General features: G+C 45.0%; 1 protein-coding gene across 3 annotated transcripts; it reads left to right on the plus strand.

Moving 5' to 3' along the window:
- Positions 1–7,779: 7,779 nt before the first annotated feature.
- Positions 7,780–112,515, plus strand: srp72 (signal recognition particle 72). Of its 3 annotated transcripts, none has more exons than XM_078201604.1 (19): positions 7,780–7,970; positions 23,636–23,756; positions 36,621–36,744; positions 50,563–50,706; positions 56,406–56,517; positions 56,661–56,692; positions 60,275–60,399; positions 60,496–60,553; positions 63,105–63,236; positions 69,849–69,977; positions 75,831–75,903; positions 76,358–76,422; positions 81,818–81,913; positions 86,576–86,679; positions 89,522–89,599; positions 89,957–90,094; positions 101,826–101,863; positions 107,503–107,662; positions 112,008–112,515. In XM_078201604.1, the coding sequence occupies exons 1-19, from the start codon at positions 7,871–7,873 to the stop codon at positions 112,174–112,176; spliced, it is 1,998 nt and encodes a 665-aa protein (XP_078057730.1). In that variant the 5' UTR covers positions 7,780–7,870; the 3' UTR covers positions 112,177–112,515. The 3 variants fall into 3 exon arrangements, with proteins under 3 accessions (XP_078057730.1, XP_078057666.1, XP_078057809.1); XM_078201540.1 differs by lacking the exon at positions 7,780–7,970 and adding an exon at positions 10,332–10,904; XM_078201683.1 differs by lacking the exon at positions 7,780–7,970 and adding an exon at positions 20,881–20,903 and having other exon boundaries at positions 23,614–23,756.
- Positions 112,516–121,896: the final 9,381 nt, after the last annotated feature.

Here is a 121,896-nt window from a genome sequence, read left to right on the forward strand (position 1 = left end):
TATAACGTTAGCAAATGTGAGGTTATCTACTTTGGAAGAAATAATAGTAAATTGGAATATTATTTAAATGGAGAAAAATTACATTGTGCGACTGTGCAGAGGGACCTGGGGGTCCTTGTGCACGAATCGCAAAAACTCAGTCTGCAGATGCAGCAGGTGATCAAGAAGGCGAATGGAATGTTGGCCTTTATCGCGAGGGGGATAGAATATAAAAGCAGGGAGGTCTTGCTGCAACTGTACAAGGCACTGGTGAGGCCGCAACTGGAGTACTGTGTGCAGTTTTGGTCCCCTTATTTGCGAAAGGATATATTGGCCTTGGAGGGAGTGCAGAGAAGGTTCACCAGGTTGATACCAGAGATGAGGGGTGTAGCTTATGAGGAGAGATTAAACAGATTGGGTCTGTACTCGTTGGAGTTTAGAAGGATGAGGGGTGATCTTATAGAGGCATATAAGATAATGAAGGGGCTGGATAGGGTAGAGGTGGAGAGATTCTTTGCACTTAGAAGGGAAACCAGAACTAGAGGGCACAGCCTCAAAATAAGGGGGGGGTGGTTCAGAACAGAGTTGAGGGGGAACTTCTTCTCTCAGAGGGTAAGTGAATCTCTGGAATTCTCTGCCCATTGAAGTGGTGGAGGCTTCCTCGTTGAATATGTTTAAATCACGGGTAGATAGTTTCCTGATCGATAAGGGAATTAGGGGATATGGGGAGCAGGCGGGTAAGTGGAACTGATTCGCTTCAGATCAGCCATGATCTTGTTAAATGGCGGGGCAGGCTCGAAGGGCCAGATGGCCTACTCCTGCTCCTATTTCTTATGTTCTTATGTTCTTGGGCCTTTCTTATCTCTTATTGCTGAGCTGAGTTATTGGTGATGGTGATTTTGTGTTTAAAATGTACATCACTGTTCCTGTGTATTACTTCTCAAGGAGATCTATACAAAACTAACAACTAAGTGGTCACTCAAACTTGTGAATCTTTGGAATTCCCTACCCCAAAGGCATATTTAGTGCTGGGGTAGACGAACTTTTGCTGTCTCAGGGAATCGGGGGGCGGGGAGTTGAAGGTCAGCCAAGATCATATTGCATGGCAGAGCAGGCTTGGTGGGCCTTATGGCCTTCTCCTACTCCTATTTTTTTATTTCTTATGGTCCACAATTTCTGTTTAATATTTTAGGATTAAGATTGAAGTTCAAATCCTCAAACAGTTTTTCTCACATGCATATAGTCGTCTGCTATCAATGCATATTCTGACTGCTTTGTTGAGCTGGTTGTAATGAAGTGAATTTCTGATTTTAGATTTGAATAAGATTGTGGTGAGAGAGATTCAGAAATGTTTTTTAAAACATTTTGGATCCTTTCATTGGAAATTCAATATTAATTGTAAAATTAGATCACACTGGCGTGTAACATCAAAAAGTTGAATTTCTGTCTAAAGTATTTTGATTTATCCACTAATCCTGGTTTCCAAATATTATACATTATTTTGGTTGGTCGTTATTTTGTCCTGGAAATATATTATTATTTGGGATTTTGTAAATGAAGCTTGCCTTTTAAAAAATTAGATCATAGATATTAGTCCCGAGTCTTTGTTCTGTTGGGTGTTAATTGACATATTGTAACTGGTTATTCTTGGCATTTTCCTGCATCTCGATTAGCTCAGTGAATTTACAACAGCAGTGACCACTGCAGAGGGTCTCAGGTCAGTGAGCAGTAACTTGCCAAATTCGCTCATGTGGTTGCTACAGTTGTATTTTGAATTTGGAAGCAAATGCTAAATTTAATTTTACTTGGCTAACATTTTTGTTAAATAGTAACACATTTTACTCAAATCCATCTTGACTGATATTGTTTTGTGTCGTTTCAGCACGCAAGTATGAGCAGCAACAAGGACAGGCGGATAGTGTGCAGCTTACAATGGACTGAGAACTACATGGTATCACAAAGCCGCTATTGATACTTCAGTAGAAATGACAAACTTAAACACCATTGTACAGAAGAGGTCTGAAATTAACGCAGAAAATGTTGGAATTTGGAACTTAATGCTCACTTATAAGAAAATGCAGGAGAATTGGGATTGCTGCTATCTTTTTCAAAATATTACCCTGTTTTTCCAAAGCATCAAAATCTCCAAGTCATCTGTTTAAAAAAAATCCGATGCATGTCAATAATGTTAACTAAGTTTCATCCCATAAAATATGATGAGAAGGAGGCAAGATCTCAAGTGCACTCGGGCGTTTGCATGGCTGCTTTACTGATCTTTTGATAACAAAAGAGTTAGTAATTAAGTAATATGAGCAGACGCAGACCATACAGCTCCTCAAGGCTGCTTCATCGTTCAATGCAATCAATACTGAGCTTCTTCCTCAACGCCACTTTCCTTCCCATACCCCAGATCCCTTGATTCTCAGATCAAAAACTATCAATCTGAATCTTAAATATACTCAAAGATGGAGTGTCCACAACAGATAGATGTTACAGGTCCATAGGTGCATACATTGGATAGAATTTCATTGTGTGGAATAACTTTCAATGGATTGACATTGGAATGAAAGGACATATTAGCTTTCAGTTGAGAGGAATCTCAAACAGTTTTATATATTAAGATTTAACAAAAGATCTCTAATTCTATCCATTGAGTTTTGTAATAAGGGTTTTATTTTTGTTGGAATACAATGTAACTTTGTCTTATTCATTGTTCATGTGAATATTCTCATTGTTAATTTATGCTTGAAAATTAACTCTTTTTAAAATTGTAATTGGATTTTTTTGAATAGAACTATGTTGAACCAGGATGTTATTAAAGTGGAAAGAAATAAAGTTACTGAATATGGAATTTAAAAATAATTGTAAATATTACAATTATTCTTAATGCTTAAAATATTTCTTTGTTATTTTTGTTCCTCTGTTGTCTGAAATGAAAATCTGGGTAATGTTAAAGGCAAAATACTGCGGATGCTGGAATCTAAAACAAAAAGCAGGGTCAGACCTGCTGAGTTTTTGTATCTGGGTAATGTTGTTGTGCTCAATAACCTTGACACCATCTAAGTTAAGCTCCCTCGTGCTCCAGTTGTTTTTTCAGCTGGGATCACTGGATTGTGAGCAAAAATGAGAATTCTACCGAAGTTTATGTTTACTGCCCTGAAGTCCACTGTAGTGCCTCCCAAATGCTGCATTGACAGCAATTGACTAATTCAAATCACATCAGAGATTCTGATTTGTATGGTCGAGTACTGCATTATCTGGTGTATTTACAAAATGGGATATTGGAAAGCCTTTTGTTTTAAAACAAAAATACTAAATGCATGATGGTGAAGCTATGTTTATGCTGGTAAACGTTTCTTAATTTAGTTCAAAATTTACTTCAGACTTCACAGCTAACCGAAAGCAGGAGTTTGCTCTATGTAGTCATCCATTTATTTAATTTAAACCAGTGTTGATTAGACTGGATCAGAGTATATGCTTTCCTTGCGAAATGCTGACAAATGTGATTATTAATAAAGAATTTCCAATGTTGTGATGTGAAATTGCTTTAAAAATATATCTGTGCTCTTTTGTTTAAGCCGACTTGTTTATCCTTTCTGGCCTTCACACACAATGGGCACAATTCTTTGTCAATGTGGATAGTGATGTAGTTGATTCTGAGACCCAGGGTCCTGAATCTCAATAAAGGGAACTCTGATGGTATGAGGCATGAATTGGCCATGATGGACTGGGAAACATTACTGAAAGGAAAGACAGTGGACAGGCAATGGCAGGCATTTAAAGAACGAATAGGTAAACTCCAGAAGTTGTTTATTCCTGTTTGGCGCAAGAGTGGTGAGGGAATTGTGGCCAAACCATGGATTACAATTACTAGGGGTCATCAGGAGTATAGAAACACAGAGGGACCTAGGTGTGCAAGTCCACAAATCCTTGAAGGTGGCAACACAGGTGGAGAAGGTGGTGAAGAAGGCATATGGTATGCTTGCCTTTATAGGACGGGGTATAGAGTATAAAAGCTGGAGTCTGATGATGCAACTGTACAGAACGCTGGTTAGGCCACATTTGGAGTACTGCGTCCAGTTCTGGTCGCCGCATTACCAGAAGGACGTGGAGGCATTGGAGAGAGTGCAGAGAAGGTTTACCAGGATGTTGCCTGGTATGGAAGGTCTTAGCTATGAGGAGAGATTGGGTAGACTGGGGTTGTTCTCCTTGGAAAGACGGAGAATGAGGGGAGATCTAATAGAGGTATACAAGATTATGAAGGGTATAGATAGGGTGAACAGTGGGAAGCTTTTTCCCAGGTTGGAGGTGACGATCACGAGGGGTCACGGGCTCAAGCTGAGAGGGGCGAAGTATAACTCAGACATCAGAGGGACGTTTTTTACACAGGGTGGTGGGGGCCTGGAATGCGCTGCCAAGTAGGGTGGTGGAGGCAGGCACGCTGACATCATTTAAGACTTACCTGGATAGTCACATGAGCAGCCTGGGAATGGAGGGATACAAACGATTGGTCTAGTTGGACCAAGGAGCGGCACAGGCTTGGAGGGCCGAAGGGCCTGTTTCCTGTGCTGTTCTTTGTTCTTTGTACAAGGGAAATTAGAGATAGTATCAGATTCAAGGAAGAAGCATACAAATTGGCAAGAAAAAGCAATAGGCCTGAGGATTGGGAGCAGTTTAAAATTCAGCAAAGGAGGACCAAGGGATTGATTAACAAGGACATAATAGAGTATGAAAGTAAGCTAGCGGGGAACATAAAAACTGACTATAAAAGCCTCTATAGATATGTAAAGAGCAAAAGATTGACAAAAACTAATGTAGGCCCCTTACATCAGAAATGGGAGAATTCATAACGGCAAATAAAGAAATGGCTGAGGAATTAAATTTGTACTTTATTCATGTCTTCCTTTGTGAAGACTGAAGTAATGTGTCAGAAGTGCTGAAAGAAACATGTTTTAGTCAGGAGCTAGAGGAAATCAGCATTAGTAGAAAAATGGTTTTGGGGAAATTTGGATCGTCAGAAGTATTTTTCCCAGGGTGGAAGAGTCAATTACTAGGGGACATAGGTTTAAGGTGCAAGGGGCAAGGTTTAATGGAGATGTACGAGGCAAGTTTTTTTACATAGAGGGTGGTGGGTACCTGGAACTCGCTGCTGGGAGAGGTAGTGGAAGCAGATACAATAGTGACTTTTAAGGGGTGTCTTGACAAATGCATGAATAGGATGAGAATAGAGGGATATGGTCCCCAGAAGGGTAGGGGATTTTAGTTCAGTTGGGCAGCATGGTTGGTGCAGGCTTGAAGGGCCTGTTCCTGTGCTGTAATTTTCTTTGTTCTTTGAAATTGATGGGATTTAAGGTGGACAAATCTCCAGATCCTTATAATCTTCATCCCAGAGTATTTAAGGAAGTGGCCCTGGAAATAGTTAAAGTTCAAAGTTTATTTATTAGTCACAAGTAGGCTTACATTAACACTGCAATAAAGTTACTGTGAAAATCCCCTAGACACCACACTCTGGTGCCTGTTCGGGTACACTGAGGGAGAATTTAGCATAGCCAATCCACCTAAATAGTAGATCTATTGGTGGTTATTTTCCAAAATTCTTTGGACTCTGGAATAGTCCCTACAGATTGGAGGCTAGCTAATTAATGTAAGCCTGCTGTTCAAAAAGGGAGGTACAGAAAAAACAGGGAACTATAGACCACTGAGCCAGTCAGTACTGAGGAGGTTGCTGGAGTCTATCAAGGATTTCATAACTCGGCATTTGGAAGGCAGTGGTGTAATCAGACAAAGTCAGCATGGATTTACAAAAGGGAAATCATGCTTGATGAGTATAGGGATAGGGATATTTTGCTGTAATTGTATAGGGTGTTGGTGAGGCCACACCTGGAGTATTGTGTGCAGTTTTGGTGTCCTTATCTGAGGAAGGATGTCCTTGCAATAGAGCGAGTACAACAAAGGCTTACCAACCTGATTCCTGGGATGGCAGGTCTGTCATATGAGGAGAGACTAAGTAGGTTATCATATTCACTGACGTTTGGGAGAGAGAGAGGGGATCCCATAGAAACTTGTAAAATTTTAAGAGGGTTAGACAGGATAAATTCAGAAAGAATGTTCCCGATGGTGGGGGAGTCCAGAACTTGTGGTCATAGTTTGAGATAGGCGGTAAACCTTTTAGAACTGAGGTGAGGAGAAATTTCTTCACCCAGAGAGTGGTGAATGTGTGGAATTCACTACCACCGAATGTAGTTGAGGCCAAAACGTTGTCCGATTTCAAGAAGAAATTAGATATAGCTCTTGGGGCTAAAGGGATCAGGATATTGACTTCAATGATCAGCCATGATCAAAATGAATGACTGAGTAGGCTCGAAGGGCTGAATGGCCTATTCCAGCCACTAGTTTCTATGAAAGTCTATGAAATCTTCCCCAAAAAGATTCCAAGTATCATAAAAATTTGAAAACGAGAGTGTTTAACTCCGGTTTTTTGGGCTAATTTGACTTTGCAATCTTCCCATTTTGTTTGGGAGTTTCAAGCTGGTAGGGTGGGAAGAAGCCTAAGCTCGCCATGTTAAGGACACAATCCATGAGATGTATTTGTGGAATAATTCGACAAAGTTGTACTTTTGTTAATTTTCTATCCTCTTACATCGTGGGAAATCTCTGCAATGGTTGTATCGTTTACAGCTAATGGAGATATTGCCGCCTAAATATTTTAATCTTTACATATACTGGGACAATCAAATTGCAAAGAACAGTCTAGAAGATGAGTTTGTAGAATGTTTTTGTGACAGTATCTTGGAACAGGAACTGAGTGGTTGAATAGTTTGCCACTGTTCCAGTAAATTTGCTCCATTCCAGTGGGAGTTTCAGGGTGATGGGCTGGAGTGCTGATTTGATTTGATTTATTATTGTCACGTATTAGTATACAGTGAAAAGTATTGTTTCTTGCGCGCTATACAGCCAAAACATACCGTTCATAGAGTAGGAAACGAGAGTGCAGAATGCAGTGTTACAGTCATAGCTAGGGTGTTTTTGAGTTCTTGTATAATTTTCCTGAAGGAAGAAGGTGGAAGAGAGAATGTCCGGGGTGCGTGGGGTCCTTGATTATGCGGGCTGCTTTGTCGAGGCAGCGGGAAGTGTAGACAGAGTCAATGGATGGGAGGCTGGTTTGTGTGATGGACCCTTTGTGGTTCCTTGTGGTCTTGGGCAGAGCAGGAGCCGTACCAAGCTGCCAGGAAGATGGAGAAGAGTGTTTGTGCGATGACATTCCCACTCTGCCACCATCTCCTTTTCAATTATTAATCATAAAGATAGTTGATATTAAATTATCATTTGAGGTCAGGAAGAAAATCTCCAGGCAGAATATGGAGAGCCCGGCCGGGAGGGGGCGGTGGAGGGCCTGGCCGGGAGGGGGCGGTGGCGGGGGAGGGCCTGGCCGGGAGGGGGCGGTGGTGGGGGAGGGCCTGGCCGGGAGGGGGCGGAGGCGGGGGAGGGCCTGGCCGGGAGGGGGCGGAGGCGGGGGAGGGCCTGGCCGGGAGGGGGCGGGGGAGGGCACGGCCGGGAGGGGGCGGGGGAGGGCACGGCCGGGAGGGGGCGGGGGAGGGCACGGCCGGGAGGGGGCGGGGGAGGGCACGGCCGGGAGGGGGCGGGGGAGGGCACGGCCGGGAGGGGGCGGTGGCGGGGGAGGGCACGGCCGGGAGGGGGCGGTGGCGGGGGAGGGCACGGCCGGGAGGGGGCGGTGGCGGGGGAGGGCACGGCCGGGAGGGGGCGGTGGCGGGGGAGGGCACGGCCGGGAGGGGGCGGTGGCGGGGGAGGGCACGGCCGGGAGGGGGCGGTGGCGGGGGAGGGTCCAGGTTTTACTGCCGCTGATCCCGGCCTGGGAAACGGGTTGATCGGGATGGCGAGCGGCGGTGGGTCGGTGACTGCGCTGTGGACGGAGGTGAATCGTTGCGGCCAAACTGCGGATTACAGCCGGGCCCTGAAGTCCCTCAATAAAAGTAAGAGATACCGTGGACCCGCGATCCGGACAGGCCGAGAATCGCGGCCTCACGGTGACGTGTCCCAGTGAGGCCCGGAGCCCGGCATGGAGCCGGGGAGAGAGCGGGGAGGGTGGGGCCCGGGGGGGGAGGAGGTTGGGGCCGGGGGGGGAGGGAGGTTGGGGCCCGGGGGGGGAGGGAGGTTGGGGCCCGGGGGGGGAGGGAGGTTGGGGCCCGGGGGGGGAGGGAGGTGGGGGAGGTTGGGGCTCGGGGGGGGGGGGGGAGGTTGTGGCTCGGGGGGGGGGAGGTGGGGAAGGTTGGGGCCCGGGGGGGGAGGTGGGGAAGGTTGGGGCCCGGGGGGGGGGAGGTGGGGAAGGTTGGGGCCCGGGGGGGGGAGGTGGGGAAGGTTGGGGCCCGGGGGGGGAGGTGGGGAAGGTTGGGGCCCGGGGGGGGGGGGGAGGTGGGGAAGGTTGGGGCCCGGGGGGGGGGGCTGGTGGGGAAGGTTGGGGCCCGGGGGGGGGGGGGGGGTGGGGAAGGTTGGGGGGGGGGGGTGGGGGAAGGTTGGGGGCCGGGGGGGGGGGGGGGGGGATGGTGGGGAAGGTTGGGGGCCGGGGGGGGGGGGGGGGATGGTGGGGAAGGTTGGGGGCCGGGGGGGGGGGAAGGTTCGGGGGGGGGGGTGGGGGAAGGTTGGGGGCCGGGGGGGGGGGGGGGGGGGATGGTGGGGAAGGTTGGGGGCCGGGGGGGGGGGGGGGGGGATGGTGGGGAAGGTTGGGGGCCGGGGGGGGGGGGAAGGTTGGGGCCCGGGGGGGGGGAACGTTGGGGCTCGGGGGGGGCGGGGGGTGGGGAAGGTTGGGGCCCGGTGGGGGGCTAGTGGGGAAGGTTGGGGCCCGGGGGGGTGGGGAAGGTTGGGGCCCGGGGGGGGGAAGGTTGGGGCCCGGGGGGTGAGGGGGTGGGGAAGGTTGGGGCCCGGGGGGGGTGGGGGTGGGGAAGGTTGGGGCCTGGGGGGGGTGGGGAAGGTTGGGGCCCGGGGGGGGTGGGGAAGGTTGGGGCCCGGGGGGGGTGGGTGGGGAAGGTTGGGGCCCGGGGTGGGGGGGTGGGGTGGGGAACGTTGGGGCCCGGGGGGCGGTGGGGTGGGGAAGGTTGGGGCCCGGGGGGGGGGGTGGGGAAGGTTGGGGGGCGGTGGGGAAGGTTGGGGCCCGGGTGGTGGGGAAGGTTGGGGCCCGGGTGGTGGGGAAGGTTGGGGCCCGGGTGGTGGGGAAGGTTGGGGGTGGGGAAGGTTGGGGCCTGGGGGGTTGGGGGTGGGGAAGGTTGGGGCCCGGGGGTGGTGGGGAAGGTTGGGGCCCGGGGGGGGGTGGGGAAGGTTGGGGCCCGGGGGGGGTGGGGAAGGTTGGGGCCGGGGGGGCGGGTGGGGAAGGTTGGGGCCCGGGGGGGGGGGGGGGGGAGGTTGGGGCCCGGGGGGGGGGGGAACGTTGGGGCCCGGGGGGGGGGGGTGGGGAAGGTTGGGGCCCGGGGGGGGGGGGAAGGTTTGGGCCCGGGGAGGGGGTGGGGAATGTTGGGGCCCGGGGGGGGGGGGAGGTTGGGGCCCGGGTGGGGAGGTTGGGGCCGGGGGGGAGGAGGGGGGAGGTTGGGGCCCGGGGGGGGTGGGGAGGTTGGGGCCGGGGGTAGGAGGGGGGAGGTTGGGGCCCGGGGGGGGGGGGGGGGGAGAGGTTGGGGCCCGGGGGGGGAGGAGGTTGGGGCCCGGGGGGGGGGGAGGTTGGGTCCCGGAGTGGGGGGGGGGAGGTTGGGTCCCGGAGTGGGGGGGGGGGCTGTTGGGGCCCGGAGTGGGGGGGGGTTGTTGGGGCCCGGAGGGAGGGGCAGTTGTTGGGGCCCGGAGGGGGGGCGGTTGTTGGGGCCCGGAAGGGGGGGGGGCGGTTGTTGGGGCCCGGAAGGGGAGGGGGCGGCTGGGGCCCGGAAGGGGAGTGGGGGGGCTGGGGCCCGGAAGGGGAGTGGGGGGGCTGGGGCCCGGAAGGGGAGTGGGGGGGCAGGGGCCCGGAAGGGGAGTGGGGGGGCTGGGGCCCGGAAGGGGAGGGGGGGCTGGGGCCCGGAAGGGGAGGGGTCGGTTGTGGCCCGGGTGGGGGTTGGGGCCCGGAGGGAGGGGGGTGGGGGTGGGTGTTGGGGCCCGGAGGGAGGGAGGGAGGGAGGGTGGGTGGGGGTTGGGGCCCGGAGGGAGGGAGGGTGGGTGGGGGTTGGGGCCCGGAGGGAGCGGGGAGGATGGCTGGGGGTTGGGCCCCGGAGGGAGGGGGGGTGGTGGGTGGGGCCCAGAGGGAGGGGGGGTGGTGGGTAGGGCCCGCAGGGGGGGGGGGTGGTGGGTGGGGCCCGGAGGGATGGGGGTTGGGGCCCGGAGGGACGGGGTGGAAGGAGGGGTGGATCGGACCTGGGAGAGAAGCTGCTTCGAGGGGATCTGATTGAATGAGCTGTTCAGGGAAGAAAATAAAGCGGAGCAGCTGTTGGTGGAGTGTCTGACCCTGCAACTGGCTGAGAGAAAGTGTGTGAAATACAGCACTGTGTCCCCTGGAATCACCCTGAGCCCAAACACACCATCAGGTCAGGTGGCCAAGCTGAGAAATAATTTGGGGTTAATAATTTAATAATTCGTGACAGCATCCAAAACTTCAGAAAGTGAAATATGAGCAACAGGATAATGACAAGGTTAAAGAATTGAAGAATGAAAGATGCCCTGGGAATGAGCAAGATTAGTATCTATGCACAGAACAAGGGCAGATTTGGCTGTATCGACCCGAGGGATGATGGGGTGTTATTGGGGCCTCGAGTGTGCAGTGTTAGAACATAAGGCAACAATAGAGAGGTTATCAAGATCGGATTTGAATACAAGACCAACAAAAAAAATTATTATTCGGCGACCTCATTCAATCAAATTGAAAGAAAGATTCATCAAAGCTCAAGTAGATTGTTCAGGTAAGAGACATGAAGGGGCAGGTAAATAGTGGTTTTCGGTAGTTGGCTAAGTGTGATATGCAGACTTTTTCTGAAACTGGAGAAGGTAGTGCAACAAAATCAAGATGCAGTACCCATTTTGATTTGATTTATTATTGTCACATGTATTAGGATGCAGTGAAAAGTATTGTTTCTTGTGTACTATACAGACAAATTCTGTACGTAGTTAAGTTTTAGGTTTATTAGTGTCACAAGTAGGCTTGACAGAAGGAAAGGAGAGAGCGGAGAATGTACTGTTCATCAGAGCTATGGTGTAGAGAAAGATCAACTTAATGCGAGGTAGGTTCATTCAAAAGTCTGATGGCAGCAGACCAAAGGTATGAAACCTTCCCAAGTGGTTAGTATAAGATTACTCAGGGATAGATCAAAAGAATAATAACATTGCAAGTTAAGGTTTAGAAAAGCAGTAAATAATATAGTATTGCAGTACAATCAGGCTGATCTTTTGCCCCAACTTTGCTTTCCCACCTTACCTTTAATTCACAACCCTTGATTCCAGGAGAGAACAGAAATCTCTTGAGCTCAGCCATGAATGTACTCCACCATGGGGAACTGCAAACTCTTTGGGATTTGATTTATTATTGTCACCTGTATCGGTATACAGTGAAAAGTATTGTTTCTTGCACGCTATACAGATAAAGCATACCGTTCATAGAGTACACAGAACATAACAGCACAGTACAGGCCCTTCGGCCCTCAATGTTGCGCCGACCAGTGAAATCAATCTAAAGCCCCTCTAACCTACACTATTCCAATATCATCCATATGTTTATCCAATGACCATTTAAATGTCCTTAATAAAGAACAATACAGCACAGGGACAGGCCCTTCGGCCCTCCAAGCCCGTGCCGCTCCCTGGTCCAAATTAGATTATTCTTTTGTATCCCTCCATTCCCACTCCGTTCATGTGGCTATCTAGATAAGTCTTAAACGTTCCCAGTGTGTCCGCCTCCACCACCTTGCCCGGCAGCGCACTCCAGGCCCCCACCACCCTCTGTGTAAAATACGTCCTTCTGATATCCGTGTTAAACCCCCCCCCCCGCCTCACCTTGAACCTATGACCCCTCGTGAACGTCACCACCAACCTGGGAAAAAGTTTCCCACTGTTCCCCCTATCTATGCCTTTCATAATTTTATACACCTCTATTAAGTCACCCCTCATCCTCCGTCTTTCCAGTGAGAACAACCCCAGTTTGCCCAATCTCCCCTCATAACTAAGCCCCTCCATACCAGGCAACATCCTGGTAAACCTCCTCTGCACTCTCTCTAACACCTCCACGTCCTTCTGGTAGTGTGGTGACCAGAACTGGGCCCAACGTTCTATACAACTGCAACATCAGACCCCAACTTGTATACTCTATGCCCCGTCCTATAAAGGCAAGCATGCCATATGCCTTACTCACTACCTTCTCCACCTGTGACGTCACCTTCAAGGATCTGTGGACTTGCACACCCAGGTCCCTCTGCGTATCTACACCCTTTATGGTTCTGCCATTTATCGTATAGCTCCCTCCTACGTTAGTTCTACCAAAATGCATGACTTCGCATTTATCTGGATTGAACTCCATCTGCCATTTCTTTGCCCAAATTTCCAGCCTATCTATATCCTTCTGTAGCCTCTGACAATGTTCCTCACTGTCTGCAAGTCCAGCCATTTTCGTGTCGTCCGCAAACTTACTGATCACCCCAGTTACACCTTCTTCCAGATCGTTTATATAAATCACAAACAGCAGAGGTCCCAATACAGAGCTCTGCGGAACACCACTAGTCACAGGCATCCAGCCAGAAAAAGACCCTTCCACTACCACCCTCTGTCTTCTGTGACCAAGCCAGTTCTCTACCCATCTAGCCACCTCCCCCTTTATCCCATGAGATCCAACCTTTTTCACCAGCCTACCATGAGGGACTTTGTCAAACGCTTTACTAAAGTCCATATAGACGACATCCACGGCCCTTCCCTCGTCAACCATTCTAGTCACTTCTTCAAAGAACACCACCAGGTTAGTGAGGCATGACCTCCCTCTCACAAAACCATGCTGACTATCGTGAATGAGTTTATTCCTTTCTAAATGCGCATACATCCTATCTCTAAGAATCCTCTCCAACAACTTCCCGACCACGGAAGTCAAGGTCACCGGCCTATAATTTCCCGGGTTATCCTTCCTACCCTTCTTAAATAACGGGACCACATTAGCTATCCTCCAATCCTCTGGGACCTCACCTGTGTCCAGTGACGAGACAAAGATTTGTGTCAGAGGTCCAGCGATTTCATCTCTCGTCTTCCTGAGCAGCCTTGGATAGATTCCATCAGGCCCTGGGGATTTGTCAGTCTTTATATTCCCGAAAAAACCTAACACTTCCTCCCTTGTAATGGAGATTTTCTCCAACGGTTCAACACTCCCCTCCGAGACACTCCCAGTCAACACATCCCTCTCCTTTGTGAATACCGACGCAAAGTATTCATTTAGGATCTCCCCTACTTTTTTGGGCTCTAAGCATAATTCCCCACTTTTGTCCCTGAGAGGTCCGATTTTTTTTCCCCTGACAATCCTTTTGTTCCTAACGTATGAATAAAATGTCTTGGGATTCTCCTTAATCCTGTCTGCCAAGGACACCTGGTGCGGAGAGGGGAGGGTCGGGATGGCGACCTCCTCGTGAACCTGCTCCCGGGCCTGGTGAAACGTGCCATTTACAGGTCCAGGCAGCGGGCGATCGAGGGGGCCGTCCATCCTGACTGTCTGTCCCTCTACCGCGGCTACATCCGCGGCCAGGTGTCCCTGGAGAAGGAGTATGCGGTGTCCACGGGCACGGTTGACGCCTTCCGTGCCCGTTGGGCACCGCAGCGGTTGGGGTGCGTTATTGACCCTAATCATCACATTTTAATTTGATATTTTCAAGTTTCCTTTGTACTTTGATTTCTGTTCGGGCCGTTCCCCCCCCCTTTTGGGGAGCTGCCCCTTTTACTTTGTCCTGACTTAATTTGAGTTTGTTTATTTGGTTTGACCTTAAAAGAGGCCAAGGACATTTTGTGACCCCTTTTTGCCCTTCTAATTCCTAGTTTGAGTTCTTTCCTACTTCCTTTGTATTCCTCCAGAGCTCCCTCCGTTTTTAGCTGCCTGGACCTAACGTACGCCTCTCTTTTCTTTTTGACCAATCCCTCAATTTCCCTGGTTATCCACGGTTCTCGAATCCTATCCTTCCTATCCTTTTTTACAGGCACATGCCTATCCTGCAGCCCTAACAACTGTTCCTTAAATGACTCCCACATGCCAGATGTGGATTTACCCTCAAACAGTCTCTCCCAATCAACAGCTGCCAAATTCTGCCTAATCCCACTAAAGTTAGCTTTCCCCCAATCCAACACCTTACACTTGGGACACCACTCATCCTTTTCCATCACTGTCCTAAAGCTAACAGAATTGTGGTCACTATTTGCCACATGTTCCCCAACCAAAACTTTGAAGACCTGACCGACTCATTCCCCAGCACTAGGTCCAGGATAGCCCCCTCTCTAGTCGGGCTATAAGAACATAAGAAATAGGAGCAGGAGTAGGCCATCTTGCCCCTCGAGCCTGCCCCGCCATTCGATAAGATCATGGCTGATCTGAAGTGAATTAGTTCCACTTACCCGCCTGATCCCTATTACCGTCCGTCTCTGTGGCTCGGGAGGGTAAGGGGCAGAGCAGGAGGGCAATAGTTATTGGGGACTCGTTAGTTGGAGGGATAGATAGGAGGTTCTGTGGCAGCAAAAGAGACTCACGGATGGTATGTTGCCTACCGGATGCCAAGGTCCGTGACGTCTCGGACCGTGTTTTCCGGATTCTGAGGGGGAGGGGAAACAGTCACAAGTCGTGGTACACATTGGTACCAACGACATAGGTAAGAGAAGGGACGGGGATTTAAAGCAGGAATTTCTGGAGCTGGGCTGGAAGTTGAGAGCCAAGACAAAACATGTGGTCATCTCTGGTACGTTGCCGGTGCCACGTGATAGGGGAGTTGAGGAACAGGGAGAGAGTGCAGTTAAACATGTGATTGCAGGGATGGTGTAGGAGGGAGGGTTTCAGATACGTGGATAATTGGAACACATTCTGGGGAAGGTGGGACCTGTACAAACAGGACGGGGTGCACCTGAACCAGAGGGGCACCAATATCCTAGGAGGGAAATTTGATATGGCTCTTCAGGGGGGTTTAAACTAATTTGTCAGGGGAGTGGGAAAAGGAGTTGTAGTCCAGAAGTCAGTGAGGGTGGTGAGGTATTGGGGAAGGTATCAGGGTCAAGGGTGGGTACCGGTAGACAGGAAGGTGGGTTGAAGTGTGTCTACTTCAATGCAAGGAGCATCCGGAACAGGGTAGATGAACTTGGGGTGTGGATTGATACTTGGGACTATGATGTTGTGGCCATTACGGAGACGTGGGTAGAACAAGGACAGGAATGGTTGTTGGACGTTCCGGGGTATAGATGTTTCAGTAAGTGTAGGGAAGCTGGTAAAAGAGGTGGAGGAGTGGCATTGTTAATCAAGGATAGTTTAACGGCTGCGGAAAGGCACTTCAAGGGGGATTTGCACACTGAGGTAATATGGGCTGAGGTTAGAAATAGGAAAGGAGCGGTCACGTTGTTAGGAGTTTACTATAGGCCCCCAAATAGTAATAGAGATGTGGAGGAAGAAATTGCTAAGCAGATTATGGATATGTGTGGGGGTCACAGGGTAGTTGTCATGGGGGACTTTAACTTTCCAAATATTGATTGGAACCTTTGTAGGTCAAATAGTTTGGATGGGGCACTTTTTGTGCAGTGTGTGCAGGAGGGTTTCCTGACACAATATGTGGATAGGCCGACAAGAGGTGAGGCCACATTGGATTTGGTACTGGGAAATGAACCGGGCCAAGTGTTAGATTTGGTTGTGGGAGAGCACTTTGGATAGTGACCACAACTCGGTGTCTTTTGTTATTGCAATGGAGAGGGATAGGGCCGTACGGCAGGGCAAGGTTTACAATTGGGGGAGAGGTAATTATGATGCGATTAGGCAAGAATTAGGGGGCATAAGTTGGGAACAGAAACTCAGGGAAAGGCACTAATGAAAAGTGGAACTTTTTCAAGGAACAAATACTGGGTGTCCTTGATAGGTATGTCCCTGTCAGGCAGGGAGGAAATGGCCGAGTGAGGGAACCATGGTTCACGAAAGAGGTGGAATGTCTTGTGAAAAGGAAGAGAGAAGCTTATGTAGGGATGAGGAAACAAGGTTCAGATGGCTCGATTGAGGGTTACAAGTTAGCAAGGAATGAGCTGAAAAAGGGGCTTAGAGCTAGGAGGGGACATGAGAAGTCCTTGGCGGGTCGGATCAAGGAAAACCCCAAGGCTTTTTACTCTTATGTGAGGAATAAAAGAATGACCAGGGTGAGGTTAGGGCCGGTCAAGGACAGTAGTGGGAACTTGTGTATGGAGTCAGTAGAGATAGGCGAGGTGATGAATGAATACTTTTCTTCAGTGTTCACCAAGGAGAGGGGCCATGTTTTTGAGGAAGAGAAGGTGTTACAGGCTAATAGGCTGGAGGAAATAGATGTTCGGAGGGAGGATGTCCTGGCAGTTTTGAATAAACTGAAGGTCGATAAGTCCCCTGGACCTGATGAAATATATCCTAGGATTCTTTGGGAGGCAAAGGATGAGATTGCAGAGGCTTTGATCTTTGGGTCCTCGCTGTCCACGGGGATGGTGCCAGAGGACTGGAGAGTGGCGAATGTTGTTCCTCTGATAAGAAAGGGAATAAAAATGACCCTGGTAATTATAGACCGGTTAGTCTTACTTCGGTGGTTGGTAAATTGATGGAAAAGGTCCTTAGGGATGGGATTTACGACCATTTAGAAAGATGCGGATTAATCCGGGATAGTCAGCACGGATTTGTGAAGGGCAAGTCGTGCCTCACAAATTTGATTAAATTTTTTGAGGAGGTAACTAAGTGTGTTGATGAAGGTAGGGCAGTTGATGTCATTTACATGGATTTTAGTAAGGCGTTTGATAAGGTCCCCCATGGTCGGCTTATGATGAAAGTGAGGAGGTGTGGGATAGAGGGAAAGTTGGCCGATTGGATAGGTAACTGGCTATCTGATCGAAGACAGAGGGTGGTGGTGGATGGAAAATTTTCGTATTGGAGGCGGGTTGCTAGCGGAGTGCCACAGGGATCAGTGCTTGGTCCTCTGCTCTTTGTGATTTTTATTAATGACTTAGAGGAGGGGGCTGAAGGGTGGATCAGTAAATTTGCTGATGACACTAAGATTGGTGGAGTAGTGGATGAGGTGGAGAGCTGTTGTAGGCTGCAAAGAGACATAGATAGGATGCAAAGCTGGGCTGAAAAATGGCAAATGGAGTTTAACCCTGATAAATGTGAGGTGATTCATTTTGGTAGGACTAATTTAAATGTGGATTACAGGGTCAAAGGTAGGGTTCTGAAGACTGTGGAGGAGCAGAGAGATCTTGGGGTCCATATCCACAGATCTCTAAAGATTGCCACTCAAGTGGATAGAGCTGTGAAGAAGGCCTATAGTGTGTTAGCTTTTATTAACGGGGTTGGAGTTTAAGAGCCGTGGGGTTATGCTGCAACTGTACAGGACCTTGGTGAGACCACATTTGGAATATTGTGTGCAGTTCTGTTCACCTCACTATAAGAAAGATGTGGAAGCGCTGGAAAGAGTGCAGAGGAGATTTACCAGGATGCTGCCTGGTTTGGAGGGTAGGTCTTATGAGGAAAGGTTGAGGGAGCTAGGGCTGTTCTCTCTGGAGCGGAGGAGGCTGAGGGGAGACTTAATAGAGGTTTATAAAATGATGAAGGGGATAGATAGAGTGAACGTTCAAAGACTATTTCCTCGGGTGGATGGAGCTATTACAAGGGGGCATAACTATAGGGTTCGTGGTGGGAGATATACGAAGGATATCAGAGGTAGGTTCTTTACGCAGAGAGTGTTTGGGGTGTGGAATGGACTGCCTGCAGTGATAGTGGAGTCAGACACTTGAGGAACATTTAAGCGGTTATTGGATAGGCACATGGAGCACACCAGGATGATAGGGAGTGGGATAGCTTGATCTTGGTTTCAGATAAAGCTCGGCACAACATCGTGGGCCGAAGGGCCTGTTTTGTGCTGTACTGTTCTATGTTCTAACCCTTAATTCCCCTACCGATCAGAAATCCATCTATCCGTGACTTAAACATATTCAACGAGGTAGCCTCCACCACTTCAGTGGGCAGAGAATTCCAGAGATTCACCACCCCCTGAGAGAAGAAGTTCCTCCTCAACTCTGTCCTAACCTGACCGTCCTTTATTTTGAGGCTGTGCCCTCTAGTTCTGGTTTCCTTTTTGAGTGGAAAGAATCTCTCCACTTCTACCCTATCCAGCCCCTTCATTATCTTATATGCCTCTATAAGATCACCCCTCAGCCTTCTAAACTCCAACGAGTACAAACCTAATCTGCTCAATCTCTCCTCATAATCTACACCCCTCATCTCCGGTATCAACCTGGTGAACCTTCTCTGCACTCCCTCCAAGACCAATATAGCCTTTCGCAAGTAAGGGGACCAAAACTGCCCACAGTATTCCAGCTGCGGCCTCACCAATGCCTTGTACAGATGCAGCAAGACTTCTCTGCTTTTATATTCTATCCCCCTCGCGATAAATGCCAACATCCCATTTGCCTTCTTGATCACCTGTTGTACATGCAGACTGAGTTTTTGCGACTCATGCACAAGGACCCCCAGGTCCCTTTGCACAGTAGCATGTTGTAAATTTTTTCCATTTAAATAATGATACAATTTGCTATTATTTCTTCCAAAGTGAATAACCTCGCATTTGCCAACGTTATACTCCATCTGCCAGATCCTCGCCCACTCACAGCCTATTCAAATCTCTCTGCAGACCTTCCGCTTCCTCCACGCAATTCACTTTCCCACTTATCTTCGTGTCGTCAGCAAACTTTGATACCCTACACTCAGTCCCCTCCTCCAGATCATCTATGTAAATAGTAAACAGTTGAGGCCACAGTACCGATCCCTGCGGCACGCCACTAGTCACCATCTGCCAACCAGAAAAGCACCCATTTATTCCATCTCTCTGCTTCCTGTTGGATAGCCAATCCCCAAACCACGCTAGCACCCTACCCCCAACTCCGTGTGCCCCAATCTTCTGCAGCAACCTTTTGTGAGGCACCTTATCGAATGCCTTTTGGAAATCCAAAAACACCACATCTACCGGTTCCCCTCCGTCAACCGCACTAGTCACATCTTCATAAAAATCTAGTAAGTTCGTCAAACACGACTTTCCTCTCATGAATCCATGCTGCGTCTGCTTGATTGAACCATTCTTATCCAGATGGCCTGCTATTTCTTCTTTAATGATGGATTCCAGCATTTTCCCGACTACCGACGTTAAGCTAACCGGCCTATAGTTACCCGCCTTTTGTCTACTTCCTTTTTTAAACAGCGGCGTAACAGTAGCTGTTTTCCAATCCGCCGGCACTACCCCAGAGTCCAGAGAATTTTGATAAATAACCACTAACGCATCCGCTATTACCTCTGACATTTCTTTCAGTACCCTGGGATGCATTCCATCCGGGCCCGGGGACTTGTCTGCCTTCAGTCCCTTAATCTACCAAGCACTGCCTCTCTAGTAACATTAATTGTATTGAGTACCTCTCCTCCCACCAACACTCGATCGTTAACATTCGGTAAACTATTTGTGTCTTCCACCGTGAAGACCGACACAAAAAACCTATTTAAAGTCTCAGCCATTTACTCGTTTTCCACTATTAAATCCCCTCTCTCGTCCTCTCAGGGTCCAACATTCACTCTAGCCACTCTATTCCTTTTTATATCTACATATTGTTCCAAAGAACCTTCCTGTACGCATTTTACAAATTCCTCCCCATTCAGAGTCCCAGCTCTCAGCGATTTCCAGTCTATACCAGGGAAATTGAAGTCTCCCACTACAACAACCCTATTTTTCCTGCACCTATCCATTATCTCCTGACATATCCGTTCTTCCACTTCCCTTGGGCTATTGGGGGGCCTGTAGTATACCCCCAACATAGTGACTGCGCCCTTCCTGTTTCTGAACTCCACCCACAGTGACTCGTTACACGACCCCTCTGAATTGTCCTCCCTCTACACCGCTGTAATATGCTCTCTAACTAATACTGCTACTCCCCCACCTCTTTTGGCTCCTCCTCTATCTCGCCTAAAACACTTGTACCCCGGAATATTCAGTTGCCAGTCCTGTCCTTTCAACCAAGTCTCTGTCACCGCAACCACATCCAAATTCCTCGTAAGCAGTAAGGCCCTAAGTTCGTCTGTCTTACCTGCTATGCTCCTTGCATTGAAGTAGATGCACTCCAGACCTCCAGGCCCAGTGAGGTCATCCTCCCCCAGAGTGCTCTTCTTCTTTGCCAGCCTTGTCCTGGCCCCAAGCTCGTCCCCAGCCTCTACACTTGTAGACCTAATTTTTTGATCCCCACCCCCCTGCCATATTAGTTTAAACCCACCCGAACTGCACTAGCAAAACTCCCAGCCAGGATATTCGTGCCCTTCCAATTTAGTTGTGACCCGTCCTTCTTGTACAGGTGCCCTCCTCTCTAGAAAACTTCCCAGTAATCCAGGAATATGAAGCCCTCCCTCCTGGATCAGTCCTTTAGCCAAGCGTTCAATTGTACTATCTCCCTATTCCTAGCCTCACTGGCCCTAGGCATTGGGAGCAGCCCAGAGATTGCCACCCTGGAGGCCCTACTTTTTAGCCTATTTCCCAACTCCCTCAATTGCTCTTGTAGGATCCTCCTGCTCTTCCTATCTACGTCATTTGCACCAATGTGTACAATAACATCCGTTTCTTTATCCTCCCTATAGGGGAGAAGGACAAGAGAGCATGTGGAATGTAGTGTTACAGTCATAGCTAGGATGTAGAGAAAGATCAACTTAATATATGGTAGGTCCATTCAATGTCTAATGGTGCCAAATCTGTAAGAGATTGAAATAGAGCATTGTTAGAGAATTTATAAGAGTTATGGTACAGTTTTAAAAGCATAAAATGAGAATAAAAGATAGAATTAGAGTGTATGCTGGGGGACAGCTCGCAAGAAGTCATCACACTCCGGCGCCATCTTGAAATGATTGTCTTCCAAAGATTCACAACCCTTGGGTGAAGAAATTTCTTCTTTTCTCGGTTGACACGTTATCCTGACACTGTGCCCCCATATTCTAGACTCTCTCCCGGAAAAATCAACGTCTGTGTCTACCCATTGAAGTCCCTACAAAATGTCATATCTCTCAATGAAATCACCTCTCAATCTTCTAAGTTTCAATGACTATAGGCCCTATTTACTCAGCCTGTCTTCCTTGGACCGCCCTCTTCTTCAAGGAACCAATCTAGTGAACCTTCAGCATGGTTTTGTGAGAGGGAAGTCATGCCTCACTAACCTGGTGGAGTTTTTTGAAGAAGTGACCAGAATGGTTGACGAGGGAAGGGCCGTGGATGTCGTCTATATGGACTTTAGTAAAGCGTTTGACAAAGTTCCTCATGGTAGGCTGGTGAAAAAGGTTGGATCTCATGGGATAAAGGGGGAGGTGGCTAGATGGGTGGAGAACTGGCTTGGTCACAGAATAAGAAGTTTAACAACACCAGGTTAAAGTCCAACAGGTTTATTTGGTAGCAAAAGCCACACAAGCTTTCGGAGCTCTTAGCCCCTTCTTCAGGGAGTGGGAATTCTGTTCACAAACAGTTTGTGAACAGAATTCCCACTCACCTGAAGAAGGGGCTAAGAGCTCCGAAAGCTTGTGTGGCTTTTGCTACCAAATAAACCTGTTGGACTTTAACCTGGTGTTGTTAAACTTCTTACTGTGTTTACCCCAGTCCAACGCCGGCATCTCCACATCTTGGTCACAGAAGACAGAGGGTGGTAGTGGGAGGGTCTTTTTCCGGCTGGATGCCTGTGACTAGTGGTGTCCCGCAGGGCTCTGTATTGGGACCTCTGCTGTTTGTGATTTATATAAACGATCTGGAAGGTGTAACTGGGGTGATCAGTAAGTTTGCGGACGACACAAAATTGGCAGGATTTGCAGATAGTGAGGAGCATTGTCAGAAGCTACAGAAGGATATAGATAGGCTGGAAATTTGGGCAAAGAAATGGCAGATGGAGTTCAATCCTGATGAATGCGAAGTGATGCATTTTGGTAGAAATAATGTAGGGAGGAGCTATACGATAAATGGCAGAACCATAAAGGGTGTAGATACGCAGAGGGACCTGGGTGTGCAAGTCCACAGATCCTTGAAGGTGACGTCACAGGTGGAGAAGGTGGTGAAGAAGGCATATGGCATGCTTGCCTTTATAGGACGGGGCATAGAGTATAAAAGTTGGGGTCTGATGTTGCAGATGTATAGAACATTGGTTCGTCCGCATTTGGAATACTGCGTCCAGTTCTGGTTGCCACACTACCAGAAGGACGTGGAGGCTTTGGAGAGAGTACAGAGGAGGTTTACCAGGATGTTGCCTGGTATGGAGGGGCTTAGTTATGAGGAGAGATTGGGTAAACTGGGGTTGTTCTCCCTGGAAAGACGGAGGATGAGGGGAGACTTAATAGAGGTGTATAAAATTATGAAAGGCATAGATAGGGTGAACGATGGGAGGTTTTTCCCCAGGTCGGTGGTGACGTTCACGAGGGGTCATAGGTTCAAGGTGAAAGGGGGGAGGTTTAACACAGATATGAGAAGGACATATTTTACACAGAGGGTGGTGGGGGCCTGGAATGCGCTGCCAGGCAAGGTGGTGGAGGCGGACACACTGGGAACGTTTAAGACTTATCTAGATAGCCATATGAACGGAGTGGGAATGGAGGGATACAAAAGAATGGTCTAGTTTGGACCAGGGAGCGACACAGGCTTGGAGGGCCGAAGGGCCTGTTCCTGTGCTGTATTGTTCTTTGTTCTTCACATACTGCCCTCCACCGCATTTGTACCCTTCCTGGAGAACAAACTGCACACACTATTCTAGGTGTGATCTCACCAAAGTTCCATACAACTGTCGCAAGACTCCCTACTACTTGTATTCCAATCCCCTTGCAATAGAGGCCAACATTTCCTGCCACATATGTGCGAGCTTTCTGTGTTCTGTACAACCGTGCCCAATTCCCTCTGAACATCTACATTTAGAGGTTTCGCACAGTTTTAAAAATGTTCTTTTTTGTAAAGTGAAAAGGTTGAGGGTCATTTAGGATAACAAAGGAATTGGTATTTGGAGAAGCAGAGCTTTGCTTGATTGGTGAGAGAAATGATTTGATTTATTATTGTCATGTAGTAATATACAGTGAAAAGTATTGTTTCTTGCGCACTGTACAAACAGCATTCTGTTCATAGAGAAGGAAAGGAGAGAGTGCAAAATGTAGTGTTACAGTCATAGCTTTCAGCTAAGGGAAGTAAGTGTTGATGATTTATTGCAACTTTCAACTATTTAGCAAGGAATAAAGAATGCCTATTTTTTAATTGCTAAAGACAGCAATAAATTTAAGAAAGTAAAAAAAATACATTTTTAGCCATAGGTGCATTTTAGAATGGCTGTTTGTAAACTTGGTTGACTTTTCCATGAATTCATCTGTAGGTGTGAAGCTAAAGCTTAATAAAATTAATGTATGTGAATCTTCAGCATATGTTGATTCTTTCTGTAGTACTGCAAGATGACAAGGATGATGTGACTGCTCTGCATTGTAAAGTGGTCTGTCTCGTCCATAATGGAAATTTTAAAGAAGCTCTTAATATAATCCACACTCATACTAAGGTACTCACCAGGTAAGATACAATGCTAAAATATGAAACACATGGGCTCAAAATCTGTTCAATATGTCAATTTCATTATATATATATATATATATATATATATATATTATAAAGCATAACCAAATAGACAGGCTCAATGTTTATTGTTGAAGTTTATCAAGCAGGATTAAAGAAATACAAAAATATATATTTCTGTAGCACTTTTGATGAAGTCAGGGCATTCCAAAACCATTTCCATCCGATGAGGCACTTTGAAAGTGTAGCCACTATTATCATATCCTGCATTTTTGGGCTGGCAACTTGTTCAGGTAGCTTTCAGTATCTTTGCATTCTATATTTTGTTGTCATGCAATGTGACATGGTTGATATTCAGATTTGATTGAAAGGAATATGTCACTATTGATTTACAGCAGAGGAGTCCTGTATTAAAAAATATATATAGATAGGTTTGAAAAATGTGAGTGCAACCTTTTAAAAAAAATTATCACTCGCCAAAGTCGAAGCAGCTCCTTGCAGCAACGTCTACAGCGAAGGAGTGGGGGAGGGGTCGGGCATTTAAAAAGGAACTGGGGAAGTATAGGTCCGTCGCATTCCTTTTAGCATGAAATGTAGGAACTATACGTTCAGGGAACCCTGGATGTCTAGGACATTTCAGCACTTGATAAGGAAGAAGAGAAAGGCTTTTATTTAGCAAATTCAAAGGCAGCAATTCAATTTGGCCCTCGAGGAATATAGGAAGTGCAAGAGGGAATTTAAGAAGGCAATTAGAAGAACGAAAAAGGGACATGAAAAAGGACTTGCGAACAAAATTAGGGAGGATCCTAAGATATTTCATGAATACATTAAGGAGAAGAGGTTAACCAGGGAAAGAGTAGGGGGCAATCGGTGTGTGAAGCCGCAGGACTTTGGAAGGGTGTTAAATGAATACTTCTCATTGGTATTCCTTCAGGAAAATGAGAACGTAGGTACAGAATTCAGGATAAGGGACTCTGAGGAACTTGCGTAGTTTGACATAGGAAATGGGGAGGTATTGGAAGCTCTGATGGGTTTAAAAATTGATCAATCCCCTGGCCCGGATGAATTGCATCCCTGGCTGCTGTGCAAGGCGAGACAGGAAATTGCAGGGTCCCTGACACACATTTTCATTCCTCTCCGGCCACAGGGGGAAGTGCCAGTGCACTGGAGGACGGCTCATGTGGTTCCACTTTTCAAGAGGGGTAAACCAGGAATTATAGACCTGTGAGCCTCATGTCAGTGGTAGGGAAGCAATTGGAAAAATTCTGAAGAACAGGATCTCCACTTGGAAAGGCATGGATTAATTCCGGCTTTGTCAGAGGGAGGTCATGCCTAACAAATTTGATAGAATTTTCAAAAATGTGATCAAATGTGTGGATGAGGGAAGTGCAGTTGTAATTTATATGGATTTTAGCAAAATCTTTGACAAGGTCCTACATGGGAGACTGATTGAGAAGGTTGAAGCCTTCAACATAGAATTCGGGGAAACTTTGTGAGATGGATCTGAAACTGGCTCAGTGCTCGGACACAAATGGCGGTGGTAGAAGGCTGTTTGAGTGACTGGAGGTGGGTGTGGTGTCCAGTGGTGTACTACAAGGTTCAGTGCTGAGACCCTTATTGTTTGTTATATATGTAAATAATATATAGAACATAGAACATAGAACAGTACAGCACAGAACAGGCCCTTCGGCCCACGATGTTGTGCCGAGCTTTATCTGAAACCAAGATCAAGCTATCCCACTCCCTATCATCCTGGTGTGCTCCATGTGCCTATCCAATAACCGCTTAAATGTTTCTAAAGTGTCTGACTCCACTATCACTGCAGGCAGTCCATTCCACACCCCAACCACTCTCTGCGTAAAGAACCTACCTCTGATATCCGTCCTGTATCTCCCACCACGAACCCTATAGTTATGCCCCCTTGTAATAGCTCCATCCACCCGAGGAAATAGTCTTTGAACGTTCACTCTATCTATCCCCTTCATCATTTTATACACCTCTATTAAGTCTCCCCTCAGCCTCCTCCGCTCCAGAGAGAACAGCCCTAGCTCCCTCAACCTTTCCTCATATGACCTACCCCCCAAACCAGGCAGCATCCTGGTAAATCTCCTCTGCACTCTTTCCAGCGCTTCCACATCCTTCTTATAGTGAGGTGACCAGAACTGCACACAATATTCCAAATGTGGTCTCACCAAGGTCCTGTACAGTTGCAGCATAACCCCACGGCTCTTAAACTCCAACCCCCTGTTAATAAAAGCTAACACACTATAGGCCTTCTTCACAGCTCTATCCACTTGAGTGGCAACCTTTAGAGATCTGTGGATATGGACCCCAAGATCTCTCTGTTCCTCCACAGTCTTCAGAACCCAACCTTTGACCCTGTAATCCACATTTAAATTTGTCCTACCAAAATGAATCACCTCACATTTATCAGGGTTAAACTCCATTTGCCATTTTTCAGCCCAGCTTTGCATCCTATCTATGTCTCTTTGCAGCCTACAACAGCCCTCCACCTCATCCACTACTCCACCAATCTTGGTGTCATCAGCAAATTTACTGATCCACCCTTCAGCCCCCTCCTCTAAGTCATTAATAAAAATCACAAAGAGCAGAGGACCAAGCACTGATCCCTGCGGCACACCGCTAGCAACCTGCCTCCAATCCGAAAATTTTCCATCGACCACCACCCTCTGTCTTCGGTCAGACAGCCAGTTACCTATCCAATCGGCCAACTTTCCCTCTATCCCACACCTCCTCACTTTCATCATAAGCCGACCATGGGGGACCTTATCAAACGCCTTACTAAAATCCATGTATATGACATCAACTGCCCTACCTTCATCAACACACTTAGTTACCTCCTCAAAAAATTCTATCAAATTTGTGAGGCACGACTTGCCCTTCACGAATCCGTGCTGACTATCTCGGATTAATCCGCATCTTTCTAAATGGTCGTAAATCCCATCCCTAAGGACCCTTTCCATCAATTTACCAACCACCGAAGTAAGACTAACCGGTCTATAATTACCAGGGTCATTTCTATTCCCTTTCTTAAACAGAGGAACAACATTCGCCATTCTCCAGTCCTCTGGCACCATCCCCGTGGACAGCGAGGACCCAAAGATCAACGCCAAAGGCTCTGCAATCTCATCCCTTGCCTCCCACAGAATCCTAGGATACATTTCATCAGGCCCAGGGGACTTATCGACCTTCAGTTTATTCAAAACTGCCAAGACATCCTCCCTCCGAACATCTATTTCCTCCAGCCTATTAGCCTGTAACACCTTCTCTTCCTCAAAAACATGGCCCCTCTCCTTGGTGAACACTGAAGAAAAGTATTCATTCATCACCTCGCCTATCTCTACTGACTCCATACACAAGTTCCCACTACTGTCCTTGACCGGCCCTAACCTCACCCTGGTCATTCTTTTATTCCTCACATAAGAGTAAAAAGCCTTGGGGTTTTCCTTGATCCGACCCGCCAAGGACTTCTCATGTCCCCTCCTAGCTCTCCTAAGCCCCTTTTTCAGCTCATTCCTTGCTAACTTGTAACCCTCAATCGAGCCATCTGAACCTTGTTTCCTCATCCCTACATAAGCTTCCCTCTTCCTTTTCACAAGACATTCCACCTCTTTTGTGAACCATGGTTCCCTCACTCGGCCATTTCCTCCCTGCCTGACAGGAACATACCTATCAAGGACATCCAGTATTTGTTCCTTGAAAAAGTTCCACTTTTCATTAGTTCCTTTCTCTGACAGTTTCTGTTCCCAACTTATGCCCCCTAATTCTTGCCTAATCGCATCATAATTACCCCTCCCCCAATTGTAAACCTTGCCCTGCCGTACGGCCCTATCCCTCTCCATTGCAATAACAAAAGACACCGAATTGTGGTCACTATCTCCAAATTGCTCTCCCACAACCAAATCTAACACTTGGCCCGGTTCATTTCCCAGTACCAAATCCAATGTGGCCTCACCTCTAGTCGGCCCATCCACATATTGTGTCAGGAAACCCTCCCGCACACACTGCACAAAAACTGCCCCATCCAAACTATTTGACCTACAAAGGTTCCAATCAATATTTGGAAAGTTAAAGTCCCCCATGACAACTACCCTGTGACCCCCACACATATCCATAATCTGCTTAGCAATTTCTTCCTCCACATCTCTATTACTATTTGGGGGCCTATAGTAAACTCCTAGCAACGTGACCGCTCCTTTCCTATTTCTAACTTCAGCCCATATTACCTCAGTGTGCAGATCCCCCACGAAGTGCCTTTCCGCAGCCGTTAAACTATCCTTGATTAACAATGCCACTCCTCCACCTCTTTTACCAGCTTCCCTACACTTACTGAAACATCTATACCCCGGAACGTCCAACAACCATTCCTGTCCTTGTTCTACCCACGTCTCCGTAATGGCCACAACATCATAGTCCTAAGTACCAATCCACGCCCCAAGTTCATCTACCTTGTTCCGGATGCTCCTTGCATTGAAGTAGACACACTTCAACCCACCTTCCTGTCTACCAGTACCCACCCTTGACCCTGATACCTTCCCCAATACCTCACCACCCTCACTGACTTCTGGACTACAACTCCCATTCCCACTCCCCTGACAAATTAGTTTAAACCCCCCTGAAGAGCCGTAACAAATTTCCCTCCGAGGATATTGGTGCCCCTCTGGTTCAGGTGCACCCCGTCCTGTTTGTACAGGTCCCACCTTCCCCAGAACGTGTTCCAATTATCCACGTATCTGAAACCCTCCCTCCTACACCATCCCTGCAACCACATATTTAACTGCACTCTCTCCCTGTTCCTCAACTCGCTATCACGTGGTACCGGCAACGTACCAGAGATGACCACATGTTTCGTCTTGGCTCTCAGCTTCCAGCCCAGCTCCAGAAATTCCTGCTTTAAATCCCCGTCCCTTCTCTTACCTATGTCATTGGTACCAATGTGCACCACGACTTGTGACTGTTTCCCCTCCCCCTTCAGAATCTGGAAAACACGGTCTGAGACATCACGGATCTTGGCATCCGGTAGGCAACATACCATCCGTGAGTCTCTTTTGCTGCCACAGAACCTCCTATCTATCCCTCTAACTAACGAGTCCCCAATAACTATCGCCCTCCCGCTCTCCCCCTTTCCCTCCCGAGCCACAGAGACGGACACAGTGCTGGAGATCCTCTCACTGCGGCTCCCCACTGGTATGTCATCCCCCTCAACCGTATCCAAAGCGGAATACTTGTTGCTAAGGGGAACGACCACCGGGGATCCCTGCACGGACTGCTTCCTCCCAGCCCCTCTCACCGTCACCCATCTGTTTTCAATCCTCGGAGTAACTGTATTCCTAAAGCTTGTGTCTATGGCCATCTCTGCGTCCCTGATGATCCTAAGTTCATCCAACTCCAGCTCCAGTTCCCTAACACGGTTTTGGAGGAGCTGCAGATGGGTGCACTTCCCACAGGTGTAATCAGTAGGGACACTGTCGTCGTCCCTCACCTCAAACATAGTGCAAGAGGAACATAGCACTGCCTGCACACCCATCCCCTCTAGACACCTTGCCAGTACCAGGTAGAAAGTGCAAAAATGAATTCAACTCACCCCTACTCGCCCTTTCAGCCTAAGCCCTGTGAGCCAAAGTCTTATAGCTCACACTCTGCTTCCCACACACTACACTGCCCGCTCCCGACGCTGCCCGCCGTATACTGCAGCCTACCTTTTATACTTCACGCGCTTAAAAAACCCTTCCCAGACTCCTTTGCTGCCCACTTCTAGTTTTCACTTTAAACTTGAAAAACTGCTGTTAAAGTAAAGGCCAAAAAAATACACACACTAGCTGACTAATTAAATAAATAAACAATTCAATTAATCTCTCACCAGCACTGCTGCCTTCAATCACCCCTCTCAGCTTGCTCCAGTGGATCAATGAGGGGGAACCTCCCAGGTAACTGACTTTTAAAGTTAAAATAAAAACCCTTCCCAGACTCCTTTGCTGCCCACTTCTAGTTTTCACTTTAAACTTGAAAAACTGCTGTTAAAGCAAAGGCCAAAAAAAATACACACACTAGCTGACTAATTAAATAAATAAACAATTCAATTAATCTCTCACCAGCACTGCTGCCTTCAATCACCCCTCTCAGCTTGCTCCAGTGGATCAATGAGGGGGAACCTCCCAGGTAACTGACTTTTAAAGTTAAAATAAAAACCCTTCCCAGACTCCTTTGCTGCCCACTTCTAGTTTTCACTTTAAACTTGAAAAACTGCTGTTAAAGTAAAGGCCAAAAAAATACACACACTAGCTGACTAATTAAATAAATAAACAATTCAATTAATCTCTCACCAGCACTGCTGCCTTCAATCACCCCTCTCAGCTTGCTCCAGTGGATCAATGAGATGGTATATATGATAATGTGGGGGGAATGATGAGCAAGTTTGCAGATGTGGCGAAGATTGGTAGGACGGTTAATTAGTCAAGAAGATGGTCGTAGGTTACAGGAAGTCATAGATGGGTTGGTCAGATGAGCACAGCAGTGGCAGATGGTATTTAACCCTGCTAAGTGCGAGGTGATGCACTTTGGAAGAACAAGACAAGGGAGTATTTAATGAATGGCAGGACAGCAGGAATCTCAGTGGAACAGATGGACCTTGGGGTACTTATTCACATCCCTAAAGATGGCAGAGCAGGTGAATAGGATAGTTAAGAAGGCACTGGGCCACATGTTTTTATCAGTTGTGGCACAGAGTATAGGAGCAAGGAGATTATTTTGGAGTTGTATAGAGCGTTGGTTAGGCCACAGGTGTTGTAGTGTGTGCAGTTCTGGTCACCTCACTATAGGAATGATGTGAAAGCTCAAGAGTGGGTATAGCCAGAGAGTGGTAGTGGAGGATTGCTTCTCTGAGTGGAGGCCTGTGACTAGTGGTGTGCCGCAGGGATCGGTGTTGGGTCCATTGTTGTTTGTCATCTATATCAATGACCTGGATGTTAATGTGGTAAATTGGATCAGCAAATTTGCTGATGATACAAAGATTGGAGGTGTAGTGGACAGTGAGGAAGGTTTTCAAAGCTTGCAGAGGGATTTGGACCAACTAGAAAAATGGGCTGAAAAATGGCAAATGGAACTTAACGCAGACAAATGTGAGATATTGCACTTTGGAAGGACAAACCAAAGTAGAACGTACAGGGTAAATGGTAGGATTCAGAAGAGTGCAGTTGAACAGAGGGATCTGGGAATACAGGTACAGAGTTCCCTAAAAGTGATGTCACAGGTGGATAGGGTCGTAAAGAGTGCCTTTGGTACATTGGCCTTTATAAATCGGAGTATCGAGTATAAAAGTTGGAGTGTTATGGTCAGGTTATATAAGTGATTGGTGAGGCCAAATTTAGAGTATTGTGTACAGTTTTGGTCACCTAGTTACAGGAAGGATGTAAATAAGGTTGAAAGAGTGCAGAGAAGGTTCACAAGGATGTTGCCGGGACTTGAGAAGCTGAGTTACAGAGAGAGATTGAATAGGTTGGGACTTTATTCCCTGGAGCGTAGAAGATTGAGGGGAGATTTGATAGAGGTGTATAAGATTTTGATGGGTATAGATAGAGTGAATGCAAGCAGGCTTTTTCCACTGAGGCTCGGGGAGAAAAAAACCAGAGGGCATGGGTTAAGGGTGAAAGGAGAAAAGTTTAAAGGGAATATTAGAACATAGAACATAGAAAGCCACAGCACAAACAGGCCCTTCGGCCCACAGGTTGCGCCGATCACATCCCCACCTCTAGGCCTATCTATAGCCCTCAATCCCATTAAATCCCATGTACTCATCCAGAAGTCTCTTAAAAGACCCCAACGAGTTTGCCTCCACCACCACCGACGTCAGCCGATTCCACTCACCCACCACCCTCTGAGTGAAAAACTTACCCCTGACATCTCCTCTGTACCTACCCCCCAGCACCTTAAACCTGTGTCCTCTCGTAGCAACCATTTCAGCCCTTGGAAATAGCCTCTGAGAGTCTACCCTATCCAGACCTCTCAACATCTTGTAAACCTCTATCAGGTCACCTCTCATCCTTCGTCTCTCCAGGGAGAAGAGACCAAGCTCCCTCAACCTATCCTCATAAGGCATGCCCCCCAATCCAGGCAACATCCTTGTAAATCTCCTCTGCACCCTTTCAATGGCTTCAACATCTTTCCTGTAATGAGGTGACCAGAACTGCGCGCAGTACTCCAAGTGGGGTCTAACCAGGGTCCTATAAAGCTGCAGCATTATCTCCCGACTCCTAAACTCAATCCCTCGATTAATGAAGGCCAGTACGCCGTACGCCTTCTTGACCGCATCCTCCACCTGCGAGGCCGATTTAAGAGTCCTATGGACCCGGACCCCAAGGTCCTTCTGATCCTCTACACTGCTAAGAATGGTACCCTTCATATTATATTGCTGCTTCATCCCATTGGATCTGCCAAAATGGATCACCACACACTTATCCGGGTTGAAGTCCATCTGCCACTTCTCCGCCCAGTCTTGCATTCTATCTATGTCTCGCTGCAACTTCTGACATCCCTCCAAACTATCCACAACACCACCTACCTTGGTGTCGTCAGCAAACTTACCAACCCATCCCTCCACTTCCTCATCCAGGTCATTTATGAAAATGACAAACAGCAAGGGTCCCAGAACAGATCCCTGGGGCACTCCACTGGTCACTGACCGCCATGCAGAGAAAGACCCCTCCACAGCCACTCTCTGCCTTCTGCAGGCAAGCCAGTTCTGGATCCACAAGGCAACAGCCCCTTGGATCCCATGCCCTCTCACTTTCTCAAGAAGTCTTGCATGGGGGACCTTATCGAACGCCTTGCTGAAGTCCATATAGACCACATCCACCGCTCTTCCTTCGTCAATGTGTTTGGTCACATTTTCAAAGAACTCAACCAGGTTCGTAAGGCACGACCTGCCCTTGACAAAGCCGTGCTGACTACTTTTGATCATACTAAACTTCTCTAGATGATCATAAATCCTGTCTCTCAGGATCCTCTCCATCAACTTACCAACCACTGAGGTTAGACTCACCGGTCGGTAATTTCCCGGGCTGTCCCTGTTCCCTTTCTTGAATATAGGGACCACATCTGCAATCCTCCAATCCTCCGGAACCTCTCCCGTCTCCATCGACGATGCAAAGATCATCGCCAAAGGCTCCGCAATCTCCTCCCTCGCCTCCCACAGTAACCTGGGGTACATCCCATCCGGTCCCGGCGACTTACCAACCTTGATGCCATTCAATAGTTCCAACACATCCTCTTTCTTTATGTCCACATGCTCGATCCTTTCTGTCCACCGCAAACCAGCAGTACAACCACCCAGATCCCTTTCCACCGTGAATACCGAGGTAAAGTATTCATTAAGCAGCTCCGCCATTTCTAACGGTTCCACACAAACTTTTCCCCCTTCACCTTTTAAGGGTCCTATGCCTTCACATCTCATCCTTTTACTCTTGACATATTTGTAGAAAGCCTTGGGGTTCTCCTTAATCTTACCCGCCAAGGCCTTCTCATGACCCCTTCTTGCTCTCCTAATTTCCTTCTTAAGCTCCTTCCTACATCCCGTATACTCCTCTAAATCCTTAACACCTCCTAGCTCTCTGAACCTTCTGTACGCCTCTCTTTTCTTATTCACCAGGTTCATCACAACCTTCGTGCACCACGGTTCCCGTACCCTACCAACACCCCCCTGTCTCATCGGAACGTTGTCATGCAGAGCTCCAGACAAACATTCCTTGAAAATCCTCCACTTTCCTTCGGTACTTTTCCCCAAGAATGCCTCCTTCCAATTTACCCGTCTAATTTCCTCCCTGATGACACTGTATTTCCCTTTACTCCAGAGAAACACTTTCCTAGCCTGCCTGATCCTATCTCTTTCCAATGCTATCATGAAGGAGATAGAATTATGATCGCTATCCCCAAGATGCTCACCCACCGAGAGATCCTCCACCTGTCCAGGTTCATTAGCCAGCACCAGATCAAGTACAGCCTCTCCTCTAGTAGGCTTATCCACATACTGTGTCAGGAAACTCTCCTGGACACACCTAACAAACTCCTCTCCATCCAAATCCCTAGCCCTAGGGATATTCCAATCTATGTTTGGGAAATTAAAATCTCCCATCACGACAACTCTGTTATTCCTACATCTCTCCAGGATCTGTTTCCCCATCTGCTCCTCAACATCTCTGTTACTATTGGGCGGCCTATAGAAAACACCCAGCAACGTTACCGACCCCTTCCTGTTCCTAACCTCCACCCACAGAGACTCCGTCGTCAATCCCTCCACGGCGTCCACCTTCTCTACAGCCGTGACACTATCCCTGATCAACAGTGCCACTCCCCCCCCTCTCTTGCCTCCCTCCCTGTCCTTCCTGAAACATCTAAAACCCGGCACCTGAAGCACCCAGTCCTGTTCCTGAGACATCCAAGTCTCCGTAATGGCCACCACATCACAATTCGAAGCAGCAATCCACGCTCTAAGCTCATCCACTTTATTCACTACACTCCTGGCATTAAAATAGACACATCTCAGACCTTCAGCCTGAGCACTTCCCTTCTCCATCACTCGTCTAACCTCCCTCTTACCCTGTTTACATTCCTTATCTATTTGCGAGCTAACCTCCTCGCTCTCAGTCCCCTCATTTCGATTCCCTCCCCCCAACCTTTCTAGTTTAAAGTCTCTCCAGTAGCCTTAGCCAACCTTCCCGCCAGGATATTGGTCCCCCTGGGATTCAAGTGCCACCCGTCTTTTTTAAACAGGTCACACCTGCCCCAAAAGACGTCCCAATGATCCAAGTACCCAAATCCTTGTCCCTTGCTCCAGTCCCTCAGCCACGCATTCATTCTCCACCGATTCCTGTTCTCACTCTCCCGCGGCACAGGCAGCAATCCCGAGATTACTACCTTTGCATTCCTCTTTCTCAGCTGTCTACCTAACTCCCTATATTCTCTTTTCATGACCCCTTCCCTCTTCCTACCTATGTCAGCAGTACCTATATGCATCACGACCTTCGGCTCCTCTCCCTCCCCCTTCAGGATTTCTGGGACTCGACCAGAGACATCCCGGACCCCTGCACCAGGGAGGCAAACCACCATCCGAGAGTCCCGTCTTTGTCCGCAAAAACGCCTATCTGACCCACTCACCGTAGAGTCCCCAATTAGCACTACCCTCCTTTCCTTACCCTTTTGCACTACTGGGCCAGGCTCAGCTCCAGAGACACTGCCACCGCTGCTTCCCCCAGGTGGGCTGTCCACCCCAGTAGTACTCAGACAGGAGTACTTATTATTAAGGGGCACATCCACCGGGGTGCTCACCATCAACTGAGTTTTCTCCTTCCTCACTGTTACCCAGTTACCTTCCTCCCGTGGTCCCGGTGTGACCACCTGCCGATAGCTCCTGTCAATGACCTCCTCACTATCCCTAACCCGGCGAAGGTCCTCGAGCTGCAATTCCAGTTCCCTAACATGGTCCCTTAGGAACCGCAGCTCAACACACCCAGCACAGATATGGTCGTCCGGGAGGCTAGGAGCCTCCAGGACCTCCCACATCCTACATTGGGAACAACATACTGGCCTCACACTCATAATTGCCCCTTTAAACACACAGGGAAAAAAAAGTGAATGAAAATTTTAAACTTACCTTTCCTCCTCCTGTTTTCTCCAAAGCCCTGCTCTCACTGGGTCTTTTTTTTTAGGTTAGAGGAGGAGGGAGGGTGGGATACTCTACAAGTGTAAAGTATCGGGATTCCTCTCTGTTCCAATTTATTGGGGAAAAAAAAAATCTCTCTCTCCCAGACCTCCCTGCGCGACCACTTCCGGGTTTAGATATTTTTAAAGAAAAAACCCGCGAAAAAGTAAGTTAAAAATAACAGCGCTTACCCGCAGCACTCCTCTCGCGAATCTCTCCCTCTCTGCTGCACTTCCAAGACGCAATGAGGCCGATTCACTGAGGTGAGTAACTTTTTTAAAAAAAAATCTCTCTCTCCCAGACCTCCCTGCGCGACCACTTCCGGGTTTAGATATTTTTAAAGAAAAAACCCGCGAAAAAGTAAGTTAAAAATAACAGCGCTTACCCGCAGCACTCCTCTCGCGAATCTCTCCCTCTCTGCTGCACTTCCAAGACGCAATCTAGGGGGGGCTTCTTCACACAGAGAGTGGTGGGAGTGTGGAATGAGCTGCCGGATAAAGAAAACTTGGACGGGTTCATGGATGAGAGGGGTGTGGAGGGATATGGTCCAAGTGCAGGTCAGTGGGACTAGGCATAAAATGGTTCGGCACAGACAAGAAGGGCCAAAAGGCCTGTTTCTGAGCTGTAATTCTCTATGGTTCTAGGGGAGATTCACAAGAATGTTGCCTGCGATGGAGCATTTGAGCTATAAGGAGAGACTGGACAGTCTTGTATTGTTTTCTCTAAAGCAGAGAAGGCTGAGGGGGGACATGATTGAGGTGTATTTGATTATGAGGGGTATGAACAGGGTGAGTAGGAAGCAGCTGTCCCCTTTGAATAGGACGGTTAATCACGAGGAGGCACAGTTTTAGCATAAGGGGCAGGAGTTTCACGGGATTTGTGGAAACAATTTTTCATTCAGTGTGGTCGGAATCTGGAATGCACTGTCTGGGAAGGTAATGGAGGCTGGAAAATGTACAACCTTTAAAAAATATGAGCACTTGAAATATAACATTCAAGGATATGAGACAAGTGTTGGAAAATGCGATTAGCGTGACTTTAGTGGTAGTTATTGTCGATGCAGGCTCGATGGGCTGAAAGGCCTCTTCTGCACTGTATGACTCTGGCTCGGTCTATCAAAATTAACTTTATTTTCCTCCTCTTTTTAGTGAAGCAATTGCCTTTGAAAAGGCCTACTGTGAATATCGACTGAACCGAATAGAAACTGCATTGAAGACTATTGAAAGTGTAGACCAACAAACTAACAAATTAAAGGAACTTTATGGACAAGTGGTATGCAAATTTTACTAGAGGGTACAGTACAAGTCTAAAGAGCTTATAGTATCTAAAATGCTGGTCAGATCCATCAGGCGTACTGTCTGGTTGGCTCATAATATATGTATTTTTGGCCTTGTGAAGGTGATTCAGGAGAAGCAATAACAAGATCAGAAAGAACTTTGTTTGCATAGTCAGTAATGAGGATTTGGAATGAAATTTCTGGGAATATATTGGAGGTAGATTCAATCATGACTTTTGAAAGGGAATGTGATAAGCATCCGAAGAAGGAGAACCTGTAGGATTACGAGGAAAGGAATAGCAGAGATGCTCTTGCAGAGAGCCAATATGGACAAGATGGGCCAAATGGCCACCACCTGTGCTGTAAAACTAGGTAACTAGAGTTTTCATTTTGGAAAAAGACTTCCAAAGTTAGGGTTATTTTCATTGGAAAATAGATGACCTGGTTTTTGAATTCAAGATCACTGCTGGACTAATCATGACTTGTGTTGTGAATATTTGGTTCATGCTTCTTTGGTTCATGCTTCTTTTGTTTTAGGTTATAATTTTCAGTTTTAGGATTTAAAGTTTTAACTGTAGATAAATGGGAACATCTGTTTAAGAAACTGGTCGGCTTCTCAAGTGAATACATTTCAAACAAGCTTAGGTTTAATTAAGCTGTGTTTATCTTACAACAGTGACAGTGAAAGAAAATTAAACATTGGGTGACCCATTTCTGGGCCCTTGGATACAGCCTGGGAGCCTATCATTATCTCAATTAAAGAAGTTAATAGTGAGCAATTCTGGAAAAGGAGTCATAAACTTTGATGGTGTAGACCGAAGCTGAATGCAAATTTCTCTTACAATTTATTTCGAGACTTAACATTTAAAGAGAAATTTGAAAAATCTGTTCATAGAATCCTTACAGTGCAGAAGGTGGCCATTCAGCCCATCAAGTCTGCAACAACTATCAGATTATCTTACCCAGGCCCTCTCCTCATCCTATCCCCATAACCTGACACATTTCCACCTAATCCACCTAACCTACACCAAGGAGCAATTTAGTATGGCCAATCCACCTAATCTGCATACCTTTGGACTGAGACAGAAAACCAGAGCACCCGGAGGAGACCCATGCAAACATGGGGAGAACATGCAAACTCCACACAGGCAGCCAAGGCCGGAATTGACCCGGGTCCCTGATGCTGTGAGGCAGCAGTGCTAACCACTGTGCCACTCAGTGTGTTTTAACTGAAAGAATTAAACGACAAAATGCCAGGTTTTTAAACAACTAAATTTTACTATACTGCAGTAGGTTTTTCTTTATTTTTTCATGCAATGTGGGTGTTGCTGGCTGGGCCAGTATTTGTTGTCGCTCCCTAATTGCCTTTGAACTGAGTGGCTTGCTAGGCCACTTCAGCGAGAGGGCAGTTAAAAGTCAACCATGTTGCTGTGGATCTGGTAGGTCTGACCAGGTAAGGACGGCAGATTTCCTTTCCCAAAGGACATTAGTGAACCAGATGGATTTTTATGATAAATGATAACTACACATTCCAGATTTATTAATTGAATTTATATTCTATCAGCTGCATGGTGGGATTTGAACTCAAGTCCTCAGAGCAATATATTGAGCCTCTAGATTACTGGTCCAGCGATACTATCACTATACCACCATCTCGCTAAGTAAAACAAACACTAGCTAAATTGCATTGACTTCCCCACAGAAAGTCTTTGGCTACTTCTCAGCTTCTTGAAGGTTATCCACTTCCTTGGGATTAACCCCAAATTTATCCAGGGCTGTGTGGCAAGGTCTGCGACTATTCCACTTGAGCCTGAAATACACTCGCAATTCCTGGACAGTGAGTTTAACAGAAAATTAAGAACGCAGTTGGTTTCTAATATCTCTATTCTCCTGGTACACAGCTGTTGCACAACTCTTGGCAAATTATTTTCCTTTGCCTTCTGAATTCAGGACTTACACACAGACTTGCTTGTTTTCAGCTCCGAGTCATTGAATCATACAATCTCAACAGTGCAGAAAAGGCCTTTCGGCCCATCAAGTCTGAACGGTCTCTCTGACCGTTATTCTGATATAAGTATCTTACCCAGGCCCCCTCCTTATCCCTGCAGCTAATCCATCTACTCTACACATCCTGGGACACTTAAGGGGCAATTTAGCATGGCCAATCCACCTAACCTGCACAGCTTTGGAGTGTGGGAGGAAACCGGAGCATCCAGAGGAAACCCACACAAACAGGGAGAATGTGCAAAATCCACACAGTCACCCAAGGCTGTAGTTGAACCCGGGTCCCTGGCGCAGTGAGGCAGCAGTGCTCACCACTGTGCCACCCACTGTACCCTCCTAGCTTCACTAAGCTGAACCGTTCGTCTACTCACATACAAAAAGCCACTTCCCCTTAGCCTGTCTCCATGTGGCATACTGAGGTGTTCCAAAATCAAAATTCTTACTTTCAAAACCAAATCTTTGATTCTGAGACTCACTTGAATAATTTATATGCTGAGTTAGCAACCCTCTCTTCCAGCCTTGCTGGACCACCAAGAAACTACCTTCTTATAAACTTCTTTTATCTTTTGTTTGGGTATTGCATAGATTATTTAAATGTCTGATTGAGTGAGTGACCATTTGAAAAATAGATGCAGGGAGTAGCAGACACTTAACTTAAAAGAGAGAGGAGAGCAGGGAGACTTCCATTTGAAAAAAAGGCATGGAAAGCTGCCAAGACCAGTGTAAGAGAGAGTGGGGTGACTACCATTTGGGGGGAAAAGCACATAGAGTGGCAGAGACTTCAGTTTAAAAAGAGTGGAGAGCAGGGAGATTTCCATTTGAAAAATCAATGGAGAACTAACTTGTCTGATCACCAGCCAGATTCTGGGTAAGGTCAGTGTAATATCACAGGGAAACAGGTAAGTTATTGGTTGTTGCGTATTTTCATTGTTTATCTTTCAAAACTCAGATAATTTATTATAATGTTTTATAAGATTTTTATAAGTAAGGTTTATTACCACTGGTAAGGTGTACTAAGTATTGGTAGGGTTTATCAATATTGTTAAAGTTTATTAATAATATTAAGCTTTATTAATATTGTAAAGATTTCTTGCCAGTAGTCAGGTTTAATTGCAGTCAAAAGGTTATCAGTTAACAGAAATGGCAGAGCTGTTCCAACCTTGTCAATGTCCATCCTGTGTTATATGGAGTCTTCCCATGTCCTGGAAAACCACTTGTACAGGAAGTGTCATTAGTTGCAACAGCTTGAGCTCCGGGTTGTGGAATTTGAGCAGCGTCATTGCGGAGTATCGATGAGGTTCAGAGTTATGTGGATAGCCTATTTATAAATGTGGTCTCCCCACAGCTTAAGAATATACAAGGGGAGAGTGAAAGGATGACCACTAGACAGTCAAAAATGAACAGGCAGATAGAACAAGAGTCCCCTGAGTGCATTTCACCCTCCAACCGGTCGTCATTTTTGATTAGAGTGATGTTCATCTGTTGATTGCAGCCAAGTCTCATGCACCACAGGTGGCTCAGCTATACCGGAGGGAGCACAGGAAAGTCTGGAAGATCAATTATAATAGGTGATTCGATAGTTGGAGGAATTATGGGCATTTCTGAGGCCATGAATGTGAATCCTGGATTCCAGGATCAAGGATGTCACTGAGAGGTTTCAAAGCACCTTGAGATGGAGAGGATGATTGGTCATGGTCCACATCGGTACCAATGGCAGAGGTAAAAGAGGGATGTGGTCCTACGCCTGAATTTAAGGAAGTAGGTAGAAAGCTGGTAAGCAGGACCTTAAAAGTAGTATCTCTGGATTACTCCCAGTGCCACGCCCTTAGAGTAGAATCATAGAATCCTACAGTGCAGAAGGAGGCCATTCGGCCCATCGAATCTGCACTGACCCAGGCCCTATCCCCACAACCCCATGCATTCACCTTAGCCAGTCCCCCGATACTAAGGGGCAATTTACCATGGCCAATCCATCTAACCCGCACATCTTTGGAGTGTGGGAGGAAACCGGAGCACCCGGAGAAAACCCATGCAGATAAGGGATAATATATTTATATAAATATTATACGTGCAAACTCCACAGTGACCCAAGCCAGGAATCGAACCTGGGTCCCTGACTCTGTGAGGCAGCAGTGCTAACCCCTGTGCCACCGTCATGCTGCCCCTAGTGAATACAGAATTGGGATAAAATAGAAATTAGGAGATAAGGCAGAAAGATGGTGCAGGAGGGAGGGCTTCAGCTTCTTGGGACATTGGTACTGGCTCTTGGAGTTTGGGGGGATGACCTTTGCAGGCCAGACTGGCTGCTCCTGAACAGAGCAACGATTGGGTTCCTTGCAGGGTGCTTTGCTGGTGCTGTTGGGGAGGGTTTAAACTAACACAGCAAGGGTGTAGAGGCCAGACGATGATATTAGGCAGAATTATAAGGGGCACAGACTTCTTGGAGAGATGTGTAGCACTAGAGTAGGGAATAGTCAGTTAATAGATGGGGTCAGAGTAAAGGAGAAAGTAATGAGTCTAAATCAGGGTTACTGTGCATGTAAGTGAATGCATGGAGTGTGCTAAATAAGACTGGTGAGTTTCAAGCACAGAATGTTGTGTGGAAATACATTGTGGCTATAAGAGACCTGGCTCAAAGAAGGGCAGGACTGGGTGTTAAATATCCCTGGGTACGAGATGTTCAGGAGAGATAGGAAAGGTAGAAAAGGGGGAGGGGGTGGCGATATTGAGAAAGGGGAACATTAAACTGGTGGAGAAAAACAAAGTTCCAGCAGAATCAAGGTGCAAAAGCTATACATAGAAGCACACATAGAAAATAGAAGCAGGAGTAGGCCATTCGGCCCTTCAAGCCAGCTCTGCCATTTATGATGGGACTACGATGTTGTGGCCATTACGGAGACGTGGGTAGAACAAGGACAGGAATGGTTGTTTGACGTTCCGGGGTATAGATGTTTCAGTAAATGTAGGGAAGCTGGTAAAAGAGGTGGAGGAGTAGCATTGTTAATCAAGGATAGTTTAACGGCTGCGGAAAGGCACTTCGAGGGGGATCTGCACACTGAGGTAATATGGGCTGAGGTTAGAAATAGGAAAGGAGCAGTCACGTTGTTAAGAGTTTACTATAGGCCCCCAAATAGTAATAGAGATGTGGAGGAAGAAATTGCTAAGCAGATTATGGATATGTGTGGGGGTCACAGGGTAGTTGTCATGGGGGACTTTAACTTTCCAAATATTGATTGGAACCTTTGTAGGTTGAATAGTTCGGATGGGGCAGTTTTTGTGCAGTGTGTGCAGGAGGGTTTCCTGACACAATATGTGGATAGGCTGACAAGAGGTGAGGCCACATTGGATTTGGTACTGGGAAATGAACCGGGCCAAGTGTTAGATTTGGTTGTGGGAGAGCACTTTGGAGATAGTGACCACAATTCGGTGTCTTTTGTTATTGCAATGGAGAGGGATAGGGCTGTACGGCAGGGCAAGGTTTACAATTGGGGGAGAGGTAATTATGATGCGATTAGGCAAGAATTAGGGAGCATAAGTTGGGAACAGAAACTGTCAGGGAAAGGCACCAATGAAAAGTGGAACTTTTTCAAGGAACAAATACTGGGTGTCCTTGATAGGTATGTCCCTGTCAGGCAGGGAGGAAATGGCCGAGTGAGGGAACCATGGTTCACGAAAGAGGTGGAATGTCTTGTGAAAAGGAAGAGGGAAGCTTATGTAGGGATGAGGAAACAAGGTTCAGATGGCTCGATTGAGGGTTACAAGTTAGCAAGGAATGAGCTGAAAAAGGGGCTTAGGAGAGCTAGATGGGGACATGAGAAGTCCTTGGCGGGTCGGATCAAGGAAAACCCCAAGGCTTTTTACTCTTATGTGAGGAATAAAAGAATGACCAGGGTGAGGTTAGGGCCGGTCAAGGACAGTAGTGGGAACTTGTGTATGAAGTCAGTAGAGATAGGCGAGGTGATGAATGAATGCTTTTCTTCAGTGTTCACCAAGGAGAGGTGCCATGTTTTTGAGGAAGAGAAGGTGTTACAGGCTAATAGGCTGGAGGAAATAGATGTTCGGAGGGAGGATGTCCTGGCAGTTTTGAATAAACTGAAGGTCGATAAGTCCCCTGGGCCTGATGAAATATATCCTAGGATTCTTTGGGAGGCAAGGGATGAGATTGCAGAGCCTTTGGCTTTGATCTTTGGGTCCTTGCTGTCCACGGGGATGGTGCCAGAGGATTGGAGAATGGCGAATGTGGTTCCTCTGTTTAAGAAAGGGAATAAAAATGACCCTGGTAATTATAGACCGGTTAGTCTTACTTCGGTGGTTGGTAAATTGATGGAAAAGGTCCTTGGGGATGGGATTTACGACCATTTAGAAAGATGCGGATTAATCCGGGATAGTCAGCACGGATTCGTGAAGGGCAAGTCGTGCCTCACAAATTTGATAGAATTTTTTGAGGAGGTAACTAAGTGTGTTGATGAAGGTAGGGCAGTTGATGTCATATACATGGATTTTAGTAAGGCGTTTTATAAGGTCCCCCATGGTCGGCTTATGATGAAAGTGAGGAGGTGTGGGATAGAGGAAAAGTTGGCCGATTGGATAGGTAACTGGCTGTCTGATCGAAGACAGAGGGTGGTGGTGGATGGAAAATTTTCGTATTGGAGGCGGGTTGCTAGCGGAGTGCCACAGGGATCAGTGCTCGGTCCTCTGCTCTTTGTGATTTTTATTAATGACTTAGAGGAGGGGGCTGAAGGGTGGATCAGTAAATTTGCTGATGACACTAAGATTGGTGGAGTAGTGGATGAGGTGGAGAGCTGTTGTAGGCTGCAAAGAGACATAGATAGGATGCAAAGCTGGGCTGAAAAATGGCAAATGGCGTTTAACCCTGATAAATGTGAGGTGATTCATTTTGGTAGGACTAATTTAAATGTGGATTACAGGGTCAAAGGTAGGGTTCTGAAGACTGTGGAGGAGCAGAGAGATCTTGGGGTCCATATCCACAGATCTCTAAAGATTGCCACTCAAGTGGATAGAGCTGTGAAGAAGGCCTATAGTGTGTTAGCTTTTATTAACAGGGGGTTGGAGTTTAAGAGCCGTGGGGTTATGCTGCAACTGTACAGGACCTTGGTGAGACCACATTTGGAATATTGTGTGCAGTTCTGTTCACCTCACTATAAGAAAGATGTGGAAGCGCTGGAAAGAGTGCAGAGGAGATTTACCAGGATGCTGCCTGGTTTGGAGGGTAGGTTTTATGAGGAAAGGTTGAGGGAGCTAGGGCTGTTCTCTCTGGAGCGGAGGAGGCTGAGGGGAGACTTAATAGAGGTTTATAAAATGATGAAGGGGATAGATAGAGTGAACGTTCAAAGACTATTTCCTCGGGTGGATGGAGCTATTACAAGGGGGCATAACTATAGGGTTCATGGTGGGCGATATAGGAAGGATATACAAAGAACAAAGAACAGTACAGCACAGGAAACAGGCCCTTCGGCCCTCCAAGCCTGTGCCGCTCCTTGGTCCAACTAGACCAATCGTTTGTATCCCTCCATTCCCAGGCTGCTCATGTGACTATCCAGGTAAGTCTTAAACGATGTCAGCGTGCCTGCCTCCACCATCCTACTTGGCAGCTCATTCCAGGCCCCCACCACCCTCTGTGTAAAAAAACATCCCGCTAATATCTGAGTTATACTTCGCCCCTCTCACCTTGAGCCCGTGACCCCTCGTGAACGTCACTTCTGATCTGGGAAAAAGCTTCCCACCGTTCACCCTATCTATCCCCTTCATAATCTTGTACACCTCTATTAGATCTCCCCTCATTCTCCATCTTTCCAGGGAGAACAACCCCAGTTTACCCAATCTCTCCTCATAGCTAAGACCCTCCATACCAGGCAACATCCTGGTAAACCTTCTCTGCACTCTCTCTAATGCCTCCACGTCCTTCTGGTAGTGCGGCGACCAGAACTGGACGCAGTACTCCAAATGTGGCCTAACCAGCATTCTATACAGCTGCATCATCAAACTCCAGCTATTATACTCTATATCCCGTCCTATAAAGGCAAGCATACCATATGCCTTCTTCACCACCTTCTCCACCTGTGTTGCCACCTTCAAGGATTTGTGGACATCAGAGGTAGGTTCTTTACGCAGAGAGTGGTTGGGGTGTGGAATGGACTGCCTGCAGTGATAGTGGAGTCGGACACTTTAGGAACATTTAAGCGGTTATTGGATAGTCACATGGAGCACACCAGGATGATAGGGAGTGGGATAGCTTGATCTTGGTTTCAGATAAAGCTCGGCACAACATCGTGGGCCAAAGGGCCTGTTCTGTGTTGTACTGTTCTATGTTCTATGTTCAGTTATGAAGTGAGATTGGAGAAGTTAGGCCTGTTTTCCTTGGAGATATGAATATTGAGAGGAGATTCAGGGTATCAACATCCTATTTATTACCATTGACCAGAAACTGAGCAAAGCTAGCCATGACAAGTGCAGGTCAAAGGTTAGGAATCCTGCCGCAAGTAACTCGGGTTGTGACTCCCCAAACCCTGTCCACAATCTACAAGACACCAGTCAGGAATATAATGGAATACTTTCCACTTGCCTGAGTGACTGCAGCTCCAACAACAGCAAAGAAGCTTGACACCATCCAGGACAAAGCAGCCGATTGCCACCCCTTCCACGAACATTTAATTCCTCCACCATCGATGGACAGTGGCAGCCATGTTTACCATTTACAAGATGCATTGCAGGAACTCACCAAGGACGATTAGCAGATACCTGGGAACACCACCACCTGGAGGTTCCCTTCCAAGTCACTCACCATTCTGACTTTGAAATATATCGTCATCCCTTCACTGTCACTGGGTCAAAATCCTGAAATTTCCTCCCTAGCAGTGCAATGGGTGTACCTACACCTCAGGAACTGCAGCAGTTCAAGAAGGCAGCTCACCATCACTACCTCAAGGATAACAAAGGATGGGCAATACGTGCTGGCCCAGTCAGCGATCCCCATGTCCCATAAATGAATAAAAAAGATTTGATAGTGATATTCCAGATCAGGATGGGTCTAGAGAGAGTCGACAGGAAGAAATTGTTCCCACTCGTAAAAAGATTGTGAATGAGAGGACACAGATTTAAAATAATTAGTGAAGAAAGCAAAAATAATTTGAGGAGAAACTTTTTTAAGCAGTAAGTGATTGGGGTTTGGAATGCACTGCCTAAGGGTGCGGTGGAGGCAAGTTCAATTGAAGCATTCAAAAGGGAATTAGACAGTTACCTGATGAAGAATGTGCAGGGTTGTGGGAAAAGACGGAATGGTACAAGGTGAGTTGCTCATTTGGGGGGCCAAAGCAGATACAATGGGCCAAATGGCTTCTGTCAGTACCACAACAATTCTGTGAAGTGTATATCTCCACGACCTACACCATGGCGCACAATGGCATAGTGGTTAGCATTGCTGCCTTACAGCGCATGGGGCAAAGAGGTTTGATTCCAGCTTTGGGTGACTGTGTGGAGTTTGCATGTTCTCTCCAAGTAAGAAGTTTAACAACACCAGGTTAAAGTCCAACAGGTTTATTTGGTAGCAAAAGCCACACAAGCTTTCGAGGCTCTGAGCCCCTTCTTCAGGTGAGTGGGAATTCTGTTCACAAACAGAACTTATAAGACACAGACTCAATTTACATGAATAATGGTTGGAATGCGAGTTTTCGCATTCCAACCATTATTCATGTAAATTGAGTCTGTGTCTTATAAGTTCTGTTTGTGAACAGAATTCCCACTCACCTGAAGAAGGGGCTCAGAGCCTCGAAAGCTTGTGTGGCTTTTGCTACCAAATAAACCTGTTGGACTTTAACCTGGTGTTGTTAAACTTCTTACTGTGTTTACCCCAGTCCAACGCCGGCATCTCCACATCATGACTCTCCAAGTATGCATGGGGTTCCTCTGGTTTCTTCCCACAGTCCAAAGATATGCAGGTTAGGTGGATCGGTCATGCTACATTGCCCCTTATTGTCCCAAAATGTGTAGAATCGGGGGATTATTGGGTTAAATGCATGGGGTTAAAGAAACGGGGTGGGGGTTGGCCTTGCTCTATCGAAGAGTTGGTGCAGTCTCGATGGGCTGAATGGTCTCCTGTACAGTAGAAGTTCTGTGGTAAAATTCTATTGTAGATTCCTAGCTCCAGTACAAGCTCAGAGATGGGTCTTCAATTGTTTCAGTTTTCTCCCTTCTAATTGTCACTTCATTGAACAAGCAAAGATCACCTGATGTAGGAGCAGCGCTCCGAAAGCTCGTGCTACCAAATAAACCTGTTGGACTTTAACCTGGTGTTGTGAGACTTCTTACTGTGCCCACCCTAGTCCAATGCCGGTGTTTCCACATCATGAACAAACCGATTACCCTTTGATTTGCTGCCACACTTGGTGATCTGGCCATTTGCGCAGTCTAGAATTTTAATTACCTTACCTATACAAATTTAATCTTCCTAAAACTAAAACTTACATCTGAAATATTAATATGGACAATGCAACTATGATTTTGGCAGTGTCCACATTCCCTTTATCAATGTTTGTAGCCGTTAGCAACAACAGGATTTACATGTATGACCATAGACTCAACTAAGCTTTTGTCAGTGAGTGTCAACCTGATCTATGGCATTGCTCTCCATGCTAGGGTGTCCAAACAAGTTGGCAAAATCCTGTATTGATTGCATGCTTGGACTTGTCTATGCTGTGATGCGATATCTGATGCATAAAGCAAGGATGTATTGTGACTCCCCAACTCCTGAAACTTCTCATTGCAATGCATAAGGAGGCCACCAGAGACATGCCAGACAAGTACAGATCCTCTACAAGAAAATTTTGCAATCTTTCCAGACTCTGTGTATTTACTAAAGTCACGAAGGCCAGAGAGATTCTGTACGCAGGTGATTTGACCTGCTTTAGTCATCCTTCACCAGGGTTGTCTGAACCACTTAAAATAGCCCTGCTCTCATCTGCTAAATCTGCTCACTATTGCAGGATAATCCTGGAGAGCTTCTTTTCTCTACTGCAGACCATCTTAAACTCCCCCTTCCAGCAACATGTTGTAGGACTTTTCTGTCACTGAGAAATAGAATTACTCTGCATTTGGAGAGGCAGGGATTAATCAAGAACAGTCAGCATGGTCTTGTTAACTTGATTGAATTTTTCTAAGAGGCGACCAGGTGTTTAGTTTATTTATTAGTGTCACAAGATGGCTTACATTAACACTGCAATGAAGTTACTGTGAAAATCCCCTAGTCACCATACTCCAGCGCCTGTTCGGGTACACTGAGGGAGAATTTAGCTGGCCAATGCACCCTAACTAGCACGTCTTTCAGACTGTGGGAGGAAACTGGAGCACCTGGAAGAAACCCGTGCAGACTCCACACAGGCAGTGACTCAAGCTGGGAATTGAATCTGGATCCCTGGCGCTGTGAGGCTGCAGTGCTTGCCACTGTGCTATGTGTAATGAATTTGATCTGGTGGTCTTTGATTTCAGCAAGGCCTTTGACAAGGTCCCACATGAGAGACTGATAGCGAAGGTAAGAGCCCGTGAGATCCGAGGAATTTTGGCAAATTGGATCCAGAACTGGCTGAGTAGTGGAAAACAAAGGGTGATGGTCAAAGAGTGTTTTTTGGACTGTGGGGTACCGCATGGATCGATTTTGGGGTCCTTGCTGTTTGTGGTTTATATAAATGATTTAGACTTGAATGTGGGAGGGTTGATCAGTAAGTTTGTGGATTATACAAAAATTGTAGGGTGGTAAATAGTAAGGAGGATAGCCTTAGATTTCAGGAGGATATAGATGGGCTGGTCAGTGGCAAATGGAATTCAATCTGGATAAGTGTGAGGTGATGCACTTGGGCAGTTCAAACAAGACAAAGGAATACATGATGAATGGGATGACCCTAGGAAGTATAGAAAATCAGAGCGACCTTGGTGTGCATGTACACTGGTTCCCTTCATCCTATCCTCACTAAATTGCAGATCACCCAGCTTTTCCTCCTGGCCCCCATGTTAGCTGTTATTGTGAATGTTTTACTTTCCAAGTGTTGTCCATCTCTCTTTTAAATTAGCTGCCAACATTTGACCATCCCTCTTTAAAACTGCCATCCCATCTCCTGCCATGCTTTCCTCTCCAAAGTCCTTGGAAATGTTGTCAGCTCTGAAAATCTGTCCCTATTTATTGTGGAGCTCCATGTTTGAATCCCCTCAATCAGATTTATACCCACTCCAGAATTGAAACATTCTCACCAAAGTTACAAATGACATCCTGTATCACTGTGACAAAGTTAAACTTTCCCTCCTTGTCCTTGTTGACCTGTCTGCAGCCTTTGACATGATTTCTACACCATCCATTTCCAATGTATCTCTGTAGAGTCCAGAACCAGGGGTCACAGTCAAGGATTCAGGGTAGACCATTCAGGACGGAGGTGAGGAGGCATTTCTTCACCCAGAGAATGGTGAGCCTGTGGAATTCATTACCACAGGAAGTAGTTGATGCCAAAACATTGAATGTATTCAAGAGGTGGCTGGATATAGCACCTGGGGCGAATGGGATCAAAGATTATGGGAAAAAGCAGGATCAGGCTATTGAGTTGGATGATCAGCCATGATCACAATGAATGGCGGAGCAGGCTCGAAGGGCCAAATGGCCTCCTCCTGCTCCTATCTTCTATGTTTCGATGTTTCTCCATTCTCATCCAGCTGGGTGGGAGCTTTCACATAGTCCCATTCTTATCTCTCTATTCATTATAACAATCACTAGTAATGCATCTCTTCCTGCTCCTGCACTGTTATCTCTGCTGTGCCTCAAAGATGATTCCTTGGCTCCCTTCTATTTCTCATATACATGCCCCTTAGCAATGTCATCTAAAGGCACAGCATTAGTTTTTGCATGTACGCTGATGATATCCAGGTCTAATTTCGACTTCTCAACTATTGCTTAATTATCAGACTTCATCTGACAACCAGTACTAGATGAGCAGAAATTTCCTCCAATTATATTTGGGAAAGCTGAAGCCATTGTTTTTGGTCCTTGCTCCAAACACCATTCCCGAACTACCATCTCCATTCCTTTCATTCCTTTCCCTGTCAAAAGTCTTGGGATTAAGTCAGTCTGTTTGTAACCTGGGTGTCATATTTGATCCCAAGATGAGCTTCTGATCCAACATTTGTACAATCTCTAAGACTGTTTATATCCATCTCGAAGGTTACTTGACTTGCTCATCTGCTGAAATCCTCATCCATGCCTTTGTTACCTGTGGACAGCTATTCTAATACGCTTCTGTCTGGTTTCCCGTACCATCCTCTGTTAACCTGAGGCCATCCAAAACTCTGCTGCCTGTACCTCAATTTGCAACCAATCCTGTTCCCGTCACTGTGTTCACTGACCTACATTGGTTCTCAGTCAACCAGTGCCTTGATTTTAAAATTCTTATCTTGTGTTCAAATTCCTCTAAGTTTTTGCCTTTCCTTATCTTTGTAATCTCTTCCAGTCTTCTAAGGTATTTGCACTTCTCTAGTTCTGGCCTTTTGTTCATTCCCATTTGTGATTGCTCCATCGTTGGTGACCATCCCTTCAGTTGCCTAGGCCCTGAGCTGAATTTGGTTTCTATATCTCTCTACCCCATACCTCACTTGCCTTCTTTAAGACAGTATTTAAAATTTACCTCCTTTTTCATCTTGAATGGCTGTGTCATACTTTATTTTATAATGTTGCTGTCAAGATGCCAGTTATATTTCATTACATTAAAAGTGTTATATAAGTTGTTATTATGGCTCGATTTCCTGTTTTGTAATTTCAGTTGTATCGATTGGAATGCTATGAAGACTGTTTATCAGTTTATCGTGATTTAATTCGGAACTCTCAAGATGAATACGAAGAGGAAAGGAAGACCAACCTTTCTGCTGTTGTAGCAGCTTTAAGTACCTGGGAAAATTTGTTTCCTGTAAGTGTTAATCTTTCTACTGAATGAAGTATATAACATTTACATTTTATGTTGGCATGCTTTTGAGAAAACAGAGATTTATCATGCAACAAAAGCATTCTTGCTTTAAGTTTCTACACTAAATATTTTATGATCTCTTGGACAGAAAAACTGCACATGTCTAAAATCTGAAATGAAAAAAAATGTGCTGACAACTTATCATTTCCGCACTAGATCTTGATGCACTCTTGGACTGTCCGTCCCTTTTTCCCTCCCCTTTATTACTGTTAAGTTGGCAGAGCAGCTCCAGTCCACTGGAGAGTATAGAATGGTGCATCAGAAGCAGACCTAAAAAGAGGTGGCAACTTATAAATCTGCAATAATGGGTTCTCTACATGCTATTAACACCAAAAACAGCTGGCTATGTACCGAACAAAGCTTTGTAGACTTATCACATCCACTTGGAATAGTGGTAGACAATGAAAAAGTAATGAAGATGATATGGTGGGAGAAGGAAGAGAAGGGTTTATGAACCAACCATCTTAAACAATGTTGGAGCTTTGCATGTGAGTGCAAGAAAAAATATTAAACTGTTTGCAAGTGGGTGAATGACCCAATCTTTCTCCTCCCACCATCTGAGATGGCAGCGCTCAACTAATTTCATTCCCTGCACAAGGCATTGAGCTGCTGATGCACTGGACACAAGGAACATGACAGGCCTCAACAACATCCTGCTTTATTGTACAATGAAACCTATGTCTATATACTGGATATCCCTACTCGGGCAGTGATTCTAGTAGTTATGAAAACTTGTATCTATCCAACAAAGTAGACAATTTCTCAGGTATGTCCTATTGACAAAGATTAGGTTAATCTAGCCTAGCAAATGAACATTCTGTTGATGTCCCCCATTCATCATTATTGATGTAAGAGGTCACCAAGGGTGCCATCAAGAATCACCTACCAGAACTTTGCTCGGGTTCTTTAAGAAACACTTCGCTTCAGAGCCACTTGCAACCATGACCTGAACATGGTTAATAAGCTTGTGCTAGAAGGGAGGTGAAAGTGGCTTCTTCGAGATCAAAACATGATTTAACTGAGTTTTAGTTGGGTTATTCAAGTGTAAAGCCGTATACCTGTTTGAATTATACTCAAGTCATGGAAAGATGGTTGTTGGAGGTCAGTCATTAGAATTGCAAGAGTTCCTCAAGGCTGTGGTCTCTGCCCAAATATCTTAAACTGATTAATTAATGGCCTTCCCACATACAAGGTTGGGAGTAATTCCATTGTTGAAATCTGCTCACAACTCCTACAATAATGCAGCGGCCACCATATCCTTGGACTAACATCCCGCCTGGGGATGAAAAGTGGCTGCAAATATTTGTGCTGTATAGGTACCTGGTAGTAAGTGCCATCTCCAGCTAGAGAAATCACAACAAACCACTACTGACCCTCAAAGGACCAGCATTGCTGAACCCTCTGCTAGCAACATCTTGGGGGGCCACCATTGACCAAACCATGTCAAAATCTGGACAGATGATGGCTACTCAAGCACATAAAAATAAGATTGAAAGTAGACCATTTGACCCTTCAAACCTGATTTGCTGATCAACAAGATCATGGATGATTTACTTCAACTCCACCTTCCCGCACTATCCCAATATTCCTTATTCCCTTAGCAGCCAAAATATCTTCAAAATTTATTAACTTATCAAACTGGGCAATACCCTCACCGTGTCTCTTTTAAAGAGTGAAGGAGACTGTATCAGTTAGCAACTTACTTTACTTTATGGCTGAGAAGAAGATACCCCAGTATTTAGTTTCTTGATGTATTGGCTATGAGGAGAGATTGAATAAACTAGGATTGTTTTCACTCCAAAGATGGAGGCTGAGGGGAGACCTGATAGAGGTCTACAAAATTATGAGAGGTATAGACAGGGTGGATAGCCAGAGGCTTTGTCAATTACAAGGAGCCACAGGTTGAAGGTGAACGGGGGAAAGTTTAAGGGAGATGCGCAGGGGAAGTTTTTCATGCAGAGTGGTGGGTGTTTGGAATGCATTGCCAAAGGATGTGGTGGAAGCAGGCACATTAGCAACATTTAAGAGACATCTGGATGGGTACATGAATAGAGAGGGAATGGAGGGATACGGACTGAGTAAGGGCAAATGGTTTTTTCTTTAGGGCATCATGATTGGCACAGGCTTGAAATACCGAAGAGCCTGTTCCTGTGCTGTACTTTTCTTTGTTCTTTGTATGAGGGAGGTTATGTTGCAGCTGTATAAGGTGCTGGTGAGGCCACACCTGGAGTACTGTGTACAGTTTTGGTCTCCTTACTTGAGAAAGGATATACTGGCACTGGAGGGGGTGCAGAGGAGATTCACTGGGTTGATTCCGGAGTTGAGAGGGTTGGCTTATGAGGAGAGATTGAGTAGACTGAGGCAAGACTCATTGGAATTAAGAAGAATGAGGGGAGATCATATAGAAACATATAAGATTATAAAGGGAATAGATAAAATAGAAGCAGGGAGGTTGTTTCCACTGGCAAGTGAAACTAGAACTAGGGGGCATGGCCTCAAAATAAGGGGGAGCTGACTGAGCTAGGACTGAGTTGAGGAGGAACTTCTTCACACAAAGGGTAGTGAATCTGTGGAATTCCCTGCTCAATGAAGCAGTTGAGGCTACCTCATTGAATGTTTTTAAGGCAAGGATAGATAAATTTTTGAACAGTAAGGCAATTAAGGGCTATGGTGAGCGGATAGCTAAGTGGAGCTGAGCAGAGCATATAAAAACTGCATTAATCGTGGACCCAAATGTATGGATTTCATTTTTGATGAGACTTTGTAGAAATGGAATTGTTATTTTTGTTATCCACAAAAAGATAAGCCATGATCTTACTGAATGGCGGAGCAGACTTGAGGGGCCGGATGGCCTACTCCTGCTCTTATGTATAATTCCCCAGATGAGAAGATACAAAATAGTATAAAACTGGTCATGTTGAGACATATGCTGTAATTTTGAAATGGGTTATTGCTGTCATCGTTGTGTGAAAGATTGTCTTTATGAGCTACACTTTTCAAGCAAACAGTTGCTCATTTGCACTTCATATTTTTCCAAGTTTCTTTGCCCACAGCAAGCATCAGAAATAAGTGCGGTAAACAGTTGCGTTCTGCCGTATCTTATTGTTTCATTTACATCAAAGAACAAAAGAGAGTAACTGAAGCACTTTGGTCAGTGTCAGCTGGACTGGATGGATGCTTTTAATGAAAAGACTTGTGTCCAGAATAATCTGTAATACTGAGGAATGCAAACTGGGGTTGTTTCCATTTCTGACTGCTTGAGTGGGCTGTCTTTTCTGTGTGGGATTATGCTGTGCAGAGTTTCGCGCACGCAGGCAGGTGGATTCCTCAAAATGAATCATACAGAAGAGGCCCTTCAGCCCATCAAGTCCACACCAACACATTTGAAACACCTGAACACCCAGCTAACCCCATCTGCCAGCACTTGGCCCATAGCCCTGAATGTTATGATGTGCCAAGTGTTCATCCAATTTTTAAAGGATGTGAGGCAACCCGCCTCTACCACCCTCCCAGACAGCACATTCCAGACCGTCACCATCCTCTGGATAAAAAAGTTTTTCCTCACATCCCACCTAAACCTCCTGCCCCTCACCTTAAACCTATGCACTCTTGTGACTGACCCATCAACCACGGGGAATAGCTGCTCCTTATCCACTCTGGCCATGTCTCTCATTTTGTACACCTCGATCAGGTTGCCCCTCAGTCTTCTCTGCTCCAACGAAAATCACCCAAGTTTATGCAACCTCTCTTCATAACTTAAATATTCCATCCCAGGCAGCATCCAGGTGAATCTCCTCTGCACCCCCTCCAGCGCGTCACGTCCTTCCTATAATGTAGTGACCAGAACTGCACACAGTACTCTAGCTGTGGCCTTACCAAATTTCTATACAACTGCAACATGACTTCTCTGCTTTTGTAATTTATGCCTCGATTGATAAAGACAAGTGTCCCATATGCCTTTTTCACAATCCTACGAACATGCCCTTCTGCTTTCAGAGATCTGTGGACAAACGTGTTAGGATCCCTTTGTTCCACAGAACTTCCTTGTGTCCTACCATTCTTTGAATACTTTCTTGTCAAATTACTCCTTCCAAAGTGTCTCACCTCTCACTTTTCAGGGTTAAATTCATCTACCACTTATCTGCCCATTTGACCATTCCATCTATATCTTCTTATAGCCCAAGACACTCCGCCTCACTGTTAACCACCCATCCAATCTTTGTGTCATCTGCAAACTTACTAATCCTACCCCCACAGTCCTCAATGTAATTTATATAAATGCCCAATAATAGAGGGCCCAACACAGATCCCTATGGTATGTCACTGGACACTGGCTTCCAGTCATTAAAGCAACCTTCTGTCATCACCCTCTCTCCTATAACTGAGCCAATTTTGAATCCACTTTGTTAAATTACCCTGTATGCCATGTGCATTTACTTTCTTTACAAGTCTCCCATGTGGGACCTTGTCAAAGGCTGAAATCCATATAAACTACATCGACTGCACTACCCTCATCTACACACCTGGTCATCACAAAATTCAATCAAATTTGTTAGGCATGAGCTCCCTCTGACGAAGCCATGCTGACTATCCCTGATCAAGCTTTGCCTCTCCAAGTGGAGATACTCTCCTTCAGAGATTTCTCTAATAGTTTCTCTACCACTGATGTGAGACTCACTGGTCTGTAGTTCCCTGGTTTATCTCTACAGCCCTTCTTAAATAGCAGAACCACGTTAGTTGTTCTCCAATCATCTGGCACCTTCCCCATGGTCAGAGAGGAATTGAAAATTTGGGTCAGAGCCCCTGCAATCTTCTCCCTAGCCTCCCTCAGCAGTCTAGGGCATAGTTAAGTTCAGTTTATTTATTAGTCACAAGTAGGCTTACATTAACATTACAATGAAGTTACTGTGAAAATCCCCTAGTCGCCACACTCTGGCGTCTTCGGGTACACTGAAGGAGAATTTAGCATGGCCAATGCACCTAACCAGCACATCTTTTGCACTGTGGGAGGAAACTGGAGCACCCGGAGGAAACCCACTCAAACATGGGGAGAATGTGCAGACTCGGCACAAACAGTTACCCAAGCCGGGAATTGAACCTGGGTCCATGGCGCTGTGAGGCAACAGTGCTAACCACTGTGCCACAGTTCATCTGGACCTGGATATTTATCCACTTTTAAGGCTGCCAACAGCTCCAATAACTGGTCCATTCCCATGTCAATGTGCTCAAGAACCTCAGTTATTTAAAATGCAACAGTATGGAAAACCTGACCCCTCTCGTCCACATTAGATTGAAGATCCAAAATGGCCACCACAGTACTGTGAAGAGATGAAAGGAAATAAGAAATCTTAGAGAACTGGAAATCAGAAACACCAAATAAACCTCAAAGTTCTCAGTAGTTCAGTTAGTATCAGAAGTAGGACAGGTAAACAACTGGTGTATTGAAGGAGCGTTCCACCCAAGCCTCAACCCTGGTTCTGGATACATTGAATTCTGAGCATTGTTCTGTTCTTAGCTATTGTATGTCGATTATTAACTCTGCAAATAAAATGTGTAATTTTTTTTACTGAACTCTGCTTCTCTGTAGTAGCTAGATTGAACAATTCTCCTTGTTTTCAAAAATTAATTGTTTTATTGCATAGGATGATTTGGGCTTGCCTGAAACTTCATATGAACTGTGTTACAATGCTGCCTGCACCTTGATTGGCGAGGGCAAGCTACCTCAGGCAATGAATAAACTTCAGAAAGCTGAAGGTGAGTAGACTTTACATGAAATAAATTGATGTAAGGATTTAACATGTTATAACATTAGAAATAATAAGGCCAACGAAGCATAAGTAGCAGTGACTAAAAGTCTGAATTTTGTATTTATTATCATGCTTTGTGTTTTGTTTTAGAACTCTGTCGGCAATCATATTCGGAGGATACTGTGAGTCTTTCAACTGCTAAAATAAGTTGTGTGATGTTTGTTGATGTTAATCATGCGTGAATTGAGTTTAAAATTGATTAGGCAGAATCGCTCCAGAATTGGAGTATAAAGGACAACCTGTTTTTTTTTCAGCTCTGCAGTACTTCATAAGACTATTTACTTAGCAATCCTATGCTCCCAACAGGAATGTAAGCTGATGAATTCACACTATGGTGTTGTAGATCTATATCTGACCTGTGTTTCTGTTTTATGAGGCTTCCTTAAGAATGATATAATTTTCTGCCAAAGGTGAAGATTTTTACACAGGGTGGTGAGTGCCTGGAACTCGCTGTCGCGGGACGTAGTGGAAGCAGATATGATAGTGACTTTTAAGGGGTGTCTTGACAAATACATGAATAGGATGGGAATATAAGAATACGGTCCTCGGAAGAATAGGGGGTTTTAGTACAATCAGGCAGCGTGGTCGGTGCAGGCTTGGAGGGGCCGAAGGGCGTGTTCCTGTGCTGTAATTTTCTTTGTTCTTTTTGTTTTAGTAACCTGGATTAAGCTGGGGAAATCAGCAAGGGTTCCACTCCCAGTTGCTATCAAGTGGACACCTGTTTATATATGTGGTTGCTGATCTGGTCAAACTGTGGTGGTCTAACAACTAATGATGTACCAGAGGGTTGTCGGTATCAATGGGACAATATACCAATAAAATATATCATCTAAATAATCACCTTCAAGGAAGGAGGGTTAAAAAGTTACAAAAAGTATAGAAACATTGAAACATAGAAGATAGAAACAGGAGGAGACCATTTGGCTCTTTGAGCCTGCTCCGCCATTCATCACGATCATGGCTCATCATCCAACTCAATAGCCTAATCCTGCTTTCTCCCCGTAACCTTTGATCCCATTCACCCCAAGTGCTATGTCCAGCCACCTCTTGAGTACATTCAATGTTTTGGCATCAGCTACTTCCTGTGGTAATGCATTCCACAGGGTCACCACTCATACGCATATGAACAAACAGGGAAGAGAGGGATATAAGCGGTTGGTTTAGATAGGTAAACAAGATCGGCGCAGGCTTGGAGGGCCGAAGAGCCTGTTCCTGTGCTGTGCTTTTCTTGTTCTTTGTTCTGTTTGGGCAAAGAAATGCCCCCTCATCTTGGTCCTAAACAGCCTACAAAAGAACAAAGAAAATTACAGCACGGGAAAAGGCCCTTCGGCCCTCCAAGCCCGCACCGACCATGCTGCCTGACTTAACTAAAACCTCCTACGCTTCTGGGAACCATATCCCTCTATTCCCTTCTCATTCATGTACTTGTCAAGACGCCCCTTAAAAGTCACTACTGTATCCGCTTCTACTACCTCCCCCCTCAACGAGTTCCAGGCACCCACCACTCTCTGTAAAAAATCTGCCTCATACATCTCTTTTAAACCTTGCCCCTCGCACCTTAAACCTTTGCCCCCTAGTAATTGACTCTTCCACCCTGGGAAAAAGCTTCTGACTATCCACTCTGTCCATGCCTCTCATAATCTTGTAGATTTCTATCAGGTCTCCCCTCAACCTCCGTCGCTCCAGTGAGAACAAACCAAGTTTCTCCAACCTCTCCTCATAGCTAATGTCCTCCATACCAGGCAACATCCCGGTAAATCTTTTCTGTACCGTCTCCAAAGCCTCCACATCCTCTGGTAGTGTGGCGACCAGAATTGAACACTATATTCCAAGTGCGACCTCACTAAGGTTCTATAAAGCGTCAACATGACTTGCCAATTTTTAAACTCAGTACCCCGGCCGATGAAGGCAAGCAATGCCGTATGCCGCCTTGACTACCTTCTCCACCAGTATTGCCACTTTCAGTGACCTGTGTATCTGTACACCCAGCTCCCTTTGCCTATCAATACTCCTAAGGGTTCTGCCATTTACTGTATATTTCCTATTTGTATTAGACCTTCCAAAATGCATTACCTCACATTTGTCCGGATTAAACTCCATCTGCCATCTCTCCGCCCAAGTCTCCAACTGATCTATATCCTGCTGTATCCTCTGGTGGTCCTCATCGCTATATCAAATCCTCAGACTGTGACCCCTGATTCTGGACACAGCCACCATCGGGAATATCCTCCCTGCATCAATCCTGTCAAGTCCTGTTAGAATTTTAAAAGTTTCTATGAGATCCCCCCTCATTTTTCTGAAGTCCAGCGAAAATATTCCTAATCTAGTCAATCTCTCCTCATACATCAGTCCTGCCATCCCTGGAATTGGCCTGGTAAACCTTTGCTGCACTCCCTCGAGAGCAAGAACATTGTTCCTCAGAAAAGGAGACCAAACTGCACACAATACTCTAGGTGTGGCCTCATGAAGGCCCTGCATAATTGCAACAGCACATCCCTGCTCCTGTACTCTAAACCCCTTGCAACGAAGGACAATATACCATTTGTCGTCTTTACCGCCTGCTGCACCTGCATGCTTACCTTCAGTGACTGGTGCACAAGGACACCCATGTCCCGCTGCACACTCTCCTCGTAATCTGCTGCCTTGTTTTTGCTTCCAAAGTGAATAACCTCACATTTATCCAAATTATGCTGCATCTGCCACTGATCAGCCCACTCACCCAACCTGTCCAGATCACGCTGAAGGATCTCTGCCTCCTCGTCACAGTTCACCCTCCCACCTAACTTGGTATCACCTGCAAACTTTGAGATGTTATATTTTGTTCCCTCATCCAAATCATTAATATATATTGTGACTAGCTGGAGTCCCAGCACTGATCCCCGTGGGACCCCACTAGTTAGTGTCTGCCATTTTGAAAAGGATTCATTAATTCCTACTCTTTATTTCCTCCTTTGTTTATTAGAAAGCGTTAATACGTGATGAGTTCCAATAGACTTTTGCGCATATATTTTATTTTTACATTTTTCTGAGTTCTTTAGAACTTTTTAAAATTTGTAATTAAGGTCTGTTGTTTTATATTTGCTTGCAGTTTACCTTTTTAAATTTGTCAAAATGCTCCAGTAGTTATATTTCATTTTTAGTTTTACACAATACTTTTTTCTTTCCCTTTTGCACATGACAGCTTCCGCGTGCAATCCTTGCAGCAGCAGCTGTTGCTTTAAGGATAGAAGGATACCTGGCTCCCATCCGGTGTCACTTGGGTGAGATTGGAAACTCACCTTCAGTGAATCACTGGGCGAGCATGTAACAAGCCTCTTCATTATCTAATATTTATCTCTTATTGCCTCCTTTAATTTGAAAATATAATGTTAGTGATATTGTTAGTTTGGAGCAAAGGCAATGTTTATCTCAAACATGGGAGTACATGAATATCAGTACCAAAGATAATGTCAATATTTGGTATATATTGAACATTTTAATGGACGTTGCATACAGGAATGGTTTACTTTTAAGTTGAGCTGGTTGAAACTTCGAAGAGCCTTTGTAATAAGTTGATACTTAAATCCTGATTAATTGTTGTGTGATACTTGCTTAGAATGTACTCTATAATCTTTCCAAATGCTAACTTTATTTTCAAAAGATTAATTTATTTTCCTTTTGAGTTCTCATAATTATAACCTACTCGTACTGAATATCCTTCCTAGGATATGAGCGATGAAGAGATTGATACCGAACTGGCAATAATCCATGCTCAGATGGCTTATGTTATGCAACTTCAGGGGCGGAGTGATGATGCTTTGCAACTTTACAACCAAGTGATCAAATTGAAGTAAGCGATAAAGAGTTGGGGATCATACATTTAGAACATTTCAATGTATGTTCCTGAGTCGCCGAGTCATATCTATATTTTGTTCTTCTTTTACAGGCCCTCAGATGTTGGACTGCTTGCTGTAACTGCCAATAACATCATCACCCTCAACAAGGTACTTACTTTATCAGTCCATGGCCAAGAATCATTTACTGAAAGGTATGAAGTTTGTTGCGGGCTTTGGTCTCAGCCTTTTTAATTGATCGCAACTTTACTCTCCGAGTAACCAGACAAGTAATAGAGTTTTCTTAAACAGCTGTTTTAATACAAACTACAGCAAGGACACTGGGAAGCGACAGTTCACATCCTTGTAGCGAGCCAGAATGGCGTATTCCAAGATACAAAGTTTTCAAAATCAATTACAAGTAATTAGCAGAAACCAATCACAATCACTTTATGGTTGCTTCATTTGTAATATCCAATCAGTGTGAAAACTTCATAGTACCGCTCGTTTCTGTATCTGTGGATCACTCCCATTTTCCAGTTACAGATGTCTGATTTATGTGCTTTGCCAGACTAATGGCCTTGGTGTCTGTCTGTGACGGCTCTTATAAGACCTTTGTTTTTCAGGCTGTGAGATTCTTAAACTTGTGAGACTATTAACCCTTTTAGTCCCCCCTTTGGCCATTCTCTTCCTTTGGCCCTTCTCTCCCTTTGGCCCTTCTCTCCCTTTGTCCAATTCCACCACCTCTCCTTATCCTCATAGCATAAATCTATGCCGACTATCTTTCCTCTAAGCTCTGACGAAGGCTCATCTAGATTTAAAACGTTGGCTTTATTCTCTCTCCACAGATGCTTTCAGACCTGCTGAGATTTTCCAGCATTTTTCTGTTCTTCTAACAGAGTTAATGTTTTAGATCTAAATGATATGAACAAGTCTGTCGAAGGATGATTTAGATCTGAAACATTAACTCTATTTCTCTCCACAGATGCTGCCAAACATGCCGAATTTATCCAGAATTTTCTGTTTTATTTCGGAGTAAGTTTACAAGACTAATACCAGGAAAGGTTGGACAGGCTAGGCTCATATCTGTGGGAGACTAGAACAGTAAGAGACCAGTAAGAAACCTTTAAGATCCTAAGGGGTATTGACCGGGTGGATGTGGAGAGAATGTTTCATAAGAACATAAGAAATAGGAGCAGGAGTAGGCCATCTGGCCCTTCGAGCCTGCCCCGCCATTTAACAAGATCATGGCTGATCTGAAGCAAATCAGTTCCACTTACCCGCCTGCTCCCCATATCCCCTAATTCCCTTATCGATCAGGAAACTATCTACCCGTGATTTAAACATATTCAACGAGGAAGCCTCCACCACTTCAATGGGCAGAGAATTCCAGAGATTCACTACCCTCTGAGAGAAGAAGTTCCCCCTCAACTCTGTTCTGAACCGGCCCCCCCTTATTTTGAGGCTGTGCCCTCTAGTTCTGGTTTCCCTTCTAAGTGGAAAGAATCTCTCCACCTCTACCCTATCCAGCCCCTTCATTATCTTATATGTCTCTATAAGATCACCCCTCATCCTTCTAAACTCCAACGAGTACAGACCCAATCTGTTTAATCTCTCCTCATAAGCTACACCCCTCATCTCCGGTATCAACCTGGTGAACCTTCTCTGCACTCCCTCCAAGGCCAATATATCCTTCCGCAAATAAGGGGACCAAAACTGCACACAGTACTCCAGTTGCAGCCTCACCAGTGCCCTGTACAGTTGCAGCAAGACCTTCCTGCTTTTATATTCTATCCCCCTCACGATAAAGGCCAACATTCCATTCGCCTTCTTGATCACCTGCAGACTGAGTTTTTGCGATTCGTGCACAAGGACCCCCAGGTCCCTCTGCACAGTCGCACGATGTAATTTTTCTCTATTTAAATAATATTCCAATTTACTATTATTTCTTCCAAAGTGGATAACCTCACATTTGCTAACGTTACATTCCATCTGCCAGATCCTCGCCCACTCGCTCAGCCTATCCAAATCTCTCTGCAGACTTTCCGCGTCCTCCACGCAATTCGCTTTCCCACTCACCTTCGTGTCATCAGCAAACTTGAATACCCTAGATTCAGTCCCCTCCTCCAGATCATCTATGTAAATGGTAAACAATTGAGGCCCCAGCACCGATCCCTGCGGCACGCCACTGGTCACCAACTGCCAACCAGAAAAGCACCCATTTATCCCAACTCTCTGCTTCCTGTTAGATAGCCAATCCCCAATCCACGCCAACACCTTACCCCTAACTCCGTGTACCCCAATCTTCCTCTTGTGGGAGAATCTAGAACTAAGGGTCACCATTTAAAATAATTTAAAACCAAGATGAGAATGTTTCCTCAGTGTTATGAATCTTTGGAACTTTCTTCCTCAAAAGGCAGTGGAAGCAGAGTCTTTGAATAGATAGATTTCTGACTAACAAAGGGGTGATAGGCTACTGGAGATAAGCAGGAATGTGGGCTTGAGGTTACAGTCAGATCAACCATGATCTGTTGAGTGGTGGAGAAGGCTGGAATGGCCTACTCCTGCTCCTAGCCCATATCTTCACATGAATGTGTGTCTTGGCTTTACCTTTCAATAATTTCACATCTTTTCTACAAGTGAAATTAGCAGTGTTCCTGTTTATAGCATCATGTCTCTGAGCTGAAAGCTTCTAATCCAAATCTGAAACTATTTGTTGTAGGACCAAAATGTGTTTGATTCAAAGAAAAAAGTAAAACTGACCAATACAGAGGGAGTGGAGCATAAACTGACTCAGAAACAGATGCAAACTGTCGAATTCAACAAGGCTTTGTTAGCGATGCATACAAATCAGGTAATGTGAAAATCATCTGCTTTGTAAGTCTCCCTCATTATAACTGTGCTCCCACTGCAATAATATTTTCTTGTCCATTTTGCAAACATTGTAGCAATTTATGCATGCTGATTGTTTTCCATACTGTTGACACAGTTGTCATTGTTACGTAATGTAAGTAGCATATGCTGGAAATACTCAGGTCTGGGAGAATCTGAGGATAGAGACAATAATTTAATATTTCAGGTCACCAATCTTCCATAAAAACAGCAAGAAGCTAGAGATGTAGCAGGTTTTAAGCAAGTATTATAGGCAGGAATTGGAGTAAGATTCTTTTTCCATCCGAGGGTGGCATAGTGGCACAGTGGTCAGCACTGCTGCCTCAGCGCAGGAGACCCGGGTTCAACTCCAGGCTCGGGTCACTGTCTGTGTGGATTTTGCACATTCTCCCCATGTCTGCATGGGTTTTCTTCGGGTTCTCCGGTTTCCTCCCACAGTCCAAAGATGTGCGGGTTAGTTTGATTGACCATGCTAAATTGCCCCTTAGTGTCAAGGAGACTAACAGGGTAAATACATGGAGTTATGGGGATAGGGTGAGGTTGTTGTCAGTGCAGGCGCGATGAGTTAAATAGCCTCCTCCTGCACTGTAGGGATTCTCTGATCCTGCCTCTTTCACTTGCTTAAAACCATTTTTAACTTTTCCCAGTTCTGATGAAAAGTCATCAACCTTGTGTTCGGAAAGATTTTAGAAATGATAATTTTGGACAAAATTAATAGTCATTTGTACAATGGCGATCCATTAAGGGAAACCAACATGTATTTGTTGAGGGTAAATCATGTTGAACTTGCTTGGGTCTTTTGATGAGGTAACAGGGTCGATGAGATTTGATAAAATGTTTGTAGCAAGCTACAAGCAAAGTGGAGTTCAGTTACTACTGGTGTACCGCAAGGATCTGTTTTGGGGCTACTGCTGTTTGTTATTTTTATTAATGACCTGGATGAGGGCGTGGAAGGATGGATTAGTAAATTTGCGGATGACGCTAAAGTCGGTGGAGTTGTAGACAATGCGGAGGGAAGTGGCAGGTTACAGAGGGATATAGATAAGCTGCAGAGCTGGGCTGGGAGGTGGCAAATGGAGTTTAATGCGGAAAAATGTGAGGTGATTCACTTTGGAAGGAGTAACAGGAATACAGAGTACTGGGCTAATGGTAAGATACTTGGTAGTGTGGATGAACAGAGGGATCTGGGTGTCCATGTGCATAGATCCCTGAAAGTTGGCACCCAGGTTGATAGGGTTGTTAAGAAGGCGTACGGTGTGTTAGCTTTTATTGGTAGAGGGATTGAGTTTCGGAGCCAGGAGGTCATGCTGCAACTGTACAAAACTCTGGTGCGGCCGCATTTGGAGTATTGCGTACAGTTCTGGTCGCCGTATTATAGGAAAGATGTGGAAGTGTTGGAAAGGGTGCAGAGGAGATTTACCAGGATGTTGCCTGGTATGGTGGGAAAATCGTATGAGGAAAGGCTGAGGGGCTTGAGGTTGTTTTCGTTAGAGAGAAGAAGGTTAAGAGGTGACTTAATAGAGGCATACAAGATGATCAGAGGATTAGATAGGGTGGATAGTGAGATCCTTTTTCCTCGGATGGTGTTGGCTAGCAAGAGGGGACATAGCTTTAAATTGAGGGGTGAGCGATATAGGACAGATGTTAGAGGTAGGTTCTTTACCCCGAGAGTAGTAAGGGCATGGAATGCCCTGCTTGCAGCAGTAGTGGACTCGTCAACATTAAGAGCATTCAAATGGTTATTGGATAAACATATGGATGATATTGGAATAGTGTAGATTAGAGGGGCTTCAGATTGGTTCCACTGGTCGGCGCAACATTGAGGGCCGAAGGGCCTGTACTGCGCTGTAATGTTCTATGTTCTAAAGCTTGTGGAATAAAAGGGACAAGAACAGATAAATCTGTGTGTATATGTGCACAGTCACAAGTGGCAGGGCAGATTGAAGAAGTGTGAATAATCATATGGGATCCTGGGCTTTATTATTGGGGCATAGAGTACAAAATAAATGGGTGTTTTTCCGGTTGGAGGAAGGTAACTAGTGGCGTGCCGCAGGGATCGGTACTCGGGCCGCAACTGTTTACCATTTATATAGATGATCTGGAGGAGGGGACGGAGTGTAGGGTAACAAAGTTTGCAGACGACACAAAGATAAGTGGAAAAGTGAATCGTGTGGAGGACGGAGAAGATCTGCAGAGAGATTTGGACAGGCTGAGTGAGTGGGCGAGGATATGGCAAATGGAGTATAACGTTGAGAAATGCGAGGTTATACACTTTGGAGGAAATAATAACAAATGGGATTACTATCTCAATGGAAACAAATTAAAACATGCTACCGTGCAAAGGGATCTGGGGGTCCTTGTGCATGAGACGCAAAAGCCCAGTCTGCAGGTACAACAGGTGATCAAGAAGGCAAATGGGATGTTGGCCTATATTGCGAGGGGGATAGAATATAAAAGCAGGGATGTCTTGATGCACCTGTACAGGGCATTGGTGAGGCCGCAGCTGGAATACTGTGTGCAGTATTGGTCCCCTTATATGAGGAAGGATATATTGGCACTGGAGGGAGTGCAGAGAAGGTTGATACCGGAGATGAGGGGTTTGGATTATGAGGAGAGGCTGAGGAGATTGGGTTTGTACTCGTTGGAGTTTAGAAGGATGAGGGGGGATCTTATGGAGACTTATAAGATAATGCGGGGGCTGGATAGGGTGGAGGCGGAGAGATTCTTTCCACTTAGTAAGGAAGTTAAAACTAGAGGACACAGCCTCAAAATAAAGGGGGGTCGGTTTAAGACAGAGTTGAGGAGGAACTTCTTCTCCCAGAGGGTGGTGAATCTCTGGAATTCTCTGCCCACTGAGGTGGTGGAGGCTACCTCGCTGAATATGTTTAAAGCGCGGATGGATGGATTCCTGATCGGTAAGGGAATTAAGGGTTATGGGGATCAGGCGGGTAAGTGGTACTGATCCACGTCAGATCAGCCATGATCTTATTGAATGGCGGGGCAGGCTCGAGGGGCTAGATGGCCTACTCCTGCTCCTATTTCTTATGTTCTTATGTTCTTAAAAGCAAGGAAATTACAATAAGCCTGTATAAAACACTGGCTCAGCCTCAATGTCCTGTTTTGGACATCACAGTTTAAGAAACATGTGAATGCATTAGAAAGGGTGCAGAAAAGATTCATGAGAATGGTTCCAGGGATGAGAAACTTGATTTTTGTGAATAGTTTAGAGTATCTATGCTGATATCCTTGGAGAAGAGAAGAATTAAGATTTGAATGAGATATCCAAAATCACAAAGGTTCTGGACAGAGTAGATAGGGAGAAGCTGCTTTCATTAGCTGATAGATCAACAAGCAAAGGACACCAATTTAAGGCAATTGGCAAAAGAAGTAAGAATGTCATAAGGAAAAACATTTTCACCAGTGCATGGTTAGGAATGCACTGCCTGAAAGTGAGGTGGAGGCCGTTTAAGTCGAAAGAGATTTGGATAATTATCTGAAGAGAAAAGGTTTGTAGAGCTACAGGGAAAAAGGCATGGTTAGATTAGTTGCTGATACACAAAAGTCATTTTGGTAGGACTAATTTAAATGTGGATTACAGGGTCAAAAGTAGGGTTCTGAAGACTGGAGGAACGGAGAGATCTTGGGGTCCATATCCACAGATCTCTAAAGGTTGCCACTCAAGTGGATAGAGCTGTGAAGAAGGCCTATAGTGTGTTAGCTTTTATTAACGGGGTTGGAGTTTAAGAGCCGTGGGGTTATGCTGCAACTGTACAGGACCTTGGTGAGACCACATTTGGAATATTGTGTGCAGTTCTGGTCACCTCACTATAAGAAGGATGTGGAAGCGCTGGAAAGAGTGCAGAGGAGATTTACCAGGATGCTGCCTGGTTTGGAGGGTAGGTCTTGTGAGGAAAGGTTGAGGGAGCTAGGGCTGTTCTCTCTCGAGCGGGGGGGAGGCTGAGGGGAGACTTAATAGAGGTGTATAAAATGATGAAGGGGATAGATAGAGTGAACGTTCAAAGACTATTTCCTCGGGTGGATGGAGCTATTACAAGGGGGCATAACTATAGGGTTCATGGTGGGAGATATAGGAAGGATATCAGAGGTAGGTTCTTTATGCAGAGAGCGGTTGGTGTTTGGAATGGACTGCCTGCAGTGATAGTGGAGTCAGACACTTTAGGAACATTTAAGCGGTTATTGGATAGGCACATGGAGCACACCAGGATGATAGGGAATGGGATAGCTTGATCTTGGTTTCAGATAAAGCTCGGCAGAACATCGTGGGCCGAAGGGCCTGTTCTGTGCTGTACTGTTCTATGTAAAAGACCAAATGTTCTCTAACCATTCTGTCGTTCTAAGAATATATGTAAGTGGAAGTGACCATTTATTTGAGCAGCTGCCAGCAAGGAGTGTTCTGGATTTCTACACATCATGTTGGTTGGTCGTGTTTTCATTGCTGCCGACGCAATGACTGTGAAATAAAAATGATTTTTTTTCGATCAAGAAACAAGGCACAGAAAAATATAGTTGCAAAGGCTATGGGCGTGATCTTACTGGCTTGTTGCACCATTAAGATATTGAGAGAGGCAAAAAGTCAGGATTGTGTCTGGTTTCATGCCTCGTGATCTTTGTACTTAGTCCCTCACTGGTCGAGGTCCTCACTGGCGAGAATCAGAACTGGCCTCCAACGGCGGAGACCTGATGTGATAGCCTCTCCAGTAGAACAGGAAGCCATTGAAGCCTCTGGGTGGTCAGGAGGCAGGACCGGGCAGTGCTTCTTGGGCACTGCCAGCCAGGCACTGCCCACTGGGCACCCTGGCAGTGCCCGATGCAATGCCAAGGGCATGAGACCTGAGAAGGGGTGGGGCCATGACGGGGAAGAGGCAGGGAGACTTGCGCGGGGGTGCAGGGAAGGGGTATCTCTGCAGAGGCCAATGTTGATCTGTGGGAGTGGCGATAGGGGCAGGTGTGGGGAACTCTACAAGGACGGCGATTGGGGTGTGAGGGATCTCCTCCCCCCCCCCCCCCCCCCACAACCACCATTGGCAAGAATCACATCTGGGCTTTTATTTAAACTAAGTGCCGTACGATTGCACCTGGGAGGTCGCCCAAAAAATCGACGTGATTCTCTCCCGTTTTCACATTCGTTCAGTGCTTCGAAATTTTTTCTTAAAATGCCATCCTATGTTTTGTTCTTTAAGGCTATTGGTGCATGTGTTTATTGACTGAATATAGTTTGATAAAATAATTTGAGCCAAATTGTTAAGAACATTTTCAAATCTGGAATCTTCAAGCAAATCATTATCATTCTTGCATCAAAGTTAAAAATTCACTGATTTCTAACTGACATCACCTTTTGGTTTGTGTAATTAAGGATATGGAGTTGTATATTTTCAGGTTTCATTGTGCTATTAAGGTGGGGAAATTTATCACAAACCTTGGAGCCAATGCATTTTTGATAAATAAGGGAAATTAGTTTAAATTTTATTTTTGGTCAAAAACACGTGAAAACAGGCAAGTGAAGTTAAAAAGGGCATGATCAAACTACACTATTTTCATTGGTCTCACTATCAGGCTCTCATTTTGTGGCAGGTGGAGAGAGAATGGGACTTAAAACTTCTTCAGAGATATGTTGTGCAATGACACCACTGTCTTCTCGATTCTTGTACTGGATTGAGACAATCTTTCACCCTCTTTTGGTAAAACCACTGACATGGACTAAGGGGTCTTGCAGCATATTAATGATACGGGGAGAGACCTGTGGTTTTGGTTGGGGGATTAATTTGGGAGTGAAAATATTACACAGGGTAATGATTGTAATCCTGCTTTACCAAACAATGTCTTGGTGTGATGTACACTTTGATTTGAACTTCCAATAATAAGTTTTAGTGGACATTCGTTTTGACAGCTATGTCAGTGTCTTTCTTCTGTCCTTTCTTCAAATGTAACTGGACATGTAAAACTGATATTTGTAATATGAAGAATATAGCCCCTGCAGTCGTACTTCCAAGCTGGAAGTCTCTAGGTTTGAGGAATTGGTGCATGTTATTTAAATAAAAGAGCCAGGTCATCTTAAGAAATTCTGTAATTACAATCTTGATTTATTTTGCCAATAAAGTCATATGTAGAGATGTGTTAGAGCGCGTTTCTGACAGTATGGAGCACTTTGAGCATGCTGATATTGGGAGTGTGATCCACTAGTGTGCATTCTGATATTTCTGTCCCTGATATTAAGCCAGGGAACTGTACAAAATATTTTTTGCATTTGGGATAAATTGATTTTGACTAATTTGCCATCAAAACAAAATCTAGATTCTAATGATTTCTCATGTAATATGCTGAATATTATAAATTAATAATGATTAAAAATCAACCATAAGATGACCAACTGTATTGTTTGTAAGTTATTTCCTCACGCTTCATGAAAGACATTGTTGGAGTCCTTGCTATGCTTGCCACTGTTGGTCAAAAAGGACCCAAAAGAAGACTCCACTCAACTATCACAATTGGTTTTTTTTCAAAAACAGTGACCATTATGTTAGAAATAAATGGTTTGCATTTCTTTTATCCTTAGGCTGATCAGTGTCGAAAACTAACATTAGGTTTGCAGAAGCAGAATCCAGAGACTCCGCTACCAGTTTTAATTCAGGCAGCACAACTTTGCCGCGAGAAACAGCATACCAAAGCTATTCAGCTCCTGCAGGTAAGCTAGTTTGGGTAAATGGAACCTTAGGCTATAACTAACCTTGATTTAGTGTCAATTCTACTAACCCTGTTGTCGCTTTCAGAAATTGAGCTTTTTTGACTTGCAGCCTTTGCTTACATCCAATTTGGGTTTTACATATTAAATGTCACTGAAATTAGGTTATTTATCTCATTGCTGTTTGTGGATTGTTGCTGCACAATGGATACAATTATTGTCTACCTGACAGCAGTTAAAAATATTGCATTGTATATGAAGCGCTTTGGGCTGTTTATAAAAGGTGTAATAAGCTTCTTTATCTTGACTTGGGATAGAGTGACATTGCGAGAAACAGACTTAACCAAGGTCTGTGACATTTAGCAATGCATCATTTTCAAATCCAGATGATGATTGTTATTATGCAGCTTTCTTAAGCTCAAGTAAAGTAAACCTTGCATGATGATTTATATTAGGGTACTTTTGTATCATTAAATTTCAAAATATGATGCTTTGGCTTACTGGGGAAATCAGTCATTTTTAATATTTTGTATTACTTCATATGGGTAGAACTCTTAAATAGCAGCGGTTATGTTTGATTTAACTGCCAGTGCTGTAAAATCTTTGTTGGTATTGCCCTGCTCCCCAGACTAAATCTAGAACTACAGAAAATAACCAAGTTCATCCCAGCTGAGATTTGTCAAGCTCAAAACTCCGACCCCTATCTCAATGATTCACTACTAAGATTATACATTAGGACACTAAGCCTTAAAGAAACCACATTTGCCTTTTTCAAAGAGCTTCTATTAGTACAAATACTTAAAGATAAATATTATAATGAATTTCAAAGATGAACAAGGGCACAGTATAGAATAGGAAAATATCTTACCATTAATTCATAATATTGTTGATCTTATCCAAAAAAATTTGTTTAGGAACATTTTGGCGAGTACAGGACCATTTATCAGTGTCTTTTATTTTGTTCAAAGCCAGCATTATTGCTTGTTGCTTTTTGTCCTTGCTCAGGTGTTGGTGAGGTGATGCCTTGAACCATTGCAGACCCTATGGTCAGAGTCTGCCCATGGTGCTGTTAGGGTTTTAACCAGCAACACTGAAGGAGTGGTAATAGCAGATGGTGTGTGACTTGGAGAGGGAATTACAGGAAGTGGTGCTCCCATGTGTCTGCTGCTTTTGTTCTTGATGTGGAGATGCTGGCGTTGGACTGGGGTAAACACAGTAAGAAGTCTAACAATGCCAGGTTAAAGTCCAACATGTTTATTTGGTAGCAAACGCCACTAGCTTTCGGAGCGCTGCTCCTTCGTCAGGTGAGTGGGATCTCCCACTCACCTGACGAAGGAGCAGTGCTCTGAAAGCTAGTGGTGTTTGCTACCAAATAAACCTGTTGGACTTTAACCTGGTGTTGTTAGACTCCTTACTGCTTTTGTTCTTGACAGTGGTAGAGATTGTGGAGTTGACAGGTGCTGTGGAAGAAATACTTCCTATCCCACAGATCACAATCAGTAAGGATAGGCAACAATACCTCTTCCACGATCATCCTCAACACTGGTGTCCCACAAGGCTGTATTCTCAGCCCCTTACGAGACTCCTTAAACACCCATGTCTGTGTGGCCAAATTCCCCTCCAACTCGATTTTCAAGTTTGCTGACGACACCACCATAGTGGATCGGATCTCAAACAATAACATGACAGGGTACAGGAATGAAAGAAAGAATCTGGTGAACTGGTGCGGTGACAATAATCTCTCCCTCAATGTCAACAAAACAAAGGAGATTGTCAAGGACTTCAGAAAGCATAGAGGAGAACATGCCCCTGTCTACATCAACAGGGACAAAGTAGAAAGAGTCAAGAGCTTCAAGTTTTTAGATGTCCAAATCATCAACAACCTGTCCTGGTCCCCCCCATGCTGACACTACAGTTAAGAAAGCCCACCAACGCCTCTACTTTCTCAGAAGACGAAGGAAATTTGGCATGTCTGCTACGACTCTCACCAACTTCTACAGATGCACCATAGAAAGCATTCTTTCTGGTTGTATCACAGCTTGGCTTCTGTATCATGGCTCCTGCTCTGCCCAAGGCCGCAAGAAACTACAAAGGGCCGTGAATGTAGCTGAAACCATCACGCAAACAGCCTCCCATCCATGTACTCTGTCTACACTTCCCACTGCCTCAACAAAGCAGCCAGCATAATTAAGGACCCCACGCACCCTGGACATTCTCTCTTCCTGGACGTTCTCTCTTCCACTTTCTTCCATCGGGAAAAAGATACAAAAGTCTGAGGTCACGTACCAACCAATTCAAGAACAGCTTCTTCCCTGCTGCCATCAGACTTTTGAGTGGACCTACCTTGCATTAAGCTGATCTTTCTCTACATCCTAGCTATGACTGTAACACTACATTCTGCACTCTCTCGTTTCTTTCTCTGTGAATGGTATGTTTTGTCTGTATAGAATGCAAGAAACAATACTTTTCACTGTATACTAATACATGTGACAATAATAAATCAAATATTGAAAAATTGATGCAGTGTACCTTGTAGATGGTACGCTCTGCATCCATGGTGCACCGGTAGTTGGGGGGGCTTAATAATTTTGAGACGAGTGCTAATCAAGTAGACTTCTTTATACCGGAAGGCATGGAGTTTCTTGCATGTTGCTGGAGTTGCATTCATCCAGGCAATTGGAGAGTATTCCATCATGCTGTTCTTTTGTGCCTGGGAAAGACTTTGGGAAGTCAGGAGGTGAGTCTCTTGCTGCAGAATACCCAGCCACTCATCTCTTTTAGCCACAATGTTTATGAGGCTGGTCCAGCTAAGTTTCTGGTCTGTACTGAGCTCCCAGAATGTTAATGGTAAATGCCACTGAATGTCAAAGAATGGTGATTATACAATGCCTGCCCGTACTATGATAGATGCTACTTAACAGCCCAAGCCTGAATGTTATCAATATCTTGCTGCATATATACATGGACTGCTTTATCAAAGGATTTACAAATGGAACTGACCAATGTAGTCATGTATGAACATTCCTATTTCTGAACTTGGGATGGAAGGAAGGTCACTGATGAACAAGCTGGAGATTGACTGAGGACACAATGCTTTGGAATTCCTGTAATGATTGGTCTAGTTGGACCAAGGAGCGGCACAGGCTTGGAGGGCCGAAGGGCCTGTTTCCTGTGCTGTACTGTTCTTTGTTCTTTGATGTCCTGAGGTGGAAATGTTTGGCCTCCAACAACCATGATCATCTTTGTGCTAGGTATTATTCCAAATAGTGGAGACTTTTGCCACTGATTCCCATTAATTTCAGTTTTGCTTGGGCTTCTTGATGCCATATTTACACATATGCTGCCTTGATGTCAAGAGCAATTACTCTCGCTTCACCTCTTAAATTCAGCTCTTTTGTCCAAGGCTGCATTGAGGTCTCAAGTGGTCCTGGCAGAACAGAAACTGGGCAATGGTGAACAGGTTTGTTGGTGAGTAAGTGTTTGTTGATAGCACTGTCAACAACACCATCTAATTCTTTGCTGATGGTTGTGAGTCGATTAATAGAACACTAATGGGCTGGGTTGGACTTGTTCTGTTTTTTGTGATCAGGACATACCTGGAAGATTTTCCACATTATCGAGTAGATGTCAGTGTTGAAACTAGTGTAGTTGGAACAGTGTGGCTAGAGATGCAGCACGATCCGGAGTACAAGTCTTCAGTCTTGCAGTCAGGATGTTATCAGAACCCATAGCTATTACTGTATCCGGTGCACTAAGCTGTGTCTTGATCTAGCGTGGAATGAATTGAATTGGCTGAAGAATGATATCTGATGACGGAGACCTTAGGTGGAAGCTGAGCTGGATAATTTGCTTGAAACCTCTAACTTTCTTTCGTGGGCATCTGCATCTGCAGCAGGTAGATTGGCGAGGATGAAGTCAAGTCATTATTCCTGCCCTGTTTGTTCTCTCCATCTGCAGCAAGTTCAGTCTGGCAACTTTATCCTTCAGGATTCAGCCAGCTTGGTCAATAGTGGTGCTACCCCCAACCACTCTGGATGGACATTGAAGTCCCACCCATATTTCATTCTGGGGCTTTCCTATCCTCAATACTTCTTCCAAGTGGTGGTTAACATGGAGTAGTACAGAGAGACTGGTAGATGGTAATAAGCAGGAGGTTTCCTTACTGATTTTTGGCCTAATGTCAGGAGACATATGGGTCCAGGGTCAGTGTTGGCGATTCCACTGTATATCACTGTGCTGTACCTTTGGTGGGTCCTGCTGGTGGATCAGGACATAACTAATGATGGATGAGATTGGACATTGGCTATAAGGTATGATTCCATGAGTATAACTTTGTCAGGCTGTAACTAATGTTGAGGCGCAGAGCAGAAACTCCCAAGGTGTTTTATAAAGATAGCCTAGACCCTAAGTTTTTACCTTTGAATTTGGCATGGGTGAGCATAGGGTGTTTCATTCCAGGTATGATTCAGGTGACTCACTAGGAAGCTTTTGTCAGACGAAGTTTATTCAAGAATACAGTTAAAATATAACTTTTAAAAAAGCATAACTTTTACCAATTAATTAACGGGCGGCATGGTGGTTAGCACTGCTGCCTCACAGCACCAAGGACCCGGGTTCAATTCCAGCCTGGGGTGACTGTGTGGAGCCTGCACGTTCTCCCCATGTCTGCTTGGGGTTCCAGTTTCTGGGTGCTCCAGTTTCCTCCCACATCCAAAGATGTGCGGGTTAGGTTGATTGGTCATGATAAATTGCCCCTTAATGTCAGAGAGATTAGGAGTGTAAATATGTGGGGTTATGGAGATAGCACAGGACCTGGGTGGGATTGTTGCAGGCTCGATGGGCCAAATGACCACCTTCTGCACTATAGATTCTATGATTCTATGAATTACAAGAATCAAACATAATATAGTATAAACCTTAACAGCGAGCTAACTATGACGTTCCAAGTCAAACAACACCCACAAACATGCAGCCCTTTCTAGACCTGGCAAAAAAAAAGTCTGTTCACGTGATGCTGGATTTTGCAGGTTTTTAACACCTGTTGTGAATTGGTCCTTTGAATGTTGTTTTAAAACTCTGAGGCTTCCCAGTCCTGGAATTTCCAGCATGCCTCTGGAGAGAGAGAGACAAAAACACTGTTTTTTTCCACTAGTTTCTAACAGCAACTAAACCAAAACTAAAAACTGGGAATTTTCTGTGGGGAAAAAAACAGTCCCCACTACGGAGTATTTGTTGATCATACTCCACCCAGCAATTCCAAAGGATCATAAAACCCCAGGACACTGCATTAATCCTGATTAAAAATAAACATGATATCCATTATATTGCTTCAGTAACAATTGGAGGACACTGGTCACAGACATTACAGTGCCAAAATAAAATTCTAGGCGCTGCTTGAAAAAATCTGCAAAGAAACACAATTAAAATACATTTCCTGAAGGCACAGTATCGTCACACCTGACTGGTTTGGGGGACATTGGCACAAGCTGATATTAGTGAGGAAAACTTTACAGGGTCATCAGGGAAAGGTGTGATTTTGTTGCATCCTGTGCCTAGGTCAATCCACCATGAATTGTGTTTTGTGATCTGCCCTGTGAGAGAGCTGGGTACAGGGATCTGCCCTTGATGGGCTGAATGATTTACGCTTTATGGTCGTCTAATGGTCTGTGTGTGAGCAGAGACCTGTCCCAGTGTGTGATCTGAGGGCAGGGACCTGTTCCTGTATGAAATGGTTGCCAAGCTTATCTATGGCAGTATATTGTTTCTAAACCTCAAAACGTGCCTGTGAAGTAAACTTTTTTGAAGTGTCACAATTAGTTATTAATTTTAAAGCATTAACCGTATTTTAACTTTAAGGAATTCTTGGAGCAACACCCAGAAAGTGCAGTTGAAATCAAGATGACAATAGCACAATTGTATCTGGTCCAAGGTGAGCATCTCTCTCTGTAGATATTGATACCATGGCATAAAGTTTAAAGTTTTAAAGTTTATTAGTGTCACAAGTAGCCTTACATTAACACTGCAATGAAGTTACTGTGAAAATCCCCTAGTCACCACACTCTGGCCCCTGTTCGGAAACACCGAGGGTGAATTTAGCGTGGCCAATGCACCTAACCAGCACGACTGTGGGAGGAAACCGGAGCACCCGGAGGAAACCCATGCAGACACGAAGAGAACATGCAAACTTCGCACAGTGACCCAAGCTGAGAATCAAACCCGGATTCCTGGTGCTGTGAGGCAGCAATGCTCTGTGCCACCATGCTTACAAAAACTAATTTCTTTAATTTTTGTTAAATATCTGGTAAGATATAATTTTAGCAGTTTATCCTATAATGTTGAACTTTAAAAAAATTCTTCTTTGTATTTCTGTTGGTTCTTGAAAGGTCATGTTACAAAAGCATGTGACATCTTAAGATCGATTGATGAAAAGTTGAATCAACTAGGGATGGTGAGTTATGAAATCTTTAATACTGGTGTGATTATCTGAGTGTTTTTCTTTTAAGGTGTTTAGCTGCTGTATTCAGTGATCCATAGTAACAGGAGTCGGCCATTTAATCATTTGAGTCTGTTTCATTATTTAAGGAGACTATGGCTGATACTTGACCTAACTCCATATACATGTCTCTGTCCCATATCCCTTAATACCTTAGGTTAACAAAAATCTATCAACTTCAGATTTAAAATGAAAGTTAGTCGTGCACCAACTGCAACTTATGGAAGAATATTCCAAGCTTCTACCATTCCTTGCATGAAAAAGTGTTACTTCATTTCACTACTGCCTCTAATTTTTGACAGTGCCCCACTAACCCTAACCAGTGGAAATAGTTTGTCTCTATCCTCTGTGTTTCCCTTTATATTTGAAAACTTTGTTGAAATCACTCCTTTAACTTCTAAATTCAAGGGAATACATTTCTAGTTTTTGTAATCTCTCCTTGAAATTTAAACCTTGGAATCCAGGAATCATACTGGTAAATTTACCCTGCGCTCCCTCATGGGCCAGTATATTCTTCCTAAGGTGTGGCACTCACAACTATTCACATTTTCCCATGTGTGGTTCAACCAGGATTTTGTACAGCTGAAATATGGCTGACATTGTCGGTTACTAATGTCCTTTAGGAAAGGAAATCTATCGCCCTACCTGGTCTGCCCTACGTGCAACTCAAAACCCACAGCAATGTAGTTGACTTTTAAATGCCCGCTGAAATGGCTTAGCAAACCACTCTGTTGTATCATAAAACTACAAAATCAAAAAAGGAATGCAACTGGACAGAACATCTGGCATTGACTTAGGCACCTGCAATGACAGTGCACACCTAGCATTGTCAACCCTGCAAAGTTCCTCTTACTAACATCAGTAGGCTTGTGTCAAAATTGGGAGAACTGTTCCACAGACCACTAAAGCAACAGCCTGACACAGTCATACTCACTGAATCATACCTTGCAGACAATGTCCCAGACATTACCATCCCTGTGTACATCCTATCCAACTGGAAGAACAGACTCACCAGAGGTGGCAGCAGCACAATTGGATACAGTCAGGAGGGAGTTGCCCTGGAGTCCTCAACATTGATTCTGGATCCCATGATGGCTCATGGCACCAGATCACATGTGGTCAATGAAGCTTTCTGCTGGTTATCACCTAAAACGCCCGCTCAACTGATGTGACTCAGCACTCCTCCATGTTGAACACCACTTTGAAGAAGCAGTGAGGGTGGCAAGAACACAGATTGCACCTTGATGGGGGGGGCTTCAATGTCCGACGCCAAGAGTGGCTCAGTAACACCATTACAGTAAGTCCTCACTTAAAGTTGTGGTTATGTTACTGAAAGCCATGACTTTGAGAAAAGACCTGAGGTGAATCATGGGTTCCCATGGGAATCAGTGATTGTCTTTGACATCAGGACAATATTTGACCCATGTGTGACATCAAAGAGCCCAAGCAAAGCTCAAGTCAATGAGATTCAGGGAAAAACTCTCCACTGTTTGGAGTCATGCCTAGCACAAAGGAAGATGGTTGTGGTTGTTGGAAGTCAATCATCTTAAGTCCATATTATAGGGAGGCGTTGGCCTAGTGCTACTGTCACTAGAGTATTAATCCAGAAACTTAGCTAATGTTCTGGGGACCCCGTTTCGAATCCCACCACGGCAGATGGTGGAATTTGAATTCAATGAAAAAAAATCTGGAATTAAGAATCTACTGATGACCATTAAACCATGGTTGATTGTCGGAAAAACCCATGTGGTTCACTAATGTCCTTCGGGGGAGGAAATCTGCCATCCTTACCTGGTCTAGCTTACACGTGACTCCAGATCCACAGCAATGTGGTTGACTCTCAACTGCCCTACAAGGGCAACTAGGGATGGGCAATGAATGTGGGTCAGCCAACGACGCCCATGTACCATGAATGAATAATTTTAAAAAAGCATACTGCTGCAGAGATTTGTCAGGGTAATTTCCAAGATCCAACCATCTTGAGCTGCAACATCAATAGCCTTCCTTCCATCATAAGGAGGGCATGTTTGCAGATGATTGCACAATGTTCAGCACTATTTGCAACTCCTTAGATACTGAAGCAGTCCATGTCCAAATGCAGCAAGACCTGGACAACATTCAGGCTTGAGCTCATTAGTGGCAAGTAACATTCGTGCCACACAAGTACCTGGCAATGACCATCTCCATCAAGACAGGATCTAACCATCACCCCTTGACATTCAATGGCATTAGTAGAAAATTAGTTTTGGGGAAATTGATGGGATTGAAGGTGGATAAATCTCCAAGGCCTGATAATCTTCATCCTAGAGTACTTAAGGAAGTGGCCCTGAAAATAGTAGATCCATTGGTGGTCATTTTCCAAAATTCTTTGAATTCTGGACTGGTTCCTACAGATTGGAGGGTAGCTAATGTAAGCCCACTATTCAAAAAAGGAAGTAGAGAGAAAACAGGGAACTATAGACCAGTGAGCCTAATGTCAGTACTGGGGAATTTGCTAGAGTCCATTATCAAGGATTTCGTAGCTCAGTATTTGGAAGGCAGTGGTATAATCAGACAAAGTCAGCATGGATTTACAAAAAGGAAATCATGCTTGATGAATCTATTTGGATCCTTTGAGAATGTAACTAGTAGAGTTGACTAATAGAATTGGTGGATGTTGTTTAATTAGACTTTCAGAAGGCTTTCAACAAGGTCTCAGATAGCAGACTACTATGTAAAGATAAAGCACATAGAATTGCAGGTAGTGTCTGAGGTGGATAGAAAGTTGGTTAGTCAGTGACAAGTGGGGTTCCGCAGGGATCTGTGCTAGGACCCCAACTGTTCACTTTATATATTAAATGATTTGGAAAAGGGAACTGAATGTATTATCTCAAAATTTGCAGATGATACAAAGTTGGGTGGAGGATGAGCTGTGAGGAGGATGCAGAGATGCTTCAGTGTGATTTGGACAGGCTGAGTGGGCATATGCATGGCAGATACAGTATAATAAGGATAAGTGTGAAATTACCCACTTTGGTAGCAATAATAGGAAGGCAGATTATTATTTGAATGGGTGTAAATTGAGAGAGGCGGATACTCAGTGAGACCTTGGTGTCCTCGTGCATCAGTCGCTAAAAGTAAGCGCGCAGGTACAGCAGGGAGTAAAGAAGGTAAATGGCATATTGGCCTTCATAGCGAGAAGATTTGAGTATCGGAATATGGTGTTTTTACTGCACTTGTAGAGGGCATTGATGAGGCCACAAATGGAGTATTGTGTGCAGTTTTGGTGCCCTTATCTGAGGAAAGATGTCTTTGCTATAAAGGGAGTATTGAAGGTTTACCAGACTGATTCCTGAGATGACAGGTCTTTTATATGAGGAGAGACTAAGTCAGTTAGGATTATATTCACTGGAGTTTAGAAGAGTGAGAGGGGATCTCATAGAAACTTAGAAAATTCTAACAGGATTAGACAGCGTAGATTCCCAATGGTGAGGGTGTCCAGGACCAGGTGTCATGCTTTGAGGATAACACGTAAATCTTTCGGAATTGAGGTGAGGAGAAATTTCTTCACCCAGAGGGTGGTGAATGTATGGAATTCACTCCCACAGAAAGTAGTTGAGGCCAAAACATTGATTTCAAGAAAAAATTAGATATAGCTTTTGGGACTAAAAGGATAATGGGGGAAGGGGGAATCAGTTTTAAGTTTATTAGTGTCACCAGTAGGCTTACATTAACACTGCAATGAAGTTATTGTGAAAATCCCCTAGTCACCACAGTCCAGCACCTGTTCAGGTCCACTGAGGGAGAATTTAGCACCTAATGCCAATGCACCTAACCAGCACGTCTTGCAGACTGTGAGAGGAAACCAGAGCACCTGGAGGAAACCCATGCAGGCACAGGGAGAAAATGCATACAGACTCCACACAGACAGTCACCCAAGCCGGGAACCCGGGTCCCTGGCGCTGAGAGGCAGCAGTATTACCCACTGTGCCTTTGTGCCGCCCAGGATATTAAATTTGATGATGAACCGTGATCAAAATGAATGGTGGAGGAGGCACAAAGGATCAAATGGCCTGCTCCTGCTTCTATTTAATCTGTTTCTATTACCATTACTGAAGCCCCTGCTTCAACATCTTGGTGGGGGGGTGGTTACCATTGACCAGAAACTGAACTGGACTAGCCATAGCACCTGCATGAGCAGGTCAGAGGCTCTGAATTCATAGAATCCTCCAGTGCAGAAGGAGGCCATTCGGGCCATCGAGTCTGCACAAACCACAATCCCACCCAGGCCCTATCCCCATAACATAATGTGTATTTACCCTAGCTGGTCCCCCTGACACTAAGGGGCAGCTTAGCATGGCCAATCCACCTAACCCGCACATCTTTGGACTGTGGAAGGAAACCGGAGCACCCGGAGGAAACCCACGCAGAAGCGGGAAGAATGTACAAACTCCACACAGACAGTGACCCAAGCTGGGAATTGAACCCGGGTCCCTGGTGCTATGAGGCAGCAGTGATACTCACTGTGCCGCCCCATTCTGTGGAGAGTAACTCACATCCCGATTCCCCAGAACCTGTCCACCATCTACTAGGCAAAAGTCAGGCATGTAATGGAATAATCCACATTTGTCTGGTTGAGTTATTGACTTAACTACCTATCTTCTTGGTACCTCTTTTTTAACACAAAATATCTTTTTCTTCAGCCCCAACATTAAAAATAATTTTTGCTTCCTAAATCCGTTGTGGGAAAATCTGAAAATCGATACCTAACATTGAATAATGTGGATACCTGCTTAGACCATTGTCAATTCATGATGCCATTGCTGTGCCTTGTGCTTTATCAGAAACAAAGCCTGGGCCTTGTGTTGACTACGTGCTAACAGCTCAGTTACATATTTCATACCTATAGCAGTTCAACCAAGTCAGTTGTATTGGGACAATTGTGCAAACCAGTTCCAAACATCAGACTAGATGCAAAGTAGATATTCTCGAAATATTAGAAGCCCATGGCTCCTGGAAGAAAGCTATTGGAACCTGAGATTGTTTCATGGTTTTGATTGGCTGTTTTCTGGTGGAGCTGGTTGTTGATTGGTTTCCTTTTTGGAAGATTTCCAATGGATTTGTGTTTTTGGTTTGCGATAATGAAATCTCGGGAGGTTTAATTTATACAGTTTTGATATGCTTGGCATTTTGGAAACATTTAGCTATGCATTGCGAACATGTAGGTGTGCACCGGAGATGGATTTTTAAAATATATAGATGTTCTTGGATAGCGTACAAATCTGAAGTTAGTATTTAGACAAGATGAGCGATGTTCTGAAATTGCACTTTAAACGCTGTCCAATGGAAAAACTATATTGTGTATTAACAGGTCTCCGCATTAGTTACCATGTATAGTCACGAGGAAGATATTGATAGTGCAATAGAGATCTTCTGCCAAGCTATCCAGTGGTACCAAGAACACCAGGTAAACATCTTGTTGTACACCAAAGTGTCAAGTACAAGAAAAGAAATCAGCACACACACAACCAGAAGGATAATTAATTGAAGCTAAATATACAATCCAATGCCTCCAAAATATGACTGATAATACATAGGGGAAGGTCAGATACAAAAAGATTTGGAATCTGTCAGGCTTTCCCAAGTATGTACCATGATGTAGTTTTAAAGCCAGGGTGACTGTGAATAAAAGGAGCAAAGCTATCTTGAAAATAAGCTAATCATTAAAAATTAAGTCAATGATGTAATTTTGAACTAGCAGTAGGTATCAGTGTTGTATTTCTACATTACGTATAGAAACCTTTAATACTCATTTGCTTGTATAGTTATTTCTGCTTAATTTTATATAAGACTAGGATCCTAATAAATGTAGCTGGGGAACTGTTTAGTTAAAGTGCTGTTCATTACATTAAAAGATTTTGTAGATCTATCTTATTATTTTATTTTGTTGTCTCCATGTGCACTTTTGTGAAAGTTGAAATTTATTTAATATTTTGACAGATATAGGGTGGGATTCTCCAGCCACGTTCGCCCCAAAACCGGGGAATCCCGCCCAAAGTCAGTGGACCTTTGCGTGGTCCGACCCTGCCAGTTACGGTTCCTGTGGCAGGCGGGAAGGGAGAAAGAACTCTTCATCCCCCCCCCCCCATACTTCCCAAGAAAATGAAACTGAAACTTGTCTCTGCCTCAAGTTAGTAAGAGAGCAACAATTCCCGAGGTATTAATCCACCATTATAATTTATATCCAGCCCTAGAATCAGCAATTTGATGTTCTCTGTAGTAGATAATCAAAAGGTATTGAATGTTTGTGATGAGAGATCCACAGAACCATAGAAAATTGCAGCTCAGAAACAGGCCTTTTGGCCCTTCTTGTCTGTGCCGAACCATTTTTTGCCTAGTCCCACTGACCTGCACTTGGACCATATCCCTCCACACCCCTCTCATCCATGAACCCTTCCAAGTTTTTCTGAAATGTGAAAAGTGACCCCGCATTTATCACTTTATCCGGCAGCTCATTCCACACTCCCACCACTCTCTGTGTGAAGAAGCCCCCCCTGATATTCCCTTTAAACTTTTCTCCTTTCACCCTTAACCCATGCCCTCTGGCTTTTTTCTGCCCTAGCCTCAGCGGAAAAAGCCTGCTTGCATTCACTCTATACCCATCAAAATCTTATACACCTCTATCAAATCTCCCCTCATTCTTCTACGCTCCAGGGAATAAAGTCCCAACCTATTCAATCTCTCTCTGTAACTCAGCTTCTCAAGTCCCGGCAACATCCTTGTGAACCTTCTCTGCACTCTTTCAACCTTATTTACATCCTTCCTGTAACTAGGTGACCAAAACTGTACACAATACTCCAAATTCGGCCTCACCAACCACTTATATAACCTTACCATAACACTCCAACTTTTATACTCTATACTCCGATTTATAAAGGCCAATGTACCAAAGGCACTCTATGACCCTATCCACCTGTGACGTCACTTTTAGGGAATTCTGTACCTGTATTCCCAGATCCCTCTGTTCTACTGCACTGTTCAGAGTCCTACCATTTACCCTGTACGTTCTACTTTGGTTTGTCCTTCCAAAGTGCAATATCTCTCACTTGTCTGCGTTAAATTCCATTTGCCATTTTTCAGCCCATTTTTCTAGTTGGTCCAAATCCCTCTGCAAGCTATGAAAACCTTCCTCACTGTCCACTACACCTCCAATCTTTGTATCATCAGCAAATTTGATCCAATTTACCACATTATCATCCAGATCATTGATATAGATGACAAACAACAATGGACCCAACACCGATCCCTGCGGCACACCACTAGTCACAGGCCTCCACTCAGAGAAGCAATCCTCCACAGCCACTCTCTGGCTTCTTCCATTGAGCCAGTGTCTAATCCAATTTACTACCTCCCCATGTATACCCAGCGACTGAACCTTCCTAACTAATCTCCCATGAGGGACCTTGTCAAAGGCCTTGCTGAAATCCAGGTAGACAACATACACCACCTTCCCTTCATCCACTTTCCTGGTAACCTCCTCGAAAAACTCTAATAGATTGGTCAAACATGACCTACCACGCACAAAGCCATGTTGACTCTCCCTAATAAGTCCCTGTCTATCCAAATATTTGTAGATCCTATCCCTTATCACACCTTCCAATAACTTGCCCACCACCGACGTCAAACGTACTGGCCTATAATTTCCTGGATTTCTTTTGGAACCTTTTTTAAACAACGGAACAACATGAGCCACCCTCCAATCATCCGGCACCTCCCCCGTGAATACTGACATTTTAAATGTGTCTGCCAGGACCCCTGCAAGTTCAACACTAGCTTCCCTCAAGGTCCGTGGGAATGTCCGGTCCTGGAGAATTATCCACTCTGATTTGCCTCAAGACAGCAAGCACCTCCTCCCCTTTAATCTGTAAAGGTTCCATGATCTCCCTACCTCTTTGCCCTATTTCCGTAGACTCCATGTCCATTTCCTTAGTAAATACGGATGCAAAAAAAACATTTAATATCTCCTCCATCTCTTTTGGTTCCATACACAGTCGACCACTCTGGTCTTCAAGAGGACCAATTTTATCCCTCACTATCCTTTTGCTCCTAACATACCTGTAGAAGCTCTTTGGATTTTCCTTTACTCTGTCTGCCAAAGCAACCTCATGTCTTCTTTTAGCCCTCCTGATTTCCCTCTTAAGTAGCTTCTTGCACTTTTTATACTCCTCGAGCATCTGATCTGTTCCTTGCTGCCTGTACATTTCATACAACTCTCTCTTCCTCTTAATCAGTGTTACAATCTCCCTCGAGAACCAAGGTTCCTTATTCCTATTTGCCTTTAATCCTGACAGGAACATACAAACTCTGCACTCTCAAAATTTCTCCTTTGAAGGCCTCCAACTTTCCATTTACATCCGTACCAGAGAACAGCCTGTGCCAATGCACACTTCCCAGATCCCTTCTCATTTCATCAAATTTGGCCTTTTTCCAGTTCAGAACTTCAACCCGAGGACCAGATCTATCCTTATCCATGATCAGGTTGAAACTAATGGCATTATGATCACTGGATCCAAAGTGTTCCCTCACACTCACATCCATCACCTGCCCTAACTCATTTCCCAATAGGAGATCCAATATCGCATCCTCTCTAGTTGGCACCTCTATATACTGATGTAGAAAATTTTCCTGAACACATTTTACAAACTCTACCCCGTCTAAACCTTTTAACAGTATGCGAGTCCCAATCTATATGTGGAAAATTAAAATCCCCTACTATCACAACTTTGTGTTTCTTGCAGTTGTCAGCTATCTCTGCTGATTTGCTCCTCCAATTCTCACTGACTATTGGGTGGTCTATAATACAACCCCATTAATGTGGTCATTCCTTTCCTGTTTCTCAGCTCCACCCACAGGGCCTCTGTAGACAAGCTCCCTAATCTATCCTGCCTGAGTACCGCTGTAACATTTTCCCTGACCAACAATGCCACCCCCCACCTTTTATCCCTCTGCCTCTATCCCGCCTGAAACATTGGAACCCTGGAACATTGAGCTGCCAGTCCTGCCCCTCCTGTAGCCAAGTTTCACTAATGGCTATAATGTCATATTTCCATGTGTCTATCCACGCCTTCAGCTCATCTGCCTTCCCCACAATACTCCTGGCATTGAAATAGACACACCTCAAAAGGTTATTTCCACCACACTCAACCCTTCCATTTGTGATTTTACTTGAACCAACCTGTCTTTTTACCCCCGCTCCACTATCTGCTCTGACACTCTGGTTCCCATCCCCCTGCAAATCTAGTTTAAACGCTCCCCAATAACACCAGCAAACCTCCCTGCAAGTATATTGGTCCCCTTGTAGTTTAGGTGTAACCCGTCTCTCTTGTACAGGTCCCACCTGCCCCAGAAGAGGTCCCAATGATCCAAGAATCGGAAACCCTGCCCCCTGCACCAGTTCCTCAGCCACGTGTTCATCCGCCCAAGCATCCTACTCCTACTCTCACTGGCACGTGGTACAGGTAGCAATCCTGAGATTACTATCCATCAAAGAATAATCAATTAAACGTTGATTCTGGATTTAGAGGATTAATGGAAAGGCTGGGTGAGTTGAAGCCATGATAGAATAACCCTAATTGTGCACTTTGGATGCCACGGGCCATGTTTTTCAACAATAATCATCTTACTCTTCTCAGTTGTTGGCCCAATGAGCAGACTGTAGGGAATTTCCAGCATGAATTTAGAAACAAGAAGCCAGCTTTCACCATTCTGCTCGAATCCTTGAAATAACTTGAGCAAGGAAATGACAACCACACCATCCAGTAAATATATTATTTGAATTTTGTGAAGACACTTGATAAGTTTCATGACAGTTTGGTCCAGTTGATACCATCTTAACTCTGAGCCAGATGGTTTTGCATTCAGATTAATGCAATCATTAATATCTTATTACATGCCTCTTATTTTCCCTATGTTCAAAGAATCAAAGCTATATTTTACTCCTTAGAGAAGGAGAGAGATCTATGCTTTGTCTGGATAGCGCGCAAGAAACAATACTTTTCATTGTATACTAATGTGACAATACATCAAATCAAATAATATGGCACTGTGAATTATGTTTTTTAAAATATAGCCAAATACCCCAGCTCATTTGTCACTAGTAAGAGAAGCAGCCAATTTTAAGTTGAAATATGGGCGACAGAAGGAAGCAATCAGTGATTTGGAGCAGCTGTGGAGGTACGGTTTATTTTTATTTTATTTGAAGCAGCTGTGGAGGTACGGTTTGTTTATTTTTCATATATTTTAGCAATTTAGATTGCAATCAAATAAGTTTTTCAAATGTGTATTTGATCTGGTACATTAATTTGCAAATAGATAGCAAAGTCACTTAGCACTATGTTGGGAGTGTTTCTTTTGAACTTAAAACGACTAGATGGACTACCTTGTGAAAATATAGCTAAATTGTGCCTTCATCGGCAATTTATACACTCAAGTGAAACAAAAGAATATGTTTTTGGAAGATTGTTAAATGCTGAATACAACCATACTTCTGAATTATCCCGTTTCTTCTTGGACAATGTTATGCCGCTGCATTCTGTTCTGCCGTTTTAAGGACAAGAAGGAATGCTGACAGAAGTACTAAGCTTGGAGCAGGTGACTCCTTTTCATAAAAGCAAAATAATGCAGATGCTGAAAATCTGAAATAAAAATGGAATATGGTGGCAAAACAAAAATGGAATATGGTGGCAGGCCTAGCAGCATCTATGGAGAGAGAGAAATAGTCAATGTTTCTCCATATGGGTTCTGAGAGAAGAGTCAACAGACTCAAAACATTAACTCTTGCTTCTCTCTCCACTGAATATTTTTCATGTTTAGTTCGCCATGATGTTTCAAAAGCTCACTATTCTTCACGTTATGCTGATGAAAAACACAGGGCAGCAGTTGGAAAGAAAACTGAAAGAATTATATACTTGAAGAATAGACAGTGTGTTAATAACAGGTCATTCGGCCGCTCGAGCCTGCTCTGCCGTTCAGTAAGATAATAGCTGATCTGTTTGTGTTTTGAATTCCACATTCAAAAAGGAAATGGGGAGGGTACAAGCCCTCTAGGGTGATAGGTAGGAATAACAAGCCCAGAAAACCATGGATGACCAGAGATATTCAGGATACAATAAGAAGGAAAAGAAAGGCTTTTAAAAAGTACAAGGGGAGCAAATCAGAGGAGGCATGAGTGGAGGTATACAAGGTGCAGGGTGAAGCTTAAAAAAGCCATTTGGAATGCAAAGAGGAGCTATGAGAGAGCTTTGGCTAGTGAAAGTAGGGAAAATCTCAAGATATTCTATTAGTATATCAATTGGAAGAGGATAACTTGGGAAAGAGTAGGGCCCATTAGGGACCAAGGGGGCAATCTGTGGGTGGAGCCACAGAACGTTGGTAGAGTGTTGAATAAATATTTCACATTCGTCTTCACCCAAGAGAATGAGGACAATGATATGGAATTCAGGGAGAGAGACTGTGAGGTTCTTTAGCAAATTAACATAGGGAAAGACAAGGTATTGGAGATGTTGGCAGCCTTAAAAGTGGGTAAACCTCCAGGTCCAGATGCATGGTGCCTACTGTTTTGTTCACCCCACTTGAATGGCTTCCTGTACCACAGTGCCATGGTCTGTTTGTTCATCCACTCTGCAGCCCTTTCCTTATCCAAACAAGCTGACAGAACCTCAAATCTATTGGACGATTACAGAGGCTGACACTTCTGCTCTCTGGATCCCCCTACCTGCCTCGCTCGCAGTCACAATCTCCTGGCCCTGACCACTGACAAATCAGAAGATCCTATTCTAAGAGGTGTGACTGCCTCATGGTACAAAGCTGAAGTTCCTTAAGCTGCAAGCACTTAGTGCACACATTTCTATCGGAGCTGCCACATATTGCAACCTTGACACACTGCCATTATTAATGTGTTTTAAACAGTTACTTAATTAAATTATTTACTTATGCATGATGCTTTTTATATATTTTATTAACTTTTCCATGAAGATATGTACTGTTTTGAACCTGAGGAATAGAATAGAACTTACTTACCAGATTCTCACCAAAACACCTAGTGCCTTTCCCCAAAGTAGTAAGAACCAGTCCCAATGGGTGAAAAAGATAGAAAAAGTGAAGAGAAACACTCCTTCACCCCCTTCACCGAACTTCCCCACTTGCCAAACTCCAAACTTGCACTCAGTTTTCTGGCTGGGCTTTGTTTAAGGCTTTAAGTTTGGAGGTAGGGAAGGGGGAGAAAGAACAAAAGGAAAGGTTTGTGATATGTGGGTGGGTGGCAAGAATGATTAAACAAATGGCAGAAGTTTTACCAACACCTGATGCCCAAAAGCTACAATAGTACCCTGTTTTTATTTCAACTCTACCCATTCCTATTTATAATTCATGTTTGGAAGCTTGATTGCTACTTGTGCAGATGATTTGTGGAATTGATAAACGTGAAACCATTTTTGTGGGATTACATTTTTCTCCTCTGCAAAACAGTCTCACACCGGCTACTTCCTTTAGGAAGCTGGAAAGAAGATCCATGTTTATACCATCACTCTTCAACCACAAATAATTTGAGAGAAGAATTATATTTCACGATATTAATTTGGTACAAAGCGGCAATGTATGATGCAGATTCTGTTATTAAGTAGGACACCAAAGGTTGCTGTTCCAGTTCAGTGGTGCTAATGTGTTATGCAGTAGAAATGTCAAGTATTTATTGTCCTCTATAATGCTGAATAAATAGGAAACACTCCTTTAATGGGGAAGCATTAAAAATTGGCAGGTGAGTCAACCAAGGCATTATTGTGCAATTTCTAAAGGCTCCCTGATTACATTCAGATGTTTCAGTTATAAATGTACTGAGAATTGGAGCATTGTCAATTAGTTCAAAGACTCGCGCACCATATTCAGAAAAGTTTCCTGTGCTGCCTTTTACCACATCCATTTTAATAAAATCTAAATCTTTGGTGTTTGCATACATGAAGGTAAAAGGTAATCATGCTTTTGGTTCATAACCAGAATACTGCTAATTTTGTCTTTCTAGACAAAATCCTGAGGATGTCCGGACTTTGGCACAGCTCATCTCTGCATATTCATTGGTGAACTCAGAAAAAGCCAAGATGTATCCTTTTTATGCAACAAGCACTTTGTCGAATACAAGCAAGAGAAACAGAGTGCCATCCAAATAAGATTCTGGATGGAGTGATTGAAGAGAAAAAGGGGGTTGAAAGAGTTCTTAAAGGAATAATGGAAGAGGCAGAATCTCTGAGCAATTGACTGAAAGCTAAGCCAGTGCAAGGCTGCACTGGCAGGGGATGGGTTACAAAGTAGAAAATTTCATATACTAAAACTTTTGTTCTATAATTTGAGCATATGTTTATGATTAAGATAAGTTTATCTGCTGACTTCTGAGGTTGAAAAAAAAAATTACTAAAGTACTTGAAGTGAAATTATTAAATCCTAAACATTTTATATCCAGACTTAGCAAGCACTTGCCTTCACCTGACACTATGTCTTTCAAAGTAGATGTTGATGCCTTAGAAAATTCACATGGTGCCACATATATAAGGAAGAAGGCTGCAAAAGTGGCAGGTGAAAGCCAACTGAAAGAATGTGGGTATGTGAAAAGTCATTGAAATTGCACTTTGTTAATGTAAACATATTGATTTTGATTGCAACATGGTTCCTGTGTAGTCAGCTCTCTTGGGAGCTCCTCACTCTGCACAGCTAGCCATGGTCTTCTGCTACCATTTGTTGTTCTTTCTGCTCCCTGGAATCATCAGCTGCTGTTTAAATTCCCTTGATTCTAACAATGGTGCACTTTAGTCTAAAAAAGGATTACTCTTAGTTTAAATGACCTCTGTTTGAATGTTCAGGCCCCATCTCCTGACTTTATCGTGAGAGCTCTGGTACAAATTTGGAAAATACCTGGCTGGCTGTATATGTTTCTCAGCTGAAATTCATGAACTTCACTGGACATCAAAATCATGTTTTTACACTGCACTGCAGTGGAAAAAATGTAAGATTCTGATTCTGTTTATAATCTATGAGCTATGGAAGATATCTGGAAATATCTAGATCAACATTTTTCAACTTTGGCTTCAAATTCCTGGACTCTTTTCACTATCAAGAAGACATGATGTACGTTGAGGTCAGGGATAAATGTGTGAATGCTCTAGAGAATGTCAATATATCAAAGGAATAAGTGTTGCGTATCCTAAATTGCATTCAGGTAGACAAGTCCTTGGGGCCAGATGGGATCCATCCCAAGTTCCTGCGGGAGGCAACGGGAGAAATAGCTGGGGCCTTAACGAATATCTTCACATCCTGTTTGACCACAGGCGAGGTTCCAGAGGACTGGAGAATAGCCAATGTTGCTCCCTTGTTTAAGAAAGGAAGCAGGGATAATCCAGGAAATTATAGGCGGGTGAGCCTAACATCTGTGGTGGGGAAGCATTTGGAGAAAATACTGAGGGACAGAATATATGCACATTTGGAGGAAAATGGACTAGTTAGTGACGGGCAGCATGGTTTTGTATGGTTTTTTTTTACAGAGGTGACAAAATTGATGAAGGAAGGGCTGTGGATGCAGTTTATATGGACTTTAGTAAGGTGTTTGACAAGGTCCCACATGGCAGACTGGTACAAAAACTGAAATCGCATGGGATTTGGGGTGGGCTGCCAAGATGGATACAAAACTGTTTTGGTTATAGAAGACAGAGTGTAGCAGTGGAAGTGTTTTTTTCAGAATGGGGATCTGTAGCTAGTGGTGTTCCACAGGAATCAGTGCTGGGACCTCTGTTATTTGTAGTATATACATGATCTGGAGGGAAATGTGTATGGTCTGATTAGTAAGTTTGCGGATGACGTGAAAATTGGCGGAGTTGCTGATAGTGCCGGGAATTGTCAGAGGATACAACAGGATATAGATTGGAGAATTGGGCACAGAAATGGGAAATGGAGATTAATCTGAACGTGCTGCCAGAGAAGGTAGTGGAAGCAGACACATTAGCAACATTTTAGGGGCATCTGAATGGGTACATGAATAGGGAAGGAATAGAGGGATACGGCCCGAGTAAGGGCAGAAGGTGTTTTTTTTCAGTTTAGTTGGGGCATCATGATCAGCACAGGTTTGGAGGGCCGAAGGGTCTGTTCCTGTGTTGTACTTTTCTTTGTTCTTTGTAAGATATTCCTGCTCTGGACTATATTGGTTATACCATAAGACCTGACATCCGTTTCTGATTTGCTGCTCTTTTGCGATATTCAAGATATCTTTTGTCAGTCTACTGCCCTTACTGGTGTAATTAAAATACTTGGGTCTTCTGCTGAACCTGTAATTGGCCACTGGTTCTTCTAGTTTTTCATCTTTAGAATGTTCCTGGCAAGACTATCAAAAGAGCAATCCTGTGAAACCTTTGGATTTTATGGTACATGACAGCCTCTCAATCATCTTTCTCTCTTGCAACTGTATCTGTACACCATGTGGATCTTCATCCTTATGAAAATACCTCCATTAGAGTTTTAGAGGTTTACAGCATGGGAGCAGCACCCCCTCCCCCCCCCCCCCCCACACACACACACACCCACCCCCGGCCCAACTTGTCCATGCCATCCAGTTTTTACTACTAAGCTAGTCCCAATTGCCCGCATTTGGCTCGCATCCCTCTATACCCATCTTGCCCATGTAACTGTCTAAATGCTTTTTAAAAGACTAAATTATACCATCTCTACTACTACCTCTAGCAGCTTGTTCCAGACACTCACCACCCTCTGTGTGAAAACATTGTCCCTCTGGACACTTTTGTATCTCTCCCCTCTCACCTTAAACCTATGCCCTCTAGTTTTAGACTCCCCTACCTTTGGGAAAATATGTTGACTATCTAGCTGATCTATGCCCCTCATTATTTTATAGACCTCTATCAAATCACCCCTAAGGCTTCTACACTCCAGGGAAAAAGTCCCAGTCTATCCAGCCTCTCCTTATAACTCAAACCATCAAGTCCCAGTAGCATCTGAGTAAATTTTTTCTGCATTCTTTCTAGTTTAATAATATCCTTTCTATAATAGGATGACCAGAACTGTACACTGTATTCCAAGTGTGGCCTTACTAATGTCTTGTACAACTTCAACTCCTGTATTCAATGTTCTGACCAATGAAACCAAGCATGCTGAATGCCTTCTTCGCCACTCTGTCCACCTGTGACTCCACTTTCAAGGAGCTATAAACCTGTACTCCTAGATCTCTTTGTTCTGTAACTCTCCCCAACACTACCATTAACAGAATAAGTCCTGCCCTGGTTCAATCTACCAAAATGCATCACCTCGCATTTATCTAAATTAAACTCCATCTGCCATTCTGTCAGCCCACTAGCCCAATTGATCAAGATCCCGTTGCAATCCGAGATAACCTTCTTCACAGTCCACTATGCCACCAATCTTAGTGTTATCTGCAAACTTACTAACCATGCCCCATAAATTCTCATCCAAATCATTAATAGAAATAACAAATAATAGTGGACCCAGCACAGATCCCTGAGGCACACTACTGGTCACAGTCCTCCAGTTTGAAAAACAACCCTCTACAATCACCCTCTGTCTTCTGTTGTCAAGCCAATTTTGTATCCAATTGGCTACCTCACCCGAGATCCCATGAAATTTAACCTTATGCAACTATCTACCAGCTAGTACCTTGTCAAATGCCTTGCTCAAGTCCATGTACACAACATCAACTGCACTGCCCTCATCTTCTTGGTTACCCCTTCAGAAAACTCAATGAAATTCGTGAGACATGATTTTCCCTCACAAAGCCATGCTGACTGTTCCTAATCAGTCCTTGCCTCTCTAAATGCCTGCAGATCCTGTCTCTCAGAATAGCTTCTAACAACTTACCAACTACAGACGTGAGGCTCACCAGTCTGTAATTCCCAGGCTTTTCCCTGCAGCCCTTAAACAAAGACACAACATTTGCTACCCTCCAATCTTCAGGCATCTCACCTGTGCCTGTTGATGATTCAACTAATTCTGCTAGGGGATCAGCAGTTTCCTCCCTAGTCTCCCACGACGTCCTGGGATACATTTCATCAGGTCCTGGGGATTTATCTACCTTGATGTGCTTTTAGACTTCCAGCACCACCACCTCTGTAATATGTACACTCCTCAAGACATCACTATTGATTTCCCCAAGTTCCCTAACATCCATCTTCAATACTCTACCCCCAAATAACTTTTGGACTTCACTCAATTCACCTGTTGCCAAATTCAGATAAATGGTTTGTGATGCAACATGCTGATTCCACCCGAGCTAAGCAATCGTTAATTCCTTTGATTTGATTTGTTATTGTCACATGTATTGGTATACAGTGAAAAATATTCTTGTGCGCTATACAGACAAAACATACCATTCATAGAGAAGGAGAGAGTGCAGAATGTATGTTACAATCATAGCTAGGATATAGAGAAAGATCAACTTAATGCGAGGTAGATCCATTCAAAAGTCTGATGGCAGCAGGGAAGAAGCTGTTCTTGAATTGGTTGGTATGTGTCCTCAGACTTTTGTATTTTTTTCCTGACGGAAGAAAGTGAAAGAGAGAATGTCTGGGGTGCGTGGAGTCCTTAATTATGCTGGCTGCTTTTCTGAAGCAGTGGGAAGTGTAGACAGAGTCAATGGATGGGAGGCTGGTTTGAGTGATGGACTGGGCTACATTCACGACCCTTTGTAGTTTATTGCGGTCTTCGGCAGAACAGGAGCCATTCCAAGCTGTGATGCAAACAGAAAGAATGTTTTCTATGGTGCACCTGTAAAAGCTGGTGAGAGTCGTAGGAAAAATACCAAATTTTCTTACCCCCAAGTACCTTCCAGACTTCATTCACTTCACCTGTTCCACCAATAGACTTCCAACTATAACTTTGGACTCCTTCCTATGATAATCATCTATTTCTGGTTTCCTATGTTTATGCTCATTTTGATTTGCAACTAGACCTATTAACCCAAGTTCTCTATGCGTCCATTGGCATATGCATTGGGATGCTACTCCAGTCTTGAGCCCATCAATCTATTACCATTTTTGTTCTTTATAACCATTTTTCTCTTTACCTCTCCAAGATTCTCTTCTATTGCCTATTTTCACTTCTCTACACTCATGCATTATGCTCTCTCAGTTCCCTACCTCAACCGTTCAACATTTCTTGACCTTCATGTTCTCCTGCCACCGTCCCAGGCTTGACTCCTTTTTAGAAAAGCTTTCAGTTTGTCTCTATTTTTTTTATGTAATCCCATGTCAGGCTCATTGAAGCAATCGCACTGACTCCTTACAAGCAGCAACCTCGATTGCCCCATCCCACCCTGTTGTCGACCTTCCTGTTAGTAACTAACTGGAGACTAACCTTGCCAATCTTCTCTTTCCTGTCCAACGCCCTACTGACTGCTGACCCAATAGACTCAGCCAGCAGATCAGCTCTCACCTCCCCCTACATACCTCCCTCCAAAAATATCCATTCACTTGTGCAAAAGCCCTTGCCATCCGTGAACCTGTTGCGAATGATTGCATTGATAACATGGTTTTCACAGAAACCTGGCTGAGGAGTGCTAACTCCTTAATGAAACCTTCCCACCTGGCTACATATCCACTTGTCCCACCAGGACCATCGATGATAGGTGCCACCAGATCATACCTTGGCCTGACCCCTTAGTCCTCTGGCATTTTCTTCTCCTTTGAGCATCTCATCCTGTTCCATGCCTCTCTCCTGTCTTGCAAAATCATCATTCTCTACTACCGTCCATGTCCTCAGTCCCTTAGTGTACTCTTTATACACTTATGACTGTGATCAAATTCTGCTCCAACTCCATTTTCAAGTTTGCTGACGACACCACCATAGTGGGTCAGATCTCAAACGATGATGAGATGGAGTACAGGAAAGAGATAGAGAATCTGGTGAAATGGTGCGACGACAATAATTTCTCCCTCAATGTCAGTAAAACAAAGGAGCTAGTCATTGACTTCAGGAAACATAGTGGAGGACATGCCCCTGCCTACATCAAAGGTGATGAAGTGGAGATGGTTATGAGCTTCAAGTTCCTAGGTGTTCAAATCACCAACAATCTGGCCTGGACCCTCCATGCTGACATCACAGTTAAGGAAGCTCACCAATGCTTCTAGTTTCTGAGCAGTCTACGGAAATTGGGCATTTCCACTATGACATCGGGAGGTGATGGCCTTAGTGGTATTATCGCTAGACTATTAATCCAGAAATTCAGCTAATTCTCTGGAGACCCGGGTTCGAATCTCAGCAGATGGTGGAACTTGAATTCAATAAAAAATATCTGGATTTAAGAATCTACTGATGACCATGAAACCATTGTCGATTGTCAGAAAAACCTATCAGGTTCATTAATGTCCTTTGGGGATGGAAATCTGCTATTCTTATCTGGTCTAGCCTACGCGTGACTCCAGAGCCACAGCAATATGATTGACTCTAAACTGCCCTTGGACAACTAGGGATGGGCAATAAATGCTGGCCAGCCAGTGACGCCCATGTCCCACGAATGAATAAAAATAATCCTCACCAATTTTTACAGATGGACCAAAAAGCCTATCCTGTTGTATCACAGCTTGGTATGGCTCCTGCTTTGACCAAGACTGCAAGAAGCTTCAAAGAGTTGCAAACATAGCCCAGTCCATCACACAAACCAGCCTCCCATCCATTGACTCTGTCTACACTTCCTGCTGCCTCAGGAAAGCAGCCAGAAGAATCAAGGACCCCACGCACCCCGGACATTCTCTCTCCTGTCGGGAAAAAGATACAAAAGTCTGAGGACATGTATCAACAGACTAAAGAACAGCTTCTTCTCTGCTGTCATCAGACTTTTGAATGGTCCTATCAAATATTAAGTTAATCTTTCTCTCCGTCCTACCTGTAGCTGCAACACTATATTCTGCACCCTCTCGTTTTCCCCTGTGTGCTCTATGAACGGTAGGTTTTGTCTATATAGCGCACAAGAAACAATACTTTTAACTGTATCCTAGTGCATGTGACAATCAATCAAATCAAATCATCCTGGGAAAAAACTATTCCCCAATACAACTGTACTTTTGTAATCCCAACTATCTGACCGTTGGCCTGCTTTTGGCCACAAGATTTCTGCAGCTACTGATTTATGCAACTGACCCTCACCTCCACCTTTGCCCTCGTACCCAATAAAATCATTACTGTCTCACTCATCCTCGCTGTTCCTCTGTTACAACTCTCGTCTCCACTCGCTTTCTTCAAGGAAAGCAAAGTGAAAGAATATGGTGAACAACTGATTTAACCGTCCACCACTAACCATCCACACTAGATCTGGCTGGGCCACTTAAATGCTATTGGGTTCTGCTATAATTTGCTAAAACCTCTCTCTATTCCAGATCATCCTGGAATGCAAGGATAAACCCTGTCCTCTTTCTCTATTGCAGACTGTCATCTCAAACCCCTGTCCTCTCCAACCTGACCTCCAACAAAGGCAAGGAGCTCATGGACTTTTGTGTCACTAAGATCTGGACAGTCTGATCAGCTGCCTCTGCCATGTCCCTCCCTTCCACTAGTCCATCTGGAAAAACTTCATTTCATACAAACATAGGAATTAGGAGCAGGAGTAACACCTACCTACCCTGATAAACTTTCACCCCCGTGTTTATCAAGAACCTATGAGCTCTGCCTTAAAAAGTATTCAGAGACTCTGCTTCCACTGCCTTTTGAGGAAGAGAGTTCCAAAGAGACGTGAAGGTTATCGGGGGTAGGCATGAATGTCGGCTTGACATTACAGTCAGATTAGCTAGGATCTGATTGAACGGCAGAACAGGGCCAAGTGGCCTACTGCTCCTAACACACGTTTGTGTGTATCCTCTGACAGGAAAAAATTCTACTTATCTGTCTTATTCATGTCTTTATTCCCCTCTAGGCTTGACAGTTCCATTGCACTCCAGGCTGCTCTCTCTCTCACTTTACCCTCATCCAAAATTCTGCTGCCTGTGTATTAACTTGCAATTGTCTCGTTCCCGTATAACCCTAAGTTGTCCTTCATTGGCTCCTGGTCAATCCAGATCTTTAGTTTAAAAATTCCATCCCTGTTTTCAACTCTGTCCATGGCCTCACCCCCTTCTGATCTCTGTACTGCCCTTCAGCCCCAAAACCCTCTGAGACATCTGCACTCTAATTCTGACTTCCTGTGCATCCTCAGTTTTAATTGTTCCATCATTGATTGTTGTGCCTTCACTTGCCTAGGCCCTAAGCTCTGGAATTTCCTCCCTATACCTCTCTGCTTTTCTGAAACTTCCCTTTTTTTAAGATATGTCTTTAGCCAAGCTTTTGGTCATCTGATTTAATAGTTCCTTATGTGGCATAATGTCATACTTCATTTTGTAATGCTCCTGTGAAGCGACATTATGGAAAATTCATTTTATATAAGTTGTTGTAAACAGAGCATGATAGTAGTTTTAGGTTTAGGTTGCATTCATACCGGAATTGTGGCATCATATAGAACATAGAACAGTACAGCACAGAACAGGCCCTTCGGCCCACGATGTTGTGCCGACCTTCATCTGAAACCAAGATCAAGCTATCCCACTCCCTACCATCCTGTTGTGCTCCATGTGCCTATCCAATAACCGCTTAAATGTTCCTAAAGTGTCTGACTCCACTATCACTGCAGGCAGTCCATTCCACACCCCAACCACTCTCTGCGTGAAGAACCTACCTCTGATATCCTTCCTATATCTCCCACCATGAACCCTATAGTTATGCCCCCTTGTAATAGCTCCATCCACCCGAGGAAATAGTCTTTGAACGTTCACTCGATCTATCCCCTTCATCATTTTATAAACCTCTATTAAGTCTCCCCTCAATCTCCTCCGCTCCAGAGAGAACAGCCCCAGCTCCCTCAACCTTTCCTCATAAGACCGACACTCCAAACCAGGCAGCATCCTGGTAAATCTCCTCTGCACTCTCTCCAGCGCTTCCACATCCTTCTTATAGTGAGGTGACCAGAACTGCACGCAATATTCCAAATGTGGTCTCACCAAGGTCCTGTACAGTTGCAGCATAACCCCACGGCTCTTAAACTCCAACCCCCTGTTAATAAAAGCTAACACACTATATGCCTTCTTCACAGCTCTATCCACTTGAGTGGCAACCTTTAGAGATCTGTGGATATGGACCCCAAGATCTCTCTGTTCCTCCACAGTCTTCAGAACCCTACCTTTGACCCTGTAATCCACATTTAAATTTGTCCGACCAAAATGAATCACCTCACATTTATCAGGGTTAAACTCCATTTGCCATTTTTCAGCCCAGCTTTGCATCCTATCTATGTCTTTTTGCAGCCTACAACACCCCTCCACCTCATCCACTACTCCACCAATCTTGGTGTCATCAGCAAATTTACTGATCCACCCTTCAGCCCCCTCCTCTAAGTCATTAATAAAAATCACAAAGAGCAGAGGACCAAGCACCGATCCCTGCGGCACTCCGCTAGCAACCTGCCTCCAGTCCGAAAATTTTCCATCCACCACCACCCTCTGTCTTCGATCAGATAGCCAGTTACCTATCCAATCGGCCAACTTTCCCTCTATCCCACACCTCCTTACTTTCATCATAAGCCGACCATGGGGGACCTTATCAAACGCCTTACTAAAATCCATGTATATGACATCAACCGCCCTACCTTCATCAACACACCTAGTTACCTCCTCAAAAAATTCTATCAAATTTGTGAGGCACGATTTGCCCTTCACAAATCCGTGCTGACTATCCCGGATTAATCCGCATCTTTCTAAATGGTCGTAAATCCCATCCCTAAGGACCTTTTCCATCAATTTACCAACCACCGAAGTCAGACTAACCGGTCTATAATTACCAGGGTCATTTCTATTCCCTTTCTTAAACAGAGGAACAACATTTGCCACTCTCCAGTCCTCTGGCACCATCCCCGTGGACAGCGAGGACCCAAAGATCAAAGCCAAAGGCTCTGCAATCTCATCCCTTGCCTCCCAAAGAATCCTAGGATACATTTCATCAGGCCCAGGGGACTTATCGACCTTCAGTTTATTCAAAACTGCCAATACATCCTCCCTCCGAACATCTATTTCCTCCAACCTATTAGCCTGTAACACCTTCTCTTCCTGAAAAACATGGCCCCTCTCCTTGGTGAACACTGAAGAAAAGTATTCATTCATCACCTCGCCTATCTCTCCTGATTCCATACACAAGTTCCCACCACTGTCCTTGACCGGCCCTAACCTCACCCTGGTCATTCTTTTATTCCTCACATAAGAGTAAAAAGCCTTGGGGTTTTCCTTGATCCGACCCGCCAAGGACTTCTCATGTCCCCTCCTAGCTCTCCTCAGCCCCTTTTTCAGCTCATTCCTTGCTAACTTGTAACCCTCAATCGAGCAATCTGAACCTTGTTTCCTCATCCCTACATAAGCTTCCCTCTTCCTTTTCACAAGACATTCCACCTCTTTTGTGAACCACGGTTCCCTCACTCGGCCATTTCCTCCCTGCCTGACAGGGACATACCTATCAAGGACACCCAGTATTTGTTCCTTGAAAAAGTTCCACTTTTCATCAGTGCCTTTCCCTGACAGTTTCTGTTCCCATCTTATGCCCCCTAATTCTTGCCTAATCGCATCATAATTACCTCTCCCCCAATTGTAAGCCTTGCCCTGCCGTCCGGCCCTATCCCTCTCCATTGCAATAACAAAAGACACCGAATTGTGGTCACTATCTCCAAAGTTCTCTCCCACAACCAAATCTAACACTTGGCCCGGTTCATTTCCCAGTACCAAATCCAATGTGGCCTCACCCCTTGTCGGCCTATCCACATATTGTGTCAGGAAACCCTCCTGCACACACTGCACAAAAAGTGCCCCATCCAAACTATTTGACCTACAAAGGTTCCAATCAATATTTGGAAAGTTAAAGTCCCCCATGACAACTACCCTGTGACCCCCACACGTATCCATAATCTGCTTAGCAATTTCTTCCTCCACATCTCTATTACTATTTGGGGGCCTATAGTAAACTCCTAACAACGTGACCGCTCCTTTCCTGTTTCTAACTGCAGCCCATATTACCTCAGTGTGCATATCCCCCTCAAAGTGCTTTTCCGCAGCCGTTAAACTATCCTTGATTAACAATGCTACTCCTCCACCTCTTTTACCAGCTTCCCTACACTTACTGAAACATCTATACCCCGGAACGTCCAACAACCATTCCTGTCCTTGTTCTACCCACGTCTCCATAATGGCCACAACATCGTAGTCCCAAGTAGCAATCCATGCCCCAAGTTCATCCACCTTGTTCCGGATGCTCCTTGCATTGAAGTAGACACACTTCAACCCACCTTCCTGTCTACCGGTACCCACCCTTGACCTTGATACCTTCCCCAATACCTCACCACCCTCAACACTGACTTCCGGACTACAACTCCTTTTCCCACTCCCCTGACAAATTAGTTTAAATCCCCCTGAAGAGCCGTAGCAAATTTCCCTCCCAGGATATTGGTGCCCCTCTGGTTCAGTTGCACCCCGTCCTGTTTGTAGAGGTCCCACCTTCCCCAGAACGTGTTCCAATGATCCACGTATCTGAAACCCTCCCTCCTGCACCATCCCTGCAACCACATGTTTAAGTGCACTCTCTCCCTGTTCATCAGTGTGGAATAGTTTCATTGCACTCTATTGGTGCAGTTCGATGCAGTTTGAATCCAGAGTCTGAACCAGATCTTACAACACTGAATGAAGTGAAGTAAAACTCTGGATGAAGGAGCCAATCTTGTATCATTTTGGAGTTAGCTTGGATCTTTGTGCTAATGCTGAACTTGTGGGCTGTGCAGGAACTGCTAGCCTGTGTCCTGACATTGCTTGGTTTATGTCATGTCAATAACTCATTGGGGAAAGGTACTTGCATGGTGTACATTTTAAGGTATCTTGGTTGCCAGTCTTTAACCATTAATTAATGGATAGAAAATTACAGCTACGACTGCCTTGAATTTCCCAAGAGATGCTCCGTGTGAGCACTGCGCTCTGCTGGAAACACCAGGTTCCAAAGTTAACTCTTGTCGTTGACCTCTTGCAGGAAATGCGATTTGTGAATATTAGGTGATGGTTGTTCTTGCATTTACATCTGAATTTGATTGATATCACATTTTAAGAATGTCATTAAATGCTGTATTATCTGTGGAACTCTAATTTCTTTGAAATTTCCAGGGTAATGCATTTTGATTTCTGCACCTTTAAATAGAAACATAGAAAACTAAGAAACTTAATTCATTCTGTTTTGGGTGGACCATTTTGACCCACTTTCTTTTCCTTTTCCAGACAAGGTGATACAAAGAAAAAAAAGAAGAAAAAGAAAGGTTTGCTTTTATATTGCTTGTTTTTCTTTCTCCCGCAGCAATCGGTTTGAAAAAGCAGCTGTTAGCTTTATGACAATCTTTGTTGTTACCCTCATTCATTCCTTTCTTACCTCTAGACTAGACCATTTCCAACACACTCCTAGTTGGTCTCCCACATTCTATGCTCCACAATTGGATATTTAAACTTCAGTCACCCTTGTCTTAATTTGCCGAAAGTCCTGTTCCTGTATCATTCCTTTGCTTGCTGATTTACCGGTCAAGCAATATCTTGAATTTAAAATTCTCAACCTTGACTTTAAATTCTTTCATTGCCTCACTCCTCCCATCTCTTTAATTTCCTACAGCTGCACAACCATCCAAGATAACCGCTCTCCTCTAATTTAGGCCTCTTGTCCATTCCAAATTCTAATTGTTCCACCATTGGTGGTTCAGCTTTTGGTCGCTGAGACCTGAAGATCTGACATTCCTCCCTACACCTCTCTGCCTCATGGCACAGTGATTAGCACTGCTGCCTCACAGCACCAGGGCCCTGGTTTCAATTCCGGTTTGGGAGACTGTGTGGAGTTTGCACATTCTCTTCATGTCTGCGTGGGTTTCCTCCGGGTTCCTCCCACACTCTCAAGATGTGCGGGTTAGGTTGATTGGCCATGCTAAATTGTCCCTTAGTGTCGGGGGATTTGCAGGGTAAATAAGTGGGGTAACGGGGATAGGTGTGGGATTGTTGCTGGTGCAGGCTCAATGGGGCTGAATAGCTTCCTTCTGCACTGTAGGGATTCTATGATTTAGGCACTCAAAATTCTTGGCCAAACTTTTCTGACCTAATATTCCTTTATATGGGCTGGTATCATACTTTGTTTTCCAATGTTGCTGTGCAGCTTGGGATGTTTCACTATGTTTTTATCCATTCGTGGGACATGGGCATCGCTGGCTGGTCAGCATTTATTGCCCATCCCTTGTTGCCGTTTGAGAAGGTGATGGTGAGCTGCTGCCTTGAATCGCTGTAGTCCATGTGCTGTGGGTTGACCCACAATGTCGTTCGGGAGGGAATTCCAGGATTTTGACCCAGCCACTGCGAAGGAACGGCGATATATTTCCAAGTCAAATGGTGTGTGACTTGGAGGGGAACTTGCAGGTGGCGGTGTTCCCATGTACCTACTGCCCTTGTCCTTCCTGATGGAAATGGTCATGGGTTTGGCAGGTGCAGTCTAAGGATCTTTGGTGAATTACTGCAGTGCATCTTGTATATAGTAGCAGCAGTGTGTACTGAGCGTCGGTGGTGGAGGGAGTAGGTGTTTGTGGATGTGGTGCCAATCGAGCAGGCAGCTTTGTCCTGGATGATGTCAAGCCTCTTGAGTGTTGTTGGAGCTGCACCCATTCAGGCAAGTGGGGAGTATTCCATCACACTCCTGATATGTGCCTTGTAGATGGTGGACAGACTTTGGGGAGTCAGGAGGTGAGTTACTCGCTGCAGTATTCTTAGCCTCTGACCTCTTGTAGTCACTGTTTAGGTGGTGAAACTTTCTGGTAAATGATAACCCCAAGGATGTTAACAGTTAAAGGCACTATCTAGATTGTTTGTTATTGATATTTTAGGATGTGTTATTTTGGATAGAGTAGCTCTTACCTCACCTCCAAAATGCTCTCTTAGTAATCACAAGCATTCAGTGTTCAGACAGCAGTTTTGTCAAAGCAACTGATGTTGAAAATTGTTACACAACAGCCTTCCCATACTCTTTGTTCTCTTTCAGTTCCAGTGGACCACCCCCCCCCCCCCCCCCCCCCACACTTTTAACTCCAGTCCCATTTCCCTCATCACCTGCCCACTGTCTACTCTCCCTCCAGTGCTCACCTGTTCCCCATCCTGTCTCGCAACGTCAGCATCCCCACCCCTCGGAGTCATGTGCTGTCAGCTCAGCTTTTCTCAAGACACAAAGATCCAGAGACAGCACTGCACGTGTGCTGCACTTGTCACTAGTTCTTTTTCTTCTGCTCCATCACTATGTTTCCACTGGAAATTTTGAACACTGCACGCTTCTGCTTTCCAACTCTTCTTTAATCACCCCCTAAAAAAATAAAACAAACTAGTATGGGGCATGAAAGATAACTTGCTACGTGGAGAATTGTGGGCATAAGCAATTGCCTTGCCGCACTGAATACAGGAGTTGGGTCGTCTTGTTGAAGTTGTACAGGACATTGGTAAGGCCATACTTGGAATACTGTGTACAGTTCTGGTCACCCAATTATAGAAAGGATATTATTAAACTAGAAAGAGTGCAGAAAAGATTTACTAGGATGCTCCTGGGACTTGATTGTTTGAGTTATAAAGAGAGGCTGGATAGACTGGAACTTTTGTCCCTAGAGCGTAGGAGGCTGAGGGGTGATCTTATAGCGGTCTATAAAATAATGAGGGGGCATCAATCAGCTGGATAGTCAACATCTTTTTACAAAGGTAGGGGAGCCTAAAACTAGAGGGCATAGGTTTAAGGTAAGAGGGGAGAGATACAAAAGGGTCCAGAGGGACAATGTTTTGACACAGCAGGTGATGAGTGTCTGTAACAAGCTGCCACAAGTAGTAGTAGAGGCAGGTACAATTAAGATGGGTATAAAGGGATATGGGCCAAACATGAGCAATTGGGACTAGCTTAGTGGTTTTCAAAAAAAAGGAGGCAGCATGGACAAGTTGGGCCGAAGCGCCTGTTTCCATGCTGTAAACCTCTATGACTACATAGAAACATAGGAATTAGGAGCAGAAGTAGGCAAATTCAGCCCATCGAGACTGCTCCGCCATTCAATCAGATCATGGCTGATCTCTCCCTAGTCTCAAATCCCCCTCCCTGCCTGTTCCTCATAATCCCTCTTTCCCTTATTAGAATCATAGAATCAACTGTTTACCATATACATAGACGATCTGGAGGAGGGGACTGAGTGTAGGGTAACAAAGTTTGCAGATGACACAAAGATGAGTGGGAAAGCGAATTGCGTGGAGGATGCGGAAAGTCTGCAGAGAGATTTGGAGTGGGCGAGGATCTGGCAGATGGAGTATAACGTTGACAAGTGTGAGGTTATCCACTTTGGAAGGAATAATCGTAAAATGGACTATTATTTAAATGGTGAAAAATTACAACATGCTACTGTGCAGAGGGACCTGGGGGTCCTTGTGCATGAATCGCAAAAACTCAGTTTGCAGGTGCAGCAGGTGATCAAGAAGGCAGATGGAATGTTGGCCTTTATCGCGAAGGGGATGGAGTATAAAAGCAGGGAGGTCTTGCTGCAATTGTACAAGGTACTGGTGAGGCCGCAACTGGAGTACTATGTGCAATTTTGGTCCCCTTATTTGCGGAAGGATATATTGGCCTTGGAGGGAGTACAGAGAAGGTTCACCAGGTTAATACCGGAAATGAGGGGGTTAGCTTATGAGGAGAGATTGAGTAGATTGGGCCTGTACTCATTGGAGTTTAGAAGGCTGAGGGGAGATCTTATAGAGACATAAGATAATGAAGGGGCTAGACAGGGTAGAGGCAAAGAGATTCTTTCCACTTAGAAAGGAAACAAGAACTAGAAGACACAGCCTCAAAATAAGGGGGAGTCAGTTTAGAACAGAGTTGAGAAGGAACGTCTTCTCTCAGAGGGTAGTGAATATCTGGAATTTTCTGCCCATTGAAGCAGTGGAAGCTACCTCGTTAAATATGTTTAAGTCACAGGTAGATAGATTTCGGATCAATAAGGGAATTAAGGGTTATGGGGAGCGGGCGGGTAAGTGGAACTAAACCACTATCAGATCAGCCACGATCTTATTGAATGGCGGGGCAGGCTCGAGGGGCTAGATGGCCTACTCCTGCTCCTATTTCTTATGTTCTTAGAATCCCTACAGTGCAGAAGGAGGCCATTCGGCCATTGAGTTTGCACCGATCACATTCCCACCTCGGCCCTATCCCCATAACCCTACTTATTTATCCTACTCACCCCCTGACAGTAAGGGGCAATTTAGTATGGTCAATCAATCTAACCCGCACATCTTTGGAGTGTGGGAGCCAGAAACCAGAGCACCCGGAGGAAACCCACACAGATATGGGGAGAATGTGCAAACTCCACACAGTGACCCAAGCCAGGAATCGAACCTAGGTCCCTGGTGTTGTGAGATAGCAGTGCTAAACCACTGTGCCACCCCATTTTATTTTATTAGATATATGTCCATCTCCCTCTTGAAACCAATCAACGATTCCGGCTCCACCGTGCTATGGGGAAGCGAGTTCGACAAATTCACCACCCTCTGCGAGAAGTAGTTCCTCCTCATCTCCGTTTTAAATCTACCGCCTCGCAACCAATACCTGTGACCTCTTGTTCTAGATTGCCCCATAAGAGGAAACATTTGGTCTACATTTACTTTATCAATCCCTTTTAAAATGAGACCAAAACTGAACACAGGACACCAGTTTTCGATAGTTAACATCTTTTCGCAGAGGTTGAGGGGTCTAAAACGAGAGGGCAAAGATTTAAGTTGAGAGGGGAGAGATACAAAATGGTCCAGGGGCACTTTTTTCACTCAGGGTGGTGAGTGTCTGAAACGAACTGCCAGAGGTAGTAGTAGAGGCAGGTAAAATTTTGTCTTTTAATAAGCATTTAGACAGTTACATGGATAAGATGGGTATAGAGGGATATGGGCCAAATGCAGACAATTGGGACTAGCTTAGTGGTTAAAAACTGGGCAGCATTGACAAGTTGGGCCAAAGGGCTTGTTTCCATGACTCCAGATGCGGTCTCGCCTACACCCTATACAATTGCAACACTTCTTTCCTTTTATACTCCAGTGCTTTTGCAGTAAATGCTAACATCCCATTTGCCTTTTTTATTACATGCTGTACCTGCATACCGACTTTCTGTGATTCATGAACAAAGACACCCAGATCCCTCTGCCCAGACGCATTTTGAATCTGCTTTCCATTTAGATAATTCGCCTTTCTATTTTTTCAGCTAAAATAAGTAACCTCACATCTACCCACGTGAAACTCCATCTGCTAAATTTTGGCCCATTCTCCGAGCCTATCTGTATCCATCTGGAGAATCTTTATATCCTCTTCACTACCTGCTTTCCCACCTATTTTAGGGTGCACCACAGGAAATTATCTTATCAAGTGGGACTCATTATCGTTGCTGTGCTGGCCACTAAGATTATTTCTATTTCAGCTTTTAAATTAAGTAACAATTTTGGAAGAAAAAAACACACTAAACCTGGGAAAGTCTGTTAATTACTGCCTCAAAGATTTAAGTGAAAATAGCTAATACATATGAACATTTGAATTAGGAGCAGGAGTAGGCCACTCGGCCCCTCAAGCCTGCTCCGCCATTCAATAAGATTATGGCTGATCTGATAGTAATTTTAACTCCACATTCCCATCTATCCCAATAACCTTTTTCGCCTTAAGAATCGATCAACCTCCGCCTTAAAAATATTCAAAGATTCTGTTTCCACCGTTTTTTAAGGAAGAGTTCCAAAGACTCTTGACCCTCAGAGAAAAAAAGTTCTTCATCTCTGTTTTAAATGGGTGACTCCCAATGAAAATATTCCCAATGATTCCACTTTATTTAACAAAACCAATATCCAATTTGTGTCATTGGCTGGTTTATCTTTTATTGTGTAGGTAAGCTGCCCAAAAATTATGATCCTAAAGTGCCTCCAGATCCAGAACGATGGCTTCCCATGCGGGAACGCTCATATTATCGTGGGAGAAAGAAGGGGAAGAAGAAGGAACCAATAGGAAAAGGAACTCAAGGAACAACATTGTCTGCAGCAACAGAACTGTGAGTGTTGGCCATTGTGGGATTATTACTTTCAATGTGCCAATGATAAAGCACAAGGTTTGACAATGTTCAGGGAAGAAGTCTAATTGTATCACATGTAGGGGGCAGAATGGCCTCCTGGTGTGCTTTAAGATTCCAGGGTTCTAAAGGTGTGTAATTATGGCCTGTTTCTATGATTCTTTCTTTAGGCAGCGCAGCCCATATTTGAAAACCTTATCGGGTATGCAGCTTTTTGCCTTATCTCAGATCCAGAAACTTTAGAACCACGTTTCCACTAATTTGCAAATATCTCAAGTTACTACTGCCTCTAACTCCATGAATAAATTATAAATAAGAACATAGCAGGAGCTCTTGCAAACCTCCTGGCTGAGAAGATTCAGACAAAGTCAAACCAGCAATTAAGAAACAAAAACAGAAAATGCTGGAAAATCTCAACAGGTCTGACAGCATCTGTGGGGAGAGAATAGAGCCAACATTTTGAATCTGGGAACTGACTCCAAACATTGGCTCTATTCTCTCGCACAGATGCTGTCAAACCCGCTGAGATTTTCCAGTATTTTCTGTTTTTGTTTCAGATTCCAGCTTCTGCAGTATTTTGCTTTTATTTCCGTAATTAAGAAAAAATGAGTACAAATGGGACTAAATGATCTGGCATTACGGCTTGCCACATGTGACCTATAGGTCATGGTGTAGCCAATCACTGTTTTATCAAACCAGTATGGAAAAGTTGAGAAATAAAATGAGGTGACCAACATTGACCGAGACACTGGAAATGACAAAGGCATGACCTGCCAGGTTAACTCTCTGAAGTCCTGAGTAACATCTGAGGAACAGTGCCAAAATTGGGAGAGCTGTCCCCATTAGTAAAGCAGGAACTCTTATACAGTCATACTCTATGAATCATCTTCCAACATGCCTACGTATATCCTATTCAGTCGCAGGACAGAGCCACCAGAGGTGGTAGCATAATGGTTATACAGTTGGGAAGGATTGGTCCTGGGACTCCTCAGCATTGTCTGCGAACTCTATGAAATCACATGACATCAAATAAAACATGAGCAAAGAAATCTTCTGATTACTACTGACCACCATCCCTCAGCTAATGAATCAGTGCTCCGCCATGTTGAACACCACTTGGAAGTAGCACCAGAATATACTTGGAATGGGGGGCTTCAATATTCATTACCAGAATGACTTTGAAACACCCCTACTGACCAAGCTGGCTCCAAGCCTGTGCCGCTCCTTGGTCCAACTAGACCAATCGTTTGTATCCCTCCATTCCCAGGCTGCTCATGTGACTATCCAGGTAAGTCTTAAACGATGTCAGCGTGCCTGCCTCCACCACCCTACTTGGCAGCGCATTCCAGGCCCCCACCACCCTCTGTGTAAAAAACGTCCCTCTGATATCTGCGTTATACTTCGCCCCTCTCAGCTTGAGCCCGTGACCCCTCGTGATCGTCGCCTCCGACCTGGAAAAAAGCTTCCCACTGTTCACCCTATCTATATCCTTCATAATCTTGTACACCTCTATTAGATCTCCCCTCATTCTCCGTCTTTCCAGGGAGAACAACCCCAGTCTACCCAATCTCTCCTCATAGCTAAGACCCTCCATACCAGGCAACATCCTGGTAAACCTTCTCTGCACTCTCTCTAACACCTCCACGTCCTTCTGGTAGTGAGGCGACCAGAACTGGACGCAGTACTCCAAATGTGGCCTAACCAGCGTTCTATACAGCTGCATCATCAGACTCCAGCTTTTATACTCTATAGGACGGGGTATAAAGGCAAGCATACCATATGCCTTCTTCACCACCTTCTCCACCTGTGTTGCCACCTTCAAGGATTTGTGGACTTGCACACCTAGGTCCCTCTGTGTTTCTATACTCCTGATGACTCTGCCATTTATTGTATAACTCCTCCCTACATTATTTCTTCCAAAATGCATCACTTCGCATTTATCCGGATTAAACTCCATCTGCCACATCTCCACCCAATTTTCCAGCCTATTTATATCCTGCTGTATTGCCCGACAGTGCTCTTCGCTATCCGCAAGTCCAGCCATCTTCGTGTCATCCGCAAACTTGCTGATTACACCAGTTACACCTTCTTCCAAATCATTTATATATATCACAAATAGCAGAGGTCCCAGTACAGAGCCCTGCGGAACACCACTGGTCACAGACCTCCAGCCGGAAAAAGACCCTTCGACCACTACCCTCTGTCTCCTATGGCCAAGCCAGTTCTCCTTGTATCCCATGAGCCTTAACCTTCTTAACCTGCCATGTGGGACTTTGTCAAATGCCTTACTGAAATCCATATAGACGACATCCACGGCCCTTCCTTCATCAACCGTTTTTGTCACTTCCTCAAAAAACTCCACCAAATTTGTAAGGCACGACCTCCCTCTTACAAAACCATGCTGTCTGTCACTAATGAGATTGTTCCGTTCTTAATGCACATACATCCTGTCTCTAAGAATCCTCTCCAACAACTTCCCTACCACGGACGTCAAGCTCACCGGCCTATAATTTCCTGGGTTATCCCTGCTACCCTTCTTAAACAACGGGACCACATTCGCTATCCTCCAATCCTCAGGGACCTCACCCGTGTCCAAAGAAGCGACAAAGATTTCCGTCAGAGGCCTAGCAATTTCATCTCTCGTCTCCCTGAGCAGTTGAGGATAGATGCCATCAGGCCCTGGGGCTTTGTCAGTTTTAATGTTCCCTAAAAAACCTAACACTTCTCTTGTAATGGAGATTTTCTCTAACGGGTCAACACCTCCCTCTGAGACACTCCCGGTTAACACGCCCCTCTCCTTCGTGAATACCGATGCAAAGTATTCATTTAGGATCTCCCCTATTCCCTTGGGTTCTAAGCATAATTCCCCTCCTTTGTCCCTGAGAGGTCCGATTTTCTCCCTGACAACTCTTTTGTCCCAACTTGGGACAAAAGTGGGTTTCCTCCGGGTGCTCCGGTTTCCTCCCACAGTCCAAAGATGTGCGGGTTAAGTTGATTGGCCGGTTAAAAATTGCCCCTTAGAGTCCTGGGATGCGTAGGTTAGAGGGATTAGAGGGTAAAATATGTGGGGGTAGGGCCTGGGTGGGATTGTGGTCGGTGCAGACTCGATGGGCCGAATGGCCTCCTTCTGCACTGTAGGGTTTCTATGTTTCTAACTTGAGACAAACACCTACATGACTTCACCCTCACCGACCTACCCTCACTAGTGATGCATCTGTCCCAGACAATATTGGTAGAAGTGACCAGAACATAATTCTTGTGGAGATGATGCCCTGTTCTCATAATGAGGATATCCTGGGTCAACTGGACTCAAAACATCAGCTCTTTTCTCTCCTTCCAGATGCTGCCAGACCTGCTGAGATTTTCCAGCATTTTCTCTTTTGGTCCTCCGTACACTAAATTGAAAGAATTCTTAACAGTTCTAGCAGTTCTAAACTGGTCATCCATGAGATACAGCAGGTGAACAGTAGCAGCAGAATTGTATTCAACCACAACCACCAGCCTGACATATCTCTCAGTTTACCATTAACAAGCCAGAGGACTGACCTTAGTTCAATGTGGGATGCAGGAGTGTATGCTGACACTACAACATGGCACTACTTGCATGTAAAAGTGAAAGCAGCACGCGAGAGCTAAGCAATCCTACAGCCAACAAATTGGATCAAAGCTCAGCAGTCCTGTCGCATCCAGTTGGGAATGGTGGTGGACAGTTAAACAAATAGCAAAGGATATTCAAAAACACCCATTCCTCGAAGAAAGTGGAGCTCAGCACATCAGTGCAAAGGACAAAGCTCAAACATTTGCATCACCATTAGCCAGAAGTGCTGACTGGTCCATCAGGGCCTCCTCTTCAAGTTCCTACTATCATGGATACCAGTCTTCAGCCAATTCAATTCACTCCAGTGATATGAAGAAATAGCTGAAAGCACTGGATGCAGCAAAGGCTATGGGTCTTGTCAACATCCTGAGTGTACAGAATAATTGTGTTGCAGACGAGCTGTGCCTCTAGGCAAGCTGTTCCAGTACAGCTACAACAGTGGCATCGACCCAATAATGTGGGAAATTTCCCAAAGTTAAAAATGTAGTTCAGTGCAAGCATTATTCTATCACAACTTGTAAAACATCTAATTTACAATCAGGATTTATAGCTCATGTTAATAATCAAGGAAACCCACTGTTGGGATTTCCCAAGATTCTTACATTCTTAAACCAGCTTAATAAATGTAACACATGATATCTCTAATGTCCTTGTAAGCTGATTGAATGTGTTTAATTATTATACTTTAAAGTCCATGTTAATGATTGATTGCTCTGCTTTTCACTCCAGTGATGCGAGCAAGACTGTGAGCAGCCCACCTACATCTCCACGACCTGGGACAGCAGCCGCAGTTGCATCTTCCAGCAACATTGTGCCCCCTCGGCAACAGAAGCCTTCAGCTGCCTCTAAGAAAAAACAGCAACAAAAAAAGAAAAAGAGTGGAAAAGGGGGATGGTGACACTCAGATTGGGGAATGTGTGATGGTGACCACCATTGGATTGGAGGGTACATATTTTGCATGTGCCTAGAGACTGTTAAATCTTAATCAGTGTACGATGTATTGAAAACTTAAATGACTTTCACATAGAGTCCTTTATTATTAAAGTGTTTGAATGTTTAATTTATACCAGATGCAGTCACCTAATTTGGTACAAAAGGCAAATATCTTTTCGCTTACGAGAACCAAATAGGTGACTCTTATCGGTATGGATTTTTTTCTTATTTTAAATTGTGATTGTTCAATGAAGCTTCGACCAGGATTGTTAGCAGAATCTTAAAATAAAGCTCGCATGCAAAACTGTGTTGTCCTCATTTACGCATGTCATTGCATTCAGTTTTGTTGCTATTTGAAATTGATGAAATGTAAGTGTTCACCAATGACCTGAGCCCCACATTCGCAATAATGACAGTGCTAGATTTCAAAATGAAGGACTACAGTCAAAATTCTGCAGAGTTTATGGAACTAACCAGATTAATGGAAATTTATAGGCAAATCTTCAATGCAAATCTTCGGCAGCCTGGCAGCATCTATGGAGAGAGAAACATAGCTATGAACAGCATGATGGCACAGTGGTTAGCACTACTGCCTCTCAGCACCACGGACTCAGGTTTGATTCCTGGCTTGGGTCACTGTCTGAGTGGAATCTGCATGTTCTCCCCGTGTCTGCGTGGGTTTCCTCTGGGGTGCTCTGGTTTCCTCCCACAGTCGGAAAGACGTGCTGGTTAGGCACGTTGGCCATGCTAAATTCTCAGAGTGTACCCGAACAGGCACCGGAGTGTGGTGACTATGGAATTTTCACAGTAACTTCTTTGCACTGTTAATGTAAGCCTACTTGTGACACTAATAGATAAACTTTAGAATTTTAAACTTTAGTTACTGTTTGGAATTCTCTGACACCCTGGCTGGGATTCTTCACAGTATCAGAGGTTTACAGCATGGAAACAGGCTCTTTGGCCCAACTTGTCCATGCCGCCCCTTTTTTTTTTTAACCACACATCTCATCCCAATTGCCTGCATTTGCCCAAAGACCTCTATGCCCAACCTACCCATGTAACTGTCTAAATGCTTTTTAAAACACAAATGTACCTGCCTCTACTATTACCTCTGGCAGTTTGTTCTAGACACTCACCACCCTCTGAAAAAATTGCCCCTCTGGACCCTTTTGTATCTCTCCCCTCTCATCTTAAACCTTTGCACTCTAGTTTTAGACTCCCCCACCTTTGGGAAAAGATGTTGACTATCTACAAGACATCCCAACTCCTGTATTCAATTTTTTGACCAATGAAACTAAACATGCCGAATACCTTCTTCACCTGTGACTCCACTTTCATGGAACTATGAACCTGTACCACTAGATCTCTGTTCTATAGCTCTCCCCAACACCCTACCATTAACTGAATAAGTGATTCGATCTACCAAAATGCATCACCTTGCTTTTATCTAAATTAAACTACATCTGCCATTCGTCAGCCCACTGGCACAATTGATCAAGATCGCATTGCAATCCGATAGAACCTTCACTGTCCACTATGTCACCAATCTTGGTGTCATCTTCAACTTAATAACCATGCCTCCTAAATTCTCATCCAAATCATTAATATAAATGACAAATAACAGTGGACCCAGCACTGATCCCTGAGGCACACCGCTAGTCACAGGCCTCCAGTTCGAAATGTCTTCTGTCATCAAGCCAATTTTGTATCCAATTGGTTACCTCACCCTGGATCCTGTGCGATTTAACTTTTATGCAACAACCTACCATGCAGTACCTTGTCAAAGGCCTTGCTAAAGTCCATGTAGACAACATCAACTGCACTGCCCTCATTTACTTTCTTGGTTACCCCTTCAAAAAACTCAAATCAAATTTGTGAGACGTGATTTTCCATTCACAAAACCATGCTGACTGTCCCTAAATCAATCCTTGCCTCTCTAATTGCTTTTAGATCCTGTCTCTCAGAATATCTTCTAATGACTTACCCACTACAGATATTAGGCTCACCAGCCTTTAGTTCCAAGGCTTTTCCCTGCAGCCCTTTTTAAACAAAGGCACAACATTTTCCAATCGTCAGGCACCTCACCTGTGATGATTCAAATATCTCTGCTAGGGCACCTGCAATTTCCTTCCTTACCTCCCACAACATCCTGGGATACACTTCATCAGGTCCTGGGGATTTATCTACCTTGACACGCTTTAAGACTTCCAGCACCTCCTTCTGTAATGTGTATACTCCTCAAGACATCACTATTTATTTCCCCCAGTTCCTTAAGATCCATGCCTTCCCCAACAATAAATACTGATGAGTAATATCCATTTAGGATCTCACTCATCTCTTGTAGATCCGCACATAGATAACTTGTTGATCCTTAAGAGGCCCTACTCTCCCTAGTTACTTTTTTGTCCTCTTTGGATTCTCCTTTGTCTTATCTGCCAAAGCGATCTCATCTCCTTTTTGCCCTCCTGATTTCTCTCTTAACTCTACTTCTACTCCCTATATACTCTTCAAGGAATACACTTGATCCCAGCTGTCTATGCATGTCATATGCTTCCTCCTTCTTGACCAGGGCCTCAATATCCCAAGTCATCCAGGGTTCCCTAATTCTATCAGCCTTGCTCTTCACTTTAAGAGGAATGTGACACAATTGAAAGCCTCCCACTTGCCAGCCATCCCTTTGTCTGCCAACAGACCCCCAATCAACTTCTGAAAATTCCTAATACCATCAAAACTGGCCTTGCCCCAATTTAGAATTTTAACTTTTGGACCACACCTATCGTTCTCCATAGCTATCTTAGAACTAATGAAATTATGATCACTGGTCCTAAAGTGATCCCTCACTAACACTTATGTCACCTGCCCTCTCTCATTTCCCAAGAGGAGGTCAGGTTTTGCCGCCTCTCTAGTCGGGCCATCCACATACTGAATGAGAAATTCCTCCTGATTCACAACAAATTTCTCTCCATCCAACCCTCTAATACTATGGCTGTCCCAGTCAATGTTGGGAAAGTTAAAATCCCCGACTTACCACCCTATTTTTCTTGGAGCTATCTGTAATCTCCTTACATATTTGTTCCTCAATTTCCCACTGACTATTTGGGGGCCTATAGTACAACCCTATCAAAGTGATTTCTCCCTTCTTATTTCTCAGTTCTACCCATATAGACTCAGTGGGCGAACCCTCAGAATATCCCCTCTCAGTACTGATGTTCTCCCTAATATACACCACTACGAATAGCCTTGAAACAAAACATCCCGAGGCCTTGTTCATCGTGGCCGGGGACTTCAATCAGGCCATGCTCAAGAGCGTCCGACCAAGTTGCCACCAACACGTCTCCTGCTCCACCAGAGGCCCAAACATCCTAGACCACTGCTACACAAATATCAAACATGCCTACCGCTCTATCACCCGCCTACACTTTGGCAAATCAGACCACAAGGCTGTGCTCCTGCTCCCGGCTTACAAGCAAAAACTGAAGTGGGAGAATCCATCAAAGACAGTCGTGCAATGTTGATCTGAGGAATCGGATGATCTCCTACGGGGCTGCTTGGAGTCAGTAGACTGGTAAGTATTTAAAAACTCTGCGACCTGCCTGAACGAGTACGCCACTACAGAAACTGACTTCATTAGTAAGTGTGTAGAAGACTGTGTGCCAAAGAAGCAAATCTGTGTGTTCCCCAACTGGAAACCATGGATGAACATGGATATCCACTGCTTATTGAAGTCCAGGTCTGAGGCATTCAAGTCAGGTGACACTGACCTACACAAGAAAGCAAAACACTGCCAAGCAGACGAGACAAAGGAACTACGCCATCTACATGTACACTAAGAACAGGGAGCTTGAGAAACTCGGCATCACCAGCAGCAGCAACCAAGCCTCCCCCGCTACCACAGTAGAAAACAATACCACTGCAGGGAAGTCCATGGTCAACTTGTCAGACTACACACTTCAACCAGATGAAATCGAAGTTCTCAGCCGAGGGCTCAATTTCTACCCCACCACCAAAATAGACCCCATCAGTCTCGCAGTGGACACAGAGGAATTCATCAGGCGAATGAGGCTGCGGGAGTTCTTCCACAAACCCCAAGAGGCCAACAGCGAACACAATGAGACAGCCAATGAACCGGAACAGCCGACAGAGAGATCTGCAGTGCAGCAACCGAAGAGGAAAGTCGAATTGGACTTCTCCGGAAGGCCGCTGCCCTCGACTCGACATGTATGCCCAAGCCGTCAGGAGGTGCATCAATGCCAGATTCATCAGCCGCACTCACAAGACAGCCCCGAACGTCACTCAAGCACAACGCAACGCCATCCGTGCTCTCAAGATCAACCGCAACATTGTCATCAAACCAGCAGACAAAGGAGGGGCCACTGTCATACTGAATAGAATGGATTACTGCAAAGAAGTGTACCGATAACTGAACAACGAGGAACACTACAGACAGTTACCCGCAGATCCGACCAAAGAACACACCCGTCAACTCAACAGATGGTAAAGACCTTTGATCCGGACCTTCAGAGCATCCTCTGTGCTCTCATCCCACGTACTCCCCGCATTGGTGATCTCTACTGCCTCCCGAAGATACACAAGGCATATGGGCGGCACGGTAGCACAGTGGTTAGCACTGCTGCTTCACAGCTCCAGGGACCTGGGTTCGATTCCTGGCTTGGGTCACTGTCTGTGTGGAGTTTGCACATTCTCCTCGTGTCTGCGTGGGTTTCCTCCGGGTGCTCCGGTTTCCTCCCACAGTCCAAAGATGTGCGGGGTAGGTTGATTGGCCATGCTAAAAAAAATTGCCCCTTAGTGTCTTGGGATGCGTAGATTAGAGGGATTAGCGGGTAAAATGTGTAGGGATATGGGGGTAGGGCCTGGGTGGGATTGTGGTTGGTGCAGACTCGATGGGCCGAATGGCCTCTTTCTGTACTGTAGGGATTCTATGAAACACACCCGGCCGTCCCATCGTATCAGGCAATGGGACCCTGTGTGACAACCTCTCCGGCTACGTCGAGGGCATCCTGAAACCCATTGTACAAAGAACCCCCAGCTTTTGTCGCGACACTACGGACTTCCTGCAGAAACTCAGCACACATGGAGCAGTTGAACCAGGAGCACTCCTCGTCACAATGGATGCCTCGGCACTCTACCCCAGCATCCCCCATGATGATGGCATTGCTGCAACTGCCTCAGTACTCAATGCTGGCAACTGCCAATCTCCAGATGCAATTTTACAACTCATCTGCTTCATCCTGGACCACAAAGTCTTCACCTTCAACAACCAATTCTTCATCCAGACACATGGAACAGCCATGGGGATCAAATTCGCATCTCAATATGCCAACATCTTTATGCACAGGTTCGAACAAGACCTCTTCACCACACAGGACCTTCAACCGACGCTATACACTAGATACATCGATGACATTTTCTTCCTTTGGACTCATGGTGAGCAATCACTGAAACAACTATATGATGAGATCAACAAGTTCCATCCCACCATCAGACTCACCACGGACTATTCTCCGGAATCGGTTGCATTCTTGGACACACGCATCTCCATCAAGGACAGTCACCTCAGCACTTCACTGTTCCGCAAGCCCACAGATAATCTCACTATGTTCCACTTCTCCAGCTTCCACCCTAAACACGTTAAAGAAGCCATCCCCTACGGCCAAGCCCGCTGTATACACAGGATCTGCTCGGATGAGGAGGATCGCAACAGACAGCTCCAGACGCTGAAAGGTGCCCTCATAAGAACAGGATATGGCGCTCAACTCATCAATCGACAGTTCCGGCACGCCACAGCGAAAAACCGCACCGACCTCTTCAGAAGACAAACACAGACACGGCGGACAGAGTACCCTTCGTTGTCCAGTACTTTCCCGGAGTGGAGAAGCTACGATATCTTCTCCAGAGCCTTCAACATGTCATTGATGAAGACGAACATCTCACCAAGGCCATCCCCACACCCCCACTTCTTGCCTTCAAACAACCGCACAACCTCAAACAGACCATTGTCCGCAGCAAACTACCCAGCGTTCAGGAGAACAGTGACCATGACACCACACAACCCTGCCACAGCAACCTCTGCAAGACATGCCGGATCATCAACACGGATGCCATCATCTCACGTGAGAACACCATCCACCAGGTACACAGTACATACTCTTGCAACTCGGCCAACGTTGTCTACCTGATAGGTCGCAGGAAAGGATGTCCAGAGACATGGTACATTGGGGAGACGATGCAGACACTACGACAACGGATGAATGAACACCGCTCGACAATCATCAGGCAGGAGTGTTCTCTCCCTGTCAGGGAACACTTCAGCAGTCATGGGCATTCAGCCTCTGATCTTCGGGTAAGCGTTCTCCAAGGCGGCCTTCACGACACACAGAGTCGCTGAGCAGAGACTGATAGCCAAGTCCCGCACACATGAGGGTGGCCTCAACCGGGATCTTGGGTTCATGTCACACTATCTGTAACCCCCACGACTTGCCTGGGCTTGCAAAATCCCACTAACTGTCCTGGCTGGAGACAATACACATCTCTTTAACCTGTGCTTAACCCTCTCTCCACTCATTGTCTGTACCTGTAAAGACTTGATTACCTGTAAAGACTCGCATTCCAACCACTATCTTGGAAATTGAGTTTGTGTCTTTATATGCCCTGTTTGTGAACACGAATCCCACTCACCTGATGAAGGAGCAGCGCTCTGAAAGCTTGTGGCTTGTGCTACCAAATAAGCTACCTGTGCTACCTGTTGGACTTTAACCTGGTGCTGTGAGACTTCTTACTGTGCTTACCCCAGTCCAACGCCGGCATCTCCACATCATGGCTATACAAGAAAGTAAGATATGATCTAAGGAGATCCATCAAAGATGCCAAAAGACAATACCGGACCAAGCTAGAGTCCCAGGCTAGCCACACCGACCCCTGCCGACTATGGCAAGGTCTGCAAGACAAAACAGGCTACAAGATGAAGGTATGTAAAATCGCTGGCTCCAACGCACCCCTCCCTGATGAGCTCAATGCATTCTACGCCCGTTTTGAGCAAGAGGTCAGCGACAGCATGCCCTCCACCTTGGATGCCCTGGATAAACCTGTATCTGGGGTCACCACTGCAGATGTCAGAGCAGCTTTCTTAAAGGTCAACCCATGGAAAGCAACTGGCCCGAATGGGGTACCCAGATGAGCACTCAGATCCTGCGCAGATCAGTTGGTGGAGGTATTCACAGACATCTTCAACCTCTCTTTACAACAATCTGATGTCCCTATCTGCTTCAAGAAGACGACCATCATCCCGGTACCTAAGAAAAACCAAGTAGCCTACTTAATGACTATCAGCCGGTGGCTCTGACATCCATCATTATGAAGTGCTTCGAAAGGTTCGTCATGGCACGAATCAATTCCAGCCTCTGGGACTACCTGGATCCACTACAGTTTGCCTACCACCGCAACAGGTCCACAAGCAGACGCCATTTCCCTGGCCCTGCACTCAACCCTGGAACACCTAGATAACAAGGACACCTGTGTCAGACTCCTATTTATTGACTACAGCTCAGCCTTCAACACTATTCCACAAAGCTCATCTCCAAACTCCGTGGCCTGGGCCTCGGCACCTCCCTCTGTGACTGGATCCTGAACTTCCGAACTCTCAGACCACAATCAGTAAGGATAGGCAACAACACCTCCTCCACAGTCATCCTCAAACCCATGCCCCACAAGGCTGTGTTCCCAGCCCCCTCCTATACTCCTTATACACCTATGACTGTGCAGCCAAATTCCCTCCAATTCGATTTTCAAGTTTGCTGACGACACCACTGTAGTGGATCGGATCTCAAACAATGACGAGACAGAGTACAGGAATGAGATAGAGAATCTAGTGAACTGGTGTAGCAACAATAATCTCTCCCTCAACGTCAACAAAACAAAGGAGGTTGTCATCGACTTCAGGAAGCGTAAAGAAGAACATGCCCCTGTCTACATCAATGGGGACGAAGTAGAAAGGGTTGAGAGCTTCAAGTTTTTAGGTGTCCAGATCACCAACAACCTGTCCTAGTTCCCCCATACCGACACTATAATGAAGAAAGCCCACCAACACCTTTACTCTCTCAGAAGACTAAGGAAATTTGGCATGTCAGCTACAACTCTCACCAACTTTTACAGATGCACCATAGAAAGCATTCTTTCTGGTTGTATCACAGCTTGGTATGGCTCCTGCTCTGCCCAAGACCGCAAGGAACTACAAGGTCGTGAATGTAACCCAATCCATCATGCAAACCAGTCACCCATCCATTGACTCTGTCTACACTTCCTGTTGCCTCGGTAAAGCATCCAGCAGAATTAAGGACCCCACGCACCCCGGACATTCTCTCTTCCACCTTCCTCCTTCGGGAAAAAGATACAAATGTCTGAGGTCAGGTACCAGCCGATTCAAGAACAGCTTCTTCCCTGCTGCTGTCAGATTTTTGAATGGACCTACCTTGCATTAAGTTGATCTTTCTCTACACCCAGCTATGATTGTAACACTACATTCTGCACTCTCTCGTTTCCTTCTCTATGAACGGTATGTTTTGTCTGTATAGAGCGCAAGAAACAATACTTTTCATTGACAGTAAATCAAATCAAATCAAATCGGCAACTCCCCCTCCTCTCTTACCTCCTGTTCTACCTTTCCTATCGCATCCGTACTCTGGAACATTGAGCTGCCAGCCCTGTCCTTCCCTTAGCCATGTTTCAGTAATAGAACAAAGAACAATACAGCACAGGAACAGGCCCTTCGGCCCTCCGAGCCTGCGCCGCTCATGTGCCCACTAGACCATTCTTTTGTATCCCTCTATTCCCAGTCTGTTCATGTGGTTATCTAGATAAGTCTTAAATGATCCCAGCGTGTCCGCCTCAATCACCTTGCTTGGCAGTGCATTCCAGGCTCCCACCACCCTCTGTGTAAAATACATCCCCCTGACATCTGTGTTGAACCTTGCCCCCCTCACCTTGAACCCGTGACCCCTTGTGTTCGTCACTTCTGACCTGGGAAAAAACTTCCCACTGTTCACTCTATCTACGCCCTTCATAATTTTATAGACCTCTATTAGGTCGCCCCTCATCCTCCGTCTTTCCAGGGAGAACAACCCCAGTTTACCTAATCTCTCCTCATACCTAAGACCCTCCATACCAGGCAACATCCTGGTAAACCTTCTCTGTACTCTCTCCAAAGCCTCCACGTCCTTCTGATAGTGTGGCGACCAGAACTGGACGCAGTATTCCAAATGTGGCCTAACCATCGTTCTATACAGCTGCAACATCATATGCCAACTTTTATATTCTATGCCCCGTCCAATAAAGGCAAGCATGCCATATGCCTTCTTCACCACCATCTCCACTTTACAGGAACATGCCTGTCCTGCAGTCATATCAACTGCTCCTTAAAAGACTCCCACATGCCAGATGTGGATTTACTCTCGAACAGCCTCTCCCAATCAACAGCCATCAAATCCTGCCTAATCCAGCTGTAGTTAGCCTTCCCCCAATTCAGCACCTTACCCATAGGACAATACTCATCTTTTTCCATTACTATCCTAAAGTTTACAGAATTGTGGTCACTATTTGCCACATGTTCCCCTCCTGCAACTTTGATGACCTGACCGGGCTCATTCCCCAGTACTCTCTAGCCCCCTCTCTA

The sequence above is a fragment of the Mustelus asterias genome, chromosome 1 (assembly GCF_964213995.1).
Source record: "Mustelus asterias chromosome 1, sMusAst1.hap1.1, whole genome shotgun sequence".
In the NCBI taxonomy this organism is placed as follows: domain Eukaryota; kingdom Metazoa; phylum Chordata; class Chondrichthyes; order Carcharhiniformes; family Triakidae; genus Mustelus; species Mustelus asterias.

Excerpts from the sequence above, each read along its gene's own strand:
- srp72 (XM_078201540.1), top strand. The coding sequence starts at position 10,691 with ATGCACAGAACAAGGGCAGATTTGGCTGTATCGACCCGAGGGATGATG. Across the intron at positions 69,978-75,830 it reads AAGCTATTCAGCTCCTGCAG|GAATTCTTGGAGCAACACCC; the intron begins GTAAGCTAGTTT and ends TTTAACTTTAAG. Across the intron at positions 86,680-89,521 it reads GATTTGGAGCAGCTGTGGAG|ACAAAATCCTGAGGATGTCC; the intron begins GTACGGTTTATT and ends TTGTCTTTCTAG.